Source organism: Hyaena hyaena, unplaced genomic scaffold, assembly GCF_003009895.1.
Source record: "Hyaena hyaena isolate Hyena2069 unplaced genomic scaffold, ASM300989v1 scaffold_274, whole genome shotgun sequence".
NCBI classification, from domain to species: Eukaryota; Metazoa; Chordata; class Mammalia; order Carnivora; family Hyaenidae; genus Hyaena; species Hyaena hyaena.
In genome coordinates, this window is record NW_024080907.1 from 1,722,634 (window position 1) to 1,866,812 (window position 144,179).

The 144,179-nt window shown below is 40.6% G+C and overlaps 1 protein-coding gene across 4 annotated transcripts; it reads right to left on the reverse strand.

Annotated features, from left to right (window-relative positions):
* Window positions 1–23,618: 23,618 nt before the first annotated feature.
* On the reverse strand, window positions 23,619–90,121 carry SOCS5 (suppressor of cytokine signaling 5). 4 transcript variants are annotated; one of them, XM_039245935.1, is made up of 2 exons: window positions 89,543–90,121; window positions 23,619–27,926 (listed from the first exon to the last, which is right to left on the reverse strand). In XM_039245935.1, the coding sequence occupies exon 2, from the start codon at window positions 27,912–27,914 to the stop codon at window positions 26,304–26,306; it is 1,611 nt and encodes a 536-aa protein (XP_039101866.1). In that variant the 5' UTR covers window positions 27,915–27,926; window positions 89,543–90,121; the 3' UTR covers window positions 23,619–26,303. The 4 variants fall into 4 exon arrangements, with proteins under 4 accessions (XP_039101866.1, XP_039101865.1, XP_039101868.1 ...); XM_039245934.1 differs by lacking the exon at window positions 89,543–90,121 and adding an exon at window positions 89,206–89,396; XM_039245937.1 differs by lacking the exon at window positions 89,543–90,121 and adding an exon at window positions 55,984–56,002.
* Window positions 90,122–144,179: the final 54,058 nt, after the last annotated feature.

The window sequence follows — 144,179 nt, forward strand, 5'->3', positions numbered from 1 at the left end:
GCAAACATCTTAGTCCCTATAGGTGTGTGCTGAGCTTTGTCACTGTCACCTGCTACCGGCCATTCACCAACTTGAAAGTTTGTGCTGAACCCCCTTCCTGAATGTTAGAGGGCAGTGATGCCAGAAGTGATGGGGAACAATAATGAGCCACGAATATCAAGCTGGGGGTTAAAATGTTGTGTCCATCAAGACAGGACTGAACACATTTCCTTCACAAGCTAGAGAGTTGAGCGCTATTCCTCTGCCCAGCATGGAGACTTTAAGATGGTGTCAGCTCATTCTGTGAGTGAGTGCTTAGAGCAAACAGCACCTGGCATAAATGTTGGCCCAACAGAGCAAAATGCACACCTTAAGCACCTACTGTGCCACGTGCTGTGGAGAGAAACGTGGATAAAACATCTTCCCACAGATTCAAGAGAAGACGAGGCAAAAATTGCCCTGCGATGGGATGGAATCTACAATTAAAAAAAGGCGAGGCATGTGAAGGCTTATTTATGTCCTATTACACAAGCTCCTCCATTCTCCGCCTCCACCCTCACCCCCAATCTGTCACATTCGGGGATCTGGGGCTCCAAGCATTAGAATGAATTAAATAGATTCAGTGGCATGTCGGGGCTGGGAGGCAGAGAAAAGAAGGTGGAGGAACGAGATGGAGGGACAAGTTAAAAAGTCCATACGCGAATCTCCTGGAGAAGAGACTCTGTCCAGAGACAGAGACCTGGAATGTTCCAGTTGGAACCATCATGGTATTAATAATAGTGACAAAGCCTCACATTTCCTGAATCTGTCCACTGCCAGGCAGCCTTCTAAGCCTTTTTACACATACTAGCACACGTCATCATCCAAATTACCTCGTGAAGTAGCTTCTATCACAAACCCCATTTTGCTGATGAGAAACCAGAGAGGCCCAGGGACTTGAGCCAGAGTAATGCCACCAAGAGGCAGCCTCCCACCTGAGCCTGCCTGCAGCTGGAGACAGGTGAGGTCAGTGTGGGCTATGGTCCCTGACCCGAGGGGGTTAGAGCAGAAAGTGCAGAGGGGTACTGCATCTGGGCTCACCGCTGCTAACTCCATGGCCTTGGGCACATTCCTCATCCTTTTTGTGTCTCTGGTTTCTCATATATTAAATGCAGACAGATGATGATGATGATAGTGGTGGTGATGGTGATGGAGGCAGCACCCCTTATAGGGTGGTTGCGAGGGTCAAATATGATTCTGCAAAAAGGGGTTTAGCATAGTGCCCGGTCCCACAAGTGCTCGGTGAATAGCAGGAGTCCCCAAGTCTACGATTTGTTTCCTAACTGGGCTCCCACCATGCCTTGGGCTTTGTGGACGCACTGGGACTCATGCTCACTCAGCGCTCGTGTCCAGCAGCCAGCCTACCGTGCTCACACAGGCCAGCCTGCACCTCAAAGTGGGACCACAGAGAGAGAGAGAGCGAACAGCTGATGATAAGTGCCTCCGCCCATGGGGCCTGTCCCCAAACCCATGGCCACGTCGGGAGTTGAGGATGGCTGGTCCTGACCCATGGGAACACCTCGGACATGGGTGGCCTGTGACTGGCCACAGGGATGCTGGAGAACAACAGCTGGTCCCCACCTTCAAGTGGGCACAGTCTGGCTGGGGGCACAGGGCTCTGCCATGCAAAGCAATGAGTGGACGAGGCAGGATTTCCCTAGGGCCCCGCAAGTCCTGGCACTCAGAGGGCAGGTGTGAGCAGAGTAGACAGGGAGAAGGCCAAGGGGCTGCAGAAAGTGATGAGAGAGAGAGAGAGAGAGAGAGAGAGAGAGGAGAGAGAGAGGGAGAGAGAGAGATGACTTGGCTCTCCCAAGGACTTTGGTCGACCTCCACACTTTTGACCAGGCATGTATGCTTTCCTTCCTTCTTTTCCTCCTTTGTGTGAGGAGCAACCTTGCGGCCTTAGGTGAGGCACAGCTGAGCCTGAAGGCCCCCTTTCCAGGGCTGCTCTGGCTCAGGCTGACTATGCAGTTTGAACGTGCAGGGCTCCTGCTGCACTGTCCCCCGCAAAGCGGGCCAGTACAAAGAAGCCCTTCAGAGATGTGCTCATGCAGATGATTCTGTCCCACCTGTCAACGAGGGAGGCCCGGCAACCATCTGTTAGATTCTTGATTCCCACCCCTCCCCTTTCATTTTTAACCACAGATTTTTCACAGTTTGCATTACTTATTTAAATCTGTTATTTGAAAAAACACACGTACTGCTAAGTCCGGTGATGGCCGCTTTTGCCCAGTGAAGTCTGTTCTTTCCCATTCTTGGTCGCTGGCTGTGGCCCCACGGGAGACCCTCTGCAAGCCTGCGTGTCCCTTGATCAGGATGGATTAAGATTCAGGATTAGGACATGATGCTCTGTACCTGAGTTGGGGAAGGGGGATACAGAGTAAGGATTTCATCCTTGGGGCTTTGTTGCTGATTCTCCTTGTTCCTTACTGTGAATTTTAACAACCTAAGAATAAAAATGAGCCCTCAGTTTCTTTTCTTTTTTTTTTTTAGAGAGAGACAGAGACAGTGTGAGTAGGGGAGGGCCACAGAGAGAGGGGGAGAGAGAGGATCCCAGGCAGGTTCCACATGTCAGCACTGAGCCCAATGTGAGGCTTGAACTCACAAACTGTGAGATCATGACCTGAGCTGAAATCAAGAGTCAGATGCTTAACCAACTGAGCCACTCAGGCGCCCCAAGCCCTCAGTTTCTTGATCTCTACGATGGGAGGTTGCTGATCCCTACTCTAACCCAGGGAGGACACTACATGTTTAAATTCAATGCTCCTCAAGTCATGCTGCACAGCCAGACCATGAGTCAGTTATTCAGCACCTACTGTGTACCAGGCACCAGAGATACCTTGGGGCAAGCGACAAAATCCCTATTTCCATGGAACTGACACTTTGGTGGGGAGAGATGGAATAAAATCCAATAAGGACAACTTGGGGTCAATGCTGTAAAAGAAACAAATGGGACCACATAGAGAAAGAGAAGTGGGAAGGACCTATGGGCGAGGAGAGCCTCTGGGGGGGCACACGGAAGCTGGGATCCAGAGGATGAGAGGCAGGGACAGTCCTGCACACAGAAGCAAAGCAGGTGCAGAATCACTGAGGTACAAAGAGCTGGACATATGGGAGGGGCAGGAGAATAATCTGGGCCTGGGCCTCCTTCCTACCCTCAAGACCTTGGGTCCCCGCCTGGCCATGTCTGTCTTTGGAACTCGTCAAGAATGGGAAGGACCAGACACCGCACTTCAGCCATTCCTGCAGAGCTCCCAGGAGTGCCTGACCTCCCTGCTTGCCCATTGCTTAACCAACTGAGCCACCCAGGCACCCCATCCTGCTTACCCATTGGTTTCAGGTGCTGCCATGCCTGCACCTGGCCACAGGCCCGGAGATCTGAAACCTCCTCTTGCCCACACGTGCTTGCGTCCCACCCTGCCTCCCTGTGGCGGCCGGCTCACCAACTCTGCTGCCTTCTTGAGTCTCCAATCCCTCCCCTACAGCCTCATCACCCTGCTTTTCTTTTGCTGTGGCCACAAAGCTCCATTCACTGCTCCTGTCCAAATCTTCAGCCTTCAGCTCACTGCCAGGAAGGTGCTACTGCCTATCAGCCTTTCTTCCTGATGATTTCTTCAAGGTCTCTTAATTTTTTTTAAGCTTGTTTATTTATTTTGAGAGAGAGACAGAGAGAGACAGAATCCCAAGTAGGCTCCATGCTGCCAGCACAGAGCCCCATGAGGGGCTTGAACCCACACAACCACGAGATGATGACCTGAGCCAAAACCAAGAGTAGGACACTTAACCGACTGAGCCACCCAGGTGCCCCTCTTCAAGGGGCTATTCAAATGCCACTCCCTTCCACACCCCCAGATGCTTTCCTCTCTCCTTCCTCTATGTTCTTGGCACTTCACTATAACACTGACCCATTGCTAGTATTGGAGTCCCTCTCTTCAGCTTCCCAAGGACTGAAGCACTTTTATATTTTCCTTCCTAGTACCTTAACAGAGTAGATTGATCAATAAAGCTTTGTGGAATGAATTCCTCCTGAGCCCCTTAGAATAACAGCCTCATTCATTTATTCGGCATTTGCCAAGGCTCTTTCAAAACTCTGTCCCAGTCTCCAGACATGATGGGAAAGCCTCTGTAGGACACTCAGTTCAGCTGAGAGTGTGACTTCTCTTCTCCCTCTGCTAACTGAGCCCATGGGGAAATGGAGAGGGGGACAGAAGACCTCAATGTAGGCCCACAGCCCCACCTGACCTGTCACTGAGGTTGTGCTGGAACCCTAGTGAGGCTCCAAAGCTTCCCTAGGTTGGCTTTAAAGCCTATGGACTTAGCACATGTGAATCACACAGCAAAGCAGGCTTGGTGGAGCCCTTCTCTAATCCTTCATTCAGAGCCAGGCATCAGCACTGGTTGGGAAGCAGGCAGGGCTCTACAACCTTTCATTCTGTCCTCAGGCAGCACAGATGCATTTTAGCAACTCTTTAACCTCAAAGACCTGCGGGTCACTATGGAGCAGATGACATGCATCTCTGGCTGAGCCCACTGGCCTTATCACAATGTCCTTGACCTGCTGTTCATGGCCTATGGAGGCCATCAGGTAAAAAGTCATACAGTCCTACGTTGCTCCTCATGGCTCAACACAGGAGATAGTCACTGATGAAAACATCTATTGTGTTCCAACAGATATCTTGGGGGAAAAGTCCTCCATCCCTTTTTATAACTTCTCTCAATGTTTGATATCTTTTCTTCAGCTCTAACCTAAATTTAACCTCATATTATAATACAAACCAGTTCTTTTGGTCTGATCCTCTGAGACAGCCCATTGAGGGAGAAACTCCAGGCTCTACACATTATAGTGGGAGTGGGATGGTGGGGGACAGAAAGAAAAGAAGAGGGGAAATCCCTATAGCAATTTCAAAAAAGCAGAATTGTGGTAGATGCCACAATAACCATGGTCACCACTGATTATTGAGCACCCCCTTCAGAGTAGACACCCTTTCTGGACTTTACAAACATTCCACTTGAACATCACATGTAGACCTCATTAGCCATCCTACAAATGAGGAAACTGGAGCCTCAGGGATGAAGTTACTTGCCTGATGTCATAGTAGTCGAGGGCAAAACTCATATCTAAGTAAACGCTTATGAGTTCAACCCTGTAATATTCACCTACTTAAAAAAAAAGTATCTACTATACACCAAGCACTGTTGTAGGTATTGAGAACATGGGCAAATACAAACATAGACAAATGTCCCTGTGCATTTCAGAGACATTCACGGAATCACAGCTGCCCTGGGGACGTAAGTAATCAGTACAGATGAATGAGAGGGGCCCAAAGACACTGAGTGGCATGCTCTTGGTCACTCAGGATGTCTAAAGGCAAAACCAAGTGTCCCAACTTGGGTCTTTCCTTGCTATTCCCACCATCTTTGGAATTGAACCTTTACCAGGCAGTCAAAAGATCTTTTACTTCCTGGATTCCCTGGCTGGGAAGTCCTCTTCCATGCCTTGGAGGTGTTGTCCTTGCATAGGACCTCTAGGTCTAAGGCCTGGGGACCTTGGTGGGGTCAACTCTGTTGGGGTCTGGTGTGCAGAGAGCTGGCTGGTGCTGCCGCTTGCAGAGTGCTCTGTTCCTTGCCCCAGACCTTCATCTCTTGGAAGGATGTAAATGCACGGCATTAATTTTGTTTTTTAATCACTGGTATTTATGAGGTTTTTGTCCCCCCTGGGACCACACCATGTTCTGAAATGTGAACATGGCAAGCAGGATGGATACATTTTTAGATCAGTAAGTACAACCAGATGTGGATGGGGCTGAAGAAACAGCAAATTTTTGTGAGGTATGCAGGGCCCTTTGATGTGGCCTGGTTCTCTCCTCCCTGGGGAAATGAGTTCATGACTGGCAAAAAACCACACAGGTCTAGGTACTCTCTGGATGAGTACCAGCTCCATGTAGCCCCAGCCAGGTGGGGGGCCTGGTCCTGCATCTGTCCACTCAGCTCTCAGTGACAGCAGATAACAAGCAGGTGCCTGACACGGTTCTCTCTTATCTCACTCCAACACACACAGCCACAAAATTGATGAGGAAAATGTGAGTCAGTCTGGCTCAGTGACTTAGCCAGAGTCACAAAGGTAGGCAGCAGGCAGGGCTGAGATTCACAGCAGGACGACTGGACTCCAGAATCCATTTTCATTAGACCACTACATAGTTTCTCTAGACCATCATTTTGTCCCCAGGGGTATGCTGGCCAGGGGTGGGAGACCCGCAGGGATCCAGCAAGCTGGGGAGTCTCCGTCCCAGGTAACAGACAACTGGAAACACCTCCTGGCAGTGTTGGGGCAGGCAGTGATAAGGGTGCAAGGGATAAAAGGTAGTAGTCAGCCTTGAGGAATTCAAAACCAGAGGAGAGGCAAGACACAGGTGCATCTATACGTTGTGCACGGCACATGGCACACACAACCATGCTTCACTCTGCCCCTGGGGAAACACTTAAAGCGAGTGCTTTAAGAGTTCTGAACTGTGACTTAGAATAACATGGGAGGCATTTGGGTTGGAGGAATTTAAGCCTCACCTTGAAGGGCAGGAGGAATTTAGAAAGGGAGAAGGCTGTGAAAAGTGTAAAAGGCTGAGTGTGTAAAATGGCAGGAGCACAGAAAGGGATTAAAGAGGTGAGACTGGGGTGATGACAAATAATATTTATTAAGCACTGATCATGTGTCATGAATGGTGCTGGGGGGCTTGGATGGAATTAACTTATTTATTTAAATCAATTATATTTAGTTTTAATTTACCTGTAAGAAAATGCATACACTTTAAGTGTACAGCATAGCCTCGGTGACCTGTGCAATAATACCAGGCAGTTCTGTGTCCATGAAACTGGAATTCCAGAAAGATACAAGAGAGGAGGAATAAAAAAAATAAAGAAATTATGGCCATATTTTCCCCCAAGTTTGATGAGAACTATAACTGTACAAATCCAAATGTCTCACACAATATGATTAAGTTTCTGAAAAACAGTGACAAAGAGAACATCTTTAAAGCACCCAGAGAAAAAAGACACATTTTGTACAAAGGAACAGAGAAAACTCATCACAGACTTATTATTACAAGTTATGCACTCCAGAGGACAGTAGAATGCATCTTAAAGTGTGGAAAGAAAAAAAAATGTCAACCCAGAATTTTAAATCTAGCAATAATATAATTCAAAACTGAAGGTGAAATGATGACTTTTACAGACAGACAAAAAGATGAGGGCATTTGTTGCCAGTAAGCTTGAACTTAAAAAATATTATAGTTCTTCAGGCAGTAGGAAAATGGTGCCAGATGGAAACTTGGATCAACACAAAGGACTGGAGAGACCAGGAAATGGTAAATATGTGGGTAAAAATGAAAGACTTTTTTTTTCTCATTTAAAATTTTTGTGAAAAAAATAATGATTTAAAGCAAAAGAATACATTAGAGCGTTAATAACACATAGAGCAGCAAAATGTATGACAACAACAGCACAAAGTTCAGAGGGGGAGAATGGCAACACGGAAGGTTGGGATGTTCTGGTATTATATTCACATATAATAATATTTGAAGGTAGGTTGTGATATATTAATTTTATTTTAAACCCTACAGAAATTGCTAAAAAAAATAAAACAAGGTAATACAGTTTAGCAAGTCAATGGTAGAGATAAAATGGAATACTAAAAAATGCACAATTAATGCAAAAGAAAACAAAAAGACTAAAAGGGGAACAAGGAACAGATGGGACAAGTAGAAAATGAGTAGCAAAGTGGAAGATATAAACTTGACTCTATCAATAATTACATTAAATGTAAATGATCTAAACTCTTTCCCCTGATGCACAAATGGGTTTCAGAAACACTCCCTCCTCCTCAAGGTGGCTCAGGGAAGGAGGTTTAGTGCAAAGATCTGTGTGGAAGGGATGGTGACCACTAGAACAGGAGCCTTGACTCAACTGGCTCTCATGGGAGCTGGGATCTGAGATGGGAAATCTATCTTGAGCTAAGGCCATACTCCCCATCTTTCTAGGAATTGGGCCTCTAGCTGTTGCCCGAGTGTCTGCTCCATGATCATGTCTCTGCCCTTGGCCCCTTCAGGCCCTCACCCCACATGTGACCATCATGGTGAGCACCTGCTTCTCTCCTCTTTCTGCACCACAACCTTCTGCTTTGGCTCCCATTTCTAAATGTCAGTAGCCTCTCAGTTTCCCCTGCTTACATCCTGAAAGAGTCATCTTAGTAGCCCAGATCACCTTTTTCACCAGGCCACAGCTCAGGAGACGTAACCTCAGGTCAGAGGCCCACGCTGGTAGGTAGTTGCACTTGAGGTGGGAGGAGGGGCAGTTTCTGGTGGGAGTGGGCTATAGAAGAGTGAACAAGATTGGCCTCTCACCTGACATCCTTTTCCTCAGTGGGAACAGAGAGGACAAAAGCCATTCTTCTGAAGATTCAGAGATGGCCTTTTCACAATATTCTCCAAACTTTAAACTTGCGGTTAATTCTGTGGCAACTGAAATATTATAGAATCCACAGAAAAAAAAGTTTCCATGTGAAAATAGACTCAGAACTTGAAGGCCTGAAAAGGAGCTAAGAGAACAGTAGTTCTTATTGGCCTCTTGGGAGAGCTAGGCATAACAGCATAGCATTCATAATTGACTCTCTTATTAAAGACCCCTCCCTTTTTTGTCTGATTCCAGCAGAGGAGTTTATAATTTGCTTTGTTAAATCTTCATCTTCCTGGGAGGGGACAGGAGGTTAGAGTGAAATGCTGGTCAAGACAGGTTCCAATTCCCTGCAGGTGTTGAACGTAACAAACTGGCAGGTGTTCAAGTAGAAAGAGCATTGATCAACCTCCCTGCTCCCAATCAGGAGACCCCGGGCCACCTCCAGGACTCTGAGTTCTCCTATCCATGGGGCCAGGCCTGCTCCACGTGAAGGCTGAGCAGCAGAGCCAGGCCCAGAAGGATTTGGAGTCAAGGGAGCTGGGGCAGGGCCCCTGTTTCCAGCCCCACAGACAGCCCTGCCAGGAGGGCTTGGAGCTGCTCCCTGGCCTGGGACCACCCCCTGGGAAGCAACAGGCTACAGGCTCTGAGCCAGGGCATCAGATCAGGGCTGGAAGGGTCACAGAATCCGGCCAGAGCAGAGGCTGCCATGGCCCTAAAGCAGCCTACCTTACCCAGGGTGGGGAGAGCAGGAAGCCCAGCCTTGGTCACACAGCCTCCAAGTGACCACACTTCCTTATTATTGCTTTCATCATATTAACACAGAATAACAAGTATTTTCAACATCCTAAATGATATATTTGGAAGCTGTAGCAGGTTAGAAAAACACAAAGCCTACGAAGACTTGGCCACTTGTCTGAGCTTCAAGAGGTTCACATCACCTTGAGACCTGTCACACTTGATCCTGAACTCGGCCTAGCGTCACCAGGGTGTCGTGCCTCAGCAAGGCCAGACGCTGTGGGTGTCCTTGCTAAGGCACCAGCCAAGTTCCAATGTTCTATCCAAATGTTGCCATCTCCAGAGCCACTTACAAGAACTAGGGTTTGGAAGCTGGCTTGGTAAAAAGAGCTCGCCATTAGAAACACAGCCAGCCACAGTGGGGGGCTGGGAGGGCAGGTGCTGTGGAATCAGGGTGGGCAGGACTGCCTTGGGCCTCAGGTGGCTGCATCTATTCACTTGATCTCTGCCCCCAGAGGGACAGCACTGTCCTCTGTTGTAATAGCTGAGTCTGGCCCCAGCTGAGGGGTCATACTTTCAGGGGCCTGCAGACCACTTCCCCACCATGCTGCATGGAGTGAGTGAAGTCACATGCCAGGCTCTGGGAGGGCCCCCCCTCCCCATAGGGTGGTGCTACTTATAGCTGGGTCACCTTGGGCACATTAGCCAGCATCTCAAGAGATGGGAGTACAAGACTCCCTTGCCTTGCTCACTGCACCAGACCATTGTGTCAGTGTAAAACGAAAGAGCTATATAAATAGCCAGGCACTGAAACATGTAATGATAGCACCTACTGAAATGACATTTAACCTGGAGGATGTATTTTATCACCCACTGCATTTGCCCACAAAAATGCAAGTGGCATCTCTTCCTTCTCTTCCTGCTGTACTAGATACCAAACGAGATGCCTTCCCCCTCACTTTGTGGAAACTGCCTCCCACCAACTCAGTGGGTAAAAGCCACTGGCCCTGTTAGCTACTGTGTGCAGTAACTCATGATCGTGGCCCCAATTATGGTTAATTATTTCAGGGGTGGGATAACTAGCTATAAATTTAGAATATGAACATAGCAAGAGAGCAGTGAGACGGTCTCTTGGTGGCTGGATGTGTAACGTAAACTCAAGAGCTGGAGAGCAGCCAGAAGGGCCAATGTTTTCTACCCCCTCTCGAACCTGGGGCACAGAGCCCATGCAGCCCTATCGAGGGGGTGCACCACACTTGCTCCAATGGCCTCCTCCACTCCTCTCTTTTTTTCCCCCTCCTTAGCAATGTTCAGTAGTTTTCAGTTTTTCTTGAGCAGTTTTGGTTAGATTTAGTCCTGGGTACCTGATGTTTTTTATTCTATTGTAAGTGGCATTAGGTTTTAACAGATAGTTTTAATGTTGGCCAAATGGAAACCTGGCAGTCATGTCTCTGACTTCTGAGGCCAGTTTGGGCCCCAGAGGGAGCAGGTTCTAAGGGCCCCTAGCCACTCTTTCTGCTCTATTCCTTTCTGGTGATTTGAGCTGCATTCTGATATCATTTCTTTCTGTCTGAAAAAAAAAAAAAAAAGAAAAAGAAAACCAACAACTGCCTTTAGCCTTTCTTTGTGCTGGTGTCAAAATCTCTTAGTTTTCTTTCATCAGAAAATGTCCTTATACTGCCTGCATTCATGAAGGATATTTTTGCCCACTACAAAGTATGGGGCTGACAGATTTCCTTTAGAGTTTCGAAAATATTGTTCTACTCTCTCTTGGCCTTCACAGTTTCTAATGAGAAGTTAGCTCTTTATTGAAGTATTGTTCTCTGGATGTAAAATGTTGTTCTTTTCTTGCTACCTCTGTACGATTTGTCCTTTATATTTGGTTTACGATAGTTTGACTCTAACATACTTGGGAGTTCTCTGAAATCTATAAATTTTTATTTTCATCAAATTTGGGAAATTTCTACTCATTATTTCTTCAAGCATTTTTTTTCCTATCTTATTTTCTCTTTCCTCTCCTTTTGCAATTTCAATGATACATATTTTAGACTGATGCCATCAGAGATCTCTGAGGCTCCATTTACATTTTCAATCTTTAAAAATAAATCCCTGTGTTCCATATTGGATAATTTCTATTGATCTATCTTCAGGTTCACTTATTTCTCTGTGTCCATTCTGCTGTTAAATTTATCCACTAGATAATTTCTATTGATCTATCTTCAGGTTCACTTATTTGTTCCTCTGTGTCCATTCTGTTGTTAAATTTATCCAGTAGATTTTCTAAGCCCAGTAGATAATGGAGTATCTATTTTGTTTCTATCTGCTGAAATTTCCTATCTTGTTTCATTGTGAGCATATTTTCTCTTATTTCATTGAGAATAGTTATGATGACAGTTGCTTTAAAGTTCTAGTCTACTAATTCCACATCCAGTTCAGCTCAGGTTTCCCTCTCCGCCATGAATATTCTTTCCTCAGGAATGTGTTCCATATTCTTGGTTCTTTGTATGTTGGGTACTTTGAGATTGTATCCCCCTGGATGTTACGAAGGTTAAAATAGGAACTCTGGATTATGGATTATGTTATTTTGATGAATTTTCTTTCTTTTCTTTTTCTTTCCTTTTAAAAAATCCTCCCTTCCTTTCTTCTTCTTTTTTAAAAATTTTAAAATTATTTTTTAAGTTTATTTTGAGAGAGAGAGCATGCATGCATGGCATGAATGGGTAAGGGACAGAGAGAGAGGGAAAGAGAGAATCCTAAGCAGGTCCCAGACCATCAGTGTAGAGCCTGATGTCAGGCTTGAACTCATGAATCACGAGATCATGACCTCAGACAAAGTCAGATGCTTAACCGACGGAGCCACCCAGACACCCCTCTTCTTTCTCTCTCTCTCTCTCTCTCTCTCTCTCCTTTTTTGTAAAAATGTTTTTCTTAATGTCTATTTATATTTGAGAGAGAGAGAGAGAGAGAGAGAGAGAAACCTAAGCAGGCTTCATCCATCCACACTGTCAGTGCAGAGCCCAACGTGGGGCTCAAACCCATAAACTGTGAGGTCATGACTTGAGCCAAAGTCAGACGCTCAACCAACTGAGCCACCTAGGCGCCTCCCACTAGTTATTTCATTTAAAGAATCAGAACTCCGGTGATCCAATTTTAGGCTCTACAAGACACATCAAACAAAGAAAAAGTAGCATACTCCCCCCTTCCCAGCATATTTAAGATAATTTAAACTCATTCAAAACTGTTGGCTCCCTAGGGTGTAGTGTGGAACTCCTGTGGGACTCTCATTTTCCGGGGGGGCTGTGAGGTCAAAACTATTTCACAATAATACCAGGACATTATTTGCTTTTTTCACTTTCATTTTCTCACGAGCATATAGTGGAGTTTTCCAGGGGACATGTGGTGTATACTGACATTGCTCTGGCAACTAATGGAATGTGTGTTTGGTGTTTTTTAGAGCTTTCTAAGGTGATAGGTTGAGGGTACAAATATGTGCATTTTCAGACATTAACTCAGCATGTTTGCAATACCTGGACTACATTCTTTCTATCTGTCCTTATACCTGCCATGATTTCTATAACTTCATTATTGTCCAGTGCATTGTTGTGAAATCCCAAAGTTTTCCTTGCACCTGTCTGGAGACTCACCAAGAAATGAGTATATTTTATTGTCGCTTTTTGCAATAATTTAAGTTTTTTCAGAAACGTTTCAAATTTTAAAAGTTGTATCTAAAAAGTTTCTTTAGAATTCCATATTTTATTCAAAGATTAAAAAAATGCAGAGGATATTTTTATTACTTGTAAGGATAGACCAGTGGCCTGAAAACAAGAGATAAGAAGACTCACTCTCTTGATCCAGCCCCGTAGCCTCTATGTCCAAAGATACTGGGGAAAATGAAACTGAAGAATAGCCACAGTTATTTGAAAAGGCTGCTAAATTCCTCGTCTCCTTTTTCCAACTACATATCTATGTGAGGCCAGATTTTCTTCATATGTTTTAACCAAAGCAACATATTGCAACAGATTGAATGCAGAGGCAGATAAATATAGCCGGCTGTCTTCTATTAAGCCAGATATTGAAGAGACTTCAAATATTATAATAATGCTGCTCTTCTCACTATATTCCTACAAAACATACTTATTTTCCCCCCAAAATGTATTTTATGTTGATGTATGATGGATTATTATTTTTAAAATAGCAAGTACATATTTTATTTTGTCTTCATTTCTAAAAGTGAGTATTGATAAATGAACAAATAAAAGGTTTGGGGGGTCATCAATACTTTTAGAGAGTGTGATGGAGACCAAAAGAATTTGAGAACTGCTTCCCTAAACTGATGAGAGTCTAGGATTTTAGGGAAATGGGCTCAAGCAACACTCCATTCACCTTGACCTTCCTTTACATCCTGACAGGCCTGGGGCGAATATGTGCCCCTGCACTGAAATAGCACACATCACACATGCCACTACACAGGCCAGGATGCAAGGACAAGATGAGCACTGGAAGTCACAAACCGTTAAAGTCAAAATACTGCTTTCTTTGGCTTGATCTGAATCATGGTTTTCAGCGACATTCCTCAAAAGTGTAATATAGTTCACAGAACATTCCATGAGAAACTGCTCCAGTGTGGGTCCCAAGGACAAGATCCTGCCTTAAGAGAATGAAAGCACTTGGGGCGCCTGGGTGGCTTAGTCGGTTAAGCGTCCGACTTTCTCTTAGGTCATGATCTCACGATTCGTGGGTTCGAGCCCCGTGTCGGGCTCTGTGCTGACTGCCAGCGCAGAGCCTGGAGCCTGTTTCAGTCTGTGACTCCCTCTCTCTCTGATCCTCCCCTGCTCACGCTGTCTCTCTCTCTCTCTCCTAGAAATAAATAAAACATTAAAAAAAAAAGAATGAAAGCACCTTTCTGGATATCCATCAGGCATACACAGAAACATTCAGGAGGGACAGCTCTGCGGTCTTTCAACTATGTCCCACTGTCTTTGGTCTCTTTTTAAGGAAACAACTCTATATGTGAATTAGGTAGAAGCCCTTCCCTCCTTTTACAGATGCCCTACAGGTCATATGAGCCCCACTTCTCAACAAATGGTAGGCACATCAACTCAAAGCAAAACTGGCATCTTCTAAACCTCCAGCATTTCTAGAATTGAAGATGTGAAGGCAGTCTCTTTATGGTTGAAAAGGGGGTTTATAATAAGACCTAAAAAGGTTGCATCTCAATTTCAAAGTTAATAAAGTTGGAGACTTTTAGCGATAAGGCAGTCGCTAATTAAGTCATACAGTTAGAATAAAGCACAGTGACTTTTTATTATTAAGGTTTTTGACATAAGGCAAGGTAAAACAAGAAGTCACTCAAGGCCATCTTGTTCTTCAATTCTTTCAAATCGAAGGGAATAAGATTTTAGGGGAGAAGACCATGTTTTGTACTTTTAAAATATATGCACAATAGATACTTAAGTTGTTTTTGAAAATTAATTCATTCTTTCAACAAATATTTACTGAGTCCCTGCCATGAGCCAAGTAGTGAGCTGGGCACTTGGGGATACAGCTTATAAACGTGATGGCAAACTCTTTGCCCTCAAGAAGGCCACAGTAACAACTGGCAATGATTCCATATGTAAAATGGGGAGGTCCCAAACAGATTAGCTGAAGGGGACACTAGGGAGTTTTTCCAGAAATCTCAATCATGAAAGGAGCCACACTGGTTTTCAAAGTGTCAGGCAGCAGTTGATAACACTGTGGATTTCCTACAGGATGACACAGTTGTGATCATTGTATTGGTACAAGATGGCTACTACAGGTGTTATGGCACACTGCAGCCATGCCCCATGCCGTGTGTGTGTGTGTGTGTGTGTGTGTGTGTGCGCGCGCGCGCGTGTGTCCTGGTCCCACAGCCAAGGTTATAAAACAGAATGGTGCATTTGGGGAAAAAGAATTAATGAAACTCTTCTATGTCTACTGCCATATTTCTACTAGAACGTAAAAACATGAATTAAATTTATAATAACTACACTTCTATTAATTTCAAGAATAAATTCTTTTGCTTTATGGAAGACTGAAACATCTTATGAGCACTGAAATAAAATCTGAATAGAATCATGGTTGGCTTTATTCTATCTGCTTCCCAGTAATTCTCTATCCAAGAAGTTTTATAGATTTTCTTCCCCATGAAGATATAGAGATCATGTTTCAATGTTTTGACTACGTCCTTCAATAAAACCACATATTTAGCCAACAGTACATAGGAGAATTACTGGCTGAATTTATATTTTAGCCATGCTTTCAGCAGAAAAAGACAGACCAATTTTGATAAGGAGCTCTAGATTTCAGTCCTGCATTTCTACTAATGGGATCATTATGATGGATGTAAGGATCGGGAAAACAACCACATTTATTGAGCACGTATTACATGCCAGGCACTGTGTGTGCTATGCATGTCTCAAGGACTATTCTATGCAGCATTTCCACACCAGGATGAGGTAGATGAAGAAACCACACCTGAGAGGTTAAGAAGCTTACCTGTTAGTAGGTAGCTGAGCTGAGGCACATCCCGGGTAGTTTGATGACAGCTACACAGCTATGAAATAAATTTTAGTTCCTTAGGAGAAAAATGCTTATAAAGAAGAACTCCCTTCAAGAATGTCACAGTATTTTGTTCATGACAAGAAGCAAAGGCAAGAGAGAACTGTGACTTGACCAAGATGACCTGAATGTTGGCTCCTGAGCCCGAACACACGTCTTCCAACACCGCCACATGCCAACTCCCTATATACCTCATCAGACCTCATACAATGTTCCTTCAAGGGCATCGCTTTCGTTCTTCTTTTTTTAATGACTCTCAGTACCATGTAACTAAGGTCTGTATTCTCACTTATAGTTTCATCCAACTCCATGATTATTGCCTTAGTGTTTCCAGCACTCATTTGTTCTGGGTTTCATTCATGGGTTTCACCCCATTTGCCACGCAAGGCCATCACATTAGTTATTTCCTTGTCTTTTTTTGAAAGCTACCTTGATGGCCAGCTTTGGGCCCAAACCATGAGAGAACAGTCTCTGCATTTCATCCAAACATGAGCTTTTAAGTCCCCTTGAATCTCTTCATTCAATTAACAAGGACTGAAGGATTAGTAATCTTGCAGCAATCAGTCCACTAGAGGTTTGGTTCAGTCAACTGAGATTCTAACCACAATCCATTTGAAAACATTATACCATACTTAGAAACTTTCTCCATTTCAAAGCAGCGTCCTTTAGTGGCCTTACTGAAGTTCTAGATAGCTTTAAGGTGTTAGTATGAAAACACTCTTTACCTTTTGTAGTTATTTTATATATATACCTTCTTTGTATTGGAACTCACTAGAAGCTACCCAAAAGACTGAAGAAAACAAAAAAGACCATGCATGCTTAAAAAAAATCTGAACGTATGTAGGAGGAAGATGAAGTGGACACTAAGTAAGAAAACAAGATTAGGGAAACAGATGAAAGAAAAAAAAATCGAGCAGCGTCTACTTGGTTTTATCATTCCCGGGGTCCTGCATTCTGAATATTCAGGCAGAAAACACCAACTATATTTTTTGTTCCTATCTTATTTGTATTATACTCTGAAACAACTTTTTAAAGTTTCAGAGTTGGTATATTTCCAACTTTCTCTTTTAATGAAAGATCTTACTCTTCACTCTTTTAAACATCTAGCTGTACTTTTAGCATTTACTACACTGGTGTACTTCATCTTAAAGGGCTTTTCTTTTTTTTTTTTTTTTTAATTTTTTTTTTTAATGTTTTTATTTATTTCTAGGAGAGAGAGAGAGAGACAGCGTGAGCAGGGGAGGGTCAGAGAGAGAGGGAGTCACAGACTGAAACAGGCTCCAGGCTCTGAGCTGGCAGCCAGCACAGAGCCCGACGCGGGGCTCGAACCCACGAACCGCGAGATCATGACCTAAGCGAAAGTCGGACGCTTAACAGACTAAGCCACCCAGGCGCCCCTTAAAGGGCTTTTCAAGAAGAATTATTTGAGAGTCACCTGTTTTTGCTACACAGCTGTGACATATTTAAAGATGATCCCAATGCATTGAAGAAGATATCCAACCTACTACTAGGAAAATATTTTGATTTAAACACACACACACACACACACACACACACACACACACACAGAGTTTTAGTAATGTATGAGATAAGTAGATGATAAAGAAAGTCAGTTGTATAATGTTAATGGATGATGGGAAAGCAGAGTTATCCGATTCCTGCTACACAGCCTTTTTCTGAAAAAGGCAGAAGAAATGCTGGCAACAGAGCATCAATGGTCCAAATGGGTGAAGAGATTTTAGGAAAAAACCCAGTTGATATAAACATGTTCAAATATCCTGGCCTAGGTTAATTTTTTTCCCCTGAGAATTCAGAAGCTGCAAATAAGGGCTCTGAAGGCTGAGTCATCAGAGGTGTTGAGGAAAGGGAAGGTACACTGGAAGACCAGAGAAAGGCCATTCCTATCTTTAAAAAAGGGGAAGTAGGTGGTTCCACACACTGCAGACCTATGAACTTGACATAATCCTGGGCAACATTCTGGGAAGGATTACTAAAGGTAGGGCCTGTGAGAATTTAGGAAAGAAAGTGGTAATGTCTAGGAACCAGCATGGGCTCCCCAAGAGCAATTCATGGCAGAATAACATCTCGTATTATAAAATAACTTAATAGATTATGGAAATAGGTAGAGCAATCTAGATTTTAGGACATACAATAAGGCTTTTACTATATTTCTGTCAGTAAAGTGGAGAAATGAATGTAAGTGGATTATTAATTTGTTCACTCATTTAGCAAATATTAAGTATCTACCTATCTGTGTTAAGCATTCTGCTAGGCACTGAGGATAAAACAGCAACCAAAATAGACATGGTCTTTGTTTTCAGAGTTTCTCAAGAGTGAGAGTCAAAATCCAAAAACTCAAATAAAATATATGCAAATTTTTATAATAAAGACTATAAAGAAAACAAAAGCAGGGGAGAGACAGAAAACGATAGGAAGGAAATCTCCTTTAAATGGCGAGATCAGGTCTCTCTGAGGAGGTGACATTTAAGCTTAGGTGTAAAGAATAAAAAGACGCTATCTTGCTATGTGGGAGATGGGGAGATGAGAATTTCAGGAGGGAGCAACATGTGCAAAGGCCCTGAGGTAGGAAAGAGACCAGAGTGGTAGAGCCATTGAAAGGCCACTGTGATAGGAGAGTAGTGAGCAAGGGGCAGAGAAGTATTAGAAAGAGTTGGAGAAATAGTTAGGGGCACTCACCAGATAATGAACTGGAGAATATGAACAAGGAGACTCTCCTTGGCCTGTTCTTTCAACACTTTACCAATGGATGATGGGAAAGCAGAGTTATAGCAGGTTTATAATCTGTTTTTACCAGTTGTTGAAAATCTACTGTCCTCTTGAGATGTCAATAAAAAATGACAGTGGTAGAAGAATCATTAATTCGGCCAACAATATTAATATCCAAAAAGTATAGCGGAAAAGGGCTTAGGTTCTGGCCTCAGACCTGTGTTTAAATCTAGCTCTGACATTCACTCTCTGTGACCTTGGACAAGTTATTTAACCCCTCTAGGTCAGGTATCAAAGACACGTCGAGGCAGCTCAGGTAAATCTTATGTACTACAGAATAATCCATCTGATTCCAGGTTATATATGGTTTGCTGGCTCCAGAAGCTATTCTGACCGTTTTCCCGCTACGATTATTTTTAGGTATATCACCCAGCCTCTGATGTAAGTGTTTATAGATCAGATGTAGACCCTTCCATTTATTTTGTTCATGTCACCAATACTGCCTCTCAGGCTATCTGATTGTTGGATATTAAATTTAGCAGAGCCAAACTTTATAAATTATTTTTGGTGATCTAATCCTATTATCATCATTCAGAAAGAAATTGCTCTAAATTAAGACAGTGTTTTAAAGATATGATTTGCAAATTTATACATCCAGTGTTGGAACTACCATACCAGAATATTTCTCTATCCCCGAGATTTCGTTAACATTCAATAGTGTCTCAACAGCACCCAAGAGCACCTACAAAATATTTATAAAATTACATGGCAAAGTGTTCAGTTATTACAGTTCAATTTTGAAAGTATCTTAAGGGGTTTAAAAAAAAGCCCTAAACATTTTAATAAATCACCCTAAAAACAGAAGCAATAAAAGGTAGGATGAAGTGCTTGACTGTATGTATTTTAAAACAGATGAGAAAAGAGTAAACCATTCAGTGTAATGATGAATTTCCCTGAAGTTAAAAAAAAATACCCTAAAATCTTGGGTTTCTAGTTAGAAAGGGGTGACTAAACACCAAGAGAAAGAAATGTCACGTGGTAATATTATACATTTCTAAATGTAACCTTGAGTATTAAATAAAAATTCAATGCAGTTTTCACTTATTAAAATTAATGAGACAAACTATGTCAGTCACGATAGCATTTCGGGGGTTAAATTCATGAACCCCTTCTTCAATCCCTTTTGCCGTGCTTTCACAGCATTTTTGTCAGGTGAGAAAAAATTTTTTGATGTTCCTTTAGATTTTACTTAATTTTCCCATTTGCTCTATGAAAGTATATCTAGGAGTGCTAAAGTTTTCCTTATTTGATCAAACATTTATTCATTTTTTTGCATTAAAAATCTGCCTTTCAAAAATGTACTATCTATATTTTGCTATATTTAAAAACAGATAGGATGTGGATTATATTAAATGGGAGATACTAGCTTGGCTTCCTTATGATTTGCATGAATTTGGAGAAAGTATGACAAATTTAACTCAAAATCTCTTAGGCAAGCAAATTGCTTGCCTTTCTTTACCCCCAACTGTGCTATTTTTCTTCTCTTGCAGCTTCAGATGTACTCCTCAGTTTAATTCTAGTGCTAGAAATCTGATCTAGGCAAATTTCACAGGGCTTCCTGTCTCTAGTCTCTCCCGGTTATAATCCATCGTACAGCTGCTGGCATAATTTCTAATACTATCTTGCTTAAGAACCTCGATAAATTCAGACTCTTCAGTCTGGCACATTCAAATGCCACAAACAACAGGTTCTTCTCCCTCAGTCCTGCCCTTCATCAGTTGCTAGTCACCATCACCCTTCCAGACCTGGCTTCTCCACTACCATCTGCAAAGTCCAATTATTAGACATTCTTGTAATGAAACAGACCTAAGACACCAAATCACCCCGCGTCCACTTGGATCATTTCTGTTTTTCCTTGTCAAGCATGTAAGCAGGTTTTTTTTTAAAAAATGGGTTTTTTTATTTTCATTTATTTCTGAGAGAGAGAGAGACAGTTTGGGCAGGGGAGGGTCAGAGAGAGAGGGAGACACAGAATCTGAAGCAGGCTCCAGGCTCTGAGCTGGCAGCACACAGCCCGAAGTGGGGCTCAAACCCACGAACCACGAGATCACGACCTGAGCCGAAGTTGGACGCTTAACCGACTGAGCCACCCAGGCGCCCCAAGCAGGTTTTTAAAAATTACTTTTTGCTTGGTCTATTTTCATATATTGTTGTCATTACACATTTCTGTATTTGTCTGTGTCCCCACTAGTTTAGAAGTTCCCTGTGGCGAGGGTTCTCCTATTGAAATTTTATCTGAAGAAGCTATCAGTGACAGGGCTTTTGCAATGTCAGTTACTCTGACCCACTGAATGATCTGTCTCAAGAGTCGGAAGGGACCGAAGAAGATCTAAGGTCCCTGCTGTTTCAAATAATGGGTTGAATCTGTATACCCTTCTCAAAATAATTCAAGGACTACAACTATCTTCCTCTTTCTGTATGTTACCACTTATCTGTATCTTATAAAGTTTTGAAATTTTCACAGTAAAAACTCACGAAAGAATAGTGGAAGGGTATATAATAAGTGTTGATAGCAGTTACCTCTTGGAAGATTACAAAAACAGGAGTTAGGAGGTGCAGGGGCATGGCTTGTGATGGGAAATGATAGAGAAAATAATACCATGGGCTGTTTTGAAATTTTGGGGGCACAAATTCTTTATAATCTTCAGTCCTTCCTAAATATTACATAATGAACTTGGATTTCTCACATAAAAAAATCTATACTAAAAAAGAATCACAAGCTAATTTGGCATAGGAACCATGACAATCTAACTTGACATGGATAAAACTTTAAAATTGAGTGCAAGGTTTGGGATTCCAGTATATAAAAACTTTTTGAAAGGTGAAATCCTCCACCTCTACCAAATCCTTTAGGTTTTCAAAGAATCTAATGATAAAGAATCTTGAATTGACAAATTAAGATAAATGTGTCCATAGTTACCCTCCCCAAAGAAATACTTAGTCCCATGCAAAATTTCTAGCCATTTCCATCCTGTCCTATGGTTTGAAATACTACCCATATAGTGACCTTCACCCCCCCCCCAATTTCTTCCCCTAATTCTACTTTCATATATACAACTGCCTGCTCAGTGTGTCTGTTGTGGGTAATTAATAGAAATCTCAAAACTCAACATATCCAAGGCAGAATTTAATTTACACCTTCCATTTTGTTCCTCCACAGGTTTTCTGAAATCTCAACTAAAGGCATCACCACCTTTGCTCAAAATCATTTTTTCTTTCTTTCTTCCTCCCATCTGATCCATTACCAGATTGTCAGCTTTACCACTAAAAGAGACATCCTCAATCTGAGTTCTCCCTACAACTACTACCCAAGTCCAGACTCTCACCAAAACTCACCTAGATGACTATGATAGTCTCCTTTATTTTATCCCACTCTAGCCTCTTTTCAATCTACTAGAGAAATAGAAAGCACACATCACTCCATTGCTTAAAAACCTCCAAAGGCTTACCACCACAGCCAGAATAAAATATAAATTCCTTTCGATGGGCCCACAGTCTGATGCAGTCTGGCCCTTGCCAATCTTTACCTTATCATCTGCCATTCCCCATCACACTCATTGGACTTATGGTCTTATGGCCATTCTCTTTCTCATCATATAAGCTCATTCTGGCTTTAAGAGTTTTAGTTTCACTGTTTCTTTCATCAAACTGCTCTTTGCTTTGATCTTGGTTATTTTCTTCTCACCATCCAAAATCATTATTCCCTAGTGATCCTATAGCTTTGTCTCATACCCCAATGTATAACCATCACCTAAAATGGTAACTGGCACATGAGCCTTCAATAAATAATTGTTGAATTATGGCCGAAAAGAACCTAAATATTGAATCAAGCTTCCTGGGCACAAAAACAGTTGTTCCAACTGATCCACACTTCGCAATGTCAACTCCTCCATCCATCCCACCCCCCTCAAAAAACCCAACCAACCAGGTACCTTCCACAAAAATTCCAACCCCAAATCTCCTTAGAACATACCTATGTTTGGTATCAGCTGTTGCAAAAATATGAAACAAAACCTGAGCCTCATAGATATACAGTGTTTATGCGCGCGCGCACACACACACACACACACACACACACACACACACCGTGCGGTATTGTCCCCTTTGGAGACCTTTTTTCACCTTAAAAGTCAGCCCTTTGTGTGCATTTTATTCTAATTTCATTTAGGTAAAGTCATGTGTTGGGCTACAGGGCAAGTGGAGAAACTGGTTTGAGTTCCCCTGTGTTAACACACTCCCAGAGATGGAGACAGGCTCTGCCTCTTTCCTAGGAGACGGCTGACTCACCCACAGCCTCTGTGCCTCTACCAAAAAGCAACTTTATAGCTTTCTGTGCTACAAAAATAAAAGATCTAAAGACCAATCTCAATAAAAGTTACCAAACTAGTGTTTAGTGTCATGGAGCAAAGGAAGCTTGGGATAAAAATGAATAGCAACCAGATGAAAAAGTCAAGTAAAAAGGTTCATAAGCTCTGAATTTTGTCAAAGTGAAGCATAGAATTCAAGTTTCAATTTTTATGGCTCAAGCCATTATAAATCTTATACAAACATTCCAACGGACCATAAGAACATAAAGCAGGATGATTATTGGGGCTCAATTTTCGTTGAAGAAATATAAATTTAATAATGACTTTTAATAACTGTATTTAAACCAAGTTGTTTCTTCTTCAACAATTTTGTACTGTGTTTAGCCAGAAAATAACTGATGCACGCTTTCTCGTTGCAAGGGGACTGCATTACAAGTAAGACTGTATCAGCAAGACTAACCTTTAGGTGTAGTCAAATTTGAATGGTACAAGGATAGTGTGTGTGTGTGTGTGTGCGCGCGCGCGCGCATATATATATATACACACATATATATATATGAATAAGGCCTCTAAATGATTTTAAATCAGATGGCAATATTATTGTTTAAAGTAATATTAACATCATAAATATATACACGCATGTGTATATAATCCGTGTGTGTGTTGTGTGTGTGTGTACGCATACACAGAGAAAATGAATGAATCAATGGATGAATGAGAATGGACAGGAATCAGACCAACCTTTCCTTGGGTTAATTACTTTACTATGAAGATGTGTCCAAACCTCTAAAGAATTTCCTGGTTTGTATTAAAATGCACTTCAAAAAGACCATGAAAACAAAAATTTAGTTGACAGGCTACAGTGGGATTCAGAAAAAGACACAGTGAATATAGACTAAGGTGCAATTTCATGCTGGTGATTTTTCTTTTTTAAAATGTAAGCCACTAATTTTTTAAGAAAAAAAATTTTAAACCAAAGGTTGCATATTCATATTACACAGAAACTGGAACATGTGACTTTTAGCACAGTGTATACATGCTCACACAAAACTCAAATATTTACACATTTAAAACAATTTCCATTTAACATATGAAAGTTCTGAGATACATAAAAGCATTAGTATTTTCTATAAAACTACAATTAGAACATCAATTTGCTACAAGCATATAAAACATCAAGTGTTTTCTTGGAGTTTCAAGTTTCCTCTTTAAAACAAGATCTTGCTTGCATATATAATTTTTCTCCAATAATCAGTAAGGACTTGTTTCCCCCCCCAAGCGATTATTTTCCAGATACATTATAAGCTCAAGAAAACGGACCCAACAGTTATGCAATATAATTATGTCATAACAACTTAATTGCACATAATGCTTTAAAGTAGGTTTGGACGACGTTCTCGAACACTTTGGTATAAGTTCTTCAGGGACTTGTATTAGAAATAACAGGAATTATAAGTCCCTTCAATTCCCATTTTGCTTTAAAAATGGACAAGTCTTTGGTTAAAGTTCTACATTTTGGGCATTTATGATTAATAAAAGTGGTCCCCAAACCAATAAATGGTGCTGACATATTCTTTAGTTCACAAGACTTCATTTAACTTGTTTCTGATGAAGTGAGAGACTAAAGATCTTCACTTATTATAACACGTCATTGATAGTTTCAAACGGTCATTTACAAGCAGAGAAATCAATAGGTTAGTCGATATTTCTCTGTTCCATTTGTGTTATAATCTAAACTGTACAGTAAGGTGCAGTAACTATAGATACTGTTCCACAGTATATGTGAATATGACTGGAAAGACGAATAGCATTAAATTTAGAGTCTGCTTACTCAGAATAAGTCAGTATCAGACTGTACAGTAATTCTGCATTAACTATAGTAGGTTGTCGGGTAATGCTTGTTTAAAAACCCCAATACCATTCCATTTATAAGAGAAATTGTTGCAAATGTATAAAACAGCAGATATACAAGGAGAACACCAAACATACTTTATTAGCACAAAAAAGCAGCCATAACAAGGCACAGCAAGCAGAAACGTACATTAGCAGTCAAAGGGTTAGTGTTGCATACAAATATAGCTTCTCTTTTTTGTAGCCTTGGCAATAGCCTTCAGAATGTAAAAGAACTTTCCGTAGCAGCAGGTAAGGAAACCAAGGAGCACTCACCAGTGGTACAGAGCACATTAACAAAAAGACACAAGAATGGATTCGACTAGTGCAAAATGTCTAGGACAGAACTGTAAATTCAGTTCAATACTAAGAAGCAAACACTAGAACTTGGTATTACTTCCAAAATAGCTCACTCAAGTAGTATTGCATACTATTCTAAGTGACAAAAAGGTGCTAAGTAAAGTTATTTACAGATACCAGGATTGTACAGTACCTTTTAAATCTGCAATGTAGGTTTCAGATTTTCCATTAGAAATTAACTGCACTGAAATTCTCTAAATTGTACTTAAGCAATTCAGCTACGAGAGTTTACAACAAAGATAAATACTGCCATCCAAATTGTTCATTACAGTTTAACAATAATCTCAACACCAGCAACCACTGTAGTTATTATTATCTGACTTGGTTGGGCATCTTCTAGTCTCATTTTCTTCATGGTTCACAACCTCATCATGGGCACAGAAAGGTCCAACTTTAACTAATGAATGATTAGAATGCACGTATTAACTTTAAAAAAAAAAATCACACACAGGACTACATTGCAGCTATTCCCAATGTGTTTTAAGTTAAAGCACTCATTAAAAAAAAATTAATACCTAAGGCCTTTAAATAATATTCTACTACCAACTTTGTAAGCCTGAAATTTTAAGAACTATTTAGAAAACCTGGTTTATTTAACAGTACCTTTTGCAGAAGAGACAGGGGACTGACTATAAACTACATCAACACTTAAGTGAACTGCACTATGCCCTTGTGGCCAGAAAATTGCATTTTTTTATTCTCAAAGGAAGGCAGTCTTTATTTTTTGGACTTCCAAAGCTTGATTTATAGTAACTACAAACATCACTACTTTTGGAAGGTTATAGAAAAGTTCTTAGAAAAAATAACAATTTCAAACATTAGTCACACTGTTGAAATACTCATCCAATAGTAATAATTTGTTCTTCAGTAAGAAATAGAATTCTTCATAGCAAATGCCCCCGAGTTGCCTCACTCAATTACTACAGTCATTAAAAACCAAACTGTCAGCTCAATCGACAAAGCGTTTTGGTAGCCTTACCGAATACCTGTAGCTCTGTCCTCTGTTGTCTCAATAGGCACCACGTATATCTGAGTAACAGCAGACCGCATCTGACAGATACTGACACTAAGACTACATACTGCACTGAAAAAACCTAACACTGATACGTGTGCTTGCTATAGGTGTACTGTCTGATGCACATAAAAGCAGATCTAGTTAATGCCCTCTGGGGGCAGGAGAGTTTACTTCGCCTTGACTGGTTCTCGTTCTAACCAGCGAACTCTAACTTTCTGCTTATAATGATACTCTTTCAAAAAATCCTGCAGCATTGATGGTAAAGGGAGGCCATCTATTCCATCATATGTAGTGCATCTACAGATTACCGCACGGCAGATATACTGCAGGCTAAAAGGGAAAGTCCTGTTTAGCGAGATAGTAAGCAATGGTTCAAAAAACATGCAAGAGCTGGGATCTTTATAATGTTCTAAAAGTCCTGTTACAGTGGAGGAGTGAAATACACATGGGTCGTGGGCGTCAAAACTAAAGTTGTGGTTCCACTGTTCAATCCGGGCGTGCAGAGATCTGTTGTAGCGCCGGAAGCTCACGGAGAAGAGGTAGTCCTCTTGCGCAGAGTCCCTGAGCAAGAATGTGCCTTCAGGTTTTCCTTCAAGGAGGGCTTCTGCTTCGTAACGATCCATCACTCCCCAGTAACAGGGATTCCCTGTAATCTGAAGCAAATCAGGCACGAGGCAGTGTATGTAATCAATCTGCGTATGGACTTTCCAAGCCCCCTGTCTGCTAACGTGGGCATGGCTGTCTCCAGACACCTGACGCTGCTTCTGCCTCCGCGACTGCAGACACAGGGTGGTAGTGTCCTCCTCCGAGTCACAATTAACTTGTGGAATTGCAGCACTGTCCCCACTTACGTCGGTCATGCCAGGAGCTAACTTTGGTCCCAGTTTATATAATGGATTAACCTGCGCGGTGGCTTCAAATGTATGTATTTGTGCGTTGGGAGGAGGGTCAACCCCCTCTTCAATACTAAGCCGCCTTCTCTCTCGAAGCCTATCTTCTTCATCTTCTGTAGAAACCAAGGACGGATCAAATGTATCAAAAAATGTTGAGTGTGGGCTCACGGGCGCCGTATGCTGTTTAATCAAATGCCATTTTTGGGCTAAATCTGAGCCGGCAGGAAAAGGGCATTTCTCAAGCATTAATTCGGAAAGGTGTATTTTTCTTTTATTAGAGAAGAGGGGTTTTGACTGCTTGCTGTAAGTTCTCATGGGAAAACACAAGCCCACAGTGTCCTGCAACCTCTGTCTCAGAGAGCGACTTCCCACAGTTCTGCCGGACACGCCGTCCATATCGTGCACCGAGCTTACGCCGTACCGCCTCTCTCTCCTTTGAAGTCCACTTCGAGTTCTACCAAACTTTTTATCAGTATCCAATGAACTCTGTGTCTTTGTAGAACAGGAATGTTTTTTCTTCCCACCCCACGGGGCATGCCGAGAGTAGGAATCTCTTCTTGTGAGTCTTGTTCCTGGGGTGACACATGAATCATTATCCTTTTCGATGCTGATTTCAACAATCTGAGGAATTTCGGTGGCACAGTTAGGGTTTCTCCTGGAAGAATTCTTTGAAGGGCTTAATCCCAGTTGTAAGGCAACATTTTCTCTTAAGGGACTGCTTTGTTGCTGAGGAGCTGAGTCTCCTATACTGATGTTTCTCTCTTTAACAGACAGATACCTGTTGGAGTTCATGTCCATATTGTCACTACGGCTCCCTCCCTCATGACCGAAGAGATTCTGACACCTGTATTTGAAGTTATTCCACATCTTCCCCACTTTATCCATTGATTATAAGATCTAAAGACAAAATAGGAAGAAGAGAAAACTGTGTTAGGTGGTGTGTGCAGACAAAACAGGAAGTTCCCATGCACCCTGCCCTTCTCGCCGGACGTTTCATTTCGGTGACGCGGAATTCGAAGTGGCCCTCCACTGCTCGCTAAAGCGATGAGGCAAACAATGCCGGGAGTGGTAAGGTCTCTGGCCCTTTTGTGACAATCATAGCAACACTAGTCAAGCTCGTCCTCACTGGCCATTTCCTTTCAGACAGAATACTCAGATCTCATGGGAAAGAAAACAAACTCTCTCAATTAAACGCTGGTTTCTTTTTCCCACGCATCAACCTAAGTTCATTAGGACACTGACTTCGGTCTCCAGACTACAAATAATTCAGGCACTGGCTCAAGTATTACAAAGGGAAGATATGTTCTGTATGGTTGAAACATATCTGTACTCAACTACTCCAAAGTTGAAAACAGGACATTTGTGTAACACATTAAAATTACTTCAAAAAGCTTTGAGTACTAATCTTCCTGACTTTGCTTACCAACTCGTTATCTCATCAGGCATCCTAAAGCTTACAGATAGACTACTTGTAAAAATTCAGTATCTTCCCTTCCTATTCTGCAATGTATTGAATCTTATCCATGATTTTGAAGAAGCAGTTTGAGTAGGAAAGAAAATAGGAGGAAAGAAAGAGAACACTGAGATGTAAATAGAAAGGTGTCTTTCTGCTTCCCAATTCTTTTTTTTTTTTTTTACAAATAGTTTATTGTCAAATTAGTTTCCACATAACACTCAGTGCTCATCCCCACAAGTGTCCTCCTCCATGCCCATCCCCCCCTGCCCCCCACGTCCATCAGTCCTCAGTTTTTGTCAGCATTCAAGAGTCTCTCATGGTTTGCCTCTCTCCCTTTCCCCCACCATTTCCGCCCTTCTTCTCCCCCTTGTTCCTCCGTCAAGTTCCTCCTAATCCTCCTATACGTGCAAACATATGATATTTGTCCTTCTCTGCCTGACTTATTTCGCTCAGCATAACACCCTCAAGGTCCATCCATGTTGCTACACGTGGCCAGATTTCATTCTTTCTCATTGCCATGGAGTATTCCATGGTATAGATAAACCACATCTTCTTGATCCATTCATCTGTTGATGGACACTTAGGCTCTTTCCATGTTTTAGCTATTGTGGAGAGTGCTGCTATGAACATTGGGGTACATGTGCTCCTATGCATCAGCATTTCTGTATCCCTTGGGTAAAGTCCTAGCAGTGCTATTGCTGTCTGCTTCCCAATTCTTAATCCTGGAAAAGGCTGGAAGTAATAGAGTAACAGAAAAAGCTATGATATTGCAGTAGTAATTAAGAAAACCAAACCAAAAAATATGTAATTTGGCTTCTTTATTTCTGTTCCTTTAAAAAAATCAAAAGTAGATTATCACACTTTACAGATTATTTTACGACTCTTAACACCAATAGTCACGCTGCCTCATTCAATAACCTAACAGTCAACATTAGAAGTGGAAAAATGTAAACTTAAAATTCAAGTCGTTTTAGGGGCGCCTGGGTGGCTTAGTCGGTTAAGCGTCCGACTTTCGCTTAGGTCATGATCTCGCGGTTCGTGGGTTCGAGCCCCGAGTCGGGCTCTGTGCTGACTGCCAGCTCAGAGCCTGGAGCCTGTTTCAGTCTGTGACTCCTTCTCTCTCTGACCCTCCCCTGCTCACACTGTCTCTCTCTCTCTCCTAGAAATAAATAAAACATTAAAAAAAAATTCAAGTCGTTTTATCACAAAAGGGCAGCAGAAACTTTATTAAAAAGTTCTCTTTCTATTTTGCCTTTTAATGAGCCCGGTACTTTTTTGCCCTGAATTTTTTTTTTGTTCATGTCTCTCATTATGCAATACTCTTCACAACTTACAATCTGCTGGAATGTTTTTTCTTACAGTGGTGAGAAGCATTAGAGCTGATCCTTCCATTAACTGTGACTAACGCTCTTTGTGATAAATAGTTGGATTTTCAAGACACTGACTAGGGTTAAGACAACAATAAAAACTAAACTTTATATATATCTTCATTCCAGTTTCTTACAGAAAGGGCTCTTGGACTAATGATGATGCCAACATAGAGAATTTATGCCTATGAAATCATAAAATGCCCTGTCAGATTATTCTTTATTACAAGCATACTGTTAGGTATATAGGAGTTGGCATCGTAGGTGGTATAGATAATTCTAGTACAATCTATTAGATGGATTAGATTTAAAAGTTTTATTCTCATTGAACTCTATCAGAACATTTTCCCTCCTTCTCTTTGTTTTGAGGTTTACACTATTTGAACTTAACATGCCTTGTTATTATCATTTATTCTTTTTTTTCTTTTACATTAAGATTCTGTTCTTCGCTCATAGTCATGTTAAATATGAGCCTGCCAATAAATACCTGCCACATCCTTGTTGACTCCAACACCTTTGTAGATGTACTCTTCCAACATCCGAGAGGTCGCTTCTAGCTCCATTTCCTCCTCATTTCTTTATTTCCTTTTTTTAAAATGTTTATTTTTTTAGAGAGAGACGGTGCCAATGGGGGAGGGACAGACAGAGAGGGAGACACAGAATCTGAAGCAGGCTCCAGGCTCTGAGCTGTCAGCACAGAGTTCAATGTGGGGCTCCCAAAATGTGACCTGTTTTTATTTTGTGAGACGTTGTAGTTTTTCTCTTTATCCTTAGCCTGGGACTTTTTTTTTTTTTTTTTTTTACATTCATTGTGTCCTTTCCATGTCCTTTCCATTGCCTCCATCCTCCCTCTGAAAAGTCCTTTCATTAGACAGCAGACCTCTTAGATTCATCTCCTGATTACATTTATTTTCTTTTCAACACTGCATTTCTTTTCCTTTTCTACTGTCTGGAAGATTTCTTTGGTATCACTTTGCAACACTTCTGCTGCTGTTAGAACGTTTCCTGTCACAGCTTTAATTTCTAAGACGTTTTTCTTATTCTCTGAATGTTCTTTTTAATAACATCCTATTCTAGCTTCTTGGATGAATATCTCATTTCTCTGAGGATACAAATTTTTCAAATGTTTTCTTCTTTTTTTTAACACTTAAAATGTTTTTATCTGTTTCCTCTCTTTTTTCTCCCTAAGTCTTCAGGTGTCTGTTTTTTATTCTGGAGGCTTCCCACAAGTGTCTGATGAGTCCCAGCCGTCCATCACAGATGAGGCGGCCACTAACACGCTGAACAGAAGCTCTGTCTATGTGGTGGTGCCGGAGGCTGGGTCAGGTACTTGTCAAATGACTGGCTTTCCCTACAAGGTGAGGAGGCAAGGAGTTGGGTTTTTATTAGGAAATCCACAAATGTCAGGAAATCTAAGTCTTGTCTCCTGGCCCCTTATCCTGGAGAGAAATCCTCCAATTTCCCCTCTGGGGCAGGGGGGGCACCTGCCTGCCATGTTCTGAGAGCAGGGGAGGAGAACAGTAGGGTTTTCACCACAATATTCAGACTTTTGCTTGGTCCTTATTTTCAAAAAGGTGTCCGTATTTTCAAAAGATACTCTACTTCAGCTCTGACTGGACCTCTTAGATTTAATTTCTCCAAACTCTAACCTCTAGTTTTATCCAGGGTAAAAAAGAGCAGTAGTCTTCCTGACTGCTCAGGGTAAAGGAGGGCATGTGTGAGTCCAAAACATACAGACTTTCAAACATTCCTGTGTTTAGCTGCATACTTCACCCTTACCTTCTGAGCTAATTGGTTCCTCTCATTTCTGAGCCAGCACTATACTGTTTTGCTTATTTTTAATATCCTTGTTTGTAGACATTTATATAAGTTTTCTCCATTCTGTTAATTTCTAGCTACCTGCTTCTACTGAAAACCAGTTGATCAATCAGGTTTACTTCTGTTGCACATTTGCTTTCTACTTATGGGTTTATACCTTTTTTTATTATTTGAGAGAGTGAGCACGTGCACAAGCGAGCAGGGGTGAGGCAGAAATAGGGAGAGAGAGCATCTTCTCCCAATATAGGGTTCAATCCCACGACCCTGGGATCATGACCTGAGCCTAAATCAAGAGTCGGATGCTCAATTGAGTCACTGGGTGCCTCCCCTTATACGTTTTTTATTCCTTTAATTTTAGTGAGGTTTCAGGAGTGAACAAAGTTAAAGTGACATATTTAACTTGGAAAGTCCTCTTTTCACAATTACAGACAGACAATAGTACACCACACAGAAAACCTCTATCCAGATCAGTGATTCTTTACAAATGGAGAAACAGCAAAAAATTTTTTTCTGGGGTGAAGGATCCACACAATAAACACTGGCTGCGTGATATAATAGCCCGGAGAGCTCTTTAAACTCCATGATACACAGGCCCCCTCCCAAGAGATTGTGATTCAACTGGTCTGGAGATGGGTCCGGACACTGCTGTTTTTTAGAAGCTCTTGGGTGATCCTAGAGTGAAGCAGGAAAACCACTGACCTACTCCAGCCGTGGGCTCCAATGGCAGCTGTGAAAGAGGGAAGAAGGAGGGCACTGCTCTGTAGCCGTACTAAGTACACCACCCACCTCAATCTTATCACCATTTCTCTTTTCATTTCTGCCATGTACACAAGAGGCCCATGGAATCTCAGGAAAGACTGTCGACAGCAGTGCCTCTTAAACTATCCAGAATGAAGAGGCCAGTTTTTCATTTTGCAAATCGATTCCTTTGTATGGCATTCTAAGAATACATTGTTAGAAAAGTAAAATGTGAAAAAAGACATGAAATACAAGTGTCAATCTTATTAGATTGAATAGACATAAAATAACTATCTAATAGCTATAAACTATTTTAAATGCTTGTGTTTAATTCCTATACTTAACTTGTCCCAGACTGGTAACAAACTACACTGGCCCCAGTTCACAGCCCTTACAGTAGCTCACCATCTAGAGCTGTGCTGTCCAATACGTGGGGTTATGGAGCCCCTGAAATGTGGCTGGTGTCATATATTATAATGATAAATAGTTTTAATATAACTAGCCAAATATATTATTAAAATTAATTTCATCTGCTTTTTACTTTTTTATGAATGAGGTTTTCTTTTTTTAGGATAAGTGCCAGAAGCTTATTTAAAACTTTTTTTAATGTTTATTTTTGTAAGAGAGAGAGAGAGATCATGAGTAGGGGAAAAGCAGAGAGAGAGGGAGACAGAATCTGAAGGAGACTCCAGGCTCTGAGCTGTCAGCACAGAGTCCGACATGGGGCTCGAACTCACGAATCATGTGATCATAACCTGAGCTGAAGTCAGATGCTTAACTGACTGAGCCACCCAGGCACCCCAAAGTTGTTTTTTTTTTTTTTAATGTTTATTTATTTTTAAGAGACAGAGAGACAGAGTGCAAGTTGCAAAGGGGCAGAGAGAGAGGGAAACAGAATCTGAAGCAGGCTCCAGGCTCTGGGCTGTCAGCACAGAGATCATGTCCAGAGCTGAAGTCAGACACTTAGCCAATTGAGCCACCCTGGCACCTATGTGAATGACGTTTTACTTTTAAAGAAAATTTTTAAATATTTATTTTTGAGAGAGAGAGATACACAGTGTGAGCAGGGGAGGGTCAGAGAGAGGGAGACACAGAATCTGAAGTGGGCTTGACTCTGAGCTGTTAGCACAGAGCCTGATGTGAGGCTCACACTCATGAACCGCAAGATCATGGCCTGAGCCAAAGTCAGACACTGAACAGACCAAGCCACACAGGTGCCCCGAATGATGTTTTTTAATATTTATTTATTTATTTTGAGAGAGAGTGCATGTGTGTACATGTGTGGGGCAGAGAGAGAAAGAGCACGAGCAGGACAGAGGCAGAGAGAGAAAGAGAAAGAGAAAGAGAGAGAGAGAGAGAGAGAGAGAGAGAGAGAATCCCAAGCAGGCTCCACACTGTCAACTCAGAGCCCAAAGCAGGGCCTGAACTCACAAATTGTGAGATCATGACCTGAGCCAAAATCAAGAGTCAGACACTTAACCAACAGAGCCACCCATGTGCCCTTGCTTTTTACTTTTTAAATGTGGCTACTAAAATATTAAAACTCACATACATAGTTCAAAGTATATTTCTACTGGAAGGTATTGATCTGGATCAGGGGTCAATAAATGACAGCCCCAGGACCAAATCTGGCCAGTGGCCTGTTTCTGTATGGACCCTAGCTGAGAATGGATTTTACATTTTTAAAGGGATAAAACAACAGAAACAAAAAATCCACAAAAAATATTTGACAGAGACCACATGTGGCCTGCGAAGCTTGAAAGGTTTTCTGTTTGGCCTCTTACAGAGGAAGTTTGCGGATGCTGGTCTAGACTATGCCACTGTGGACATCAGGAGAGCAGTAGTCAAGAAGGCCAAAAATTTCTCTTCTCCGTGTTTATAAGATAAATCCTGTAGCTATTTAAAGATATTTCTTTGACAAACTATCCCTTTTAGAAAGCAACCAAACTTAAAACCACTTCTCTCCTCATGAAGTTCTTTATAAGCTGCATGAACAGGCAGGGCGTGTAGAAAGCATGGACTTGCCCAGTTACAGAGGCTGTTTCTAACACCGAACCTGTGGTTCATTTTCATAGAGCAAGAAACTGAGTGAATTCTCCATTCCTAATCTGGAGACTGTTGCTAGACTGCATCGTGACAAGATATTCTAATTTAAAGAAAGACTATTATGCTTCCACATCCCTTGGGGATAGAAAGTAGATTTTTCTCGACGTGGGGAATGCTATGTGGGCGGCTGTAATATTGCAAAGAAAAAAATACTGATAGTGATTCACAGATGAGTCCATGCAAGAAGAATCAGGAAGGCATTTCAACTATCTTAATATCTACAATGTCAGTTTTGAGGTTCTTTGGTTTGTTTTGTTGTTAAATTTCTAGAAATGTATTTAGCTGAAACTCTTTGAAACTTGTAAGTCCATTACTTTAGGGTTTTATGTAAAGTTACACAGGACTAAAAAGTTTTAAATTCCTTATGTACTGACTCTAGAATACATGCTCATCATCCATTATTAGCTTTCACATTTTTACACCTGCATAGCTGTCCTTACAACAATCCAAAGCAAATTCCTAAAAAGTCATTCCTTCCCCCAAGGACAATCATAATTTAAAACTGGTTTTATAACTGTCGTAAGTTAAAGAATTTTGTTGAAAAATGATATCTGACAGGATAAGCTATAAATCAAAATAATGGAAAATGAGAGGTCAAATTCCATTTCTACAAAAATTTACATATATAAAAAAATTAAGGACTATAGTCAATGGCCCTCTTAATGTCAAGTAGTGTATGTTACAAGATCTCCACAAAACAAAATAATTGAAACAGTTCCTGGGGTTCATTTCAATGGGACTTAATCCATACTTTATTAGAATAAATTAAATGCAACAAGTTTTAAGACTACATGGCATATATCATAGTGGGTAAAGAGGAGGAACGTAACCCAATCCACATCCCTCCTCTAAGTCTATCTAGACTACTTCGTCATGGTAGTATTTGCCCAATGAACAGTCCTTCAGCCACAGTAACAAAAATTAAGACACAAGGACTGATTAAAGTATTTCTGTGCCAAATTCAGGTACGAGAGGCAGTTTAGAAGAAATGAGTTTTGACCGATATTTTAGTGGCACTTCAATCATTTTTAGAAAGAGAGATACAACATTTAATATTAAGAGTGGAACAGAAATCCAAGGATGCATGGCTGTCATAGCTGTCATCCCGTAAAGAATCTGAGAACCATTTGGGCTTTTAAGAATGTTATTTTTAATTGTTATCTATATACTCTATTGTGACATGGTCTATGTTATCTAATTGGATGCCTATTTATCTTTTATACTGCTATTTATTACTATGTTTTGTGGGTCATCAATGGTCATATAATTCAACCTTATATACTTTACACTTTTACAACACACATATTAATACAGTAGACCATGTACATGTACATGTGCACCTAAAAGTGTGAGGCCCAGAGCCCCCTGGGTGGCTGAGTCAGTTAGGCGTCTGACTTTTGATTTTGGCTCAGGTCATGATCTCACGGTTCGTTAGTTCAAGCCCCACATCGGGTTCTGCCACAGCTGACAGTGCGGAGCCTACCTACTTGGGATCTTTTCTCACCCTCTCTCTGTCCCTCCCCTGCTGTCTCTCAAAATAAAGAAACTTAAAAAAAAAATGTTTTTTTAAATGTGAGGTCCAATGATCTAGTACACCCAGATACTTCTGTTCCCACCAGTTGAGTTATACTTTTACTGAGTTAGTTATGTTAGCTTCCAAAACTACTCATGTTATTTATACTTTTTATTGTAACTATGTGATTTAACTGTTAATTAACCTAATGAAATGTGGAGGGGTAGGGAAGACTGAGTTGAAGGACTCTGAAAGCATCAATAAAAGGGAGATACCACTGTTGAATTAGGTATAAGCAAGAAAATAGTAAAAGAAAAAAATTTAGAAAAAAAATATTGCAAAGATCTACAAGGAATTCTAAAGTCAGAATGCGTGATCAGAGTCTGAGTTCCTGTTCTACCTAAAAAGCCCACACTGGAAATCTTAGGTGATACATTATGGGTATGGTTTCTACAAGATAAGCAATATGGAACTGCAACTAGTGAACCTACTCTCAAAGAAAAGATCTTGGCCTCTTACTAAAAAATCTGGCAAATGAACATGCAGTCTTATTCTTGAAATTAGAGTAAAATATTTAAGGTCTGTATCCCTTCCTATGACCTCTTCCTTTATTACACTTTGTAGACTACTGGTTCTGAGTGAATCAGGTAAGAGAGGTCTTCCTCACCAGCCACTTAATTGAAATTTATACTAGTGCCAGGAGGATGCAGTAGGAAGTCCTAACAGTAGAGGCATGACCTAGTTTAAGGGATGGTGGGCAAAGATGACTTGTCCCCGAGGAGGTACAGCTCAAAATTTTGTCCTGAAGAATGAACTAGCACTGTTCTAAAGGCAGAGGGAACAGCATCTGCAAAAGTCCCAAAGCAGGAGTGAGCATGGCCTGCATAATGGCTGGATGAGCAGAGATTGGCAAGTGAATGGACGAGAGTATAGGGGAGGCTGAAGAGGTGAACTTCGGAATCCACGAAAAGAGAATAAGAAAAAACGTTAATACTGCACTGAAGACAACTGCAGCGTCTAAGTAAGAGCTCGACTAGGATGGTTATGGTAAAGACGGATATGAAATATTGAGAAAAGTCAAACCTATCAGATTAATGACTGATTGGAAATGGGGAATGAGGAAGAGGCAGATGTCAAAAATAACCGCCAGGTTTCTGGCTTGGGGAAACGGGTGTATAGAGATGCTATCACAGAGACAGGAAACACGACAGACAGAACAGTTTGGCAAGCAAGAGGTTGGAGAGAGTAGTAACCCTAAGTTAGGAAATGCTGTATTTGAGACTGTCACTGAGATATCTACGTGAAGCTTCATTAGTCCATAAGTGTATATCATATAATGTATTATTATACAGCAGGCATGATATACTACGGTTGTTTGCATACGTGAATCCTGAAAGCATAATGCTTAGAGAAAGAAATGATATAGATGATACCTACATGATGAATCAATTTACCTTTTAAACAGGCAAACCCCAAAACATGTTGTTTAGGCATACCTAGATATATAATAAAAATGTAAAAACCAAGGAAATGGCTCCCTATTGAGGGGAAGGATACAGAATTAGAGGCACTTAGGGAGCTACATGGTTGGCGGGTGCTGGCTGGCTTAGTCAGTAAAGCACACAATTCTTCATCTCGGGATTGTGAGCTCAAAACCCCACACTGGGCATGGAGCCTACTTAATAAACGAATATGGGGCACCTGGGTAGCTCAGTTGGTTAAGAGTCTGACTTCAGCTCAGGTAATGATCTCTCAGTTCGTGAGTTCCAGCCTCACATCAGGCTCTGTGCTCACAGCTCAGAGCCTGGAGCCTGCTTCAGATTCTGTGTCTCCCTCTCTCTCTGCCCCTCCTCTGCTTGTGCTCTGTCTCTCTCTCAAAAAAAAACAACAACAACAACAAAAAAACCCACATTAAAAAATTAAAAATAAAATAAAACAAAACACTGGTAATTTTCTTAGATTGGGTATTGAGTACATGGTTTTATTTATTAACTAGTCTTTAGATTGCACTTACATTTTATTCACCCTTTCCTGTGCATGATACATTGCATAACAGGAAAAATTTAAATTATACAGGCCACATTTTGGCCACAATGGGAATTAATAGCCAGATATTAAACAAACAAACAAAAACCCATTCGGAAAATATTAAGCTCATAACTCTTAAGTATAAAAGAGGAACCCAAAACTGAAAATTATAGACCACTGAGAAAACAGCATATTCATATATTGGGGATTTTTTTCTGCATGGAAATTTGGTGATCTTTATCAAATGCTCTTACTTTTAACTTGGCAATTAGAGATTTTAAACTAGATGGTTACCCCAAAGCAGGCAGAATTAAAATACAAACACACGCACGCACACACACACACACACACACACACACACACACACCCAAACAACCAGAACAAAATTCTAAACAGATTTCTCCAATATAGTACAGGTGTTGGCAAACGTTTTCTGAAAAGGGCCATATAATAAGTAAGTATTTTAGGTTTTCCAGGCCATATATTCTCTGTGGCAGCTACTGAACTCTGCCATTATAGCCTGAACACAGCCACAGAAAATAAGTAAATAAGTATGTCAATAAAACTTTATTAGTGGTCAATGAAATTCAAATTTCATGTCATTTCCATTTGTTACAAAATTCTTTTTCTTCTGATTTCTTTTTCAACCATTTAAGAATGTAAAATTTATCATTACCCTCATGGGCCCTACAAAAACAAGTGGCAAGCCAAATCTGCCCTATGGGACATACCTGGCCATCTCTGATATAACACATTATAACACCTTTGATATTATACTCACCAAAACTAATAGTCATTCTATGGAACAATTTAGGGAAACAATACCTAAGAAGATAACCTTAAGTTTGTAATGATAAAGGTATATGGATGGTTCCTAGAGCATAACAGTAAAAAAACTGGGAACTATTTCTTATAAAAAATGAAACATACATACTATGGAAGAATTAAAGCACTATATAAACATAGCAAAAAAAAAAAAAAATCTAACCTCACCTGAAGTTCCACCACTCAGAGATAACCACTGGTTATCTCTATTAGTATATGCTCTTTTTTATACAAGAAGCTATACATAAGATTCTTTTACAATTAAAAAAATCTCCTTCATGTTGGTGGCTATATCCCTTCTCATTTCTTGAAAAATGTACTTTTATTTAATTAGCTATGTTAGAGATGGGATCAGATTAGTAAGAGAGAAAAATGTCTAGCAGCAATGTTTTTTAAATCAACAAATAAATCCAAGTGTCTTTGAAGTAAGCAATAAAACATCAGACAAACAAACAAACGTCGAGAAAGCTGAACAAAAGAGCAGTGGTGACGGGAGAGCTGAGGATGACTCTGTTACTGACTGCTACCATGTGCCAGGCACTGATACACGAATTTTGCTTCTCCCAACAATCCTGCGAGTAAAAATGATCTCAATTTTAGAGATGCAGAAATGAATACGACTGAGAGATTAGAAATATCTTGGATGTAAATTTCTTCCATTATCATCAGTCTGTTTAAGGTTTTCTACTTCTTCTTGAATACAGCTTACTCTGTACACCAACAACTCTAGTCCAGGGAGTTTCATGACAAAGCTCATTAAAACCTCAAGGAAAACATCATTTCCATGTTTCTTCAACTATTCCAGAGCAAGAAAAGGCTGGAACTGATATTACAAGTCGACAAAGCTAGCACACACATACTCAAAAGAAAATTATGTTTGTTCCATTTCAATTGTAAAGAGTGAAACAATAACCTGACCAAAAGAATGCAGAGTAAAAGATATATGATTCACAGGCTTATTGTGAATGTTTTGCTCTCTATGCTATGCCTATTATGAAAGTCCTAAACCTTTGTGTAGGCTCTTGTACCACTCAGAAATATTCTGACCTTATTAAAACTAACGGATCTATGTAAATAATAGGCTCTTCTTTTCTAGAATACTAGCAAGGATCTGTTAAGAATGTGTTTGAGGGGCGCCTGCGTGGCCCAGTCGGTTGAGCATCCAACTTCGGCTCAGGTCATGATCTCGCGATTTGTGGGTTTGAGCCCCGTGTCGGGCTCTGTGCTGACGGCTAGCTCAGAGCCTGGAGCCTGCTTCGGATTCTGTGTCTCCTTCTCTCTCTGCCTCTCCCCTGCTCACACTGTGTGTCTCTCTCTCTCTCTCAGAAATTAATAAAACATTAAAAAAAAGAATGTGTTTGAAACCACATGTCTAATTTCAAGGGATGAAGCATAAGAAGTTCTTGTATTTCTTCCTGCATATTAAGAGAAATACAGTAGTCCATTTTTTAAAAAAAGAAGAAAAGAGGGACATCAAATTAAGAGTCAAGTCACAGTGTTAGACTGCTTAATACTTTCTCCAAAAAGATAACTGAAGGGCTATTTCTAATAATAATAAAAAAAAAACCAAGTAAATAAAATTTGTATCTCTGTGTCTCAATTTTTACGCATATAATCCTAACCTCCAGTGGAGGAGGGCGCTGCAGGCCACCAAGATCCCATTCTTAAACCCAAATCACTTGCAGAGCTGCTGCCTGCCCTTGTCTTCCAGCAGCATAATGTAAAGGACACAGGCACGAGACCGTGTATGGGGAAGTAGAGCAGGACACGAGGGTCAAGTCCAGCTTTACCACTTCAGAATGCTGTGAACTTGGATGTGTTCGTATTTGGATGGATTTCTGAACTTAAATTTCCCTCTTGGTAAAATGAGGATAACACCAGCCACCTCGTGGGTTGGATCTGAGGATTAGACGTCATATCTATTAAAGTCTTTCACATATGAGACACTCAAAAGACAGGAGGCTTCAAAAATGCTACCAGTACTATCTAGCATAAAGTTTTAACTTGTCTTCCTTTTAAAAATTAATTCTCCCATTCAGTTTTGGGTCATGGCAAAATGTCAGTATCTTCCAATGTACAGTATCCGTCAGACCGTAAATTCTATTAACCATTTAAAGTTATATTACTTCCAGGGAAACACAACAGGGATTTCAATGTTCCATAGCAGTGGAAGCTATAGTTCATCTACAACCTAAACTAAGCATAGCTAATCTGCATAGTACTGGGCAAGGTCCAGAAACACAGTCCTCATTCACTTACATTTTTGCTCCTATGTTCCTTTTTAGTCTATGAAAACAGTGTCACAATTTAAATTTTACCATATAGATACTGCATACGAGGGGAGCATAAAATCCCAATAAGTTCCACTTCATTTTCTATGGAGAAAGCATCTTATGTAATGAGCTAACAAATACACCGTTCACTGAAACGTTTCTTACCTGGCCCGCATTATTGGCAGACTGCGGTGGAACATAAGGAACATATGCTTTAGCTTCAGAAGGCCCGAAAATCAAATTCAAGCACTCTGCTAGCTGTGTGAAATCTAAGTCTCGGCCTTTCCATCTAAAAATAGGAACAATGAGCCCTCTTTTACAAGGGTTTTTAAGAGGATAACATGATATAAGGTGAGTACAGCTGAGTCAATCACAGGGGCTCAAAAATGGTAGCTTCTGTTTTATGGCCAATCCAAGGCAGGAGAAGGTACCTGTTGGTGACAGTGGCACAAAGCAAAGCTGTTTTATGTCAGGGAGAGAGAATTGGTGAGTTAGTCTTCCCTTTATCTCTCTCACCTCAAGGGAGGCTGCTTCAGTTGGGCAAATCAGGCACCTTCCCAAGCTCCGGAACAGTGTGTGGTTAGTACTGTAGATACTGCCTCTATAGACAGGCACACAGACGTGTGGCATCGACAGTCCTGTTCCCCCATCTCCCTTAACACCAAAAGGCAGCTACAAACAAACAAACAAACAAACACCAACAAAGCAAAACAACTCTCAGCTTAAGAATTTGGTGGAGCTCACGCCAGTCAGAGTGGCTAAAATGAGCAAATCAGAGAACTCGAGATGCTGGCGAGGATGTGGAGAAACGGGCACCCTCCTACACTGTTGGTGGGAATGTAAACTGGTGCAGCCCCTCTGGAAAACAGTGTGGAGGTTCCTCAGGAAACTAACAATAGAACTCCCTTATGACCCAGCAATAGCACTGCTAGGAATTTACCCAAGGGATACAGAAATGCTGATGCATAGGAGCACATGTACCCCAATGTTCATAGCAGCACTCTCCACAATAGCTAAAACATGGAAAGAGCCTAAGTGTCCATCAACAGATGAATGGATCAAGAAGATGTGGTTTATCTATACCATGGAATACTACATGGCAATGAGAAAGAATGACATCTGGCCATGTGTAGCAACATGGATGGACCTTGAGGGTGTTATGCTGAGCGAAATAAGTCAGGCAGAGAAGGACAAATATCATATGTTTGCACGTATAGGAGGATTAGGAGGAACTTGACAGAGGAACAAGGGGGAGAAGAAGGGCGGAAATGGTGGGGGAAAGGGAGAGAGGCAAACCATGAGAGACTCTTGAATGCTGACAAAAACTGAGGACTGATGGATGTGGGGGGGAGGGGGGATGGGCACGGAGGAGGGCACTTTGGGGATGAGCACTGAGTGTTATGTAGAAACTAATTTGACAATAAACTATTTGTAAAAAAATTAAAAAAAAATAAAAAGAATTTGGTGGAGCAAGCTACTAGGCTGGCTAGCCTTAATCCAGAAAAGAATCTCTGACTTGGGAAAGTGCTTAACAATGAGCTCCTTGTGATTGTGCTAATAATTTACAAAGAATATTCAGTTACTAATGGTAAGTGAGTAACTGTAATCTGGACCATTTCCTTCTCTAGGAAGGGTAACCACTTTATAACCCCAGCAGTTTAGTATCACAAGAAATTCAAAGACTCTAAGGACGAAAGTAAGATGATTTTTTTTTAACAACACTTTCCTTAAAGGACGAAAGTAAGATGATTTTTTTTAACAACATTTTCCTTTTATCCTTTTACTTTTTATCTAATACTACTGAGAATACATTTACCCTCCTTGTATAAACTAATGGGCACTACTCTCTTCTATGCCAAACTTTAGGCATGAAGAAAACTAAGGGTCTTCAAATAATTTGAGAGCTTGTAATGAATCTAAGAAATAAAATGAACATAATTAGGACAACTTCCCTTTTTTTGATCTAGATTCTCTACCAGCTTAAGAAAAAAGAAAATTTAAGCACCTTGAAATCAGTCTATTCTTTAGAAATTATGGGAGGGGTCTTGAGAAAAGTAAAGGCAAATAAGGATACCTTTTAAACGCTTAAGAAGACTAATGTCAAAAAGAACACTTTGACCAAAATTACAGACTAGGAACTCTAATACACCCAGTTTTGTGTTATCTATTACCACACAACATACAATTTTATTAAAAAAAAAAAAAAAGAGGACAATTAAAAATCTTTAACTTGTTAAAAGAACAGAGTTAGAACCTTATCTATCAAAAGCTGAGACACAAGGAAGCTGAAAAGATGATTAGAAATATACTCATTTTAACATTTACCGATATCGTACATGGAAGACATTGTAATAAAAGTTCACGTTCTCAGATGAATACTTGAAGAATACTCAGAGAATACTTGAAGCCCTTGCTCCATGCAATATTTATTCTAAGCTGACCCGCATTTTAAACAACTTTATTCTCTGGATACCAAGTGTATAGCAGCTTAGAAACTCCTAATTAGAAACGGTGCAGGGGGTTAGGGAAAAGAGATGTGCTGTGTACCTGCGCACTGACCAATCAAGAGAAGACCAAAACCCTTAGAAAGCACAATAGTCTAGGGTCACAAACTACAGGTATGAATACTGTAAGACATAAGGGGAACAAATAAAGATATAAAATAAAGGTTTAAAGGATAAAAGGCCATATGAACAACTTTAAGCTAATAAACTTAGAAGTGGCTAGATTTTTTGAAAAATATAAATTTCCTAAGCTGACTCAAGAAGAAATTAAAAGATCAATAGTCCATAATTCTTAAACACTTTGAATCAGTAATTAAAAATCTCTGCACAGGAAAGCCCCAACTCGGGCAAGCATTCCAGGCAGAAAAGTTAGCCTGTCTAACAACTGTGATTTCTAGTCACTGGTGGCCAGAGCAAGAGCTTAGGGTCAAAAGAGAAGAGACAGCCAGCACAATATGGCTAGAAGAAGAAATAAATGCACACTAATTGGAAGGGAAGAAATAAAACTGTCCATTCTCAGATGACATGATTGTCCACATAGAAAACCTTAAGGCATCTTAGGAGGGAAGGAAAGGGGAAGGAAGGAAGGAAGAAAGGGCAAATGAACACCCTAGAACTAATACAAGTAAGTTCTCAGCAGGGTAACAGGATACAAGATAAACACACACACACACACACACACACACACACACACTCATATATTTCTCTGCTAAGTACAAATGTATCTATATACTACCAACCAACAGTGGAAACAAATTAAATGACTTGCAACAAAGAAAATTACCTTAAAGGGCAAGAAAACAGATTGATATTTCTGTTAAATAATTCCTTTAACCAAAGTTCTATCTTCTACATGCTCCAGAAGGATGAGATTAAAATGGAAGAAGGAAAATGTGCTAGAGTTACCACTGCCTTTGTGCTTCCCTAGGGAGCAATGAACTGTAAGAATATGGTCTACAGTCCAGCCCACAGCTGTGCCAGGTCCATCCGTTCCATCTCACTGCCCCTCTCCCAGGTCCAGGCTTCAGCATCATTGACACGTCTGAGGTGTAACCACTGCCTAGCCTATCTTCCTCCACTCCCTGCCCTCTGAACGTCTTCCACGATATTCATTCCAGGATTTTAAGCAGCTAGGAACAAAGTCCAGGTACTCTATGTCTGGCTACTTCCTCCATACTTTAAGAACTGTACATCAAAGGAGCAAAAAAAACCCCAATTAATTCTCAGTATCCTAACTTAGAGATACAAAGGTAACTGACATACCTGAAACTGTATCACTTGGAGAAAAAAGGTGACCAAATGGTTGTTTTTCTGTGTATAAAGAATCTTTCTCTAAAAAGGAGAATTCCTTAGAAACTCTTAGGAAAAAAAAATATTGCAAATAGTTAAAAATGTAAATAAACAACCAAAAGAGATTTGTGAGGAGTCTTTCATGGGAGATGTTAAAGAGGATAAGCAACCCTCTGTCTCTAGCCAACTCAGGTAGTCTTTCCTCTACAAGCAACTGAATGCACTAACCTCAAAGTGCTGTGATTTTTTTTTTTAATGTTAGCATTTAAAAAAAAAATAAGCACGGCATTCCACAAATAGAGTCACATTATTTCAGATCTAGCACTAGCACAGCAGTTACTGTTCTGACTCTTGATCACACTATTGTCCGATTAAAGTATAATTCTAATATCCAACGTACAGAGTTGTCTAAATAGTCTCATTACCTACAGCTAGTCATGTTTCAGTCAGGCGCTGATTTAGTGCTCAATTTAAACACTGCAAGTCAGTGCTAGTTGCAAAAATACCTAACAAAAGCCACACTGTTCTGTCAATACAAACTCCCCTCACTCCCCGACACCCCCTAAAAAAAAAACCTTCCTACAGAGTTAAGGGAATATTTACTTCCCATAAATATAGCTTAAGATGGGGGTTCTTTTTACAAACAGAGAAAAGTAAGCTTAAATAGTTTCAAAGATGAATCGAGCAGTTTAAGGGACAGTTAATTCTCATATTCTCCACCTTGTCAAATAATAATAGACTCTAATTTCCCCCTATGTCAAACTTTCCAGCTAAACACTTGGATCTAATGTGGACGAACCACTCCCAAACTGCTATTTCTAACTGGGAATCACAAATACACATAAGTCAAATCTGATTTTTAGAAATCTTGACTATTATGTTCAAACACCTGGTTTAAGCAATACTGAACCATCCACAAAGCTTTTCTGTGCTCTGTATTTGATCAAATTACTTCAAATATGTGGTCTGCATTATTTTGACTCCCTACAGATGTACTTTACTAGAATTACAACTTAATATTATACTCTCAACTTTTATTAAGAATTTATAAAATGGGCGCCTGGCTGGCTCAGTCAGAAGAACATGTGACTCTTGATACCAGGTTGCGAGTTTGAGTCCCATGCTGGGTGCAGAGATTACTAAAAAAAAAACAAACAAGCAAACAAACAAACAGAAATAAGCTTAAAAAAAGAATTTATAAAATAAATGGCCTGTATTATTCCATGGTCTAAGAAATGGTATCAAAGACATCATTCCTCATATAAAGATCCACACAAAAAAACTCCTCTTTGACTTTACTGCCAAGATTTCTCTCTTAAAAAAAAAAAAAAAAAATCAATATGCTTCCTCCTTTAAGCAGACAATGAAAAACCTAACAGACTGTTTCTCCTCTTTTCTGCTATTACCAACAGGAAATCCAATGGAAGACCTTAGTTTATAAGTTTCTGATAGACTTGGAGATCCCCCTTCCACTCCCTTATGTAAGGCTAGATCAACTCTCATTATACTAAATGTTCAACTATAGGTTTATTATTAATCATCTTTTTCCCTTCTGTTTGGAAGTAGATGGGAATAAAAATACAGTTAGCCGTCAAATTTTCTGAAACTTGAAAACTGCGCTTCTCGGTCTATAATCTAGTCATCTCAAATGTTCCTATAAAAGGAATGGGTGAGAATTTCAATGGAGTAAATAGAAAGAACCATATGACCTCTCACAGAAGAGATAGGAAAGCCTATTTAAGCAAAATGTTGAAGAATGAAACCAAAAGGAAATCCAAATGACACAATGACATAAAACTTTAAACTCTGGATACCAAAAAAAATACACACAAACAAAATTAAATGACAAATGACATACTATGCCTTTAGACCATAGGACAATTAGAAATTTATTACAAGAAAATAGTCAGATAAGGACACACATTTTTATACAAGAAATAGTCTTCATAGTATTATTTTAGCAAAAAATTGGCAATAACTGTATTGCTGAGTTAACAGAGAATTTGTTAAATAGCTTATGTACTTATATGGTGGACTAACAAAAAGACATTAAAATCATGTCTTGGGAGTATTTAAAATTCTGGAAATGTTCATGATATTAAATGAATATGGACATTAAACCGTACATCTAAATTTACCTTAGCATACACATATACATATAAATGTATATTTAATAAAGACATTATGAATAGGAAATACTAATGTGGTAATCTTGGGTGGTTTTTTAAATTATAATTTCATTTTTTTCCCTTTCTGTATTTTCTAAAACATTACATTCAAATGTGTCGGAAAAAACTCTATTGAAAAAGGAAGTAAATCTTGAAAAACACCAATCTAATTTCATATTATAAATCCAAAATTATGTGTAAAATGCAAAGGAAATAAATGATGAAGTATTAAATAACACTTTTTAAGAAAAGGTGGGAAGACAACAAGGAAGGAAAAAGTCACACAAAGACAGAGGACGTGAGGAGTTGGTGAACAAAATCAGTGGGGAAAGGAATAACAAATACAGAGATCTCTACAGAGCCAGCTTGATTTTTCTCAAATAGTGCTAAGTAACACTGGATTGGGAAATACAAAATACCCTTTCTCAAAGAGTCCCAATAGTAAGTAATGTGCAGTTTTTGGTACATGAAGATACTATTTATAAGACAACCAACAGAAATAGATTATGCGATGCTATAAAACAATACCACTTTTGACACAGCTGAGCTCAGAAGACAAGTTTCTAAAATGTAATCAAAAGGAGAAGGGAATGAGCAGAGGTGGCAATGGTGTGTATTCCATCGCCACGAAAACAACCTCGAGTTGTTAAGCAAAAAAGTAGCACTTTGATAGGAATTCAACTCTTCTGTATCGGTCTCTTCGGGCTGCAGAGTATGGACATTCACTCAGTCTGGCAAATGTCGTTGTGCGTGCTGGTGGCCAAGGACTGGTTCTAAGTATGGATGTGAGGATAAAGGAGTTAAAAATTAAAAGGAGTTAAGTGCAAAATCCTTGACTTTTTCTAAGTTCTGCGATCCAACATCATCATGTGTCTCCTTACGGCAACCACTCCCTTCTACTTGTCTACCCTGAGTACATCCAGACAAAATTAAAAGCAAGAGTTAGATTTTTTTTTTTAACCAGCCGATGAGATCTGTGGGAACCTGACTGGTTCGGCTGGTTCCCAGCTGGATGAAATTGTGCGAGTGCACCCGGCTGGCCAGTGGCTGACCTATGAGTGGCGCCTCTGATTTGGGCACCCACACCATTCCAACCACCTACAGCCAAGTAAGAGAAGGTCATTTATAATGTAGAGCATGGCTGCCTTGGTTTACTCCCTCAGCAAATGTTCCCCTTATACATGACTGGGAAAAGTCAGAGCTGAAATTGCTCTGTGACAACACGCAATAATACAGAGGTATTTAATAACACTCCAAAATCCTACTCCAGAATTTCAGAAATCATGTTCTCTGGGTTCCTAGGATGCCATAAAATATTAAGAGGCATTCTATAAAGTTTTCAGTTTAAGTAAGGTAATGCCTGAGCTCTCTGAGAGAAGATACCTTACTGCCTAGACTTATTTGGCAATGATACCTTATTAAGATTTCAGAGGACACTAATATTCTGTGTATCAGTTTGTAAAATGCTATCTTATAGTGCTACTACTTTGCTCACAATCCAGAATCCACTATGTTAGTTTCAAGAAAGCAGGGACTTTGTTTTGTGTCATGCTTGGTACATAGTAAATGCTCAATATATGAATGTTTGTGAAGGTCATTAACATGGAGGCTGAAGGAAAAAACAGGAAATAGGAGGCTAAGTGGGGGAAAAAATCGAGATCAAGAGGATACCATATCTGGTAATGACAGACTAGGATTTTTCAGACCAACCCTCCTGCTGAAAACAATTAAAAATCCCTAGATAAAAAAAAAAGAGAGAGAAAGAAAGAAAAAGAAAAAATCAACAAAAACCCCAAGCCCTAAAAGCATCTTAAAGTAAAAAGCTGACAAAATGGTGGGAAACTGCCGGAACAAATTCTAGGGGCACCTGGTACCCCAGAGAGGTAACCGGACCCCCTGAAGACACTCTGGCCCTGAAGGCATTTGCAGAAAGAACACAGCAAATCACCCTCACAGGGAGGGGCGAACAACTGTCAGTGCAAAAATGCCTCAGAAAGTGGAGTATAAGGGAACTCTTTCCCACATTCCACTAGGACCCCGAAGAGCTATAATCTTAGGTAAAGGTGAACTGTACAAAACCTAAACCCTAATGCCAACCCTAGGGGATTGTAGGGAAGATTGCTTTAGCCCAGAGAGAAGCAAGAGAAAGAAAGCACGGTGGGTAGGATATCCAGGATACAAGTCCCTAAGAAGTCTGTCGGCCCCAGACAGTGGTTTGTAGTCTGGGTTTGCACGGCGTTATTCATGTGATGGAGTAGAATGGGTACAATGCATTAGAGAAATAAAAATATCATAACATATGGATGAAGAGCACAAAAGTAAGTCAGACACAAAAGACTCCATATTGACATATATACATATGTCTGCATATATGTGTGCCAAAGGGCAAAAGAAAACTTTTAAAGAAAAGTAAAGGACACACAGGCATCTTTAAAGAGAAGAAAAAAATAATTATCACCAAAGTAGGAATACGGTTACTTCCGGGAGACGGGACAGGGTAGATAGAAACAGCTGAGGTTGGACTGGAAGGAGCACTGGCAGGCACTGTATGTGGAAGGGCACGGACAGTGCTCTGTGTCTTAATCTGGGTGGTGCGCTTTTAATTACTCTTTAAACTGATCCTTTATATTTTATTCACTGTTCAATATATACACGTACTTCTCTACAAAAAAGGAAAATAAAGAGCAAAAAGGCAGCATGCACAAGAGAGAACAAAGAAAGCAAGAAGCAGTATTTGTTGTAGGCAGTAGCGAAGTGCTAACCACCACCTCAGGAGCCTTTAGTGAAACTCCAGTAATAGTCCATCTCTATACCAGACAATCGTTTCCCGGATTATATGACCTTTATCATTACTGTAACATACTACGTCTTTGGACAATTTCTAATCTAATTATAAGAGAAACCCTCCTTTGCCAAGTTTTTCTCCTACTTGACTCCATATGGTTATATATGTTTTGCTATATACAAAAAGAGCCATTCTGAGAGAGAAAGCCGTAAACATTTGGCACAGCAGACCCAACAAAATCTTCCACTAAAGAGAAACATGAAATATTCAATTACATACTGGCAGATTACTTCCAATGTTATGAAATTCAGCTACACCTTAAGTAGTTAATTCAATAACTTACAATATTTAAGAACATAACTCTCCATGGTATGATGGTATTCTGCCACAATACTTACTTATTCTAAGATGTGGTGCTTAATGAGAGAACCCCGGTTCTTGCCCCTGTTCTGCATCCCACTAGCCATGTAAACAGTTTGGATTCACTTTCCATTTAACAGTGTGGGAGAAGAACTTCCGTTTCCTGGATACAATTTCTGAACGTCATCTATTTAACTTAGTCCCTTCAGTTGAAATAAAGCTAATGGGAAAAAAATTTTATTTGATTTTAAGAGTTTTCACATATATAGAGAAACTAGAAGAACGTGTGTTCTTGCCTTTACTGTTATATCATGTATTTTCTAGGACCAATTCTAACCTCGTCAAGTACAGCTGGGTACATATGAGGAGCACACTTCCAGACCACACATTCCACCCACTTTTTCGTCCTAATAGCGTAAAAAGTCTGTCTCCATTTGGCTATTCCCAATTGTACCTCATAGTCACTACATCTAAAATTATCTTAGGATTCTTCCCCAAATTGGGATATCACTACCCATTTCCTACAGAATTTCTCAGAAAAGTTTTACTTTATTCTTCTTCCACTTACCACCCTTACATTTAATGTTACTAGGTTCAATAGTTTCTTTTTCCAGAATGACTCTCACTGCCAGTAACCCTGTCCAGGTTTCTACTGGCACATTCCTGGACTTCTACAACACCTTAGTCTCCCCCCTCTTCCTACACTCTTCCCACTGCTGGACGCCTCTCCTTTCAGGAACAGTCAACAGTCACGTGTAGCGGCTTGTACCTGACTTTCACTTGCTGCCATCCACCATCAGGCCCTGTCTTATCCCAACTTAAGCCTCTTCCCTCTCAAACACTTTCACTACTCTGTACTTCACCATTCAATTCAATGTTTACTGTCTATACCAAGCTCTAATTTCTCAAAAAGGGTTTACTGCTAACATCACAGTTCTCTTCTGTTCAGATTGTTGCAGGCTTGTTAATTTTATCTCTACAATGGTACTGTAAGAGTCAAGACAAGGAAATCTTATGCTTCTTCTTGCAACACAAAATACCTAGGGGAGGGATGGGAATTTATATCCAGACGTTTTTGGAAAAGACAGAAAGGTATTAGGACCAATGTGCTCTATTTTATTCTGGCGCTTCAGTCTTGGCTCAATCAATTGACTAAATCAGCTGCTGGCCTGTAAGTTGGCTAATCAAGTCTGATTCACCATTTTGCCAAAATGACCAAACAATCAGCAGCAATGGGAAAGCGTTTGAGATTCTGCTTAAACCACTGGACATGCATTCTACTTAAATAATTATTTGAAAGCTTGATCTGAGAATTTTAGTACAAGTATTAGATTGCTATTTGGACTATGCGACCAGTTGGATAGAGGCCAAAACCAAGAATTCCCTAGGCATGAGTCATATTATTGGCAATCAAATATCCAATCATTCTTGTCACTGAGATAACTTCCACCTAATAACAAAAGGGGTCAGGTGACAGGAATAGATAGAGCTAATCTTCCCTACTCCACCCATTCATAACCCTTTTTTCTTCAATGCTAGAGAATTTCATAAAAGCAAACCACCAAGCTACAGTCATAATTTCTTTCTCATGGTCCAGTGACAGTAAAATCACCATATTTAGTTATTTTTAAAAAATCTTTATTTATTTAAGTTCTCTCTACACCCAGTGTGGGGCTCAAACTCATGAGCTGCACGTCCCTCCGAGAGAACCAGCCAGGAGCCCTTAAAATCTCTATATTTTAAAATGATAGGGACTCACAGGTTGTACTCTCCTATGGCTTTACCATATAGTCAGAGGCTCTTAATTAAAACAAAATCTAATCTTTTCTTGTGAAAATCCACTTATGTTTCTTCCTAATTCCACTCTTGTACCCATTTTCCAGATTTCACATCAGGATAATGTTTTTCATAGCTTAATTTTATTTTTTTAGTTTATACTTCAGAAACTGTGATTGGGAGAGGGGAGTACATTACTTCCCATAAAGCTATTTTCCTAATATAGGTGATTATTTTCATCTTGTTAAATTTCTTTTTAAAAAGGTATATGATTATACAGTTTGATTAAATTATGATTATGATTTTTGTGGTTTGTGTTTGGGGATAGTGGTGGTGAAATTACAGTAGAATAAGACTCTATCTCTCTTGAGGATGTTTGTAAAAAAGAAAAAAAAACCAAAAAACAAAAAAGAACAAAAAACTCACCAAACCATAACACAGCAGCTCAAACATCCATTGATAAATGAAAGGATAAATAAAAGGTGGCACATACACATGAATTATATTCAGCCTTAAAACGGAAAGAAATTCTGACATAGGCTACAACATGGATGAACCCTGAAAACATTATGCTAAGTGAAATAAGCCCGTCACAAAAGGACAATATTGTATGATCTCACTTACATGAGGTACTTAGAGTGGTCACATTCATTGAGACAGAGAGTGGAGTGGTGGCTGCCAGGGCTGGACAGAGAAGAGGTAGAGTCAGGGTTTCATGGGGACAGAGTTGGGGAACATAAAAAAGCTCTGGTGATGGATGATGGGGATGGTTACACAACAATGTGAATGTACTTAATGCTGCAGAATCATATATCTAAAAATGGCTAAAATGGTTACCTTTTATGTGTATTTGGCCACAGTTTAAAAAAAAAATGAGTAGGACACAGAGAAGAATATACAAGCTTTTAAGTAACTTTGTACTCTGTGTGGTTAATTTGGAGAAGCCACGCCCTCAATTAGTGGCAGTGTCATCTCCATGTAATACAGAAAATGGGAAGAAAAAATTAAGTCTAAGAAATCAGTGTTTACATAAGCAGTTTCCCTTGTTCACATGGGTATTTATCATTGGCTACTTAGGTCGCTGACAATTTTGCTGTAATCTTCCCAAATGTCTTTATCTATTCACTCAATACTCTATGAGCATGGACTATTTGCTGAACTTTATGTAAAGTGCTAGAGATGGAGAGAGAAAGGAAAAAAAAAAGAAAGAAAAACACATTCAGTCTGCGAAGTCCACAATCTGGTGAAGAAGGCAAACAAATTACAATACAACCTAAACTCTAATTAATTCTAATTGGTGCTGGGAACACAAAGTGCAAAGCAACTACCTCGAGCTGGGGACGTGTGGCACGCTGCTAGCTGCATCCCATACTTGTCCTCCCCTTCTTCCATAACAATACAATTAGCTGGTACAAAGCCACCAAGAATAAACACATTTGTGCCAATGAGGTACACACAGATACGTGCGTGAGAGACCCCGGAAATGCTGTATGCCCTTGGTCCCTTTTTTTGTTCCTTCCTACATCAGGCTGCTTAAAACAGATACCTCCACTCTGGACCATGAGGACAAGGGTCAAATCTGAAGGACTTTGGAGCCGTGAGTTGGAAATTACTTCCCTAACGTCATTTCAGCCCTATGCTGCAAATTCTAAACTTTGACAGCAGGGAAAGAAATTCTCTCTTGTCTTTAAGCCACTGTTATTCTGGAGGTTCTCTTACTTGCCTCTGTACCTGATCCTAGCTAATGCAGGGGATCAGGGAAGGCCTGACAGAAAAGGTGACTTTGAGCCAGGGTTTGAAGAATGAAGTTACCTACCAAGTGGAGAAAGGCATTTCAAGCAGAGGTCATGCAAAGGCACAGACTCAGGAAAGGGTCTAGCTTTCCAAAGGAAGAGGAGTGGTTCAGACTGATGAAGTATAGGGCAGGGCAGGTGGAATGGTTTTACTCCATAAAGAACAAGCAATCTTTAAAGGTGGGAAAAATAGACTTTAAAGGGTATTACGTGCCCTGCTAAAAAAAAAAAAAGTGCTTTTATTCCTGTACTTGGCCACGTTAAATGACTATGACTTCATCAATTCTTCTCTGCATATTCTAATTTTTTTTTCCATTTTATTTATTTGAGAGAGAGAGAGAGAGAGAGAGAGAGAGAACGAATCATGGGGAGGGCAGAGAGAAGGGGAGTGAGACAATCTGAAGCAGGCTCCACTCTGAACATGGGGCTTGATCCCATGACCCTAGGATCATGACCTGAGCCAAAATCAAAGAGTTGGATGCTCAATTGAATGAGCCACCCAGGCGCCCCTCTGGATATTCTAGAAGAGCCAAATGGCCCAGTCAGAAAACAATCAAAACTGAATGGATTAAAGCATGGTGAGAACAGGGGTTAGGAAAGAAAAGAAAATCTTAACTTCTGTAAGAGTAAGATGCACCAGTATTTCTGTAAATGTTGAGGTCTAGAAGTAATACGTATCTGGCCCAAAGAAAAGATTAGGACTCCTGAGAAAGTTAAGTGAGAGGAATACAGATAATATAGAAAACAGTGAGCATATGTAAATTTTGGCAATGTGTAGACCAGATAAAGATTAGAATACCTATCTCCATTTTAAAGCAAACTGAGGCCAATGAATTATAGTATAACTATGAGCACCTGATTATGATTTTATTTTTATTATACGCTTATACCCATGGTTTCCTTTCACAAGTAGCTGCCAAAAGTTAGTAAGAGTCGAAGAGCACTAGTCTACAGTACGAATTTGATACCTGATGATCAAATACCTTTTCCTAACAAAGAAGGGTTATAAATATGAATGAGGGAGGAAAAAATAATCAGTGTTCTTTAAAGTTTTTAAGAGTTTTAATTTTTATTCAAGTAAGTAGTATTCCTTTATGTTTATGCAGTAATCATGTATTATTGTTCTGAATTTTTAGTTTTATAATTTAAAAAACTACCACCAATGCCTCATCAAAAAAAAAAAAAATCTAAAAACAGCAACTATTACCTTATAGAAATATCAGGGGCAAATTACTGAGAGGGTATATGGCCTCTGTGAATCCATAATCCATTAATTATATTCTCCAAAGTTTCAATGATCAAAAAATTCTTTAAAAAAAGTCTTACAATGTTTCTGTTATTTCTGTCTTTAGCTCTTCCTAAATTTATGTACTGCATTTTAGTCTTTTAACAAATATTTACTAAATGCTGATCGTACAAGACTGTGTGGGATAGCAGAATTTGTTAACTAGAAAACTGTAGAACACGGCTTTTTATATTTTATCCTGATATTCTTGTTTTCAATTAGTTTTAGAAAGGGTCTTTGGTATCTTCAATCGGATTAAAGTTTTATCAGTATTCTACTCTGATCATAGGCATCAAAACACTTGCAAAGGAACACTAAGAAAAACAGTTTAATATTTTAAAGAGTGAGGTAGATGGCTTTCTCAATTTAGACTTATGATTCATATATCATTTGTATCTAACTTTTGCTTGAAAGAACGCAGTTATATCGCTTATTAGCCCCTGAATTTCTCCTGACATTTATCCATCCCTTACAATGTTATTTTGTATTATAAAATAGTTTGGGCAAAAATAGGAACCCAAAGGGCAAAGAGATCTTTGACCCAAGTAATTATTTCTCAATGAATGCACATTACAATAATAATGAAAAAAACCTCCAATAATGAGTCACCACACCCTTTTTAAGCACTGAAAAAATTAAGCTAACAGTGAAACTGGCTCTTGTGAAAACTGGTTAGAAAGTCACCTGATTCATTCATCACCATAAAGAAGACTCTCACGGCCCCAGTCCTTAACCTCAAGAAATGGCAGTACAGTAATAGTGAGGTCTAGGAACACAGAAAGGGCACACCTGCTAGTAAGCACTTTCAGCTTTTCTAATATTCTCAAAGGGGTCAAGGCCATGAAAGATCCACCCTGGCTCTTCCTCACCTCACTAGAGTCCCAGACTCCACCTGTGTGTCGTTCCATCTGCCCTCTTTACTGTCACCGGTGAATGCCATAGAAACCAGTCTGAGAAAATAGAATTTTCTGTTCAAAATGTTTCAGTGTTCTCTACCCTCCTTGAGGGGCGGCAAACTGTAAATTTTTTCAAGTGGCATATAGGGCCACTAAGAGTCTGGCCCCCACCTTTTAGATATTACGTTTTAATAAGTGTTTCCTTTTCCTTCCAAGTTCTAACCATCTTTTAATACTGAACTACGTGAGAGCTTCCCGAACACGTCAGGCTCCATCTGTGTGCTTTTTCAGGCTGCTGTTCCCCTGGTCTGCAATGCCCTCCCCCACCTGCACAATACCTGGCAAAACACTGCGCTCGTTCCTCAGGTCACGGTTCAACAGCCATCTTTTCGTCAGGCCCTCCGTCACTCCTCCAGGCTGGCCCAAGAGCTCCCGCTCCCTGATGTCTTGGTAAACTAGCTCTCAGAAGTGGGAAAAAGCCCTGATACTGTCAGTTCTCCCAACACTTGTTTTGAAAACTCATGTTTGTTTCAGTGCGCTTGTTCCATTTGGGAACAACACAAGCACAGCTCGAATCCCATTTGCTTATGTGCCAGGAAGTGAGAACTGCGCTGAGCGGCACCCAGCCCTGCGTGCCCACCTCAAACATCTCCCAGCTACCTCAGGCAGCCTCCTGCATCAGGGTCACCCCCTTCCAGCCCTGGGGTTAACTTTCCCTCAGGTTTCAGACACCCACTTCGACTGCTTCACAGTAACTCACAAGAGACCACCTTTCCTATGCTCACTTCCACAAGGAGACTTTAAGTCTTTTTCAAGGTAAAGCACAATAGTTATTATAATATTTACGTTCTTCTTAATCATTTTAACATGTAGTAACTGCTGCTCTTTTTATTTGGTTCCTACCTTTTTTATTTTTTAACGTGTTACTGAGGAAGTTTTTGTGTTATGGCTCATTTTTCCCTAAGCTTGGTGATTTTCAGAAACGCACATGTCTCATGATGGCACAATGGACTGTACGTATGTAGCATTTTCTGAGTCCTATGGGATGCATACCACCACAAACCATTTCAAATACTAAGAGCTGGGCTCCAACACAACATACCTGCAGTCTGCTACAGGTCTTTATCATAGCAATCTTTTTTTCCCCCATAACAACCATTTTCCTGTTTAAAAACAGTAAGCTCCTGGAGGGGAGGGCCCTTTTCACCTTAATACCAACATTCCCGAAATAGTACTCAGCTGTTAGTATGTGTCCTGCTAATGTAGACACCACAGAGTAACAAGACTAAAAATGTAACATGAATAATGCTAACTATAGTGGCACCTGGGTGGCTCAGTTGGTTAAGTGTCTGACTTTAGCTCAGGTCATGATCTCGTATCTCAGTTCGTGAGTTTGAGAAACGCATCAGGCTCTGTGCTAACAGCTCAGAGCCTGGAATTTGCTTCGGATTCTCTATCTCCCTCTCTCTCTGCCCCTCTCCTGTTCTCTCTCTCTCAAAAAAAAAAATTAAAAAAATTAATATTGCTAACTATAAAACCTATTTCTACAATGGAAAATTAATATCTGCTCTGACCCAACCCCTGCAACCCTATTAGTAAGAGGAAAAATGGGATTCATTGTTTCTAACTCCAAAGTTTATCACAAGACAATGTTCTAAATCAATCTACATATACCTCAAGGTATATGTGGCTTACAGATTAATTAAAGTAAAAACAGATTCTGGAGATGTGGTCTAATGGATTTTTTCCCCCTGACTGGTAAATTTATATAAAATGTCTTACAAGGGGCACCTGGGTGGCTCAGTCAGTTAAGCATCCAACTTCGACTCAGGTCATGATCTCACGGTTTGCGAATTCGAACTCTGCGCTGGGCTCTGTGCTGACAGCTCATAGCCTGGAGCCTACTTTGTATTCTGTGTCTACCTCTCTCTCTGCCTCTCCCCTGCTCACACTGTCTCTCTCTCAAAAATAAATAAACATTAAAATAAATCTTTTAAATGTCTTACAAGAGCATGCAAATTTAACTTAGTTATTCTTCTGTGAAAAAAATAGAATTACACAAAATAGGACCTATTCTCCAAATATGGGCCATTTTATTTAACCCAAACTTAATCTAAGCCAATATCAAAATCTAAGTTGATTTCTTTTTTATTCATTTAAAAAATTTTTTTTACATTTATTTATTTTTGAGAGACAGGGTGAGACAGAGCGTGAGCAGGGGAGGGGCAGAGAGAGAAGGAGACACAGAATCCAAAACCGGCTCCAGGATCTGAGCAAGCATTCATCACAGAGCCTGATGCGGGCTCGAACCCACGAACCATGAGATCATGACCTGAGCCGAAGTCGGACGCTCAAGCGACTGAGACACTCAGGCGCCCCCTAAGTTGATTTCTTTACATACATACATACATACATTTAAAACTTTAAAATTCATGGTATTTACATTTTAACTACTGTTTTCTTAATAGAGACAAATATGATTTTAAAGCTCTATGTCAGTGATTTCAATAAAAAAAATTAGGTAAGTCAGCATATTATTGTATGTCTCAAGCAATGGAGAAAAGTTACTTCAGCTTATTTCCCAGTTCTGCTAAGAAACTAAAACATACTTAGTGCCTGTGAGTCCTACAACAAAGAGAACTGTTGCTCAAATTTAGCATGTGTCCAGACAGGAGAAGCTGATCAAAATGAGTTACCGGGGCTCCGCTCTCAGAATTCTGATTTAGTGGGTCTAAGGTGGGGCTACAGATACTGCATTTGTAACAACTTCTCCAGTGATTCTGAGTCACTGGCCCTGGCACCACCACGCCTTGGTCATTGGTCCCAGCCATTGGTCCTGGGACCACGCCTTGTGGTCAGAAGTACCTGTTTAAATCCCAGCCTGTCACCTAATATCTAGCTACGTTCTCTTTATATAGTTTAAAAGTTTTACCCCTCAATTTTCTCATGTCTAAAAGGCAACGAATTGAGAGAAAATTAAACAAATAATATATTTAAAGTGGCCAGCATATGCTGAGGACTCCAATGATAAATACCTATTTTGGCTGAATAAATGAATGCCATACTTCAAAGTACACACTACAAGTACTGGCTGAGATGGGGTGAGAAAACTCCACGCCCTGTCTCTTCTACTGAATCTGGCTGTAAAATCTAAACACAATGCATGGAGTAGCTATTTAAAGACTGAAAAGTAAATGGTAGCAGGCAGACTGGGAAAGAAGATCAGAATTCAAAGTACCACAGAAGCAGCATCGTTTACTTTTCCTGCCTTGTATATTGCTGCCTAGACTGGGTGAAACCTAGAAGTGGCATCAATGTATGCAGTGTTCCAGGAGAAGCCCTGTAGTTCCGGCTGAGCAGAGAAAGGGATTTTCCAGGCAGGAACAGCAAGGGGCCCATAGATACCCTAAAAGTCTGAGTAAAGTCTCTAAGCCCAGAAGCTGTGGTTTTGAGATGGTGTTGCAAACCACTCTCCCAACTTTCTCCCCTCTCTCTTTGCTCCTACCATTTGTCCCTGGATGTGGGTGCAATTACAAGTCAGCAGAGTAGACAAAGTTTTCTGGCTGGAGGACTAAAAAGGGGAGTCCCCAGGGAAGTAGAAAGTATAAGGGAAACTGATGAATGGGAGGAACTCAGAAAAGCAACTTCTTAACATATGACCTCCTGGGCTCACTCCAGAGCTAAACATGTCATGGATTTCATCCTAAACACACAAACTAGAAACTCTGAGAATTGAACAGAAATAGAAAGTCAACTATCTTCAACTGGCCAATGGGCAGTATACTCATAGGACAGATCTAAATAGCAAAATGTGCAGTCTTTAAAACCAAACCGATACTGAAATCACAACCCAAAGAAAGTTGGCTGCAAGTTGCATGCTGAACCCAATGGGGTGGACTGCATGCTAAAACACAAAAATGAACATTCCATAGAATTTAAACAAGACTCAAGGCCTAAACAAGGGCCTTAAAATACTGCAGAATGCAACCTAAAATTGTGTAGGAAAATCTCAGCTTGCATGCAATAATAAACAGACATCAACACTGCGATGACACCAAATGTTGGAATTACCTGATAAAGACTTAAAGCATTATTATAAAAATGCACCAAGAAGGGTGAACACTCTTGACATGAATATAAAGTCTCAGCAAAAAAAGAGAATCAAATGGAAATTTTACAACTGAAAAATAACTGAAATAATTTACTAGAGAGGTTCAGTAAGTACAATAGAGATGACAAAAAAAGTCAATGAACTTGAAGACAGACTGATAGGAATTATTTAGTCTGTACAACAAAAAATGAACAGAGCATCAAGGACATTTAGGATACCAAGAGGACCAGTGTCACTGGCATCCTATAAGGAGAGTGAAAGAGCTTGGTACAAAGTACTTGAGGAAATCATAGCTGAAAACTTTACCAACTTGGTGAAAGACACAATGTACATGCAGATTTGAGAAGCTCAGAGAACCTAAAGAAAATAAACCCCTAAGAAATGCATGCTTAGACACATCATAATCAAACTGATAAAAATGAAAAATAGTGAAAAAATTTGAAAATAACCAGAAAAAAAAGTTCAATGCATTATGTACAGGGGAACAGCAACTTGAATGAATGCAAGTCTCACCAGAACCATAAAGTCTAGAAGGAAATGACATTATTTTTTAGAGGCTAAAACAAAAGAACTGTCAACACAGGATTTCTATATCCAGTGAAAACACCCCTCAGGAATGAAGGCAAAATAAAGATACTCTCCAGTGAAGTTAACACTATGAGAATTCATTGCCAGCACATCTATTCTAAAAGAATCACTAAATGGCAGAAGGGAAATGATGCCAAGGGAAAAGCAGAATATTAGTAATGGTGAAAGAATAAAGAAATCATAACCATCTGGGTAAAATATAATAAACTTTTTTTCTCTTCCTGAAATCCTTAAAATATATTTGGTAATTGAAAGCCAAAACTATAACATTAACTGAGTTTTCTATGTATGTAGATATAATATATAAGACATAACATCAAAAAAAAGAGGAGGGTAAACAGACATACATTGTATTAAGATTTCTATATCCCACTTAAGTGTAAAAATATTCTAAGTAGACTATAAGAACTTAAATACAGGTTTACCTCAGAGATATTGCAAGTTCAGTTTCAGATCACTGCAACAAAGCAAATATTACAATAAAGGGATTCAAAAGAATTGTTTGGTTTTCCAGTGTATACAAAAGTTATGTGTATACTTTGCATAGTCTATTAAGTTAAGTGCAATAGCATTTTGTCTAAAAAAACAATGTACAGGGACACCTAGGTGGCTCAGTTGGTTAGGTGTCTGACTTCAGCTCAGGTCATGATCTCATGGTCCAGGGGTTTAAGCCCCATGCTGGGCACTGTGCTGAGTCTGGAGCCTGCTGCGGTTTCTGTGTGTCCCTCTCTCTGCCCCTCCCGTGCTCACTCTGTTTGTGTGTCTCTCTTTCCCAAAAATGGATGGACATTTTTAAAAAATGTACATACATTAATTTAAAAATACTTTATTGCTAAAAACGCTAACCATCATCTGAACTTTCAAGGAGTCATAGCCACTGAACACAGATTACCAAACAAATACAATGACAATTAAAAAGTTTAAAACATTGTAAGAATTACCAAAATGTGACACACAGACATGATGTGAGCAAATGCTATTGGAAAAATGGTGCCAATAGACTTGCTTAACTCAGGGCTGCTTCCCCATTTCAATCTGTAAAAAATGCAGTATCTGTGAAGTACAATAAAGTGAGGTATGCCTGAACATATATTATAACCTCTAGAGTAACCACACACACACACACACACAGAGGCACTAGAATGATATACAGTAAAAAAAAAAAAAAAAACCCACAATAGGGAAATTAAAAAGAAACACTAAAAACTGTTCAAATAACACAAAGGAAGTCAGGAAAGAGAAAAAGGTGAACAAAAAACCGAAAAGAACAAATGGAAAGCAAATAGTAGTCATAAAATAGTAGCACTAAATCTAAACAATTATATCAAATTTAAAACATCTAACCATACCAAATAGAAGACAGACTATCAGAATGAAAATTTTAAAAAGATGATCCAATTATATGCTACTTAGAAGAAATTTATTTCAAGTATGATGGTATGGGTAGCTTAGAAGTAAAAGGATGGAAAAATGTATATCATGGAAATAGTAATCAAAAGAAAGTTGGAGTGGCTATACTAATCTCAAATACAGTAAACTTTAAAGCAAAGAAAATTAACAGACACAAAAAGGGGCATTTTAAATGATAAAAGGGTCAAGTCACCAAGAAGGTATAATATTCCTAAATGTATCTGCACCTACAAGAGAGCTTCAAAAAATATGAGGCAAAAATTGACAAAACTAGAAGTAGAAATAGACAAATCTCCAATTATAGTTGGAGACTTCAACACTCTTGTCTCAGTAATCTGTTACTAATAAACAAAAAAATCAACAGGGATATAGAACTGAACAACACCACTAACCCATTGGATCTGACATTTATAGAATACTCCACCCAAGAAGAGCAGAGTACATTTTCTTTTCAAGTACACAGAGAATATTCACTAAGACAGACCAGAACTTGGGTCATAAAACAAATCTGACAAATTTAATTTTTTTTTTAATGTTTTATTTATTTCTAGGAGAGAGAGAGAGAGACAGGGTGAGCAGGGGAGGGTCAGAGAGAGAGGGAGTCACAGACTGAAACAGGCTCCAGGCTCTGAGCTGGCAGTCTGCACAGAGCCCGACGCGGGGCTCGAACCCACGAACCGCGAGATCATGACCTAAGCGAAAGTCGGACACTTAACCGACTAAGCCACCCAGGCGCCCCCAAATCTGACAAATTTAAAAGAACTGAAGTTAACGCAAAATATGTTCTATGGCCAGAATGAATTATACTAGAAATGATTAACAGCAAGATAACAGAAAAATCTCTAGGAACTTGGAAATTTAATGATGCACTTAAAAAGAATCCACAGGTCAGCGAAGAAGTCTCAAGGGGAATTAGAAAACATGTTTAACTGAAAGAAAACAAAAATACATCAGGATTCGTACAATGTAATTAAGCAAAGTTCCAATGAAAATTTATAGCATTTAATGCTTTATTAGTAAAGAGGAAAATTCTCAAACCAATAATGTGTCTACCTTAAGAAGTTATAAAAAAAAAAAAAGAGCAAAATAAACTCAAATCAAGAAGGAGGAAAAACATACCTACAGCTAATATACAAAACCATGAAAGACTGAATACTTTTCCCCCTAAGACAGGGAACAAGTCACTGATATTTACTCTCATTCAACATTGTACTTGAAGGCCTAGCCAGTGTGAGAAGTCAAGGGGATAAAAAAGCATACAGATTAGGGGAGAAAAAGTCCCTATTTGCACACAACATGACTGTCTACTTAGAAATCTCAAAGAATCTACACAAAATCTCCTAGAACTCGTAAGTTAAAATTACAAAGCCCTAAATACAAGGTCAACACACAAAAATCATTATATCTACATACTAGCAATGAACAACTAGAAACTGAAATTTAAAAATACTATTACAATAGCTCCAAAAAAGCTGGAAATACTGAGGTACAAATCTAACAAAACATGTACAAGAGCTGTGTGCTGAAAATTACAACATTATTAAAGAAATCAAAGAAGACCTAAATAAACAGGAAGGCATCACTTTCATGGACTGAGGTTCAACATACTATAGATGTCAATTCTTCCTATTTAATCTATAACTTAATGGAGTTCTAATCAAACCACTGTCCCACAAAATAGATTTTGTAGCTAGAAACTTATTCTAAAATCAAAAGCAATGGAACTAAAATAGCCAAACAATTCTGAAGAAGAATAAAATTAAGTGAATCATACTAACTGATTTTAAAACTTAACTCTAAAGCTACAGTAACTAAGACAGTATGGTACTGCAAAATAAACCAGTCTCCAAAGGTTACATACTGCATAATTTCATTTATGTAACATCACTGGTTGTCAGGGATTATGGGGGTGATACAGACGATTAGCAGGACGGAGTTTGGGGGTGATGGCACTATACTGTATCTTGATTGTGGTGGTAGTTACACGGATCTATATATGAATAAAAATTATAGGGGCTCCTGGGTGGCTCAGTTGGTTAAGCGGCCGACTTCGGCTCAGGTTATGATCTCACGGTTCGTGGGTTCGAGCCCTGCGTCGCGCTCTGTGCTGACTGCCAGCTCAGTAGCACCTAAAGCCTGTTTCAGATTCTGTGTCTCTCTCTCTGACCCTCCCCTGCTCACACTGTCTCTCTCTCTCTCTCTCTCTCAGAAATTAAAAAAAAATAAAATAAAATTATAGACCTATACTCCTCCCAAAATCAATTTTACTTAATTTAAGAATTTTTAAGCTTTTAAAAAATATCTAGTATAAATCATCTCAGGACTAATTTTTTTTTTTTTTTTTTTACAAATTAAGGCTCAAAAGTAAATGTTTTGAGAATGTGTACATCAGTACAATCAGAACATGCAGCGGCAGGAGAATTCAGTTTTTTTAAAATTACTTACAGAGATATGGTGTAGGTATACATTGTACACTCAGAAACAACTATACCTCTCAACCAACCATACAGGATATTAATACCTAATATCAACTAAACACATATTTAATATCATCTTGTAAAAAAATGAGATAAAACAAATACAGCATATATCAAATCAAAAGGAAGTCTGAATGAAGACTCCACATTCATATGAGATACTCATTTGGTCCTTGGAATGGAAATGATATTATTGTCCATTATCAGTATGGTATGTACCTTGTCTTTCTGAATAGCAGTTAAAGATTTACAATGGTTTATCCATATTTTTTCTCATCTGATTTCACTCGACACAAAAAACATGTACTTTCAGGAATGCTGACTGGACGAAGAAAATGTGATACATATATTATGAAGCATTATTCAGCCACAGATAAGGGCGGAAGTTCTGTTCTCCCATTTGCAACAACTTGGACAAGCATAAAGGACATTAAGCTATGTGACAAAAGCCAGTCACAGAAAGACAAGTACTATATGATCTCGCCAAATGCATAATCTATGAAAGTTGAGAATTACAGAAGCAGGGAGAATAGAATGGTAGTTACCAGGCACTGCAGAGTGGGGGTAAATGGAGAGATGCTGGTCAATGGGTACAAACTTTCCATTATACGATGAATAATTTCTAAGGATAAAATAAATGGCATGGTGACTATGGTCAGTATCCTCACATACTTAAAATTTTCTGAGAGTAGATCTTGAATGTTTTCACCAAAAAAGGTGGAGGGGTATAACTACAGGAGGCAATGGATGTATAAATTAGCTTGACTGTGGTAATCATTTCACAATTTATGTTTATCAAGTCACCACACTGTATACCTTAAATATATACAATTTTTATTTGTTAATTATAGCTCAATAAAGCAGGCAGGGGCCTGGGGTGGAGGTTAAGAATGCTGACTGGAACCAAGTACCAAGACTGGTCATACTTGCACACTTATGTAACCCATTCTAAGGAGGCACGAACTATTTCTTTTTTTTCTTCCTAAGAGATAAAGTCAGAGCAAATGAGTCTACCAAAACACGCAGAGGACTACAATTCAAGATAGCTCTTCTCTATAATCATACATATTTTTGGATGATTGCCATAAAAATTAGCAGGTCTTCTCAGATTGTGATTTTAAAAAACAAAAATGCAGCTAGATGACCAAAAATCATTTCTTTAAATAAGTGAGCAACCTCACTGTCCCTGACTTTTCCTCGTTCTTAAAGCATTAAATGTAAATTATCTGCAGGAGCACTCAATTCCTTTCAAATGATAAGAGCACATTTATAACTCTTTTTCATATAAAATCTTCTGGGGATATGGACTTTAAGGAGCAAATCAGCTCTATCAAGAGCTGAGAGGATGTTAAAAGGTAGGTTTGTGCAATTTAAAAATTGACAAATATTTACCTACTGATCGACAAGTTAACTACTGAATGTTTAAAATACTTCAATTCCTAAGGGTAGTACAGAAGAGATCAAATGGTATAGGTCCTCAAGGACCTAGCTGAGGAGATTAAACACCGGAACTGTAAATAAGAAAGTACTATATCGAACAACTAGAGATAATATCTAAGTAGATGTTAAAACATTCTTTAATAAGTTTCCCATATAAGTCAAGTGGTAATTCAGAAGAGAATGCAAATTGAGCTGATGTAGGGAAGCCCTGGGATCCAGTGAAGAGAAGAGCGTGCTGGGGTCCAGCAGCCTGCCTCAGTTCTGCCATTAAAAACCCTTGGCTAAGTAAATCCCAACCGCTTCACAGTGCCCAGCCAGTACCCATGGTGCTTGACACACACAGAAAAGGACATTTGCTTATTCACCTCTGATTTGGATATGGTTAAGCAGGGAAGGGAGGCAGGACAGGGACTTCTAGAAGAAACACTAAGAATATCTGCAACTCAGGCCTACGGCAAGTTCACTGCTTGAATTCAATACTGCCTTCTCATAACCCTGTGAAAGAAAGAATGCCGACACCCAAAGAAGGAGCTGGCTCCCTCTTGGCCTCCTCCAGAGCAAAAACCCTTATACCAAGGGTCTCACTGTTCCGGGCGCAGCTGCACTGGCACCTCACAGTCCCAGGAACCCCCTGTGATGCATCAGCTGTCTGGCTTAGTTTCAGTCTGGTTGTCTGGGTCTCAGTAAGCTCATCAGGGAATTGGATCAGGTCCCTGACAACGTCACAATCTATGAATATAATAAATAGACATAGGAGCCATAGAACATCAACCTTATTGTTACCTAGGAGTGAAAACAGCTTGTTAAATTTATTATCTGGACTTTACTTTTCTGTTTTACAAGAAATACCAAGCTGTTTTTAGAAATGCCAAATTGGAAAGGCAAAACTACTTAATTTCTTAAAAGAATGATTCTTACCTTTGTCTCAAAATATCAAAATGGCTAGCTCTCACAGTAAAACATAACCTGTGGAAAGATTCGTTACAGTTCTTCACTAGATTCAGTTAAATTTTATGACACAGAACAACAATATTCTTATAAATCAAGTAGTATTAGTACCAAGCACAGTAGAGTTCCCAGCAATGTCTGCAGGGAATAAGAAAAGATCAAGAGTGCCTCCTTAACTGCCAGGATTCAAATCAAGAAGTAGAAGAAAACAAATCATCTTAACAACTACTGAATGGCAGCGACTAGAAGTGCTGGTCACTTTACATGGGTAACCCTTCTTAGTTCCTACAATGATATTATTAGGTAGCTAGTTATTATCATTTTCATGGTGAGAAAATGGAGACTCAGGAAGTTAAGAAATTTGCTTACAGCTATGGAGCCCTTCACACAGCCTGAAAATGAGGTGATCAAAGAAGAATGTACCACTGTCCCAATCAAGCCTTCAGGAAAACACACCCTGATCAGCAGACCCATCCCTTTGGTAGATGTGGCCCTACTGTCACAATGTGGGCCATCAAAGGAACAGACACCAGACTACTCAAGTTAAGATCATTCTCTGAGGTCTGGTATGAATGGCACCTCCCTGGAGGATGTAACAATTTCTTTTCTTTCATTAACCACAACATTCCTTTGTCTCTTCTTTTGAATATTAACTTTCTCCATTGGATTGCTAACATGTTCTAAATATAGCAAAAAATGTGAAGCTGAGTCACTACAGTGAGTTCCTGAAGAGCACCAGGTCCATATGCTCAAGATGCCAGGGAGAGAAAGAGCAAATATAATATTTTATTGAGAAAACTAAAGACTGTGACTTCTCTACTTTCTTTAAAATAAGGATATTGCGTCTGCAAGGAAGTGGACAGTAACAGGAAAACAAAACTCCTTTAAAAAGACCAGAAAAAAAGGAAAGAAAGCAATACTCAGTTTCTTCAAGTGTAAAAGAAGTGCTTGACAGAAACCCACAATTTTAAACTATGTAATATGGGAAATTGCTTCAGTTTAGAAAAAGTTTAGAGTATATACTACACATATGCTGTGAGAATAAATGTCTCACTAAATTTATACTGATAAAGCTCAAGTTACAGAATCTGCAAACATGGAAAAGAAGAATGATCAAGAGGAGAAAAACTAAAAATCACTTAATTCCTTCTTCCCTCATCGCCCTGGTCATTAATTTTAACATAACTTTAAAAATTAAAGCAAGTTGCATTTTGGCTGGTTATTAACATCATAGTACATGCTGTTTCTAGAAAATGAGAAAAAGATTAAATAGTATATGAGATCATTGAAAAATAACCTGTAAGCTCACTACTCAGAGTTAGCACATTTTATATTTTATATTTTAAATAAAGATTTCCTTTTTGGGACGCCTGGGTGGCTCAGTCGGTTAAGTGTCCAACTTCAGCTCAGGTCATGATCTCATGATTCGTGAGTTTCAAGTCCTGTGTCAGGCTCTGTGCTGACAGCTCAGGGCCTGGAGCCTGTCTCCTCTCTTTCTCTGCCCCTCCCCTGCTTGCACTCTGCCTCTGTCTCAAAAATAAATAAAAAACATTAAAAAAAAAAAGATTTCCTTTTTAAGAAACTCAAAAGTATCAACTTCCTTTTTTCATTTACTACACTATGGACATTTTCTTATACTTCACACCCTTAAACATGCTAAAGCACATGATTTTTATCACCTGTCAATCATTTTTAGTATACTAAACAAAAATGTTATTAAAGAACATGATTTATAATGGTTTTATAGCTTTTGTTCATACAGTGGCATAATTTAATCATTTAAGGGTTCCTCATTTTTTCACATAATAAATAGCATTGTAATGAGCAAGTAATACACACCTGCACATATATTTATATGTATTTCCTTATAATAAATTCCTAAAGACTGAATTTTTGGGTAAAGGGTATTGAAGGATTCTATTACCACACTGCCCTCATGAATGGGATTAGCACCTTTGTAAGAAGAGGCCACAAAGTTAGCTAGCTCTCTTTCTACCACGTTAGGAAACAAGAGGACCCTAAAAAGGCTCTTCACCAGAACCCAGCCAGGCAGGCACCTTACCTAGGGCTTCTAGCCTCCAAAACTGTGAGGAATAAATTCTACTCTCTATAAACCCCCTGCCATTTATAATACCGTAAATTTATGGTACTTTGTCCTAGCAGCCTGAGTAACGTAGCCATTTAGAAAGTGCTATCAATTTATGCTCCCACCGAAAGCAGGAATTTGCCAACACTTGATTCTTTTTAAGATGACAGACCTATTAAAGCATGCAACCTATGATATTATTCTAATCTCTCAGACTTGTTTCATAAGCTCATTTCATAAGCTTAGACAAAAATTATTCTGGGAAACAATGCCTCTTATAGGAAGTAAATATTTACCTGTGGTTAAGCATTTTTTCCAGTTTTGATTTTTAACACATTTATCTCTGAAGTTAGTTAATTGAAATGATATGAATTGCATAAATTCATTTAAAAAAGAAGGTTATTCTTCTCTGTGTATATTTGCAATAAGAGATGTCTGAAAGATGACCATGGGTAAACTTGGTTTTGAGATACTGAGTTATTTTCTTTCTTTCTTTCTTTTTATTTTAAAATCTTTATTTTTGATTTTTAAAATTAAAGTTATTAAAATGTTTTCTTCTTTAAAAAAAAACTTTCTTCTTTGTATCTCTCTAGTATGGCTTGAAAATTAAAATATGAGCTAGCATTCATATAATGAAGCCATACTCTAAAAAGTATCACACATCAAAAATTATGGTTTTCAAAAGAAGAAAAAATTAAAATAAAATCCTACATGTTTATTTCTACAGTTATGATGGAGTAACTGGAACTGGGCTAGACCTTCTGCTGTAAATAACCATAAAACTGGGCAATATATATGAAATATCATTTTCAGATAGTAGGCAGCACAGGTTGTGATTCCTGAGAGAAGGGAAGGAAAGGTTCCTGAATGCCTTGGCCTCTCTGCTTGTGCCACAAGGAAGGGAAACCCAGAAAGAGTACAGAGATCTCATTGAATTAAGGAAACAGGACTTGGAAGTTTAAAGCTACTGATGGCACTGGAACTTAAGAAAGAAGGGAGCCATGGAGAGAAATAAGTTTCAGATATCCATAGAAAGATCTTCTAATTCTTTACCTGAAGACTAACCTGCATATGCACAATGCAAGACTCCATGAGGCCAAAGAATAAAATCTGGGGGAAAAATAACTACAGAATGTGAGCTGAACAACTGCTTGAGCTTGCAAAGGTCTGGGAGACATTATTCCTGGCAGGTGGAGTGGAGAGACTTCACTGAACATCACATGTATTTGAAAGAGACACCCCAGAAAGGCCATACCTCTATATCAGGACTAAGGTAGTCCTAGAATAAATAAAATCCTAAAAGACATAGATAAAGACAAAAAGAGAGAATTGTTAAAGCAGTCAGAGAAAAAGAAAAAAAAAGATGTATTATACCCAAAGAATAATGGTAAAAATGATCACTAACTTCTTTTTAAGTTTATTTATTTTGAGAGAGGGTGTATGCACATATGCATGCACAAGTGGGGGAGGGGCAGAGCGAGAGAGAGAGAGAGAGAGAGAGAGAGAGAGAATCCCAAGCAGGCTCCACGGTCTTCAGTGCAGAGCCCGAGTCGGGGGCTCAAACTCACTAACTGAGATCATGATCTGAACTGAAATCAAGAGTTAGACACTTAACTGACTAAGCCACCCAGGTACCCCTGATCACTAACTTATCAGAAAAGTTTAAGCTAGAAGATATTTAAATGATGGCTTTAAAGTGCTACAAGAGGGGAAAAAAAAGCTATCAACATAAAATTCTATACCCAGCATAAATATCCTTCAAAAATGAAGGCAAAAGAGAGTAAAGCAAGATCCAGAATTGTCTTCCTGCCATAAATGAGAAGAAAACTAGACCAAATATGAAACAACAGATAGTAGACAACATGCTGGATAGAAACATGATCCTGGAAAAAAGGGAAACAAATGAGGTGAGCTCAGCTCCCTGTGTGGAACTACAGCATAGACAAGGGGAGTCCAAATACAGCAATAGTCTCATGAGTTGAGGTGACAGATCTTGGAATTTGTGAAGTCTGAGAAAGCTAGAATTTGTAGAGCGTTATTACCACAAAGAAAGAAACTAACCATAAATGCTGCAAAAACCTGCAAAAAGGGTGTCCTTAAATTTCTGGCTAAATACCAATCCATGTACGTGTGGCATGAAAATCTATGAGGCTAGACAGGGAACAACGTCCGAAAAAATAACAAATACTGGGGAGCTCTAACCCAAATAACTCCCAGAGTTCGCACAGGGCTGGGACCATTCAGTTTCCATCAGCCCAGGGTTCATGTGATGAACACCTGAGGCAATCATGGGAGACACAAGAAGGGGCACGCCTCAGTGATGGGCTCAAACTACCCTACAATGAAAACTATTCTAGAACTGCCAAAACCTAAACCCAAAAAACCCTGAAAACCAAACTCAAAAGATCAAGTTAATCCACAAATAATTAACGGCCTGCCAGAACAAAACTTAATATTCAAGAAAAAGAAAAATCAAGACACTCAACATAACTCCATAACGAATTCCCAGACATAGAAAAAAATAAGAAATGACAACTTATAACCATGATCCAGAAGTGGCAGGGTTAATAACTTTTAAAACAAAGTTTAAAATAACTATTAAAAATAATCTAAAGGCTTAAAGGAAAACATGAACATACTGAAGAAAAGAGAAAAATTTCAACAGAGAAATGGCAATTATTTTCTAGAAAAACCAACAGAAATTCTAGAATGATACATATATGCACATATATATAGTAGATATATATCTGACATTAAAGATTAACTGGAAAGAAATAATAGCATAGTAGACAAAGGAGACTTAGAAAAAAATCAGTGTACTTGAAGACAGAACAGAAACTTTTCAAACTGAAAGAAAAGAAAAAAAGATTGGAAGAAAAATGAACAGAGTTTCAGTGACCTGTGAATATTAAGTGGCCAAACAAACACGTGTAGGACTAAAGTCTGAGGAGAAAAGAAACACTATGATCTTGAAGATAGATGGTTAAAAACTTCACAAATATGATGAAAACAGTACACCCACAAATTTAAGAAGCTCACTAAATCCCAAAGATAAAACCACACCAAAGAGCATCATAATAAGTTGCTGAAATCCAGGCACAGAGAAAAAAATCTTAGGAGCAATGAAAGGGTAAAGGCATATTATATCTAGGAAAACAAATATAAGAATCACCATAGAATTCTTGTCAGAAACTATGCAAATAAGATAGTAAAAGAACATTTTTAAAGTGCTAAAAGGAGAAAAAAAAACCCTGAAAACCTAGAATTCTATATCCACTAACAACAGCTTTCAAAATTGAAGGCAAAATAAGGGGAAGTGTAGCTGCAATGTAAGAAATGTAAAAGGAAATTTTGAAACAAAAGGAATATGGTACCTGATGCAAACTTGGATCTACACAAAGAAAAAGATATCTAAAGAAATGGTTAAAATGAAGATAGATATTAAACGCATTTTTCTTATTTTTAATTGCTCTAAAAGATAAGTGCCTGACAAAAGCAAAAACCAACAATGGGTTTAAAGCCCACATAAAATAAAAATGTGTGACCATGCTGGGTCACAAATCAGCCCATAACAAGTAAAAAATGATTGAGATCATACCTTGCATACTTCCAGACCACAATGCTATGAAACTCGAAATCAACCGCAAGAAAAATTTGGGAAGACCATGCGTAGTTGGGAGACTAAAGAACATCTTACTAGAGAATGAATGGGTTAACCAAAAATTAAAGAGCAAATGAAAAAGTACATGAAAGCCAATGAAAATGAAAACACAAAAGCCCCAAACCTTTGGGATGCAGCAAAGGCGGTCGTAAGACAGAAGTATATAGCAATCTAGGCCTTCCTTTAGAAGGAAGAAAGATCTCAAATATACAACCTAACCTTATACCTAAAAGAGCTGGAAAAAGAATGGCAAATAAAGCCCCAAACCAGTAGAAGAAGGGAAATAATAAAGATTAGAGCAGGAATCAATCATCTAGAAATAAAAAAACAAAACAAAACAAAAATAACAAAAACAGAACAGATCAATGAAATCAGGAGCTGGTTCTTTAAAAGAATTAACAAAACTGATAAACCCCTAGCCAGACTAATCAAAAAGAAAAAGGAAAGGACCCAAACAAAATCATGAATGAAAGAGGAGAGATCACAACCAATAAAGCAGAAATACAAACAATAATAAGGGAATATCATGAGCAATTATATGCCAACAAATTGGGCAATCTGGAAGAAATGGACAAATTCCTAGAAACATATAAACTACCAAAACTGAACCAGGAAAAAATGGAAAATTTGATGAGACCCATAACCAGTGAAGAAACAGAATTCAGTAATCAAAAAACTCCCAACAAACAAGAGTCTGGGGCCAGATGGCTTTCCAGGGGAATTCTACCAAACATTTAATGAAGAGTTAGCACCTATTCTTTTGAAGCTGTTCCAAAAAACAGAAATAGAGGGAAAACTTCCAAACTCATTCTAGGAGGCCAACATTACTTTGATTCCAAAACCAAACAAAGACCCCACTAAAAAGGAGAACATATAGACCATTTCCCTGATGAACATGGATGCAAAAATTCTCAACATACTAGCAAACCAGATCCAACAATACATAAGACAATTATTCACCATGATCAAGAGGGATTTATTTCTGGGATGCAGGGCTAGTTCAATATCTGCAAATCAATCAATGTGATATATCACATTAATAAAAGAAAAGGTAAGAACCACATGATCCTCTCAATAGATGCAGAAAAAACTTTTGACAAAATAGAACATCCTTTCTTAAGAACCTTCAAGAAAGTAGGACTAGAGGGATCATACTTCAAGATCATTAAGGCCATATATGAATGACACACTGCTAATATCATCCTCAATGGGGAAAAACTGAGAGCTTTCCCCTTTCTCCCTAAGGTCAAGAATATGATAAGGATGTCCACTCTCACCACAGTTATTCAACATAGTGTTGGAAGTCCTAGCCTCAGCAATCAGGCAGCACAAAGAAATAAAAGGCATCCAGATTGGCAAGAAGAAAGTCAAACTTTCACTCTTCTCAGACAAGAGGATACTCTATGTGGAAAAGCCAAAAGACTACACCAAAAAACTGCTACAACTGATCCATGAATTCAGCAAAGTCACAGGATATAAAATAAATGTACAGAAATTGGTTGCATTTCTATACACCAATAATGGAACAGCAGAAAGAGAAATCAAGGAATCAATCCCATTTACAATTGCACCAAAACCCACAAAATACCCAGGAATAAATCTAACCCAAGAGGTGAAAAATCTGTACACTAAAACTGACCACACACACACACACACACACACACACAATGAAAAACATTCCATGCTCATGGATTGGAAGAATACTGTTAAAAGGTCGATACTACCCAAAGCAATCTACATATTGAATGCAACCCCTATCAAAATAAACCAGCATTCTTCACAAAGCTAGAACAAACAATCCTAAAATTTGTATGGAGTCAGAAAAGACCCCAAATAACCAAAGCAATCCTGAAAAAGAAAACCAAAGCTAGAGGCATCACAATTCTGGACTTCAAGTTGTACTATAAATCTGTAATCATCAACACAGTACATTACTGGCACAAAAACAGACACACAGATCAATGGATCAGGACAGAGAACCCAGAAATGGCCCCACAAACGTTTGGCCAACTAATCTTTGACAAAGCAGGAAAGAATATCCAATAGAAAAAAGACAGCCTCTTCAGCACATGTTGTTGGGAAAAGAGGACAGCGACATGAAGAATGAACCTGGGCCACTTTCTTGGACCATAAACAAAAATAAGCTCAAAATGGATGCAAGACCTAAACATAAGACAGGAAGCCATCAAAATCCTAGAGAGAGAGAGCGGGCAAAAAGCTTTTTAACCTTGGCTGCAGCAAGTTCTTACTCAACATATCTCTGGAGGCAAGGGAAACAAAAGCAAAAATGAACTATTCAGAACTCATCAAGATAAAAAAAAAAGCTTCTGCACGGTGAAGGAAACCATCAGTAAAACTAAAAGGCAACCGATGGAATAGGAGAAGATATTTGCAAATGACATATTGGATAAAGCATTAGTATCCAAAATCTATAAAGAACTTATCAAACTCAACACCCAAAAAACAAATAATTCAGTGACGAAATGGGCAGAAGACAGGAACAGATACTTTTCCAAAGAAGACATCCATATGGCTAACAGACACGTGAAAAAATACTCAACATCACTCGTCATCAAGGAAATACAAATCAAAACCACAATGAGATACCACCTCACACCTGTCAGTACGGATAACATTAACAACGTAGGCAACGACAGATACTGGCATGGATGGAGAGAAAGAGGAACCCTTTTGCACTGCTGGTGGGAATGCAAACAGGTGCAGCCACTCTGAAAAACAGTATGCAGGTTCCTTAAAAAATTAAAACAGAACTACCTTATGACCCACTAATTGCGCTACTAGGTATTTATCCAAAGGATATAAATATGCTGATTCGAAGGGGCACATGCACCCCAGTATTTACAGCATCGCTACTGGCAACAGCCAAGTATGGAAAGAGCTCAAATGTTCATCAACTGATGAATGGATAAAGAAGATGTGGCACACATGTATGCAATGGAATACTACTCAGTTATCAAAAAGAATGAAACCTTGCCATTTGCAACAATGTAGCTGGAACTAGAATGTATTATGCTAAGTGAAATAGTCAGAGAAAGACAAATATCATATGATTTCACTCATGTGTGTGAAACAAAACAGATGAACATAGCAGAGGGAAGCAAAAATAATATAAAAGCAGAGAAGGAGACAAACCATAAAAGACTCTTAAATACAGAGAACAAACAGAGTTGCTGGGGGTGGGTGGGTGTGCTGAGTTGGGGGATGGGCTAAATGGGCAAGGGGCATTAAGAAGGACACTTGTTGGGATGAGCACTGGGTGTTATATGTAAGTGATGAATCACTAGATTCTATTCCTAGAAAAAAAATGTGTGACAAAGAAGCCTCCAAAACGAGAGGAATTGGGAGTATATCTTAATGTAAGATTTTTGCAGTATACATGAAATGGCATGTTATTTGATGGCAGACTGCTATTTTGGGGGGGCATTCTTTTTATTTTATTTTTTAAAATATAATTTATCATCAAGTTGGCTAACATACAGTGTGTACAGTGTGCTCTTGGTTTTAGGGGTAGATTCCTATGATCCATTGCTTTCATACAATACCCAGTACTCATCCCAACAAGCAGGGCAGACTATTATTAAAAAGAACCCACCTAAAAGCAAACAGAAAACCAAGGGGGAAAAAAAACATTCTACAATAAGACAGTACATTTTAATCCAATCATATCAATAATTTTATTAAATGTTAATGGTGTAAACTAGTAGTTGGCAAACTTTTTCTGTAAAGAACCAGATAGGGCACTGGGTGGCTCAGCTGGTTGAGTGTCTAACTCTTGACTTTGGCTCAGGTCATGATCTCATGGTTTGAGAGACTGAGCCCCATGTGGGGCTCCGTGCTGAGAGCGCACAGCCTGCTTGAGATTCTCTACTTCTATCTCCCCCTCTCTCCCCCTCCCTCAAAATAGATAAGAAAACAAAAAAACATAAAAAAAATTTTTAAAAACCCAGAAAATATTTTAGGCTTCAAGGACCATATGGTCTCTGTCCCAACTACTTAACCGTGACACCATAGCACAAAAGCAGCCACAAACAATATGTACACGAGCGGGCAAAGCTGTGTCCTGGTAAAACATTTACATAAACAGGTAACAGGCCAAATTTAATATGCTAGCCATAGTTTTGCCAACTCACAGTCTAAACATACCAAACTTATGAAGATGTTGTCAGACTAGATAAAAAAGCAAGACTCAACTACATGCTGTGCACCAAAAAACCACATTATATATAAATGACATAAACAGGTTAGAAGTAAGTGGATGGAAGAACATATGCCATGCAAACATTAATAAAAAAATATAATAAATTTCTAAATTTCAGAAATTTAGTATCAGACACAGAGACTTCAGAGAAAAAGAAGTTACCAGTGATAAAGAAGGTATTTCATGATGATTGAGGGGTCAATTCATCAACAACCTTAACAATCTTACGTGTGCTATAACAGACATAACAGTGCTTAAAATATGAAACAAATCTGACTGAACTGAAAGAAGAAACAGACAAATCCAAAATCAGAACAGACAGAACAAGTACAGAGAAAATTGGTAAAAATATAAGAAGATACAGAGATCAAAATAACTTAACTCACAGAACACGGCACCCAACAACAGAAGATACATTCTTCTCAGGTACACATTGAACCAAAATGCCAAAATACACCATATGCTGGGCCATAAAACAATTGAAAAGCTTAAATGCATTGAAATGTTTTTTTTAAGTTTTCAAAGTGTATTTATTTATTTTGAGAGAGAGAATCTCAAGCTGGCTCCACACTGTCAGTGCAGAGCCCGATGCAGGGCCTGAACCTGTGAACCATGAAATCATGCTGAGCTGAAATTAAGAGTGGGACACTTATCCAACCGAGCCACCCAAGTGCCCCTGCACTGAAATTATTAAGGGTATGTTCTATGACCAAAATGGCATTAAATGAAAACAGAGTAACACAATGACTGAAAAATCCCAAATATTTGGAAATTATTTGACAACACTCTTCAAAACAATCCATGGTTCAAACAAAAAATCACAAATGAAAATAGAAAATATTTTCAATGAAATGATAATGAAAATGTATGGCTTTAAAGGTTAATTTTTTTAAATAAATTTTTAAATCAATGATCAACCTAACTTAGATCAATGATCTAAGCTTTCACCTTAAAAGCTAAAACAAAGTATAACAAATTAACCCAAAGTAAGGAGGAGGGAAGGAATTAATGAAAGAGCACAACTCATGAGCTTAGAAAACAGATAAACCATAGAGAAAAAAATCAACAAAACCAAAAGTTGATTATTTGAAAGGACTGATAAAATTGTTAACTCCTAGCTAGACTAATCATAGGAGGAAAGGAGAAAATGCATCTAATATCAGGAACGAAAGAGGAGGGGACATTAGTACAGATGCTACTGACATTAAAAGAAAACACTGTTGCATAAAATGTGTATTTTCAAGCTGATAAATTTGATGTTAGGTGAAATGGACAAATGCCTCAAGATACAAATTACCAACAGAGGAGTAAAAAAGAAAAACAAAATCTCAATTATCTTATATTTATTCATTTAAAAATTGAATCCTTAATTAAGAACCTTCCCACAAAAAAATAAAAATAAAAAAATAAAAACCTCCAGGCCCAGATAGCTTCATTGGTGAATTCTATCAAACATTTAAGGAAGAGCATCAATTGTACTCAAACTCTTCCATAAAAGTAAAGAAGGGGAGACATTGTTGGTAGGAATATAAAATGGTAAACCCACCTTGGAAAACTGTTCAGTCAGTTTCTCATAATGTTAAACATCCATCCATCCTATAACCCAGCAGTTTTCACTGACAGGTATTCATTCATCCACAAGTAAAGAATATATGTGTCACGAAAGCCTTGTATAAGAATGCTCATAGGAGCTTTAGTCCTAATAGCTGAAGACTGGAAATAACTCTTTCCCCATAGTAATAACAGATAAATGATAGTATACCCATACAATGGAATGCGACTTAGCAACTGAAAGGAACTATTGTTCCATGTAACACGGACGAATCTACATTTTAAACAAGAGCTTCACAGAAATTTTATGCCCAAGAAAGTTTGAGAACCATTGCTATACAAGCGCGTACATGATAAGAAAGCAAAAAGGGAAAATATAAGAGATTTTATAAGAAAATATAAAGTAGTTTATAAATTAATCAGTGCCATATACACCATAAATTGTATGTAACAGTTGTCATTCTCCTTAGGTGCTTAATTGCTATTTCAATTGTCACAATAGTCCTCTGTTCATGTTCAGTTTTCTACTGATATGCTTCAAGGACTTCCAGTTCCAAATTTTAGTCTTTGATCCTCTAATTACCCTAATTTCTCATCAATTCCAACTTAAGCTATGCATTTTAGATAAGGAATCCTGTTGACCAATTTCTTTGCTTTTTTCTTTCTTTTTTTTTTCTTTTTTTTTTTCTTTGCTTTTTCCTTAATGTTCTCCTTCCTTGGTACAGTTTTTCCCACCTCTTAATAGTGTTATTCTTACTGTTTCCTGTACAGCCTTGACTTTCTACCTCCTTTCAAACGGAACCAAAAACTCATCTTTTCCACTAAGTGCTAAACCACCTCAGATTCTTTCCAAATTCCCTCAGCACTTGAAGATCTTGCTCCTAATAGATGGGCTATTTATTTTACAGAGTTTGGACACCTCCTCTTAATGACTCACCAACTCCATCCCCTGGCTTGGAGAGTAGAACCTTTGGAAGAGAATTGAAAAGATTACAGTTCTCTTCAAGGTTCTTTCTCTTGTGATGTTTTTACTTTTCCCTCTTGGAATGCATTCCATTTGCCAGAATCTTAAGCTCTGCAGTGCTAGAGGGGTGGGAGAGAAAGAGAGGCAAAGAGATGGTTGATTAGGACTCCTCTGGACTAGACTTTAAAGAAGGTGAAACAGGCTTCAGTATCTGTTCAAACTACCTCACCAGCCCAAAGGAGCAAACAAGACTCTAAAGGGAGTTTCAGTGAGGAGTAAGAAAGTGCATTTGTTATGAATTCCTTGGGTTGTATTGGATGGCCAGTGTACCGTAGTACACTGTTTCAAGGACACTAAATACTTCTGGCTTTCTGGCAGCAAATATTTTCTATGTATTCTTTGTAAGGCTATTTGTTGGTGGGGGGGAGGCTGACTGGGGGGGTGAAAGGTAAATATTAAAAAATGTCTACACTCTTGAACTAAATACCAGATTTGCAGTTACTTTTTGTTCTGCATAATTATTTAGGAATTATGGTCATTATGCACTTAATTTCACAGCTTCAACTCTAAACTTTTTGCCTTCCAAATCCAATCTATAAACCTGGCCATGCTCCTGAGCTAGACCTATATTTCCAGCTGTTATCTTGGTCATGGTATTACTTATCTAAAAAGTATAACTACTTACCTGAAAGCAAACCCAGGATTCTGCCCACCCCCCCTCAAACTTGCACATATTATTCAACTGCCAAGTCAAGATCCTTAGACTCATCTTCAGCTTCTATTGTTTCCAAATACTAACCAAGTCTGGAGGATTTAAACTCCTATATAATCTGTGAAATCAGTGCTCTTGTTTCTATCTCCACTACAAATTCCTTAATTCAGACCATCATAATCTCTTTCCTGAACTAGTGGAGAGCCTTAAATGGTATCTCTGCTTGTCATCTACCTATCAGAGGCCAGAGAGAATGCTCCATTCACTCGCCCTGCCAAATGCATTACTTGTTAAATAAATGTCTCCAATCTCTATTCCTCCAGATTATTCTCTTTATTACTGCTATAACCAACCAGTTTTCTACAACAGCAAACTGTTTGTGTCACTTCCCCAACCAAATAAAAATCCAAACTCCTCGTATGGTATATAAGACCACTAACAATTTGTTCCCATTCTACCTGGATTCTAATCTGATTTCCTAATTTTCTTTTGTACTCATTTTGACAGATCAAACTTCACCCTTCTCCTTAAACACACTATGTTCTTTCATTTTTAATGATCTAGAATAAATAGAAACTCAGTCCAGCTTACTTTATTTTTATGATCACCCTTATACTATTTAAAGCCATTAGCTAAACCTGTACAGAAGTAATGAGTGAAGAAATAATCAGAAGATACAGCCAACTCTCGGGGCGCCTGGGTGGCTTAGTCGGTTAAGCGTCCGACTTTAGCTTAGGTCATGATCTCGCGGTTCGTGGGTTCGAGCCCCGCGTCGGGCTCTGTGCTGACAGCCAGCTCAGAGCCTGGAGCCTATTTCAGAGTCTGTGTCTCCCTCTCTCTCTGGCCCTCCCCTGCTCACGCTGTCTCTCTCTCTCCTAGAAATAAAAATATTAAAAAAAAAAAAAAGAGGATACAGCCAACTTCTCAATTAGCTTATTTTCATAGCCTTACTAACATGGTCAGTGTAGACTCAATGGAAAAGTGAATAAAATGTTTCAACTACCTGCTTGGCTTCTTCCTTATGGCAACTTAAAGTTAAAACATCTTCAGTTACATCCTTTTCTTTTGATTGACAGGCATGAAGAGAACTAGAACTCCAATTTCTTCACATCTCTCCTTTTCCTTCATCTTTAATACTTCCTTTTCCCATTTCCGCTGTTTCTCCTCTGGTACTTTCCTCCCCCTGCTACCTAAGTTTTCACAACACCCTCTCTGTCTACCCTTCACAGGAACATCATTATTCTTCTATCACTCTTACTGGTAGAGAATCTAAAATTTTATGGAGTATTTTCACATATACTTACTCACTTTGTTCTTGCAACCTCATTTTTTGGATTCCAAAATCAACAAATATCAAGGATGTGTGCGTGGGGGTGGGGGGCGGGGGCGGTTTATACAGTGAAAATTAAAAGGAAACAAGGAAATCTCATTTAGAACGGAGTCGGGAGGCCAGCAGGGGGAGCCCTCACGCCCTACCCCTCTCGACAACTGGAGACTCAACAAGATGAGAGAGGACCTTGGAAGTCCGTACTCCTTTAGCTTTTACTATCCCAGCAGGAGGGGGCAACAGCCCAGCCAATGAGAACCTGTCACAACTCGGCCAATGAGAGGCCACTATACCTCCAACTCCTAGTTTAGTCCAATGAACTTTTTGTTTATAACAGACCTCCTACTTTCTGCCTTTCTCTATAAAAGAGAAGTCCTCTTCTTTGTTTTCCAGACTTGCTTGTAGTTTTGCCATAGCTTACTTGTCCTGGATTGCAATTCTGTTATTTCCAGATAAAATAACTGGCATTTTTATTTTGGGGGGTAAAATAACTGGCAGTTTTATTTCTAAGGTTAACAATATGTAGCAGATGCTGCCCATCTAAGTAAAATTTAAGATACTTTCTTATATTTTAACTCAAGTTTGAGGAAATCCCAGTTCAAAAAAGTTCAGTTATTCAAACATACTGCTATTCCTTCTGCCTAGAATTCCACAACCTCTCTTCACCTGCTCATCTCTCAGGACCCGTCTCAAGCCTTCCCCTGCTCCCAGAGCAAGACTATTATGACTATTTCAATGCTATCCTAATGTTTTTCATACCACTATTTCATACCACTAGAAAAATCCAGGTATCTGGACTCTTACTCTAGTGTCTTTTCTACCAAACAAGATTTTCCTTATTAAGTGATGTTACCCTATTAATGCCCATTAGTGACCCAACATTTTATAGTGAAGAGGAGAAACATTTTATGGATGGCCTGTGCTGATTTTCCAATCTCTAGAGTAAATCTGTAGACCAAACCACCCCTTACCTTTCCTTAAAAAAATCAGGAATTTAAGGAATGTCTCCAAATCCTCTCAAAATACATAGTTATCTCTCCCAAATGGTATCCAAAGCTGCCATAGCAAAGGAGTAAAACAGCATTTCATAAGCCCTAAATTAAACAATTATAAGTCTTCAAAGATGCCCTTAGTTATCTTGGGAAACACTTAGGATTAACAATCAAGAGATAAGGATCTTTGTCCTTCACACATTGGGTGACTTGGGAAAGTCACTTAACCTCCTTAAGTCAAATTTCCTTTTTGGATAAAACTGGATAATGCCACTTACCTTTCAGAATTAAGAGAAGTTAATGAAAAAAATGACAGCAAATCACTTAGCCTGGAACACAGTAAAGAGTCTAAAACTGGTAATCTCTTTCATAATTATTTTCATGTACATCATTTTTGTCTGCAGAACTATGCCCAATAACCCTCAATATGTTCCAGGACTTTGTGGCCCAGCAGCAAATACAAGAAATGCCACCAAAGAAGTTATCTCCATGACTTCTGGATCTCCTTCCTGGGTCACAACTCAGGTCCTGTAAATACCATTTGGAGTATCTCCTCCTAACTGCATTATCTTGTTCTCTGCCACATTGAAACTCATCAAAGGATGTTCCTGTAGCTTCTCCGTGTTGGCCTGGCTTTTAACTACCTGGGACAACACACAAAGTCAACTGCAAATCTGGCAACTTGCACTGCCAGTCTGTCTTTCAAATCATTTACAAAAATGTTAAATAAAATCGGTCCCAGCACTGATCACCTGACAGGTTATGAGGCTGGACTATTGTCTCATGTTATTAACCAGACTCAAAGACTAAATAATCAGATAAATAAGCTCCCCTTTGGCTACATGCATATTTTAACCCTTAAAAAATACCTAGACTTCTCCGAACAGTTTTTATTTAATGTCTAATAATTTATTCTCCAGCTTTAGGATATGTCACCAGTTTTCCTAATACAAAGACATGCTAATCTGCAGAACCCAGGACCTGTGTTAGGACTAACCTCTTATAAAAACCTGGTTTTCCTCCACATTTTTCTTTATCCAACCTCCAATTCTTAGCTCTCCTATCTCAAGCTTATATGAAGGCTTGAAGTTCAGTTCCCAAATTAATTCTGTTCCACCATTCTACCTTCCATGTTCCATTTTAAGTATATATATTATTTAAGAAATCTTCTATCCTTTTTAATGGCTTGAAATACAGTATATCAATACTTGATTACCACTCTAACTGAAGAATCTGCCCAGAATAGAAAGACCGAATATTATTCCTGCTATAGCAGTCTTCAAAGAAAATAAAGAAGTCATAATTTGAAGACAATTCCAGAGCAGACAGCCAAGTTCAAAAATGTTTTTTCAAATTATCTTCCTCACTGCTTCTTATTATCAGTTTTGATAAAGGTTATTGTATGACATCTCATCAAAGCAAAGGTAAATTTAATTTTGGTGTTAAACATAAGTAAAATGCTTATGACTATTATTAAAGAAACTGTGGAAATATATTCTTACTCTATTGTACTTGGCAATAACTGTCATTATGATTATGGTCTCAAGTCATTCCTTAGAATTTTTCACCTACAGGTACAGTAAAGGCAGGTAACTAAATCTCAGTTAAACTCAGATGTAAGTTCAGCCAACATTAACATGAATCAACAGCCTAACTAGTTACCCTTCAACTAGATTCAAAAGGCTTTTCCCATTACTCCCTAAAATAAGATACTTGGCTAATTCAGAAAAAGAATTTACTAAGTTGAGTAAATCAAATGATTCATATTTTCCCTTGGTCATTCTCTAACATCTACACTGAAGCTAAGAAAGTACTTTGCATGGTCCATAACTAATCAGTCCTTGTATCCATGAATTTTAAAAATGAATAACAGGCAATTCACAATACCATAATTATTTTTAGATGTATAAAGAAAACCGCAACTTAATAAAAAATTGAGCAATGGTTAGAGCATGGTATTTCTACTATCTTTTGAAACCATATTTAAAAAAAACATTTTATTCACATGATAGATTATGTAATAGATCTACAGAAAAGATCTGCATGTCTAAGTTCTACAAAATTCCTAAAAGCATTTCATGATTCCAAAAATGCCCAATAAATTATAATAATTACATAATCTTTATTATAACAGTTATCATAAAAAGGCATGTAGGAGTTGGTCATTCTCAGAATGTAACCTTGGAAGCTTCTGAAGGCTCCATGTAATGCATTATTTCCAACGAAAGGGATGACCCTTATATTTATCACCTGAAGTACCTACCAACAGAATGTCTGTCTGAGATCTGAAACAAAATAGTATGAATCTATCACTAACATAATAAAAATGCTTTTGAACTACACTTGTCTCTGATTTTAATCTCTAACCTGTAAAATGCACTCAATTCAATGAGACTCTACAAGAGCGCCTGGGTGGCTCAGTCACACACCCTACTTTGGCTCAGGTCGTGATCTCACGGTCCATGAGTTCGAGTCCCACGCCAGGCTGTGTGCTGACAGCTCAGAGCCTGGAGCCTGCTTCTGATTCTGTGTCTCCCTCTCTCTCTGTCCCTCCCGCATTCAAGCTCTGTCTCTGTCTCTCTCTCTCTCTCAAAAAACGAATAAACGTTAAAAATTTTTTCTTTAAAAAAAATGAGACTCTACAAATAAGGGCAATTAAAAATATGTGATATACATGTTTTAAATAATTGGAGTTAATGTTTAAAAAGAGGCATAAATAAAGGAGCCCATGTGTGACAGACAGTAAGAAGTTACATGCAGTGACAGGAGGCAAAGATGCATGAAAACTAAAGTTAAGGGGACTATAAGCAGAAGAGCTGCTCTAAAAGCAACAGAAGCACCTGACGGGGCAGAACCAAAGAACACACGGAAGAAGCCTACCACCGTCTTATAAAAAAACATTTGCTAAACCACGTGTTCATGACACTAATTAGACCTGGGTTATAGCAAAGAAAAAAGAACAAAATGCTAAAAAGTTGGAACCACACAAATTTTATCACTAAAACCTAACGGCATGATAAATGAAGTCATGAAAGCATTGAATGCAAAACAAAGTTCAATGATTTTCTTATGGTATCATTGACTGTAAAGAGTTGCAATTAATAATAGAGCTTAAAATTTCCTCACCTAAGCGTACCCAGGTAGCTTTCGGAACCCACTACATTTTCACTAGAATACCTACAAATCAGTTATCGGCATTTTGATTCTAGAATAATGTCACTGCAGTAAGGGTCTCCAAATGACATTTAGAAAAATGCACACTCTAACTTGATATGTATACCTAATTAAAGGTCCAAGATGAGCAGAAGGGGAAAACAAACATGAGGGCATCGTTTGCACTAAATGTCCCTTAAGACAATCACGTGATCGTGTATTAATCTAGGAATTTTTTGTAGTCTCAAAGTGACTTCGTTAATAGCAAAGAAACAAATGGGCATACAAGTGACTGTATACACCTAGTGAACCGTAAAGAATGGTGTCTATTCTCTGTACCCTTTGTACCCTTACTATGTGCTAAGGGAAGAAACACTTTTTATTCACTTATTTTTATTATTTTTATTTTTCTTTGCTGTCAAGTTAGCTAATGTACAGTGTAGTCTTGGCTTCAGGAGTAGATTCCCGTGATTCTTCATTGACACGCAACACTCAGTGCTCATCCCACCAGATGACCTCCTCAATGCCCGTCACCCATCGTCCCCACCCCACAGCCCCCCATCCCTATCAACCCGCAGTCTGTTCTCTGCATTGAAGAGTCTCTTACAGTTTGTTTCCCAACACTTTCTTTAAATGTATTTTGTTTAATATTTATTTTTATTTTTGAGAGAGAGAGAGCATGAGCAAGGGAGGGGCAGAGAGAGAGGAGGACAGAGGACCCTAAGTGGAGTCTGTGCTGACAGCAGTGACCCCCACACGAGGCTTGAACACGTTAACTGTGAGATCATGACCTGAACCGAAGTCGGACGCTCAACCGACTGAGCCACCCAGGCACCCCGGAAAGGAACACTTTTAATCCTCGCCACAATCCTATGAGGTAGGTACTTCTATGACCCTCACTCGCCATATGAGGAAACCTAGGTACACAGTGGTTAAATCACTTGCCAGACATCATAATGTTATTAAGTGGCTGAGACACAAAGCCAGTTTTTCTCTATTACAACTATGATACAAATTATGTTTGCATGATTATCATGTAACTCTATTACTGTTCTCATTTTTAAAGGCACTAAAATCCGTTTTAACACATCCCCCACACTTACTGAGAACAATTTTCATAAATTTACTTTTAAAATACAGGAGCCTGTTGAATTCTGAAAATCGCGTAAGCAATTTATTTTTAGCATAAAAATGACAGAACACTAACCTGTTCTAAGAAGTTCATCTAATATTTTAATCTAGATGACATGAGAGTTTGTCTCTTCCCAACGAGAGAGAAATATCAGCACTTCCACTAACAATGCAGCATATTGTTTAGGACTTTTCAATAAAAGCTCATCCAGTTTTACATTATTTCACGTATAAAAGTAGTCAACTCAAACTTCCCCATCCTTAAAAGAGAACATCACAAATAATCCAAAAATCATTTATAGCTGGTACTACAACTGTTTAGAAATAAACAAGGTGAATGTGATAATATAGAAAAATCCCGGACTAGAGTCCAGAGACTTGCCCACCCATCTTGGCTCTGTCACTAGTAATTTAGTCCCTTCCACTGCTCTGGCCCTTGCTTTCCTGATCTGTAAAATAATCATCTCCACAGTCTACTCTTCCAGCTTGAAAAGAAATGTGACTCCTGTACATATATCTTTTTTCCAAGCCTCCCATTCTCATTCTATTTAGTTATTATCATTACTTTGCTGGCATTCAACATTATTTTTCCTTGGTTCCACAAAAGGAGAAAACAACCCATTCTTGACTAAGGTGGTGAGGGAAAGCCTTCCCGACCACTAGTTTGCCATAGATGAGTCTCAAGGTGAATAATGTAGAAGCTATTATAATGCTAAAAGGTGTTAGGTTTCAATATTTTAGGCTACTGTTTGGTGTGCCAGTACATTCTCCCTAAGGACAAATAGTAAAATTCAAGGACAATAGGGAGAGAAATATGTACTTATCCATCAGTTATTGAAGAACTAAAAAGGTGCCAAGTGAAAATATTAATACTTTTTTGCAGAACATTTTTCTCTGATGAATTACATTACAGGCAACATATCATCTACAAATTTTCTTAAATATATTTAAGTACTCCATAAAAAAAAAGCTTTCCTTTTTTAAATTGCGAGGAATTAGTAAGATAACATACACATGGTTAAGAAAATATTTAAAAGATTAATGATCTAGCTGTGCGATTCTTAGCTTCCTCTTCTCAGTGACATGAAGAACCTCAAAGGAGTGCCGGAGGTAGATTCTGTGCCATTGCCTAACCCTGGCATGCATTTTCTATGTTCTCTACCCATTCTCAAGAGTGTTATGCAAATACAAGATTATAAAGATTAAGCATCTGACATTAATATTCCAACTGTTAGAAAGCTCAACCTGATTTTAGTATTGCTTTCTAAAGCTGCTAGCTTACCAAGTATCTTTCCAGTACAATACTTAAAGATGACCTTGTAAAGAAACCATTAAAAGCAAGGGAAAGAAAGCATGCGAATCACTTAATATTATCTTCTGGAATAAAATGAGTAGCAAATTCTAATAGTACAGTCCACTCTAAATGTTAAGTCAGGAAGAAGTAAGCCACCGCTGTAGAATGAGAGACCTGAAGAAAGGATTTTCAGCAGATGTAGAGGCGGCTCCAAGAATTTCAAGGGACACTTAAGAGCATTTCCAGCAAAGCTAGTAACTGGTAAAACATCAAACACATACATACATTTTGTAAATGAGGGATAACTGACAAGGTCCAGAAGCAAGCCTCCTCTTGGTTGGAATGCCAAAATAAAATGCCAAATATCACCCCACGAATCCAATCCCCCAGCCTTTCAAAGTTCGGAAACAAACCGACATGTGTACTTAAACTGCTTCTTAGCATCCTTCTTTAAATGCAACTCCCCCTCCAGAAAGTCAGTTCGCTTCAGCTACTTGCATGCCCAAATCTCAGCACCAAAGAATCGCAGGAGTCCAAGTAGTTGAAGGGTCTTCCAGCAGCCGCCTGCGCATCCCTTTCCACCTCGGGTTAAATCCCCGGAGGTGCTCGAGTCACTTCCCGCATCCAAGCTCCCCAGCTCCCTCTCTCATCTCCCAGTGGACCGCTTCTCGTTGACCTTGAAGACCCCTCCGATCGGAGCCTTAGAGCCCAAGTGACTTAGCCGGTAGCCCCTTCCCCGCAGCGCGCGTAACTGCCCCCAGAGTCGCTGGTGGCCTCTCACAACCCCGATCGCTAGCCCTGGACGACCCCCTTCCGCTTAGGCACCCCATATCCCTCCAACCAGAAAAACAATTCCTCAGAGATGCTTCGGGAGCCTACTAAGCACAAGCCCCCCACTACGCGTGGCGCGGTCTGCACCGGGCTCGCGGCCCGGACTCCCGGTCCCCCGCCCGCCGTCCTGCTCCCGGCCCGAGGGCCAGCGCTGCCTCTGCCCGGGGTGTGGAGGCGCCGGCCGGAGGCGGACTGTGCCGGCCGCGGGCACCAGGGGACCGGCAGGCGGATGCTAACGGTGGCGCGGGGGCCGGAGAGCGGGCGCGGGCCGGGCCGGGCGCGGGCCGCGGAGACACTCACCGGTCGCGGCGCGCGGAGCGGCCTCATTCAGGGGCACCTGCGGCCAGGCGGACGGGCCCGGACGGCGCAGTCACTGAGAGGGCGAGTCCGCCCGCTCGCCCGCCAGTCCAGTCCTATCCCCTCCGACTGCCCGATCGAGCGCAGTCTCGCTTCCTCAGGTCGGAGCCCGGGGACCCCAGCTCAGCCGGATGCCCCCGCCAGGCCCCCACCCCCTTCCCTGGCCGCCTCCCCCCTTCACCCTTTTCCCCTCCCCCCCTCCCCCCAACCCCCACCGGAATGGAAAATACCTCCCGGGGCGGGGGGCGGAGGGGGCACGCCTCTTTGAAGGGCAGCCTACCGTGACCAATAGCAGGCGGGGCTCTGGAGGGGCGGGATTCCTGACGGCCAATCCGGAGGCGTGTAGGTGAAGGCCGAAGGAGGGAGGCAGGGAGCGAGAGGGGGGCGGCCCGGGAGTCAGGGAGGTCCGGCCGCTTGGGTGCGCGCTATGCGCGGCTGCCATTTTGGAGTCGGGCAGCTGAGAAGGCGGCCGGTCCGGCCCAGGGGAAAGGGAGCAGCCAGTCAGGTAGGAAAGAGGTGGTCACATGGGTGTGAGAGGCGGGGTAAAGCGGGCTGCAGCCTGAGGCGGCGAGTCACGGGGGCTGCGGAGAGTCACGTGGTTGGAGAAGGGCCATCGGTGGGCTTGGGGGCGGAAGGTCAACCTCAGTTGGGAGAGGGAAGAAAGCTTTGTCCCTGGTTTCAACCCTATGAGGGAAAAGGGAAGGCAAAATGATGAATGGAGGCCATGGATGCCGGCTCAGAAAATGTGAATGAATCTCCCTATCTCCCTTCAGCATGGAGCCACTAAGTTACTAAATTCCACGGAAAACTGGGCACTCGTTTGATTCAAGAAGTCCCATCCCTGCCCCCCTAAGTCACAAACATGACTCCCAGATCTCTTGGAGGGGTGATTATCCTCCACTCTTTGCACTTTTTATGGAAGGGCCCCCGCCCTAGAAATGGCTGAAAGGGTAGAAGCATAGTTGAGGCATTGTCACGCCAGCAGGACTCTACATCTGGCGTTTTAGAAACCGTGTCGTCATTCACAAATTTACTAGCCACTTCTGTGTTGAACATAACCAGGATCATGTTCCAACGCCTCCGAACTTGCATAAAAACAAAACAAACAGAACAAAACAAAACACAACTTGCCCATGAGCCCCTGTCTAGCTTTCACCATTATTTCAATTCATGCCTCAAGTACAGGCTAAATTAAACTCCCTACTAGTCCACTGAAAGTGCTCCTCTTAAGGCTACGGGTGACATCCATATGACCCAGCTCAAGGGTCACTTTTTCTTTTTTTTTTTTTACAAATAGTTTATTGTCAAATTAGTTTCCACAACAAGGGTCACTTTTTCATACTTATTGGATCTCTAGTGAAGTAAACTCTACGAACTACATCCCTCTTTAGGCTTTTTCTCCTCCCCGACACACCCTTCAACCCAGTTACCCTGAGACCATAAACACTCAGATTATTAACCTTACTAAATCTGTTATCAGTTGGCTCTTTAAGAGAGCTCCAAGAGCTGATCCCCAGTCCTCTCCTCAGTAGGTACATAGTCATCCTACAGCACACTAGATGACCTAACCATTTTGATGGCTGAGTGTACCTTTAATGAGGTCCAGATCTGCATGTATAAGTGTTTTTGGATATCTCCACTTGAACCTCATTATGACCTGTCCACGTCAGAACCCAGATATTCTCATAGGTTCACAAAATTCGCTTCTCCTCTGCTCCTTCTTTGATAATGTCATCATCCACTCACCCAAGTCCAGAATAATGCTACTCCCTCACTGCTGTAAATACCTCCCTACCCTTTTAACTTTGTCATGTTGATTATATTTACTGGATGCCCTTTTCTCTATTTCTGGATGTCCACTGCCTCTCCTGGGCCACTTACTCATTAGGTCAATATTTACTGAGCACTTTGCTATGTTCCAGGCATTGTTTGAGATACTCAGGATATAGTGGTGAACCAAAGTGGCAAGGTTCCTGAATGGGGTGAGACAAACAGTGTATGAGTACACTAATAAATGAACAAGATTATTCAGGGGGTGATAAGTGCTATAAAGATAAAAAAACAAAACAACAAAACAAACAATAACAACAACAAAAGAGGGAAACCTGTAAGAACTTCCTAAATTATTGCCCATCTCTTTACCTCAAGTCCTCCCCACCCCCCACCCCACATCTTATCCTTTCTTTTTATTCTCAAAGAGGGAATGGCCCTGTTCCTTTCACCTAGAATTTAATTTCATTCCCTTTCATCTGCCATGATTTCCCTCTATATTATAGGGGCCTGAATATGAACCCCTCAACTAGACAATAAGTTACTTTGAGGGCAGGGAACCTACTGTATACATCTTCATGCCTCCACAGTGCCGTGGCTCAGAATAGGTGCTCACAAAATGAGTGTTAAATGATGAGTTCACGGACACCAGAGTCAGGCTGCCATAAAAGCACCTGCAGCCTAAATCAGAATGGGAAGGTCAGTGAACTTAGCTATTAGAGTGTAGTGCCAGTGGTATGTCACGGTAGGGGTGGTGGGTTCATGAATGAGATCACTTCCTTTGGTCTCTTCTGGGCCTGGGCTTCCATGATGCTGTGCCCTGTGAGTGGCAGTGGTTGCTTCATAAACACCATTTTACTTGACAGTGCCAAGTACATGGGGACAATTTAAAAGTACTCTTTGTTTCTGATGATGAGCTTTAAACCTAGAGCATTGTGGGTAAATCGCCAGGATGGGCCCTGCAGGAGAAGGTTGCAATTGCCACTTCACTTTGTCTTTCCAGGCCCTTGGGTATTGCACCCCAACAGGGAGCGAGATGTTGCCAATTCCGTCATAGTCATTGTAATTAAATCCAAGTTCTGGCAAAGGGCAGTGCGTAATTATGAAGTATTATTATGGTTTTTATCATTATTAGGCACCCAGCTGCCCAACCCAGGAAACCACAGTAGTAAAACACAGAGAAGCCAAGCTCTTCTCCCAGCTGGCATGAATCAAGACCAGGTGTATTGGCACACGGTCTTGCAGCTCCACTCATCAAGATGAGACCTTCTGTCCCCTCTTTTTGGCAAGATAAAAATTTAAATGAATGGAAAGAGGAAATGTGAAGGACCTTTGCCACCACCTCTGAATCAGGTTCTTTTCCCCCCATCTACCCAGAACGACCTCATCTAAGATTTAGTGTGTACATCTTTTCCAACTCTATCCTTCACCTGCTAGCTTCCTAAACGTCATTCCCCAATGTCTTCTGAGGATATGTTAGGGTGGGATACAGAGAGCAGAAAACTGTTTTTACTTTTAGGAAATTTATGATATGGGCTAATTCAGAAAGTATAGTTAGGCTTGACAAGACATCTGCCTTTTGTTGAGCACCTACTCAACACCACACTTGGCGCTTTCACATGTGCTCTCAGACTTAATTCCTACCACCCTGCAAAGTGGATTTTATTATCCTCATTTTCATGACTTAGTAAATAACAGAAGTGTGTTTCCAACAGAAATATACAGATTTGGTGATTGTAGACTCGTGGTGGATGTGGCCGCACTGGTAGATGAATATAGGTGTCAGACTTCACCTCTCTCTACCAAATTAAAAATGGGTTTTTTTGTACGAAGTAGATTTTAAGCTGAGCGCTGAAAGGACAATTCAGAAGTGATGCCGAGGGAATGGTGCCAAATGAATAAGCCAAATTGGCCATCAGCCTAAGATCAATCAATAAGGAGCGATTTCTTGTTCAGCAATGTCATATTGTATTCTTCAAGTACCTTTATTGTCTCAGCTACTCCAAATGCGGAAGTCAAACCCAGGTGGTACAGGGTGGGCTGGTGAAAGAGAGGAGGGTAGTTTAGGGAGGGAATATGGATTTAAATGGAGAACTCCCAAATGGGCCATAAATTGGCACATCTAGCATTGGCTTCTGGAACAGCCAGTGTGTCGTACAAAACAGTTCACTTTTATTTTTAGTGTTTTCTTTTTAAGGGATTGAAGATTGCAGTAAAATGTGCCCAGTTTAAGTGTACAATTTGATCTGTTTTGAGACATGTAGGCCCTTGTAACCACTACCATAATCGTGAACTAGAACATTTCCATCACCCCTCGCAGTTTCTTCATGCCCCTTTTCCATAGGAATTTTAATACAATTTGCATTTTTGATGAATTTAAAATTTAGATCTCCAGCTTCAATCCTACTTTCTAAGTCTAGGCCCATAGTTTTAGCTACCTTTGACATATCTACCTGGATGTTGCAAACAGGGACCTCAAACCATGCCTGACTGAAAGATAAAGCAGACAGTGCTTTATTTTTGCTACAAGAAAACCCCCATCTCCAATTCCCTTCTGAAATCATTTTTCTGTATTTTTCAATTTGGTGGAGATAATCATCTACCAAGTCATATAAGCTAGAAATTTTTAAAAATAACCTTTACTCCTCCCTCTCTTACACCTCCCCAGGAGTGAGTCTTACTCACACAAACGTTTTTAAATCGGTCCTTTGCATTTCCAGTATCCTCATTCAGACACTTATCTGGCTGGTGTGATCACCAAGAAACTCCTAACTTATTTCTTCATGCTCCAATTCATCCACCAATCTGCCACTTTAATTTTGTTTTGAAAACCCAGATCTGACTGTTTCAATCCTTTGCTTTCAGGGACTGCCCAACTGCATAAAAATGGCACTGAAAATCTTTTAACAATATGGCCCAACCTCCCCATCTGGACTCCTCTGCTCTCTGCCTCATAGAGCAGACTACGTTTTCATTCCACTGTGCTTTTCATGAGATACATTCTGAAACGTGCCTCCTCCTCCACCTGAAAACTCCTGCATACCTTTCACAGCCCCATTTATATGACTTATCTTCATGAAACCTTCCCAGACCCCTCCAAATGAAAACAGTCTCTTTCTTTTACACTTCACCTCTAATACCACATTATCACACTGAATAGACAGAGTGGTGAAATAGAAGAGGAGAGCTGAGTCAGAAGATCTGAGTCTAACTTAAAAATCTCATTCATCGCTTGCTGTGTTATGCGAAGCAAAGGACATAATTTCTCTGAGCTTCAGTGATTTAATTTTTGAAAGGTAATAACAACAACTATAATAATAGTTTGGTTGTGGTGGTGATCACAGGACTCTTGTGGTGATCAGATCATCATAAATGTAAACACGATTTGCAGTATACAGATAATAGATATTGTAATTACAAAGCTGTATCTTCTGCTAGATTGTGCACTTCTTGAGTACCAAACCAACATCTGGCCATCCACCTGACACAGTGCCTGGCCTTCTCGTTGCCTAGATTGGTTTATGAGAATGTATCATTTTGGGTAGGATCCTATTCTCTCAATTAGCTATCTTAATACTACTTTCTGCAGTGTTTCTTCAAAAGCCAATCAAGCCATCCTTATTTCTTTTTATAATTGCTGATTGCCTTTTCAATCAAATGAAGGGTCATTTGAAAGGTCTCTAAGGAAATGAAATAAATATTGTATTCATGATTAATGTTAAACGCCTTCATTTATTTGACAAAAACTTTATAGAGCCTTTACGTGCCCAGTCCTGTTCTAACCCCTTGTTATAGATGGCAAATAAGAAACTTCACAGAATTTACAGTGGGGACAATAGGCACAAACCAACAAGTAAAATGTTAATCTATACAATTAAAGGTGCTACAAATAGAACAATATTGAGGGTGCAGCTGATGTAACTGGAGTGATCAGAGAAGGCCTCTCTGAGGAGGTGGTGTATCGTATCAGTGATGACCAGGAGGCAGCCATACAAAAAGAAGGGGGAATAGCCTTCCAGGTGAAAGGAAGAGGCCCTGAGGCAGGAGCAAAGGAGTTAAAAGGATAAAAGGTGGCCTGTGTTGAGTAGCGGAAGTGAGAGGCAGTGGTAGGAGGCTAAGTCAAAGAAGCAGACCGGGGCCAGATCATGAAGGGTTTGGAAAGCCAGGTAAAGCGTTAAATTTTTATTCTAATTGTGATAGGAAACCACCGAAGGTTTTTAAGAAGGAGTGTGTTATGATTTGATTTGGTTTTTAAAAGATCACCCTAACTGTGAATGGAGAATACATTCTGGGGGCAGCAGGAGAGCAGATTAGAAGGTAGATCAGTTGTTTTAGTCCAGACCAGAGCTGTTGGTGGTCTAGACTAGGGTAGTAGTGCTAAGGATGGTAAAGAGTAGTAGGTTTGGGAGTATGTTTGGCAGTAGGACTTACAAGTCTTACTGGTGAATTTAATGACACCAACTGACGGAGAAACATTAAAGATGGCTCAGGATTACGGTCTAAGCCAACCCATTAGGTGGATGAAAGCTCAGTTTACTGAGTCCACAAGGCACCTGTGGAGACTCTGTGCTAGGCTCTGAGAATATAAAGCTCAGTGAATAAGACAAAGTTCTTGGCCTCAAAAAGCTCACAGTCTAGTGGGGAGGGCTGCCTCCCACCCCAGGAGGACTTCTATAGGAGGTTTTAAGCACAATTACAGAGCCATGTAGAGGTTATGAGAGTATCAAGAAGGATTGCCCTAGCCCACCCAGTCTAGCCAAGCAAGCCAGAAATCCCGTCTTGGAAAGATTACCAGGAGGGCTTTCTCGACACTTGTGAATATGTGCAGTCATCCTCACTCCAGTTTAACTGAGCTCTTTATGAATAAAGTATAATAGCTGTCAGCAGCATCTTCCAGGATCTCTAATTTGTTACTTCTTTTAAGAGGAGAGGAAAGAGGTACAGAAAAAGAGTCAGGATGCTCAAGATTGGACCGGGAGGCAAGATGTTTAGCTAACAGGTATGGGAGTCAATACAGTCTTGGCTTCTGCTGCAGCCCCCTACTCAAAACTACCAACCGTATGCCCTTGGTTGAGGATAGATTCAAGATGTTTGTTTTGTTTTGATTTTCATTGCAACTGCAGCTTTTATAAAATGACCATATGACTCTTGAATGGCTTCTCTCAAGCTTGTTTTCATTTTGGTATTTATTTACTGACTTCCGTTTGATCAGCTGACACATTCGCGTTTCAAAAATTCAAAGAAGGTACATAATGAAAAGTCTTCTCTTTTCCTGCTTCTATCCAGTTCCCTACCCCCACCCACCCCGACAGGTAGAGATGACTATACTGATTTTTCTACGTATCCTTCTAGTGTTTCTTCATGCAGATACGAGCAATTCTTACATTTCTTCTCTTCCTGCTTCTTACACAAGAGGTGGCCTACTTTATCCTCTGATCTGGATCTTGTTTTTCCCTCTAACAATGTATCTTGGAGATCTTTCCTATCAGTACTAGGAGAGCTTCCTCATTCTTTTAAACAGCTGCATGGCATTACACTGCAGGATCCGTCATACTGATTTAACTATTTCCCTATTGATGATTCCTTGGGCTGTGCCCAGTCTTTGCTATTTATCACAAACAGTGCTATAATGGATAACCCGGCACATATGTCTGCAGGTATAGCCTTAGGATAAATCCTCAGGAGTCTTACAAATACTTTAATAAAATCTTCTAAAACATGTTCTGAGATAGTGTGACTGGGTTGCCAAATTAGAACCTCAGCTTTCCAGGCATTACTTCTCACATTCCATCAAGAGTAGTTCCTCATTCTTCAGCCTGTAAATTATATCTTTGTATTTTTCCCAATAAGGAGTTTAAAAAATATTTAAGCAGCCTCTCCTGCAACCAACAATAGTTGGCATGATGTTTTAAAATAGAAGGAAAAAAGAAACAGACTAAAATTCAGTTGGATTGTACCCCAGTTAGTGAATTGCAAGCTCTAGAAAATGCTTGAGTTTTCTTTAAAAATTTTTTAACGTTTATTTACTTTTGAGAGAGAAAGACAGAGCATAAGCAAGGGAGGGGCAGAGAGAAATTGGGAGACACAGAATCCAAAGCAGGCTCCAGACTCCAAGCTGTCAGCACAGAGCCCAATTCAGGGCTTGAACCCACGAACCATGAGATCATGACCTGAGCTGAAGTTGTATGCTTAACTGACTGAGCCACCTAGGCGCCCCCAAAATGCTTGAATTTCCTTAATTCAACACAAAGAAGCATCTCTAGAATGAAGTCTCAGATGGGTTTGGAGTTGAGAACTTGCAGGGTGTATCCTGCCCCAACCAGCCCTTAATGCTACCCCCACTTTAGGGCCAAATACTCCTTGGCCATTTTTTATTAGCATCTCTTTTCTTTTTTCTTTTAATTTTCTATTATAGTTTATTTATTTTTGAGACAGAGAGCGACAGAGCACAAGTAGGGGAGGGGCAGAGAGAGAAGGAGACACAGAATCTGAAACAGGCTCCAGGCTCTGAACTGTCATCACAGAGCCCGACAAGGGGCTCGAACCCACGGACTGTGAAATCATGACCTGAGCCGAAGTCAGACATTTAACTGACTGAGTCACCCAAGTGCCCCAATTAGCATCTCTTTTCATTTCTCTTAGTAATTCTTCATTGTTCCATAGTTGCTTTTGGAAAACAGGTTTAAAGTCTGGGTGAAACAGGTAGGCTTTGGTAAACATGCTTTATAACTAGGCCATGTAAAGTAAGTATGTTATTTTTATACTACCCTCCCCCAAGACTTTTTCTTATTTATTATATTCCAAGTATATGAGACCAGGATGGAAAAAATCCTAGGGCACTTAATCTACCTGACATCTTTAGAAGACCATATAGAGATGCAGAAATCTACACAAGTGGTGTGGCAGTGAGAGATGCCATTAAAAAAAAAAAACCCTATATGAAGAAGTTAGACTGGCTGTGTTACTGTCATTATTGGAAAATAAAATTATCTTTCCACGTAGTACTTCTCTTTAGTTTGGCTCCATGTATGTGGAGGTGTTTTGTTTTTGTTTTGTTTTGTATAATGATAGCACAAGAGAAAGCGTTAAAAATAAACCATGAAGTTGACAAGTTACAGCAAATAGCCATCCAGAAAGCTTTTCTTAGCTCTAAAGCTCTTTTCCGTAGGAATGACAAACCTACAAATTGTAGAGCTGTCTCGTCTCTGTGAAGAGCACCTAGTTCCAGCTCTAGTTGAAGTGATCTTATAAATGTCTCACATAAAGATTCTACAGTCTCCCTTTTGGCCATTACTTTTTTCCCTTAGCTGGTAAGACTCGGGAATCTCTCACTGAGATGTAGCCAGAACTATCCCTCCCTTCCCATCCTGCCACTGCTGTGGCCTCTTCTTCCTTTCTTTCCTCCTCCTCCTTCTCCTCCTTTTTCTTCTTTTCACATTTATTCTCCCACAAGAAAATTAGGGCAGTAGTCAGCTTTTAAAAACCTCTGTATGGATTCTGGTTGGCATTGAGTTTTCCAGGTAGACAGTTGTATCATCTGTACATAATAGTAACACACCTATTTGTGTTCCTTTTGTATCAGCAGAATTCCTTAAGTGAAAAATAATACTTGCTGAAATTATTTGTGCATCTGATCCCTGAATATCTGTACAGAACATATTCAACTGACTACCTTCTCATTTTGTTCCGGGGACTGTGGTTCTCCCTTACTCTCAGTCCCTGGGCTTAGGGAAAAAAGTGATGTCTCCACCCCTCTGCTTCAGAGATGTAACATATGACCTTGGTCTAGGTCATCTAGTATATCCTATTCCTCTGGCCACAGTAATCCATTCTAAACTTACTAGAAAGTTGGTTCTGAATTTGAACCTAGAGGCAAGTACTCCATGGAGTGGCCTGCATCCATATTGGGTACATGAAGAGACACCTTGCCCAAGAATGCAGCCAATATTGAATATGCTGAATTGAGAAATGGAGAAAAGGAAATTCAGTCCTAGGTTACCCTGTTTGAGCCTTGGATCAAGCTTCACCTGAACTAGAACCTCTAAATTATTCAGTTACATGAATCAATAAACTTACCTTTTAAACTAAGTCATTTGGATTATGTTTTTCATCTTTGGCATGAAAAGGATTTTTAGTTGATGCAATATCTCCTAACAAATTTAAGCAAATTAAACTCCTTTTGTTTCCGTGGTTTGACAGATTACATGATTTCCCCAGCTAATTCTCAGATTCCTCTCTTCTTGCACTTGGAGTGACTCTACCATTGCAGCAAACCCTTCTAAATACCAAGCCAGAGTCCTCCTCCCCTTCCCTCAAGGACTCCTCCGGTTCTGTGCTTAAACCCAGCCCACTGGTGAAGTTAAAGAAAGAAGGGAACAGATGGCAACCTGATTCATATTGCTCTTATAGGGAATTAAGCCAATTTATTTGGGGGGTCAGTTTCAGTTCAGTTCAGCAGTGAATGAAAGTTGTCTGAATCCATTTTTGGTTGCAGGTCTGTAATCGTCTGCAGCAATCCCAAGTTCTTCACATGGGAAAAAGATTTTGGGGGGTTAATGTTTGTTCCAGTTGGAGAAAGCTATGTAACATAGAATCAAGTTGCACCTGTCTTATTAGGCCTTCTGTGCTACAAGAGATAGCATATGGGCAGGATAGGGAGGTGATTAATAGTATACTTAATGCTAAAATAATCAGCCTAGGCTGCATCCATAATAAGCAGTGTTATAAAATCTACTCTTTGGATTTGCTTTAATATTTCCAGTCTACATCAGAGCACACTTTGAAATATCATATCACATAGTATTGACCAAATTATTGGAATATAGTTTGAAATACTTTTTGAAAATTTTGCCTTTCTCAGAGGAACATGCATTTTATAGGTAAAACATTTATGGTTTCTGTTTGAAAATTATTTCTAATTGGACTGATATTCTATCAGTATCTTAAGGTGCTAGAATTCAGTGAGCGGTTTTCCAGAAAAATGTTGTTGAAAATCTAGACTGAGCACAGGGAATGTAGTCAATGGTATTGTAATAGCGCTGTGTGGTGACAGATGGGAGCTACATTTGTGGGGAGCACAGCATAATGTAAAAACTTGTCAAATCACTGTGCTGCACACCTGAAAGTAATATAACATTGTATCTCAACTATACTTTAATTTTTAAAAAAATCTACGCTCAGAATGGTCACAGGACCATTTTTCAATTTCTTCAGGTAATCTAATCGATATGTTCTGATGGGAAGCATTTTTATTTCATTGCTTCCATAATAAATACATATATATTGCCATATAATAAATAAAAATAACTAAATAAGTAAAATTTCAAGGCATAAAATGCTCAGCTTGTTCCGAAACATTTTTTGTTAGTGGGTTGTGTGCAAACAAAAAGAATGACAGATGCCGTCCGTATACAATTTATGAAGACACCTCTTGCTTCCGTATGTGTAAGGAGGATGTCAGATTTGACAAGGTGCAAAGAGATGTCTTACAGATGGTACACACGAGGCCCATGAAGACAGGTCTTCCCGAATGAGTGGAGACGTAAAAGCAGCTGTCATGTGCACATCTGTCACACCTGTTCTACAGAGAAATTCCCACTTGTAAATACGGTCTTCAGAATCAGAGCTCAAGGCTGGCCGAGCTTAGTTTAGTTTTCTGTTAGTTTGAGAGAGACTATAACTACCAAAATGGATTTCATATCTTTCTGTGACTCTTCTCCGACTTATATGTTTCACTGGCATTGTGTTATTTAAAGTTAAAGCTTAAGATTAAAATTCTTTTACTTGGTCCTCAAAGAAATAGCTGTATTTATTTTATAACATTAAATTCATTGGCAATGTGCTTTGGAGGGAATACATTTCTGTTCTGCAAAAGGGCTTGGATATACAGAATTTCAATGCTTCAAATGATGTAATTTTCTATAATATTTAGCCTGCCATTTTTAGTTTGGTATTTGTATAATAGGAGATTTCGAAGAAAAAGCTAAAGAGAGGCTAATTTGCTTGGTTAGTACTTCTGTTCTTTTGTTCTTTTAGAATCTAAAATTAACCAACATCTGCAGTGTCAACAAGGACTCCATATGGCATTCAAGTTTGTGCTTTTCCTAAATAATGCATTTGAGGCAATATAATCTGAGAGGAATTCTGAGGTGATAATGAGTAGAATTGTATATAGCACTTTACAGTTTGAAAGTGCTTTAACAACTAGGACCTTGTTTGATCCTCATAACAATGTTAAGAGGCAAGGAGATCAGGTGTTTCTTATTCTTGTTGAACAGATGAGAAGATGGATATCGAAAGTATCAAAGAGAAATGGCCGTAATCACAAACTGGGTGAGTAGGAGCATGAGAAGGAAACCCAAGCCATCTGGTATCTAATCCAGTGCCCCTTCTCCCATATTACTAGGATCGCATTATTGACAACCCATGTTAAAATAGCATATTTCCAAAATAGACCCCACAACAACTCTGTAGGAAAATAAAAAGAACTCAATACTAGAAAGTAAATAACAAACATGCATATTTGGTTTTCCAGAGTTGAGTGGATTTCATTTGTTCAGTTAACAGATGATTTCCACAGAAGTTCTATTTACCCTTGCGGCTTTTTATTTTACCTACCAAAAAAAAAAGTTTCTGCCAAAATGCTTTTTCTCCTTGTGAAATCATACCTCATAAATCTTTATTTGTCATATCTAGAAAATCTAAAAACTTCTCCTGTAAGAGGTGTTGCAACCAAGAGTGTTTTCTTCACAGTAATACATTGTAATTTAAGTCTACCTGAGTTTTGAAACATTTCATTTCAGCTCAAACTTCTGTAAATTTCTGCAGCATAGCAATCATTCAGAATTTCTGGGTTAAGAAAAAAAGTAGGTTGAAGTAAAAGAACATATTAGAAACATAGCTTGTGACTGACACACAGGTGTAAATTTAGCAGGAACCCATTTTCGAAAGTATAAATAATGTTATTGCCAATCCATATTTTGTAGAAATTTCTAGGGGCGCCTGGTGGCTCAGTCGGTTAAAATCCGACTTCAGCTCAGGTCATGATCTCACGGTTTGTGGGTTCAAGCCCCACATCGGGCTCTGTACTGACAGCCAGCTCAGATCCTGGAGCCTGTTTCAGATTCTGTGTCTCCCTCTCTCTCTGACCCTCCCCTGTTCATGCTGTCTTTCTCTCTTAGAAAAAAAAAAAAAGAAAAGAAATTTCTAGCTATGTAACATTACCATTTCTACTTTAAAATGCAGAGAAATTCAGTTGCTTCCATTTCTTGAAAGTTTGAGGCTTAAAAATTATGAATGCCAGCATTCTTGAAGAGGAACACTGTGAGTCTGTAATATCGCAAAGGTACTGGCGTTCTCTTACATTGACAGGCAGATATATTTCCAACAAGTGGAAACACAGGACTTTACTGGCATAAGGAGCAGCCAGCAAGAATTTTAATCAGGGTTTGGCTCGGTCTATGCTGGTTCTGACTTCACAAAAGTGCATCTTTAGGAAGCACCTTCCACCAAGTGGAAAGCTGGCAAGACGCAGCATTAGAGGTTGCTGACACCAAAGCAAGCAGAGCTCACAGAAACCTTCAAATTTTTCCTCCCCATTAGTTGTTTGGATATGTCTCAAAGAACTACAAACAGAAAAGCAAGATTAAAAATTGATATTGTCCAAAACTCTAACATCCTACCTACTGTGTCCAGGATTAGTGGAAAGACACCAGACATTTTTGAAAAGGTCATCTAACCTAAGTAGAAGAATGTTGTCTTTCCATGCATGAGCGTACTTGGGCATGGGAGCCATGAAAAAGAAATACAGAGAGAAAAGGACAAGGGGAACACTATGGAATGTACTTTGCTGGAAACGAGTAATTGGGAGGATTGGGGAGAGTTAAGGAATGTGGGTAGGGAAGCCTTAAAGAGGGGAGGGTTAAATCATTGGAGTTGGCAGTGACTCCATCTGGCTAGATATGGGAGTCTAGAGGGAGGGGCCCAAGGGTGCTAGAAGACCATACTTGTGATGGTAGCATTCAGAGTTCATCTGACTGCAGAGAGATGCCAGTGCAGAGGCAGGGAGAGGGTAACAGCATGAGGAAGGGAAGTGGCCAAGGGACCACGAGAAACCCAACTGTGGTTCTTCTTGCTTATTCAATCAGCTCCAGATTTTTGCCCCTGCCCCATCTCCACACCTCTGCCCCACCACACCCCTGCAAGAAAAATCTGTGTTCACTGGCCCAAGTTTCTTTAACTTAGTCCTCCTTCATCCACTGAATGATTTGTGGAGCCTGGGGCTGGTAATCATTATTTAGCAGTGACTTCAGCATTAATCAATCAGAACTGGAATGATACAACTTTCTTCCCACTCAGCCCACTCACAACCACAACCTTTTTGTGCTACAGAGAAGTAACGTGGTCCCTTGGCTATCTTGCTGATTAATGGACTGTTGGAAGGACCAGTACAGCTCCCACAATAGTCTAATGCTTTCCTGCCAGATTGGCTAAAAAAAAAAAAAAAAAAAAAAAAAAAAGGCAGCTGATCATGTCAAACCATGTTAGCCAATACCTGTATTGTCTGTCTGAATTATAAAGCACAACAGTACATCTCGTTCTCTGCAAGTCACGATTAGAAGAAAGAACATGAAGAAGTATTAGACCATGCCTGTATCATATGAGATAGCTGAACAGTCTTGCACACTCCCGTGCTGCCCATTGGAACATGTCATCTGCACACTGATAACAGTGATGATGATTACTCTTAAAATTAGATGCAAAAGCACTCTTTCCTCTCCTCTTGCCCAGTGACTCTCAGAGGCGGTGGGAGGACATGGCCTTTCCAGCTGATGCCAAGGACCCAAGATTTAAGTGCATAAAAATAACTCATTCACCTGCCCCTCCCAAATCACCCGCTCCACATACATCATTGCCATAAGAGGCATCAGGTTCCCTAAGGTCATCCTACGGATGCCTGTGGAATTTTGACTTCCTCTATCCATAGACACCCTTACGATGGTCTTTTGAGGCCTGCACACTCCCAGGAAGCTAAAGAGAATTTCTCCTGTGTGAAAACATCAAGAGCCAGAAAGAATGAAACAGTGCATGATTTATCCCCAAATCCCTCATCCTGCTGGATAATGCCCCAGGGTGGAGTTATTCTTGCTGTCGCAAATAATTCAACCCTGAGTGGATCAACATGTTTAAAGGAAGTTTCCAAATAAGTCTAAGACTCTAGGTGCAGAAACTCAAGTGCCAGTTAGCCAGGGCAATTTCAAATAGAACAGAAATTGAAAATTAGGAAAGCAAAGAGGCACGGGCTATAGCAGAAGGAGCCAGCTCATCGGTAACTGGTTGTAGGCTGTCAGTCATGACGCCCATGTCTCGGTTTCCTTGACTCCAAAATAGACACTAAGATGAAGGGAATTTGGTGAGAAACTTCTGAGAGATGCTGATTTATGTTCTCTCTGTATTTTTCCTTTTCTCTCTCTCCCATTATGGCTGGCTTACATGCCTTTACCTCAGGAGAGACTTGGGGGTTGGACTTCCAAACTTTAGTTCCAGATAAACCCATGAGGAGAATAGGGTTTGAGGAAAGTTGTATTTTCCAGACTAAAAAGAGCTGTTCTCCCAGAAGCAGCAAGGATGTTGCTCTGCTTCTTGGAAGTCCCCTCGCTATGTATCCCTCGGGGAGGCTGTGTCTTTGCCAAAGAGCCCTTCTTTTCTAGAAATGCATTTTGGGATTTATCCCTGCAGGGGTAAGGGCCTCCAGATATTCTTGCTTCTAAAGATGTCTGGTTCCTGCCAGAAACCTCAGTGAGTGCATGAAAGATACTTCACACTGACCTGAGGTGGATTTCCTGTCTGCCCTCCAGCACACAGGTACCAAGTTTAAATTGAATTACCACACTCTCAAGACTAAGGAATTGTCAGTGGCAGGATGACCATTAGTTTAATTTTTGTCTCTTTATCATTTATTAAAACTAAGTCTTAACTCTTCCACATTATAGGGAATCCATGGGCTGAATTCATGGAGGGGTTACTTTTGCCAGCCCTGCTTATCATTCCCTTTTCCACACCAGCCCTTTCTAGCCTCCATGTTTTCTCACTTGGGATATTTGATTGAGAAAGGCTGGCGGCGCCTTGAAAAAAACATCATGTGCCTCCTCCCACATCCCTGCATATTTTCTTAAAAGTTGAAAAGGAGTGTCTTTCATCCCCAAGTATCCATATCTGAGGCCTGTGTTGCCCTGAGGAGCAGCTGCTAGCAACACCACATAGCCAGAGGACCAGGTCTTCTTCGGTCAGCTTTTCTGGGGGCTCTATGTGTCTTTTTGAAGTGGCTAATAAAACAAACAACACAGAACAAAGTAAACATTGAAAGATCTTTTATGCAATTGTCTTTGTTGTTACTGCTGCTGCTTGGTGAAGAGTACATTGATTGCTTCAGGGCTGTGCCATATTTAGAAAAGGGCAAAATATTAGTGCAAGTGAAAACCTTCCAGGACAAGCTGCCAGCTTTTGGGATCTCTGAAAGCACTTATTGGACATGATCTCATGTGTGTTTTTCTTGGTAGCGGCCATAAATTGCCATGTTCTTTCTGCTATGGCTTGCTTTTCTCTTTAAATATTTTTGGAGGAAAAAATGTATTTTCTGTTGGTTTTGTTATGCTGATAACGATGGTTTGTAATTCAGAGGGTTTACATGGTTGATTTAGTCAAAATAATCTTTGGGTCACTTCGTATATCATGCCTAATAGTCTTTCTCAGAACTTGGAAAGCAAAGTAAAATGGTACCCCAAGTGTTCCCCTTCCTCTTATCTTTGTAAATCCTTCCAGATAGCCAAAGAATCAACATTCTGGGAGGGTAGAAGGGAGGAAGGCTCCCTCTAATTTAAGGCCTCCTAAGTCTGGATTACCTATATTGTTCAAAGAAGTAAGTATTCTGAAAACGGTAGAAACAATAATGCAAACATTCTTCTCCCAATAGAAACTACTAAAAGTAGTCATGTGGTCTATCTCTTAAAGAAGAATTTATTCCTTCTTTCTTAATTAAATAAGAAATAAAAAGGAAGTCATGCACCAGCTTTCAGAGCAATGACTATAAAATAAGAAATGTAGTTCCAGCCAAAAGAGAAAAGAAAAGGATGTTGAAATATGGGAGCAATATGAGGTCTTACTCAAGTAGATTCTTATGCTTCAACCAAAAGCTGGAAGAATTAACAAAAGCTCTAAAGAAAGGTAGAGGAATGCAGACAGTGGAGAAAAGCAGAGGGGTACAGAAAATAATTAATAAGTGTATAAAGTAATACATTGGAGTCTGGGATAATTCTTAACTAAATTACTTGCAAATTGCAGTTTCCAAATAAAATATGCAGCTGAAAAAATTCATTTCCAGAACAGGTAACAAAAACCAATATGTAACAAAAGCCACGAAGAGGCTTCAGAGACAAGGTCAGCTCCCTGGAGAGGAGCTGAGACAAAGCAAAGCGGCACAATGGTGTACATTCGCTAAAAACCTACATGGCGTGACTCTGTCCACCCTATGTGACAGACAGTGCTCTCAAAGTCAAATGCCTTGCCTCATGTGGTCTACTTCCAAAGGGAGATGGGGCTTAGCCAACCGTATTATTTATGGCCATGTAACCAATATCTCAAAACTTAGTGCTCAAAACAACATTGTTATCTCATGGGTGGATTCTTTCTGTCCAGATCCAGCTGCAGCTTAGCTGGGTTCTCCTGCTGAGGGTCTCTGTCTCTTACAAGGCTGCAATCGAGGCATCTGCCAGCAGGGCTGAGGAGCCATCTCCCAGCTCACTGAGTGCTGTGGGATTGAGCACCTTGGTTCCTCACTGCGTACTGGTCAGAGACTGTCAATTTGGTGCCTTGTGCCATGTGAGTGTCTCCACAGCTCCCAGCACATCGCAGCTGGCTTCCCTCAGAGCCAGAGCATGAGAGAACACCAAGAGAATGTACAAGATGGAAGTTAGTCTTTTGTAATCTAATCTTAGTACTGACTTTTGCAGTGTTTTATTTATTAGAATCAAGTCACTGAGACTAGTTCACACTCCAGGAGAGGGGATTAAATAAGGGTGTGCAGGGCGCCTGAGTGGCTCAGTTGGCTGAGCATCTGTCTCTTGATTTCAGCTCAGGTCATGATCTCACGGTTCTTGAGTTCAATTCCCAAATAGGGCTCCACAGTGCAGAGCCTACTTGGGATTCTCGCTCCCTCTCTGCCCCTCCCCCGTGCTCTCTCGCTCACATTCTCTCAAAATAAATAAGTAAACATAAATTGAAAAAATAAGGATGTGAAAACGAAGAAGTAGTATCATTGGGAGACATCTTAAGAGTTGCCAAGCACTTCAACTTATTTTATTCTTCCCTGAATTTTATAGCATAGAAATAATAGGCTGTCATCTTCAAGACCAAAAATACTTTCTTTGGAGAAAAATGCTCCAGAAATCTATATTTGCATGGTCTCTTTTATTCATCAGCAAATGGCTTTATTTGTTTACATCATTTATATGGCAATGAGTAGCCTGGATCATCTTAGCCAATAGGCAAACTATTTGAATAAATGAAGGAAATATTCATTCACACATTTCATTAGGATGAAGTGCTAGGAGGGCAGGGATTTTATCTGTTTTGTTCTCTATTGTATCTCCAGTGTGTACCACAGAGCTTAACAAATAGTTGTTAAATGAGTGGCTTAAACTGTATTTACTGTGGATGATTATGATATGCCAGCCACTTGACTTCACTCCTTTAGAAATTGAGCATTGGAAATACTTGCATTATGGGGCTCCTGGGTGGCTCAGTCGGTTAAACATCTGACTTCAGCTCAGGTCATGATTTCACAGTTGGTGGGTTCGAGGTCTGCATTGGGCTCTGTGCTGACAGCTCAGAGCCTGGAGCCTGCTTCCTATTCTGTCTCCCTCTGTCTCTGCCCCTCCCCTGCTCATGCTCTGTCTCTCTGTCTCTCAAAAAATGAATAAATGTTAAAAAAAATTTTTAAATAATAATAAAAAAGAAATACTTGCATTTCAGGGCACCTGGATGGCTCAGTTGGCTTATTGTCCGACTCTTGATTTCAGCTCAGGTCATGATTTCAAGGTGGTGAAATCAAGCCCCGCATCAGGCTTAGCATGGAGTTTGCTTAAATTTCTCTTTTTCCCTCTCTCTCTGCCCCTACCCCGCTCATACTCTCTCTCTCAAAAAAAAAAAAAAAAAGAGGAAATACTTACAATTTGTACCCAAAAGTAGAAAGAAAAGATTTTTATCACTTGGGATTTCCAAAAGTAGCCCCTATTGGTGACCATCTTTGTTAACAATTCAGAGAATCTACTGAAAGAAAGGCCGACTCCATTTTCTCATAAAGGGTGAGTGTAACCTTTTCTCTTTTAACACATCTTCCTTTCTGTGGCCTATCACTCATAGTTTGTGAGGACTGTAAAGGACCACAATGAAAAAAACCTTAAACTAAGTTTTTAAAAATCATGAAAATAAAATATACATATCACTTTAAAAAATATAAAAACATATAAAATGATGAGTAAATTCTCACCCTTTGGCTCCATCCCCAGTCCCACATCAGCTTCAAAGGTAAGGCATTTACCTGTTTCTTAGATATGATTACAGATATTTTAAATGAAAATACAGTGTGTGTGTGTGTGTGTGTGTGTGTGTGTGCACGTGCGTGTTTATACATATGGTATCATCATAACATTGTTCTATACCTTGCCTTTTTTTCACTTAAAGATATGTCTGGGAACCCCATACTGACCTATCTCAATTTTTCTTGGCTGCATAATATTCCGCTATCGGGATGTGCTATAATTTATTCAAGGAGTCCCCAACTATAGGCACTCATTTCCACCACCACCACCCCAACTTTTTAGCTATTAAAAACAGTGCTGTCATGGACACATCTATACAGATATCTTTGCATATTTTGGTGAGTTTATCTTAAAAATTTTTTTTTTAGTGTTTATTTTTGAGACAGCGAGTGACAGAGCACGAGTGGGGGAGGGGTAGAGAGAGAGGGAGACACAGAAACTGAAGCAGGCTCCAGGCTTTGAGCTGTCAGCACAGAGCCCTATGCGGGGCTTGAACCCCTGAACCGTGAGATCATGACCTGAGCCCTAGTCAGACACTTCAACTGAGCCACCCAGGAGCCCCATTCGATGAATTTATCTTAAAGACAGATCCCTAACAGTGGAATTGCTAGGCCAAAGGATGTGTGCATTTAAAGTTAAAAGGCTTTAAAAGCCTTTTTTATTATAAAATAAAATACAAATACAGGAAACTAAACCAAACAGTTACAGAGCTTAATGGATTGTTGTAAGACAAGCACCCTTTTAACCATCACCCAGATCAAAAACAGACTGTCAGCCACGTCATAAGCCCTCCATGTGCTCTATGATCACAACTGCCTTCCCCCGCTGAAACTAATCATGATACTGACTTCTGTAGGAATCACTTCTATTTGTTTTATGACTTTACCACCCAAGTGGCATCCATAAATCTGATAGCTTAGTTTTGTCTATTTTTAAAAATTTTGATCTATCTTTTATACCTCTTGAAACTTACAGTTTTCCCCTCCAAACTTTTCTTTTCTATTCAGTTTCTCTGATGAACAACACAGGGCATCTGACCAGTGGAGTTTCCTGCAGTGTGGATGTTGCCAACTATGTACTCTTGAGGCAGTTCAGCATGTTCCTCTGTCCTCCAATTTCCTGCAAACTGATGGCTGCATTTGGAGGCTTGATGAGGCTCAGGTTTGAGTCCTTTGGCAAGATGATGAGTGGTACATCAGGAGCTACATAATGTCTAGTTGTCTCTGTGACTTCAGCAATTACTGATGTTCAATGCTTAGACCCATTCATTTATTGTGGGCTGCAGAATATTCTATGTCATTTCTTTTTCACTTATTAGTTGGAATGTGCCTGCAAGACACTTCCTCTCATCTATTATTTGTTTAAACCTAGTGGTACCATTCAGCTAGGAAAGGCAAAGTAAATGCTTAATTCTCTTCTTTACTTGTTTCCAAGATAATGAATGTTTTCTACCATCACCCTGCAAAGATGACTTTTTATTTTAGTCATCACGAACTCGTGTATTCATACATGTATTCAGCATATCTTATGGGTTTCAAGTCATTGCAATCATTATCTTTACTGCAGGTCAATTTGTCCCCTCTTTGGCCAGTGAGAACCTCTTCCATTGGCACTTGAATCTCTTTGACATGACCCTAGTTAGTGGTCTTTGATAGCTTCCTTGCTATCTGATAGGACAGGATACTCTAACCTCACTCTATATATCTCATGCCTCAGACTTGAAATCTGCCATTTCTCCAACAATCCCTGGTTTCTTGTTTTTTTAAAGTAGGAAATGGTATTTCAAAATGACAGTCTAGGCACAAATTGTGTTCATCATTACTGTGTTGGTCTTAGTTTCTAAGAGTTTTCAATGGACAGAGCTAGGAAATAGCTGTATGTTTCTAAAAAGAAAATACTTCATGAGTTCACTTAAATACTTCCAGTTTGGGGGCTCCTGGGTGGCTCAGTCCGTTAAGCATCCGACTTCGGCTCAGGTCATGATCTCATGGTTTGTGGGTTCAAGCCCAGCATCAGGCTCTGTGCTGACAACTGGCTCAGAGCCTGGAGCCTGCTTCAGATTCTGTATGTTCCTCTCTCTCTCTGACCCTCCCCTGCTCTCTCATTCACTCTCTCTCAGAAATAAATAAAACATTAAAAAAATTTTAAATACTTACAGTTTGACTTTAGTACCATAGGTTTTTACAACCACAACAGGCTCAGAACAATAGTCCTAGTGCTACCACCACCAATATGGTTGCTAAAAGTTACATTTTAAAAACATATGTCAATATTTATTTTTATTTATTTATTTTTAAAAGTAAGCTCTACTCTCAAAGTGGCTCTCAAATTCACAATCCTGAGATCAAGAGCCACGTGCTCCACTGACTGAGCCAGCCAGGTGCCCCAAAAGTTAGTTTTTCATTAGCTCTCTGCATTTACCTTTATTTTTTTTTAATGTTTATTTATTTTGAGAGAGAGAGAGAGAGACCGGGCATGAGCAAAGGAGGGGCAGAGAGAGAGGGAGACACAGAATCCGAAGCAGGCTCCAGGCTCAGAGCTGTCATCCCAGAGCCCGATGCGAGGCTCACTCAGAACCATGAGATCATGAACTGGGCTGAAGTTGGACACTCAACCAACTGAGCTACCCAGGCGCCCCTGCCTCTATTTGTTAAGAGTAATTTTTGCTGTATTCACATTGTCAGAGTATATAGCCATTGCACACAGTACTCACTCCCATTTACCCTTCACTGAATCCTGATTCTTCACATAGCTCTGTATTTCACACTCACCATTACTTTTGGTATTGATGTGTCCTTAGTCACTCTTGAGCTTGTTTTCTAGGAGATATGCAGGAAGTGTTCACAGGCACAATATTTCCTGGGTTCCTACATGTTGATCATACTTTGTATCCTTTGTGCCCGAAAGTCAGTTTTTCTATATAAAAAATTATTAGCTCATGTTTAATTATGAATCTTAAATATATTTGTTATGCTATTTTCTTTGGACATAAGTATTGTTGCAACATGTGATGTTAACCTAATTATCTTTAAAAAAATAAAATAAGTCACTGTTTTTTAAAAGCTATATGCCCAAAGGGATTCTTCTCTTTCTTTAAAATTCAGTAATCTTATTAGACTATGTCTTGGGTCATCATTCTGAATCAGTATTCTCAGGTACACAGTATGCTTTTCTATGTGTAGTTTTCTCTCTCTCTTCCTCCCCCCCTCCCTATGTACTTCCTATGGGCATTTTCTTTAAATATATGTATTACTTAATGTATATTTAATACTTATTTATATTTAACACATAATAATATAGTTATTTAATATATAAATAAATATATATTAATTTATTAATTTCAGGGAAGGTTCTTGAAGATTTTTATTTTATTTATTTATTTATTTTAATTTTTTTAAATTTTATTTATTTCTAGGAGAGAGAGAGAGACAGCGTGAGCAGGGGAGGGTCAGAGAGAGAGGGAGTGACAGACTCTGAAACAGGCTCCAGGCTCTGAGCTGGCAGTCAGCACAGAGCCCGACACGGGGCTCGAACCCACAGACCGCGAGATCATGACCTAAGTGAAAGTCGGATGCTTAACCAACTAAGCCACCCAGGCGCCCCATCTTGAAGATTTTTAAAAGAAACATTTGTTCCTGTTTCTTGCTTTGGGTCTCTTCTTCAGGGACTCCCATTATTGTTTTTTGGGTCTTCTTTGCCTACTGTCAATATTGGTCACTGTCTCTTGAACCTTTTTACTTCTTCCTTCATTTCATATAGATTTGAAAGATTTTCCCCTCACTTTTACCTTACACTTATTTTAAAGTATTATTTGTCATATATTCCTTTGCTATTTGTTCCTTTCTTGTAGTAATTTCATTTTTATTTCTGAAATAATTTTTTCTCTTGTTTCTTTAAAAAAAATTTTTTTTTTAGCATTTATTCAGTTTTGAGAGAGACAGAGTGTGAGCAGCGGAGGGGCAGAGACAGAGGGAGACACAGAATCCAAAGCAGGCTCCAGGCTCTGGGCTGTCAGTACAGAGCCCGATATGGGGCTCAAACTTACAAACCATGAGATCATGACATGAGCTTAAGTTGGACGCTTAACTGAGCCACCCAGGCACCCTTTTATTTCTAATTCTCTTCTGAGTTCTGTCTCTTCATTTCTGACTTTTTCCTAATTTTGATTTATGTTATTCTTCATATATAACTTTCCTAATATTTTCACTTCATTTTGAAATGATAAGCTACTTGTTCTGATCCTGTTTCAGGAGTTGCCTTTCTGAAGTGACTTCATTGTCTGTAGAAATATCATTCTGCCCCTTAGTTTCTTTTTTCTCATAATGTTTGTATGAAATTTGAACTTCATTCTTTTCTGTTGTTCATTTCTATGTAAAATTAGATTTCCTGACCTTTTAGAAAAGGGCATGGTTTAGTTAAAAGGCATGACTGAGAAGTTAGGAAAGCCAACTTCATGGAAGTCCCTTTTGTTTTTGTGAAGTGTTCAAAAACAAGGTGGCTGGCTTTCTGGGATTTCTTGGCTGTGTTCTTGCCCCCATTTTTAATCTGAAATTTCTCTTCCTTTGTCTTTCTAGTCCTAGTCCAGCTCAATTTTGGTTCTGCTCCCCAAAGTTCCTCCTCAGTGTGCCCCTAGTCTTGGAAAGATGCACTGGCTGGTCAGTCTAAAGAGTTCACAGGGTTTACACACTGCCAGCCTCTTCAAGTGCTTCTTACTGAAGGCTCCATGCAGTCCCCCGTTATGGAGCCCACATTTTTTCTAGATTTAGCTGCTTTTATCACATCCACCTACCATGCTTTCTAGTGAATACCTGTTGGCTATTTTTGAGCTTCCCTGGATACACAGTGCCTTCCCTTTGTTTCTTCTTGCACAGGTGTTGTTAATCTGCAGGTCTCACAGCTGTCCCCTTCTGCTTGTGTTTTGAAGTTTATGGGGATACTTTGTCACTTAGCTTTACTGCAGACATTTTGAAGGGCTTTGGGGTTTGCTGTTATTCTGTTTTTGTGAAGGGACCTGGGGAGATTCAAAGCTGTGCTGCTACCTGTTCCATCTTCCCCAAATTTCCTCCCCACTTGGAAATGTGGTTGGTATTACGAAATTACCTGGAGGGTGAGGTGCTTCCTGTGGACATTTGTTTTAAATTAATGTGCCTCCTATTTCTAATCAGTAGAAGGAAAACAGTGAACATTCTGGGAGGAGACTGTACATCCTAAGCATTTTCATTCTGAGCCATAAGTCTGCAAATAGGTGTCAGAGAGCTTTGTAATATGAGCTGGTGGGATCTTAAATTCCCCAGAATAGTTACAGAACCTGCGTGGGCCACTCTGACATGATCAGGGCCCCTGGAGGATGGACCGCCTTTCAGTGGCCCAGTCAGGAGGAAGATGCATACGCCACAGCATCTTTGGAGCAGAAGCCAAAGATCTTTGCAGGATCCAGCTTGAATATAAATATGCTGGAGGAATTCAATTCATTTGGGCATTTCTCAAGCCACAGATCACATGTCTGTGTTTTTTCAGGTCTCTTCAAAAATTAAGTCAGCTGGGAAGGACAGTTGGTTTATATTACATTCCCCTATTCCAACAGGCTTCTCATTAACAACAGGCAGCTTCTGACAGGGACTTTTAGTTATGTTCTAAAAACACTAGCTTTTTTGGACCTCAGATTTAGTTTATGTCTATACTGTAAAAATGAGTCCAAGGCCCCTAAAATTAGCAATGGGCATGGTATTGTCTAGTCAGCTAGTGCAGATATTTGAGGTAGAAAAAGAAAACATTCTGTGTTTGACTTATCTTTCTAGACTGATGTGTGGATGTGCTCCTAGCTATTGACTAATTCCATATTTTAGAATATTAGACTTGGCCATCTTCTTCCTTTTGCTTGGGTGTCGACCCATTTGTCCCTGTGAATTTTGTGCTCACTCCCAATTCAGTGAAATATGAGGCCACCTGCTTAGTGGCCAGATCGTGTAAGGGCATCTCCACGCAGCCCAACTGGCACGGAACCTGCCACTAGAAAATTCAAGATGAAAACTCAGTAGAGGCTTTCTCTGTGGAGTTTCTAGACCAGTGATGGTTCTCTAAACTAGACAGAAATTGTTTAGAGTGACAACAGTTCAGTGAAAGATTGAAGAAAACCTGGAGCACCTGTACTACTGATTCTTTCACTTTTTTATTAAAGCTTTTCCTGAGTGATTGGGTATACTGCTGCCCTTTTTCAAGATACACTACAGAAGTACTTAAAAGCATCCATTTCTAGAACTAATTAATTTATTTAAATGTGTACTGCTATCATATTCATATTAATTCTACTGAATACTCGACCACAGTCTATCCAGAAGGTCCCAAAGGGAATATTACCCCTGAAAATTTGAAACCCATTCACTCCAACCATTTCTCATCAATCCACCACATGATTTCCATTCATCCATCAAAAACACTCACGGAGTTAACTAAACTTCCACCAGATGTCTGCATTAAGGAATATAACCGACAGGATAGTACAGTATTTCTCATGTAGTTATTAGAGTAAAGCCTCATCAATTATTTACTATCCATTTCCTACACAAGGTACCATGCTAAATCATACCCAACGTTATGGGGTCTAGTTTTAAAGCAGTAAATTACCTAAATGCAACTTTTACAATTGACATTTGTGAAGTATAAAATGTCAAAAGCTATATTTTTAAGTTCCCATGCACAGAAGATATGGTTAATGGTTAAAATTTATTTGGCTTATGAGACCTATTTTCTCCTCACTGCACTGGCCACACATTAGCCAGAGAATGAGAAGTCTTTTCTTTTTGTTGTGTTTTTGTTTTTTTTTTTTTTTAACATAACGCTGACGCTGTGAATAAAAAGATGAGGAGGAACCCCTACAGTGCAAAAGAGAAAAATGGGAGTTTGGTGAGGGAGTAGAAAGACATTAAAGCAAAAATGGAAGTCTATTGGAAATAAGGAGAGGGTTTGTTGTTTGGTATTTTTCAGGAGACAGGAGGGACATGTTATTTTTTGTTTTGCTTTGCTTGTTTGTTTGCTTTGAACACCTAGATGAATGCTTCAGGGTAGACAGAAAACCAAAATCAGAGAAGAGAATGCAGCAGCAGACATGGAGTTTTAAAGGGACATTCTAGACAAGTGTTTGCTGCAGTAGAACTGTTTCGTTTATTTGTTTTTGCAGTAGGGAAGTTCATACAAGGAAATGTCTGGATAGAAAACATGGATTGATGACAAATGGTTGTGTGAGATGCTGGCTTGTTTATTATTAAAGAAGTATGTAGGCATCAACCTGGATATATATAGAACACAGTAGCCTACAGCTCACTTGCTTATTGCCTACTCTTGGAAACCATACACCTCAATACAAACATGAAGAACTAGAATAGGTCCAGAGGACTAGTGACCTACTGCATGGGGTAAAGCACTCTGGAAAGAAGACTGAACAGGAACATGATTAAATTTTATCAGAATATAAATTCATATACTGTGTAATCCGGAATGACTCACCAGATTATCCAATGCTAAAACTAAAGGAGAGAAGGAGCCCTTGAACTTTGAAAGATGTAATTTTAGAACACGTAAGAGGAAATTGTACTTTACTCTTGGAGTTATAAATTGGTCACACAAAGAAGTGATACAGACATGGACAAAATAAATGCAATAGAAATTTAGGTAACTGCATGGAGAAATAACTCATCATGAGTTCTTTATTTTATTTTATTTTTTAATGTTTTATTTATTTCTAAGAGAGAGAGAGAGATAGCATTAGCAGGGGAGGGTCAGAGAGAGAAAGGGAGACACAGAATCTGAAGCAGTCTCCGGGCTCTGTGCTAGCTGTCAGCACAGATCCCGATGTGGGGCTCAAACCCACGAACCATGAGATCATGACCTGAGTCCAAGTCAGACGCTTAACCGACTGAGCCACCCAGGTGCCCCTCATCATGAGTTCTTTAAAGGGAACTTGAGCTGCTTAGGATAGGCCTATAATTTTGTCAAGATGATACCCTGCAAATTAGTTTTATCTTTCCACTAAAACATCTCTTGGCTTGTCTGTCAGAGTAGCCTTCTGAATGAAAAATACTTGGTCTCACCAACTGGGACATCCAGTGCTTAGCACAGTGCCTGTAGGCTGTTGGTCTTTGATTTGTTGAATCTCTTTTATACCTCAAGAGATTTGTTGAATCTCTTTTATACCTCAAAGGTGTATGGCCTTCAGAAAACTGATGTTGTTGACCTAATATCTGAAAATTCAATTTGAATGAGGAAGTCATTTGAGCAGTGCAGATAATGATTTATTATTAATAAATAAACAAATGGAATTAATTGCTACTAGTAATGGGATATTAACTCATAGGATGAAAGAGTGGGTTCCACTGTGATTTTTGCTACTCGCCAAGGACTGGTCCAGTTCCCCAAATAAGTGAAATGACACAGATAAACAAGGTTAGGTGGAGATAGACAGCTGCCTTAATAGCAATCTGGTATTGCTTCATACCCATATTCTTTAAATACATGCTTCATATTGACTTAAAGATAGTCTGACAACCACAGGTGAAAGAGGGTAGGCTCATTCTCTTTTCTATTGGCTTGAATAATTTAGTTCTGACCCATACTTGTGCCCTGTGCACAGCAGAAGAAGAGCTCTGCTGTTAACCCCACCCCAATGCTCTTTGATGGCAGGTGAGTGAACTTCGGTTGTTCTTTGAGCTGCCCCCTTGGGTGCTTTAGCAACGCCTTGGAAATCTCCCACCCCAAACAGCTTCCTGAGATGTTCTGAGTAAGCGTAAGTGTCTCTGTTTTATTACATTTCAATATACAGATGGGGTATACATTTCATTTACAGAATGATGCCTGGAGTGCTACCCTTAATTCAGCTCTTAAGATAAAACAAAAGGAAGAGTGAGAAACATTGTCTAGTAAATTTAAGATTTTTACTTAAGTTTTTTGCAGTAGCCATAGATGGTTACTGGATTGGATTTTGTGTTAGTTCTGTACCCTGATCATATAGCCCTGCATGGACAGACAGAACATTTTTAGTCGAGGCACCTTAAAGACCACCATTTTTTATTCTCACATTGACTCAAGGTGATAATCAGTTCAAGTTTACGAAAGGAAGAGGCATCTTTAGGAGAGGCTATTCATTTCATACTAGAAACTTTATAGGAAGTTGAGTTTTTCAGGCTCAACTGTTTAAACTATTCTGTTGTTTCTGAACAGCTCAATATGCATTGTGTTAGATTGAGCCGTATGAAATAGCACATTTTCAACCATTTTTGACCTACAGAGAAGCTCATCACAGTGGAAACCATGTTGCTTCCAGCATGACTTGGTAGACAGAACATGAGGATCAGATTCTGAGTTCTGAATTCAAGTCCCAATACTGTGAAACGTTAGAGAAGCCACTTAACCTCCCCATCTCTCACTTACTCATTCAGTAAATACTGAGCTGCTTGCTATTATATGCAAGAAACTGTGGGGATCAGAGTTTCTACCTCCTCTGGTCCCACAGTTGTCTTCGGAAGATAAGATTCACTTGCAAAAAAATTAAAATCCAAAGCAGTATATGATAGCATCAAAGTTGCATTTTTTAAATTAACTGCATCCCAGCAAGAGAAATTATTTCCTGCTGCAATAATCAGGAGGACAGTAGAGAATAGAGAACAGTTGTGCTTGGGTTTAAAGGATGCTTAAGTTCCATTACACAGAGAATTGGGGGGAGGCAGTTCATGCAAGTGACACGGCAGGAGCAAAGGTGCAGAGACAGAATATACGATGCTGTTTTCATGTGGCTGGACAGATGGTTTGTGTGGGCGGGCTGTGGGAGAGGAGATTAGAAACCTGTTTCTTCCATGGCACGTGGCAGGAACTTTTTCATTTTAGTTGCTGCACTGAATAAATAAATTAAGGAAGATTGGTAGAAAGAAACCCCAGAATGAAAAGCAGACATCAGCTCTGTCACCAATTCTCTGGACTCCTTCAAAGGAGTTACAACGGGGCTGTGTTGTCCTCACCTGTCGAGTGGAAGTAATTGGACCCTGAGGGTTACAAGGGTGAAATGAACAATCAGAAAGAAAACTCTTGGAAGAGTAAAACTGCTTTCCCCCCTAACATGAGTCGTTATGGATTAAAGTAAATTTAGATACTCCTGGTAACAACTAATGTCTGTACTTTCTTCCTAGAGTACTTTTCAGGATAATCTCATTTCTCATTTACAAATGAAAGAAGCTGTGTGAGTGGAGGAGGGGAGAGCTCAGCCTGTGATCATTTGGGCCAGCTAGCAATACAACAAAGTCTCCTGGGTGGATGCGTGGATGGAGGCAGCGTGGATGGAAATAGCTGCTCCATATCAAACGAGAGGCCCATCATGGCACCTGGAGTGAAGCCAGGGACAAACCTCCTGGAAGGAGACTAGATGGAAGAATTCTTTGAGCCCAGGAATTTCATCAGATTGCAAAAAGCCTCCTGGTGTCCTTCCAGTTCTACACCATGCCCTTGCTCCAGCAGCTCATGACCCGTGCACAGGTTGCTGATGCAGAACAGGAAGAAGTGCTCTTTGCCAGTGACTCACCTGGAGCCAATCTACTTTGGCAGCCAGCCACCAGGGCAGGATGGGTGTGCCTCCATCACAGCTTCTTGGATGAGTCTTGTTGTTTTCAGCCAACTTTCCTCAGCTCTTAGGTTCCAGGATGGACTCTACCAGGTCAGAGTCTAAGAACAGCCACACATTTCTCAAATGAGATTTGGTCTGACAGATGCTTCATGGACTCAAATCAGGTCAGATGCCCATGGAGATATCCTCTCAGCAGGTCCCAGGGAGTGTGGCTTCTTTTGATGTTTACACTCTGTGGATATGAGGTTACTGGCTGGCAGACCCATCCCTGTGGCACTGCCACCAAAGCTGCAAAGGAGTAGCAATCTTCTGGGGGAGTTTTTCTTGGCACTCCTGGCCAAAGTCATTGCCATCTGTCAGGTCAGTGACAAGATGAGCTCATTTCCACTAGTGTGGTGAGTTATCCTAGAAAATCTAGACCAAACGCCTATGAAGCAGAGCCTCAGGGGCTCCAGTTTTCATCATGGAGTATTTCCACAGGCATCTTCTTCCTAAGCAAACACTGGAGCCGCCATCTCAAGTAGCACTCATCGGCGGTTCCAGGAAAGGAAATGAGGACTGGGTGGCCAAGAGTTTGGAGCTGGGCAGAGAGTCACTGCACCGATTGCTTCTATTCCCTAGGCAAGCTGATTTGGGGACAGTATCAGGTGTCTCTGATTGGGAGAATCCTGGGCTCTCTCATTCAACTGGAGCCATGCCATGGAGAAGCAGAGGTCACAAGAGGAGAGGTCCAAACATAGTGGGAAAGAAGTGTGCAGAAGAGCAATTTGGCCAGTTGCCAGGTATTGACAAGGTGAAAACAAGTAACATTGCTCCATGGATAGGAAGAGAGCAACGCTTCTCCGGACCCTTTGAGAAACTTTCTCTTTCAAATTTGAGTGAGCAAGAAATATACCATCTGGGAAAGTTCTCTGCCATGCAAGTCTCCTGATCTGGGAAATGATATCCACATACCTCCATGTAAATCTGGAGGTAAAAATGCCTGCCATTTCTTTGTGTGCCTGTCACTCATATCAATAGTGTTCCAGAAGGATTAGCTGGTGCATGTGATACATCCCCACTATCACGAGGTGGAGGAGTTTCAGAAAGATATTGTTTATGGCACTTGGGACTCCGTCAAAGTCCCAGTACCATAAGCGAGGTTAAAGTTTAGACCTGATGTTCAACTCCAATAAGACAAGCACAGAGCCCAATGGCAAGCTATTAACAGGACTGGCATTGCACAGAAGAGCTGCCTTGAGCGAGATCAACCTTAACTAATTACACCTTGGCATACAGCGGGGTGTTGCTTGGCAGCCCAGAAAAGCCCTGTCAAGACAGGTGAGGGTCTGAGCCTCAAGGTTGTGTATTTGTGTGCCAAGCCATCCAGGAGGACCAGGGTCAAATGAAGTCTCTGAGTCATGGGAGTAACCATACTCTCACCTGAGGACCTGGCAAGGGTGAGCCATTAGGAACATATGTGCGGGTATGTCACCGTAAGTCTGCATATAGATTTATGGTTTTGATTATTCATGGCTTATTTTTGTATAATGAGTTATATTTATAGTAGACATTTATGTACTGAATGTCATTATTCTCTCCCAACAAAATCTAGGCTGAAAATTTTAGAAAACCTATTTTTACCGTCATAGGTAGTTCACAGAGTTGGGACATACAGATATCGAAGATGTTTCCACTGCTCAAACAAGGAGGCTTTGGGGGGTTCATCAGAGAATGTAAGATTCTTATTCTCTGATACCTACCTTCTGGAAGTGTGTCCAGAATAGTTTCACTAGAGCATAGCTCCAAACACAGTGGAATGGACTTTGGAATGGCTTGGGATCTGTGCCTGGGCTTCCTCTGTGTGTGACTATTACACCAGAAAGGGTTTTCTTTGCTTTCTCTTTAGATTTTTTTTATTTGAGTATTCCCTCTGAGCAACTCTTCTCCTTCTGAATAATCCCAACCTGTTCTGCTCATTCTTTCACTGTGTCCCCTCAATATTTAGGGACTCCTTGGGGTGCCTGGGTGGCTCAGTTGGTTAAGCAGCCAACCTCAGCTCAGGTCATGATCTCACAGTTCATGAGTTCTAGCCTGCATCAGGCTCTGTGCTGACAGCTCAGAGCCTGGAGCCTGCTTCAGATTCTGTGTCTCCCTCTCTTTCTGCCCCTTCCCCTGCTCACACTCTGTGTCTCAAAAATAAATAAACATTAAAAAAAAACTTTAAAAAATATTTAAGGACTCTTTTCCCTTGGAACTGTTTACTGCATGCTGCTCTGTGATAATTCTTGTCTACTAAGCCAGAGGCTCCCCAGCACTGGGAACTGCTGCCTCATTAGCCCGGATTTCTCCAGAGTAGGACCGGGGCAAAAGCACACACCTCGCCTCTTGTCTGCTCCCCAGGGCCTTTCTGTTGGCCCTTGACCTCAGGTTGCTGTTCAACCACATGGCCGCAACAGAACCACGGGTGAATAGGCCTCCTCGTCACAGTAAAACATACAGTCATGGCCACAGCTGATTCACAGATCATGGAGTCTGGGAATTTCTGGAAATTCTCAGGTGGCTTGTGGAGCCTGTCCCTTCTCTCCATTCTCATGTGCTCTCCCTTTTCCTTCCCTCCTTTTTTTTCTCATGCTTAGTTTCTGTAACCTCATCTGAAAGCCTTGCACATGCAAGAAAATCTCCTGCATCTGCCTGTACATTTTGCATAAGCTAAAATAGAAAACAAAACTTGGGCACCTGCGTGGCTCAGTCAGTTAGTTAAATGTCTGACTCTTGATTTCGGCTCAGGTCATGATCTCACAGTGGTGAGATTGAGCCCTGAGTTGGGCTCCTTACTGGGCATGGAGCTTGCTTGGGATTCTCTCTATCTGTTTTTTCTGCTCCTCCCCTGCTCACGCATGCTCTCTCTCTCTCAAGAAAAAAAAAAAGACACCAAACTAAAAAGCAAAAACAAAACCAAAAAGTAAAATATATTGCAAAGCCCTGGCATTGCCCTTGAGTCTTGGCAGTTGGTGGCATCAATGCTTGTGAGCTGGTGAAAGTTGGGAGGTGGGAGTGATGGGGGGATTGGATGTCTACTAGAGAGATTTGGAACCCCTTCTCTGAACTTCACTGTATCATATAGCCCCAGATTCTTTGGATTCATTTTGGGGCAACTGCTTAGTCTGGAATTATCCTGAGTTCTTTCTATCTCTTTCTTTCTTTTTCTTTCTTTCTTTCTTTCTTTCTTTCTTTCTTTCTTTCTTTCTTTCTCTCTCTCTCTCTCTCTCTTTCTTTCTTTCTTTCATTTCAAGAATTGGCTGCATTTAGCAGAGTAGAGCTAGTGTTTTTAATGGCCTGAAAAATGATATCCAGATGCTCCACACAAAGGAGGGGCCCTTTCCTCTAATTGCGAGCCTGCCACAGTGATCCCAAGCCTGGTCCCTCCCAGCTGGACAGTTGCCCTGAGCTCCCTGGGGGTCTACCTTGGGAGACCGCCCGGGAGCTCCAACTGGCCCCAAACCCAAGGAAGGAAGGCAAACCATCTGGAATGCATCGTCCAGATCGGCTCCACACTGCCCAGGCACCCTGACAGCTTTTTGGGACTGCTCAAGGCTTGGATTTAATCCATCAGCCTCTCCAGTCGGAGGCCTCCAGACCTCTCTGTCTCCTTGCAGAATTTGGATCCCACAGAGGCACAATTAGGCCTGCCAGCCACTTCCAAAGTTTGGCTTTCAGGAAGAGGACCAAGGTGTGCTCCGAGAGACACCTTGCAGCAGCTCTTGGACCAGGAACAAATAAAAGAAAGGGAATGGTTTCAGCAAGAACCCTTTCCTCCCCTTCTATTCCCACTGCCATATCTTGGCCATCCACTCCAGCCTGGTGATTGACACTTACTTGGAGAGGAGAAAGAAACCTTGTCCATTCCAGGATGCTTTGGGGAGCCTTTAAAAAGGACAACCTGACTTTCCATAGCTTCTCTTCACCATGCGGGGTCGGCTTAAGAGAAATAAAGTGATAAACTCTAAGGGGGAGGGAGTGGTTAGAAAGAGGTTTGGAACTATCCTCAAACCAAATTGTAGAAAAAGGATTGAAGATTTAAAATTTTTTTCTCTGAAACCATAAAACCCTACAAGCTATCAACACAGTTATTGCAAACTATTTTTTCCGAGAGCAATAAACATTTTGTTAGAATGCAAGAATAAGTTGTTCCTTTACAAAGATTAAACCTCCTTCCTACCATCTTTTCTCGACTTCTGATTTGTTTCTTCATAGACAATAAAAGGATAATTTCCTCCCAAATCCATGACCATAGGAGCCCAGATTCCAAGTTAATTGGATCCAAATTTAACAGAATCTAGTATGTCTCATATCAGGCTAGTTCTCTCAAATGTTTAGAGTATAACAACAGTGAATCCCAGAGTAACCCAGCACTGCACCTAAGAGTTGCCTTCGAAGCCTCCAGTACATTTGGCAGCCGGGTATGTTTCATGTTCCTGCCTGAGTCGTCCACCTGGTAGTTGTTTCTGTGTCTAGTGCTCCTCCCTGCTTCTTTCAGCCTCACTTTTAGCCTCTGCTCACCCCTCTGGTATTGGCCACCTGGAGTCAGAAGATTACAACCTAGTATCAAGACGGTATGCTGCCAGCGACACATGAATCTCAGCAGAAGTGAGTGAAGCGGGCCACACTTCTGGATATTGTCCCACTCTCAACCCCCACAAAGGCTGTGCAGGGGTATTAAACTATGAAGCAAGGAGGAAGTCTTACTGTCCCATGGAAGACAAATTAGAGTCAAGTAGCAGAAGTCCTCTGACCACTCCACATAGGAAGTTTCTAACTGGCTTCTTCTCTCTAGGTCCCAGCTTCCTGCTGTGTCACTGAAGCTAAATCAGCCTTTTCCAGCATCTTCTCTTATATTCACTCCCTCTCCTCCAATATCTACCAAGTCTTTATGCAGAATAATGTAGCCAACACTTATCTTCTTGCAGACAATACCTTTGGAGCATCACTTCCAAATGGAAAGAGGCCTCAAGTTACCATTGTGGACGGGTCACTGTATCCTTTCCCCATGCTGAGAGAAAACTACTTAAGCACTTGGCCTCGTTAGGACACCTTTGTGCTGGGTCTCACAGGGCAGATGAAGAAATGTGGCTAGGGTGAGAGGGGCTGAGGAACTAATCCAGCAGAGAAGCTGGCCCTGGGAGTGCTAGTGATAGGTAGATAAGCATTTCAAGGCCATGAAAACCCTACAAAATCAACCCTAGGGTTTCCAATCTAGCAGACAGAGCACAGCCTCAGGGATTCAAGAGGCAGCCAGGGCTCAGAAGATCTCAGAATGGGCAGATACCATATAGGAAATTTGCCCATGGGCTACAGAGCCCAGCTACCAGCTTTGGGTATAGACCAATAGTCCAGCCCAGGAATAAGATCAACAGAAGCACAACCCACCACCATTGGATGGTCAGAGTGAAGCTCAAGCCTCAGAAGGGCACTTAGGTGCTAGGCAGGTTAAGGTGGTTAAATATTAGACACCACAGTCAAAGCTCTGGTGAACATGGAGGATACAGGAAGAGCTGTAACTCAGGGCCAATAGGCATGACCAGTGGTTGCTACAAAGGCTTCAGATCCACAGCATATCTACCAGCAAAGATACGAGGAGTGTAAAATAGGCACTAGCACTGCAGGAGTGGGCACCTGGCTGTGGGAAAGGACTGGCTGAAAGGAAAGGGTGAGTGGGCTGGGCTGGGCTATTTATGTGCTGAGCCAGCAGGGCTAGTGATATCAGGCTGGGGAAGGCAAGGAAGAGGAAACAACGTGGAGACTGGTAATTTTCAGCCATAAAGGATAAAGTGTTTATTGCTAGAATAGCACCTCTCTGGTGCTCTGGCCATATGCCAGCCTGCAGAGGTAGGGCAAGCACCAGATTAGGAGTCAGAAGGCGTCTGTTCTAGTCTGGTTCTAGCCAGTAACCAGTTGTGGTCCCTTAGACATGTACTTTCATTAACTGTTGGGCTTTAGTTTTCTCATATGTGACATCAGGAGAAATCAGGGGTCCTCAGAGCACAGTACTCAGACTGGCAGCATCAGGGCCACCTGGCAGTTTATAAAAAATGCAAATTCTCAGGCCCCACCCCAGAATTTTTGAGTCAGAAACTCTGCGAGTGGGACCTAGTAATCTGTGTGCTTTACCAAGCCTCCAGGTGATTCTGAAAGTTCAAGATACATTAGGCTAAATAATTTATTTTTTTTTAATTTTTTTATTATTTTTTAATGTTTTGTTTATTTCTAGGAGAGAGAGAGAGAGAGACAGCGTGAGCAGGGGAGGGTCAGAGACAGAGGGAGTCACAGACTGAAACAGGCTCCAGGCTCAGAGCTGGCAGTCAGCACAAAGCCCAACGCGGGGCTCGAACCCACGAACCGCGAGATCATGACCTAAGCGAAAGTCGGACGCCCAACCAACTAAGCCACCCAGGCGCCCCTAGGCTAAATAATTTCTAAGTCCCTGCATGCTCATATGCTTTTAGGAGAGATGAAGTCAATCTCTCTCTCTCTCTCTCTCTCTGTCTCTCTCAAACACACACACACACACTGCACGTGAACACACAAGCCACATATAACTTGGCCTGTAAAATACCAGTCTTCTGATCTTGCACTTAACAGCTCTATGAGCAGGTCTTCACTACATGTCCCAGAAACGCAGCCCACATCCTCTTTCTCATTAGCCTGTCACTAAAATCAGAGCCTGCCTCTAAAATGGATACATTACAGTTCTAGTCAGCAGGTGGCAAATTGGACAATAAATTCTTGTCTCCTCTCCCTCCTGCCCAATTAGCCAGAGATACGATAGGAAGATTTACTCTTTTCCACAAGCAAGGTCACAACCTGACGTCGAAATAGAAGCCAGTTTCCATCCTGGCTCTCCTGAGGCTGCTGCAGCGGATTGGCTAGGAGGCGGGTGGATCTGCCTGGTAGCAGGGATTTAATAGGCAAAGCGGTGCAGGGAAGAGAACCAAAAGGGAAGAATAGCTGCGCTAAGCCTGTTGCCTTCTGGTTAAAAAAAAATTTATAGATCTATTTATAACCTGTCTTGCTCCACAAAGGATTTGAGGCACTGCCTTCTTGTTGGAAAACCATTGATGCCAATACTTGGCGTCTGATACCATGGGCTTCCTGAGCTGAAGCAAGGGGCCAAGTCTTGTTCACACAACCTCTGTTGAGGGTATAATGGCTACTCCAGGCATTTTGTTCTAGAATACCCTTTTCCTGCTCATCCTCGTCCTTCCACTGGCCTCCACAGAGAAAATGGGTTCACCATAATCCAGTTCCTTTTTGTTTTTAAACTGCAGAAGCTGACTCCTGGCTTTGCATTTCCCCTGGGAGGTCCAATAAACAAGATCCACCAGGAAATGTTCAAAAACCAGTTTGAGGATTGGTTGTCAAAGGTCTGTACACAAAGGGAACTCTTCACCTTCCCTCAGTGTTCTGTTCCTTGTGGGAATGTGCCAACTGATCAATTGTCAGTTGGCTACTTACTCTGAGTTGGTTTGGGTCACGGTGGTGGGGGGCGGCATTTAAATCAACTAATACCTGGTAAATGTCTAGAAGAGAGCCAGGCCCATAGTAAATACTCAATAAGTGTTACTTAAAAAACCAGCCAACCAACCAACCAACCAACCAACCAACCCAGTAATGGACACAGATTTGTACTGGAACCATCTACATCCTTTTTGGGAGAAAACAAGTGGGGCCATGGTTTCAGTTAGGTTTATTTCTTCGTGACACTAATTAATTCCTGTGAATCTGAGTCCTCAATTCTGGCCTCTTTTTCCATTTTCCCTGATCTCCTTAGCCTGGCACAGTACTTAACAACTAAATCGCTTCTAGTTTTTCTTTTTCATAGTAAATAATTCCAGTTCTTTAATAAGCCCCCTCAAAGGAGGCTTACAAGAGAGGTTTAGTACATTTATGACATCCTGGGGCCACTGGGCTGCTAAAAACAAGGAGCGACAGCCTCATCATCTTTTGACATTGGCTGAGCTTCTCCAGACCAGGTGGTCTTGCTCCGGCCCCCAGAAGCCTTGGCCCCTGCACTTCAGATATCGTCTGGCCACTGGCATCATCTTTCATGCTTTGGACCCTGCTCTACCCCAAATGGCCCTCATTGCTCTGAATCTAGATGCTCCTCCATGCCCCTTCTGTTTGCCCACAACACTGCCTACTAGGGTTCTTTCTGGAATGTGACAAGCCATTTAAAAAGTTTTATAGGGAAGAGATAAGAGCAAGGAGTAGATTAGATATTTCTAAGAAAGAAAAGATACCCTACCAGATATCAAGATATTATTAAGCTATAGAAGTTAGAACTTTGTTATTGGTGCAAGGATATAAAAATAGACCAGTAGAATGGAAGAGCCTAGAAACAGACCCACATGCACACACAAATATGACAGAGAAAATACAACAGATAGGCAAGGGTGATGGTGGCCTATTCCATAAATGGTACTGAAAAATTGGTTTCCACTAATACAGAAGAAGAAGAAAATGGACATTTACTGTAAACATGAATGAATTTCTGATAGAATGAAACTTGAAATGTAAAAGGCACAATTTATTTTTTACAGTTTATTTATTTTAAGAGAGTGTGCATGCACATGTGCACACCCATGCATGAACAGAGGAAGGACAGAGACTGAGGGAGAGAGAGAATCCCAAGCTAACAGCACAGAGCCTAATGTGGGACTCAGTCCCACAAACTGTGAAATCCTGATGTGAGCTGAAACCAAGAGTTGGATGTTTTAACCAACTGAGCCACCCAGGTGCCTCATAAAGGACACAATTTAAAAAATCTTTTAGAAGAAACTACACAGTAAGTTTGTGAACTCAGGATAAGGAAGAATATATCAAATAAACCACAGAAGGAAGAAACCATAAAGGAAATTATTAATGCATGTTTCTACATTAAAATGTTAAACTTCTGTTCATCAGAATTCACCTTAAAGAGAGCAAAACGGCAAGCCGCAGTCTGGGAAGAACATTTGCAACATATGTAACTGGCAAAGCATTAATGTCTAGAATATATGACAGACACAATGGATCAAGAAGAGAAACACTCCATTAATAAAGGAGACAAAATACAGAAACAGGCATTCACAGGAAAGACAACACAGATGGGGAACAAACAAGTGAAAAGATGCTCAACCTTTGATTTACAAAATCAAAGCAAATCAAATCAAATCTACAATGAGATACCTAATTCATATCCACCAGATAGGCAAACAATGAAAAGTCCAACAATAACAAATGATGGAAAGAATGTGGGCCAACCAGAACTCTCACACCTTATCAGTATGACTGTAACTTAGTCCTGGTATAGGAAAACAATTTGGTATTTCCTGGTGAGGGGCAAGGTAAGCACACCTGAACACCAAGCAATTGTATACCCAAGTATATACCCTAGAGCCAGTCAAGGTCTCTTCCCCTCTCTCTCTTCCCCTCTCTTTTCTCCTCCTGTCTCTCCTTCTCTCTCTCCTTCTCTCTCTCCTTCTCTCTCCCCATATCTATATCCATATCCACATCTACGTGTCTGTCTGTACCTGGAGACACGTACAAGAATGTTTCAGGCCACATAATTCAGAATAACCAACTCAAATATCCACTAACATGAAACGAACATGTAAGTTATGTTGTGTTCATAGAGTGCACTACTATACAGCAGTGAAGATGAACAATAGCTACACACATCAGTATGGATGAATCTCACCGGTGGCAGGTGGCCTGGCTGAAGCCCCGCCCCTCCAGGATGTCCTTCCTTTGGCCCCAGCACAGTGTCTGCCTAGCCCCTTACACATTGCAGACATTAATAAAAATAGGAATTGAGATACTATCACAGAAGCTCCCATGAAATTCAGTTATTAGTTACTTGAAAAAAATTTGTTAGAGCAGGTAAGGCATTGAAACACTCCAGCCTTAAACATCTTATTTTATTTTAATAGTTTGTTTATTTTGGGTGGAGGAGAGTCAGAGATAGAGAGAGGAGAGAGAGAGAATCCCAAGCAGGGCTCCATACTGTCAGCCCAGAGCCCAACGTGGGGCTCAGTCTCATGAACTGTGAGATCATGACCTGAGCTGAAATCAAGAGTCAAATGCATAACCGACTGAGCCACGCAGGTGCCCCTCAGACCTCTTATTTTAACTTAAAACATACGAATATGGGTTTATTTGCCAGTCTTTTGATGAGAAGCCTGGTCTTTTCTTTTGGGCATGAGTTCCTCATCATCTTTCTTGCATCGTTCCAGTTTCTCCAAGGTGGAGCAAGAAACAGTCACTCGAGAAGCCAAGGTCACAGGGCTTGCAACAGACCTGGTACCAGAATGACTGTGTTTCTCAGCACAGCGCGGAGCAGAGGAGTGTCCTATAAATTTAGTTGAACTGCACAGAGCTGCTTGGAAGGGTGCCCGAGGAGGGCTGGGATGGGAACAAAGAGGATACACTGTGAGATGCAGGAGGGTGCCAAGGAAAACTTGACTTAAATTATAACACCGCCTCTCCTGGACATCCCCAGATCAAGTGCTGGGCACAGCCACACATGCACACACACAAACCTTCGACCAGTGTCTGTCTCTTTTATCTGATTGCTCACCCTGGGATTTAATGCTCTGTTGGTTCGTGAGTGTTGGGAGACGGGTTTGGGAGGCTGGGCAGGAGAGGAGGACATGGATGGGGAGAGGAGCAGGCTTTGGCTTTCCTCCTCAACTCAGCTTCCCTGGCATCCCTGGACCCTTCTCTGTCCAGTCTGTGCTCTGAAGTCAGAAAGTAGTCCACAGCTATTTAAAGGTCTGCACTTGACCCTGGAATACTGACAAACTCAGAGGAATTAGAGTTCATAAGCACAGTTTCCTAGGGGTGTTGATGCTTCATGTGAGAGCTTAGCAAATGCCAAGGAGAGAGTCAGTGTGCGTGTACATGCGCGTGTATATGTGTATGTATGCCCTCACACATGGTCTTCCCTTCACCTAAGCCAGGCAAGTTCAAATTGCACAGGGAGTCAGGAAGTGCTCTTCCAGTTCATGGCTCCTAGAATTTCAAGGTGTGCGTGCTGCTGTAGGTTTTATTGTTTCTCATAAATATTATCTTGTTTCCCCCACATGGGCAGTGCTCTCCCAGGGTGCAGGGGGCGACCATGCGCGTCTGGCCTGTTTATCTTGGCTAGGCCTGCCCAGGGATAAAACATGGCCAGTGTTGGCCCTTCCTGGGGTGCTGGCGGCCAGCTATGGGGGAGCACACAGCCGCATGGGGAGAGGGGGCAGGGTCCAGGTACACCAGCTACAGTTGGCTGGAGTAGGAGGTCGGGGGAGTGGTGAGGTAGAAACCCTTAAGCACTGTGTTTATTTTATTTTATTTTTTTTTTAATTTTTTTAATGTTTTATTTATTTCTAGGAGAGAGAGAAAGAGAGACAGCGTGAGCAGGGGAGGGTCAGAGAGAGAGGGAGTCACAGACTGAAACAGGCTCCAGGCTCTGAGCTGGCAGTCAGCACAGAGCCCGACGCGGGGCTGGAACCCACGAACCGCAAGATCATGACCTAAGCGAAAGTCGGACGCTTAACCGACTAAGCCACCCAGGCGCCCCGTTAAGCACTGTGTTTCTTATCCTCCCTCGTGATTTAGGAGCGCTGGAGCATGGCTGTGCAACTGCTGCCTGCGAGGAAAGAGAATGGAGATTCCTGAAGTGCTCCTGATTGGTGTCCATGAGTATTAATCAGTTATTTCCCGGTAGTACAATTTCCGTTCTTGAGAGATTTTGGGCAAGGCAGGAGGAAGTCCTTCTTTGAGAATAAGGATAATTGATGCCTGGGTCAGAAGCTCAGGTCCCTCTAGAACAGCCTCCTGATTTTATAGATGTTCAAACTATAGCCCAGAGAGGTTTGCTGACTTGCCCCAGGTCACACAGCTCATGCGATGGTACATTTTATGAAGCCTTATTTTTTAAAGTTTTTATTTTAACTCCAGTTGCTTAACTTGCAGTGTTATTTTAGTTTCAGGTGTACAATATTGTGATTCAACACTTCCATACATTATTACCTGGTGCTCATCACAGACAAGTGCACTGCTTAATCCCTATCACCTATTCAACCCATCCCCCCACTCACCTCCCCTATGGTACATCAGTTTGTTGTCTATAATTAAGAGTCTGTCTCTCTCTCTCCCTCTCCCTCATTTTCACCTTTTGTTTTGTTTCTTAAATTCCACATATGAGTGAAATCATATGGTATTTGTCTTTCTCTGACTGACTTATTTCGCTAGGCATTATACTCTCTAATTCAGCCATGTGTTTCAAATGGCAAGATTTAATCCTTTTTTATGGATGAATAATATTCCATTGCATATATATATACATGTATATATATACCACATCTCCTTTTTCCATTCATCAGTTGATGGATGCTTGAGCTGCTTCCATATCTTGGCTATTGTAAATAATGCTGCTATAAATATAGGGGGTGCGTGTATCCCTTTCAATTAGTGTTCTTGTAGTCTTTGGGTAAATACCCAATAGTGTGATTGTGGGATCATAGGGTAGTTCTATTTTTAAGACTTAAAAAATGCTTTATTTACTTTTGAGAGAGAGAGAGAGAGAAGGGGAGCAGGGAGGAGCAGGGATGGGGTACAGAGGATCTGAAGCTCTGTGCTGACAGTAGAGCGCCTGATGTGGGGCTGGAACTCACTAATGGTGAGATCATGACCTGAGCCGAAGTTGGACACCAAACTGCCTAAGCCACCCAGAAGCCCCTATTTTTAATATTTTGAGGAACCTTCTTTCTGTTTTCCATGGTGGCTGCACCAGTTTGCAGTCCCACCAACAGTGCGTGAAGGCTCCTTTTTTCCCCCACATCCTCACCAACACCTGTTGTTTCTGTGTTGTGGAGTTTGGCCATTCCAACAGGTGTGAGGTGGTATCTCATTATAGTATTGATTGCATTTTCCTGATGATAAGAGATAATGAGCATCTTTTCATGTATCCATTTGCCATCTGGATGTCTTCTTTGGAGAAATGTCTGTTCATGTATTCTGCCCATTTTTCAATTGTATTATTTGCTTTTTGGGTGTTGAGGTTTAGACGTTCCTTATATATTTTGGATACTAACCCTTTATCGGGTATATCATTTGCAAATATCTTCTTCCATTCTGTAGATTGCCTTTTAGTTTTATTGATTGCTTCCTTTGCTGTGCAGAAGCTTTTTATTTTGACATAGTCCCAATAGTTTATTTTTGCTTTTGTTTCTCTTGCCTCAGGAGACATATTTAGAAAGAAGTTGCTACAACCAATGTCAAGGAAGTTATTGCCTGTGCTTTCTTCTAGGATTTTTATGGTTTCAGGTCTCACATTAGGTCTTTAATCAATTTTGAATTAATTTCTGTGTGTGATGTCAAAAAGTGGTCCAGTTTCATTATTTTGCATGTAGCTGTCCAGATTTCCCAACACTATTTGTTGAAGAGATTGTCTTTCTCCCACTGGATATTCTTTCCTGCTCTGTCAAAGATTTATTGACCATAAAATTGTGAGTTTATTTCTGGATTTTCTATTCTGTTCGTTGACCTATGTGTCTATTTTTAGACAGTACTGAACCGTTTTGATTACTACAGGTTTGTAATATAACTTGAACTCCAGAATTGTGATGCCTCCAGCTTTCCTTTTCTTTTTCAAGACTGCTTTGGCTATTTGGGGTCTTTTGTGGTTCCATACACATTTTAGGATTGTTTGCTCTACTTCCGTGAGAAATGCTGTTGGTTTCTTGACAGGCATAGCATTAAATGTGTAGATTGCTTTGGGTAAGATAGACAATATTTGTTCTTCCAATCTATGAGCATGGAATGTCTTTCCATTTCTTTGTGCCATCTTCAATTTCTTTCATCAGTGTTTTATAATTTTCAGAGTTCTTTCACTTCTTCGGTTACGTTTTTTCCTAAGTGTCTTATTATTTTTTATGTAATTGTAAATGGGATTATTTTCTTAATTTCTCTTTCTGCTGGCTCATTATTGGTGTATAGAAATGCAACAGATTTCTGTACGTTGATTTTGTATCCTGTGACTTTACTGAATTTATTTATCAGTTCTAGCCCTTTTTTTGGTGTAGTTAGGGTTTTCTATATATAGCATCATGTCATCTACAAATAATGAAAGTTTTACTTCTTTCTTACTGATATGGATTCCTTTTATTTCTTTTTATTGTTTGATTGCTGTGGCTAGGACTTCAAGCACTCTGTTGAATGAAAGTGGTGAAAATGAACATCGCTGCCTTGTTCCTGACCTTAGGGGAAAGGCTCTCGGTTTTTCCCCATTAAGGATGATGTTAGCTGTGGGTTTTTCATAACTGGCTTTTATTATGTTGAGGTATGTTCCCTCTAACCCTACTTTGTTGAGAGTTTTTATCATGGATGGATGTTGCACTTTGTCAAATGCTTTTTCTGATCATATCGTGATCAGACCCCTTGCCCTACTGATGTGATGTATCACATTGATTGATTTGCAAATATTGAACCACTCTTGCAAACCAGGAATAAATCCCACTTGATCATGGTGAGTGGTTTTTAAATATGTGGTTATATTTTAAATATGTTAAACATATTGTTGAATTCTGGTTGGCTAGTATTTTGTTGGGAATTTTTGCATCTATGTTCACTAGGGATATTGGCCTCTAGCTCTCTTTTTTAGTGATGTCTTTTTCTGTTTTTGTTTTGTTTTTGTATCAGGGTAATGCTGGTCTCATAGAATGAATTGGAAAGTTTTCCTTCCTTTTCTATTTTTTGGAACACTTTAAGAAGAATAAGTATTCGTTCTTCTTTATATATTTGGGAGAATTGGCTTGTAAAGCCATCTGGTCCTGGACTTTTTTGTTATTGTTGTTGGGAATGTTTTGATCACTGACTCAATTTCTTTGCTGGTTATTGGTCTGTAAACATTTTCTATTTCTTCCTCTTTTGGTAGTTTATATGTTTCTAGGAATTTATCCATTTCTTCCAGGTTGTCCAATTTGTTGACATATAGTTTTTTTTTTATAATATTCTCTTATGATTGTTTGTAGAAGTCTTTTTTTTTTTTAAAGGACTGGATCATTCAGAAAAGTTTCATTAATTTTCCCCAAAATAAAGGCAAATTAGTAACTGGCTTCTCTGTTTACTAGCTCTGGTACTTTGTGCAAATTATTTACCTTCCATTTCCTCCTCTGTAAAATGGGAAAAATAATACTTTTCAAGACCACTGTTAGGATAAATAAATTGATGTTATGTTTGGCCATTGATCTAAAGCTCTCTAAGGTCTCAATAAATGCTAGGTGCCTTTCCTTTCCCTCAGTATTCATTTTTTCCGTCTCTGCCCTTTATATCATTTTAGACAAAAATGAAAGAAGTTTTCACCTTATTTTTTGGACAGGCTCAGCTCAAATCCATATGCTAAGGAAAATGTAAACAGGAATGTCCCAGGCAGCCTAGATGAGTCAATGGCATTGTGAATGGCATCCTGGGAAGGACCTGAGAGTCAGGGCTGAGAGGGGGTGGGGGGAAAGGATATACAGAAGAGAAAAGGCCACCAGATATAAGGTCAGAAGAGACTCTCTTCCCAGTTGAAAAAAGAAATTTGCTAAAGGAGGAGAGGTGTCAGGGAGATGGCAGTGACCACAAGAAAAGAGTGAGATGCTCTCTTCCCTGGCAAGGACTGGAATGCCATGTGTGGGTGCTGGATTAAGCAAGGAGGCCAGTGACGACTGAGCAACCAGCAACACTTCCCAGTGCCCCAGGGGAGGAATGGGAGCATCAGAAAAGTGGGGGCTGCCTAGGGATGAAGTCAGAGAAGAGACACCCCCCTCCTCTGCAGCACTGTTGGCTAAGGAAGGGCGTGCCCAGCCCAGGCAGTCTTTGGCAGCATTGGCAGAGAGGGGCTTGCCAGTTTCATATGCCAGCCACCAAATTAGGGATTCTAAAAACTGTTTTACATTCATTACACTTCTTCCTACAGCTCCTGTGCCAGAGATGCTTGGCAATGGGAAGCAGACTACTTGATTTGTGTAATAGATATTTTCACATACAGCATACATAAAAAACAAAAACAAAAGTGTCATAAAATTTTAATCTGGTCTTTTTGTAGCAGCAGTGGGAAGCGCAGAGGTTTCATCACCATGCTATCTCCTGTGGATCTGAAGAACAAAACAGAACATTCATGGAAGAGAGTGTGTTACTCTTAAGCAAAACTGGACCTGGGGACCAGTGAACGTAGACAAGAATGCACAGTGTGGGTGGCCCACCCCTCAAGCCCAGTTGGACCCAATTCGAGTCTTGGAAGCTTTCCTGGTAGAACCCTAGAGGCACAGGGTGACTTTAGCTAAGTCTCCCCAGGCCACATGAGTTTGTGGGAGAGGACACAATCGCCTTTGACCCACAGGGTTCCCAGATGCTCCTCTCCTCCCACAGATCGTCCCTGGCTAGTCTCCCCATTGCTGTGCGCCTCTCTGCCGCAGGGTGGCTCCACGCTGCAGCTTCCTCCTCACAACCCCAGTCCCCAGAAGCCAGAGCTGAAATGCCAGGCACCAAGGTTGCACAGCCATCACCCAAATCCCCCTGCATTGATGAAGCGCCCCAAGATGCCGGCCCAGGGCAGGGGGTAGCATCCACACAAAGGGGAGAGGCGGCATTTGCCAGTCCTGGTTGCCAATGATTTGAGTAGGGCAGCATCCATGGGGGAGATGGAAATGCAAACCAGATACTGTCCAATCCGGTTGTTTTAGTGAAAGGGCTCAGGGGAGACAGAGGATCCATCTGGGGGCAAAGCAGCGCAGCTGGGAAGAATTCCCTGAGCATGAGAGCACAGCTTTTTAAGAGGCGGGAGAAGGAGAGACTGGAGGAGTGGCTTGGCCAGACCACCCATGTCCATTCGATGTTTACTGCCCTTGGAACTCACCATGGACAAGAGTTCTCGTTCTCTCACTGATAACCACAAACAACTCTTACTAGGTTTCCAAAATGAAGTTTAACACCCCCTCTGATGAAGAACGTGGGTGAGTTCCTGAGACTTTGACAGGAGTCTAGAGCTATTTGTAAGTAACACTGCCACATCTTTGATTGGAGATCTTCTTTTTGCCTCACCCCTTCCTCGCCAGTCTTCTTTGCCCTCAGGGTCCTCTTGCTTGGGCCAGATGGGCATGTGTCCTCCCTGGAATCAGGGGGGCAAATAAAAAACAGAGCAGGTAAAGGGACAGGGCTGGATTCTGTGAGCCAAAGATGAGAGTCAAGAAGGACGAAGCCAGGGAGAGAACCCCAGGACATCAATGGTTTTAAGCGAGCAAGCAGGTGGATGACCACGAGTGAAATCTGGAACATGGGATGGAGCTGTGACCCTGCCCAGGCTTCCTACAGCAGGAAGCAAGAAGAGGCTGCATTTATAGGCCTCCCTGACCATCCAAGCCCCAGGCCAGATACTTCAGCTTTCCTATCTGGGCTTCTAGGGCTTCTTCCCAGAGGTGAGGACTTGTTTGTTGTCCCTCTTAGATCAGGAAGGTAAGGTGTGGCGTTTGGGGACCGATCATCAACCTTTAAGTCCTTTTTGCCACCTCTCCCCAAAGGCCTATAAGGTCTATTACGCAAACAGGATCTCTGGGCTCGACCTCCCGTTCCTAAGTTCAGGGTATCATATGCACGTTGCCCCACCCCAGACTTCTCCGACTTTGCCACTTGGCCATTTTCTTACACTGCCAGTTATATCCTTGATAGTCACAGCACTTAATAATAGGTATTGTCACTCCAATTAAGCAGTAAAGTATGTTATATTTAAGTACTGAGTGCTTACTGTGTTCTAAATCCTTTGTTAAGTGCTTTATATAGCTTATCGCACTGAATCTACATAACAACCCTATGAGGTAGGTACCATAGTTTATCACCTCCACTTTTCTGGGAGAACAAGGTGAACAGAGAGGTCAGTAAACTGGCCCGAGCTTCTGGCTCCTTGTGTGAGTTGAGCAAGTCCTAACCTCTCTGTGCCTCAGGCTCCTCATCTGTAAAATGGGATGCATGCTAAGACTGCTATAAGAATTAATTGTGCTGCTATAACTAAAGTGCCCAGAACAGTGTCTGACGCATATGTGTTCATGAAATAATGAATGGATGTCTAAATGGCAGATCTGGATGTAACCCAGGTGATTTGATTTCAGGGCACATGTTCCTAACCACTATCCGTGTTCTTGTTGATTGTATCCTGTTGTTTCTTCTGAAAGGTCTGGTAGGGCTTTTGGTGTCCACTTTACAAAGAAGGGGAAACTGAGCTCTATAGTTTAGGGCTACACAGGAGCTTCTCTTTCGCATTCCGGGGTGACATGTCACATACTCTCATAGGCCAGGCACTGTTCTGAGCACTTTATACATATTTAAGTCTGAGAGTTCACATACGTGTTTAGGAGGTAGGTACTGTCGGCCATTCCATTTTACAGATGAGGAAACTAAGGCACAGACCAGCCTGCCCCTGCTGTCATATCTGTCCTCTACGTGAGGCCAACCACGTCTGCTCCCAGGTCCTGCAGCGGGAATTCTGGGCTCCCTAGTAATCCAGAGAGATCTACACCACCACTTGTGCCACCTTTCCTGTCTCGGACTATGACCAAGCCTTACACCAGGCCCCAAGTTTCAATAGCTGCCCTGGCCTAATTTCCATGGGTATATCAGACCCTTGCAGTCTGGCCTATTTCTCAGGTGATCAGTGGTCTTAGTTTGCCCAGAAATGCCCCAGTTCAAAATGGGCAGATTTTTATGTTTTATTTATTTTTGAGAGAGAGAGAGGCAGAGAGAGAGGGAGACACAGAATATGAAGCAGGTTCCAGCCTCTGAGCTGTCAGCACATCTGGGGCTCCCATGAACTGTGAGGTCATGACCTGAGCCAAAGTAGGAAGGTCAAATGACTGAGCCACCCAGGTGCCCCGAGAAATGCCCTAGTTTTAAAGCTGAGTGTGCTGTGTTATGGGAAACCTCTCAGTCCTGGGCAAGCCAGGATGCTTGGCCACCCTACACACTGCACAAGCCTGCAGCCTCTCTCTGACCCAGCGAAGTTTTGCTGTTGGTACTTGTAATCTGTGCAGCTTTGTAATAGATCTCCAGAGAATAACTTCTCTCCAAATGATCCCTCAGCTCATCTTAATTTAGCAACAGCTACATCACATTTTAAGTCAAAAGAGCATAAGGAACATTATTAGGGAATTTGGCTTTCTGAATGGAGGAGTTCCCTCAGGTTTACTTTTCTAAAACACACTGGAACGTAAGCCAGCAGTTTCCTCTCTGCCCTTCACACATGACCCACCAAGATACCATTTCATTTCCCTTCGTGTTTTCATTCTCCCCAAACACTTCTTCTAATGATTTCCTTCTGGCCCAAAGCAAACAGCAGGTTAGAGAGACCTGGGGTTGGCATTAGGGAGACAGCATGAATAGAAGAAAGGCCGTGGGCCGTGGAGGCAGAATGACTGGGTGTGGACGCTGCATCTGACATGTCATTTTACATCTGTGTGGACCTTACCTAACCCCCTTGAATATCATCTGTAAAAGGATAGCACGAGAAGATCAGTGATGACGTCTGTACCAGTGACCCGCAGAGGATGGGGTGATGGATACTGAATGGCTGATGGAAGATGTCAGAGCTCAGGAATGGAGCTCCCCACGGACTGGCAGGATCCTGGTCCCAAATCTGAGCTGAGGAACCCAGAGAGACGCTGCTGGGTGACTGATAACGTGCCTGATGTGGTCTCTTGGCCAGCTTCTTTTTCACCTGCAATGGAAATTCCCTAGGGAAGTCATGTTACAAACTCACAGGATCCTCTGCTCCTTCTTCATGCTGCTTTTTACAATCTTAATTCAAAATTTAATCTGTCTTCCCCAACTGACCACAAACTCCCTAAAGGAAGAGACCATGTCTATCTTGTTCATTGTTGCACATTCAGCAGCCAAATCAGTGCCTGGCACACCACGGCCCTTCAATAGATGCTTGTTGAATGAAATGACCGTCAGAGGTACTAGACAGGGAGACAGAATTCTGTAAGGAGGATTAGGCAGAAATCCGCCACCAGATGGCGCTATTACCCCGCGCGTAAACTATCCAGTAGGCTTTCTCCCGCTGAGCGTGGATGGCTGACTCCATTTCCAATTTGAATGGGAAGCGATTATGCCAGATGATATCTTTTATTAAGCATCATGGTAGGCAATTTACAATACTTTTTCTATAGTTCTGACATCAACCACAGGAGAGGGTATCCCAATTTACTGACAGAAATTCGTATTGAATTTTAAGTAACTTCTCTAAAGATCCATAACCCGTGGGTTATGTATCAGAGAATAAGGCTCTGAGCCAGGGTGTGTTTGGCCTCCAAGCCTGTGTTCTTCCCAGTATATCCCACTGCTTCCCCTCTAGTGGTCTAATGCAACCAGTGAACAGGCTTCCCTCTGTGATAGGTGTCCAACCCCCCTTTTTTCCTCACAGCTGCTTGCTGTTTTAGCACACATCCAATCAGAACTATCCACATAGCCTTGGTTTCTAAAAGGTCGGCTTACATGACAGGTAGAATAAACTCAATGTTTCTTAGACCAGACATTTGATTTAAGTCTTAAGCTCACTGAGGGGTTAGATATAGAATTCTGAGGAAGGAGGAAATAATCTTCAGTTTATCACTCAGTCATCAATAGTTCTTCATTCAGCATCTGTGTTGCATGCACAGGGCTGAGCAAACACAGGCTTGCCGTCTGGTTGGGGATGTAAGACATGCATATATAGGACAGAATACACTGCCATACGCAAGGGCCTCGTGGAGATATAGACAAGAAGAGCACGAGGCATTCAGAGGCCAGGATTCCTGTGACTGGGGTCATCACAGATCGGAAAGCCAGGGCTGACCTTCACAGCAAATGCATTTCAGGAGATAGGTGGCAAGTAAGCCAGTCTATTTCTACTAGAAGTGTGCACCGAGGACCAGCAGGTTTGACACCACTTAAGATCTTGTTAGAAATATGGAATCTCCGGTCTGGCTTCAGACCTCATGAACTAGAATCAACATTTCAATGAGCTCTCCAGATGATTTGCACACATTAAAGACTTTGGGGGACTAAGTATTTGTATTTACATGTCCCTTTAAAATGAAGTAATACTCTAAAGCCCTCTTTAATTTCACTGTTCAGTTTTCATTTCGATTTGTTTTTTTTTTTAGTTTTTTAAAAATTTTTTATTTATTTCTAGGAGAGAGAGAGACAGAGACAGCGTGAGCAGGGGAGGGTCAGAGAGAGAAGGAGTCACAGACTCCAAAACAGGCTCCAGGCTCTGAGCTGGCAGTCAGCACAGAGCCCGACACGGGGCTCGAATCCACGAACCGCGAGATCATGACCAAGCGAAAGTCGGACGCTTAACCGACTAAGCCACCCAGGTGCCCCCATTTCGATTTGCTTTTAAAAGAATGGTACCAAATAATCTTAAACTTCCACCATTCCTCTCTATAAGAACCTATGGGGATTCCTAATAGCTCAATTTTCTGTGGCCTGGTGATTTACTAACTGGAAAGGAAGTGCTTATCCAAAGCACCTTTGCATGTATTTGTGCAATGAGAATTATTCAAGAAACTAGGCCTTGAAAACTCCTCAAGGGTATGTTTTGAATCCAATCACTAAAGGAAGTTTGCTTTATGTTCAGTATTATATTGGTACATTCTAATTCTTTGCAGATGGCTAGCCCGAGTATGGTAAATGATGGAACCATAATGCTGGCTCAAGTCTTAACAGGTCACCCCCTATCTCTGCCAACCCACTGTCCTGCCACCTATCACTCTGGGTAAATGAAAGCTGTCTGAATGTGGAATCCGCGAGAACTCTGATGGAGACACTACTCTGATGGCTCACACTGACAATACTTGATTCACCATCTCTATAAGAAAGGATGATGCCCTGGGTCTAATTTGGTCCCATTTCTCTTATTCACTTGTGGAAGTTGGGTGAGTCCATTCAGAAAGGCAGCCTGGCATGAAGAAAAGTTTTCTCACTAGACAACTACGTGAGAAAATGCGGGCTCGGTCTGACATATGTTGGCTGTGTAGTGTCACTTCTCTGGGTCCCACTTCCCCAACTCTAAACCTGGGAGGTGGAACCAGGTCATTGCCAAGATTCCTTCCTGGCTTAGCATTACATGGACCTGGTTAACTAGGAGTCGGGGCCTGGGTAGTTATTCATTAAACTCAGATTGTATCCTCCCGAATAGAAATGGCCCACGCTGTCTTTACTTACAGATATAATAAAAGTTGAGCAGGCTGGTTACCATAGCAATTCACCTTCATGGAGTCATTTTATAAATTCAGTTCTGTAAAGTGACAATATTATGTACTGGCACCTGCAGAACTCCCTAATGTTTGCTTTGCTTCCATTCTTGCTCCGGGCTAGGGTGCCAAGAGCTGTCCTAATCTGGAGAAGCGATCAGAGTTCTCCAGCTGCCTTTCGGTCTGCTGGAACAGAGGTGCTGACAGGGTGGGAGGAAAGGCAGGCCCCCTTTCGGTTTACTAAGTCTGCAGCCGCCCCTTCACAAACGCCGGCAAATATTTTGCGATATGTTGCAAGGTGTTACAAGAAGTGAAAAGCAAGCTGTGATTCAGTTGGTGTGAAGACTTTGCAAATAACGAAGAGTGATCTGTTTTGCAGCAAACTATTATTTCTGCCAGAGCCCACAGACTGGAATACTAAAAGAGGTATTTCTGCAAGACACTGCCACCATACATACTGGGTTTTCCAGATAAGACCAGTTTCAAATTCATTGGTTCAGCAGGCCCCGACCTGCGGACCTCAGATTCCGGGGAGCTGAGGAAGTACCTCAAGGGATCTGCACATCCATGTGCATGTTTTGTCCGTAGACTGAATGAAAAATGTGCCCATCCACGTGGATTACCATCTCAAATACACATACATATTGTAATTAATGAAAGAAATTAACTTACAGCATTACTAAGCATATCTTAGCCTTTTGTTATGTAGTTTCTCAATCAACTGACACTAAAAGTAGAGTTAGTTTCATGCTTGACTTTTAAGAAAAAATTTTTTCTTGATGTTGACATACAGCCTTCATGCTAGTCAGATTATTTGACTTGAATCTTGGGTCACAGAATATGGACATTTTACCATTAAGAGAGACCCTTTCCTACAGTTATTGGTTCCACTTTCAAGGCATATGTGGATAACATATTCACCATTTGGTTTCTAAAACCTTAAAACCTGTTAGGAAGACATGTAAGTGGTTAGTTGAGGACTACTCCTCTTTGAGAAATGTCATCTGGGAATATAAGCAGCGGGTACATTTCTTAGGTTACAAATTTATAATAAGAAATATAAGCTAATTTTTATTTCTAGCTGCCATTTCTTTGCATTATCAGAAACTTATTCTGAGTGAGCTGGTAGATTTTAATCTCCTCTTTCCCTCTTTCCCTGGGATCGTTTCTAGTTTCTGGGAGGAGTTTATGAGGCACCAAGGTACGCAGTGATGTGGGGGCAGTGGAGGGAGTAAGGAATCTGGTCTCCATGCCATCCTTCCACACCAGTATCCATTGAGCCATACCATTGTATGACCTGTACAGGTCCATGGGCACCCTCCATCTTTCCAGCATCCTCTTGGACATGAGGAGACATGCTTCCATTTCCCCCCGGGGTCCTTGACGTCTTTGCAAGCCTGCTCTGGGTCCCTTCAATGGGGACCTGCCACACACCCATTTCTGTTCTGAAGTCTTGCAACCTTCCTGATGCTCTGCTGAGGATACAAGGAACGTACCTTCCCTGTTCCCAGACCCCGTAAAGACACCTGGGAGTGCACCATCTTCCCGAGGTGGGCCTGTGGAGTCGCTGCACAGGACCCAGCCACATCTTTCTGCTCTCATCCCCCGTGCCCTCTGCCAGGCGCCGGGAACTCATTTCTTTCTTTTTTTTTATAATTTTTTTTTAATGTTTTATTTATTTCTAGGAGAGAGAGAGAGACAGTGTGAGCAGGGGAGGGTCAGAGAGAGAGGGAATCACAGACTCTGAAACAGGCTCCAGACTCCGAGCTGGCAGTCAACACAGAGCCCGACGCGGGGCTCGAACCCACGAACCGCGAGATCATGACCTAAGTGAAAGTCGGACACTTAACCAACTAAGCCACTCAGGCGCCCCACCAGGAACTCATTTCTAATCTCCTTAGCTTTTCTTCCAAATATTTTGTCTATGCTGCTAGGTCTTTCTTCTTTCTCCTAAGCAGCTTCTGGAACCAAAATCCAGGAAGACACTCTTATTTCTTTGCCTTTTGCTATCACATCCCTTCTCTGCGATAAGAAGCTTAAACTAGGCCAGGAGCCTGAATGAGGGAAAGGAAGGAGGAGACGAAACACAGGGGACAGGGATCCACTGATACTATGCTGCCACATAAATCCATTAATACAGCTTTCATGGGTCCAGGGCCTGCAAGAGAGGAAGTCAGCCCTAAATGAAACCAGATACTGAACCAAAAGTGAACTTTGGTAAAACAGTTAAAATAAGCCCTCTAGCACCAGAGCAGTTCTTCAATAGGCTCTTCACATTTTCTGCAGTGTGGCATCCAGAGCCAAGCAATTATTAGACACGGCATTGAGAATAAAGGGGTCTTCTCCAGGATGGGGTGAACGATGAGCTCCGTGGTGGAACAGGGAGGCCTTCCAGGCAGTCAGACTGGGGTGTTGGGAGAAGTGATGGGAAGAACTGCACACCTTGAGGCTCTCTCACACGCTCTCTAGAACTTCCTGCCTCTGACTTGGTGTTCCTGCTCCAAGCAGATCTGAAGTCCCCTCGTGCACTCAAAACCACTGACTTCCTCTGCTGGGCTGCATACTGGGGGACAGGTAATCCATTTTGGTCTTGGCAAGTTTATCTAAGTCTCTTGCTGAATAAGCTCCTCTGGACTTAAGGACCTTACAGCTTAGTTGGGGGAGGGAGTT

Excerpts from the sequence above, each read along its gene's own strand:
- SOCS5 (XM_039245935.1), bottom strand. The coding sequence starts at position 27,914 with ATGGATAAAGTGGGGAAGATGTGGAATAACTTCAAATACAGGTGTCAG.